This window comes from Phaenicophaeus curvirostris, chromosome 6, assembly GCF_032191515.1.
Source record: "Phaenicophaeus curvirostris isolate KB17595 chromosome 6, BPBGC_Pcur_1.0, whole genome shotgun sequence".
In the NCBI taxonomy this organism is placed as follows: Eukaryota; Metazoa; Chordata; class Aves; order Cuculiformes; family Cuculidae; genus Phaenicophaeus; species Phaenicophaeus curvirostris.
Window position 1 is genome coordinate 17450261 of NC_091397.1, and position 144179 is coordinate 17594439.

At 42.3% G+C, this 144179-nt stretch overlaps 3 protein-coding genes across 5 annotated transcripts; 1 reads left to right on the plus strand and 2 right to left on the minus strand.

Annotated features, from left to right (window-relative positions):
• Nucleotides 1-3278: 3278 nt before the first annotated feature.
• On the minus strand, nucleotides 3279-4727 carry LOC138722241 (basic salivary proline-rich protein 4-like). The gene is made up of 2 exons (XM_069860202.1): nucleotides 4483-4727; nucleotides 3279-4380 (listed from the first exon to the last, which is right to left on the minus strand). The coding sequence occupies exons 1-2, from the start codon at nucleotides 4725-4727 to the stop codon at nucleotides 3279-3281; spliced, it is 1347 nt and encodes a 448-aa protein (XP_069716303.1).
• On the plus strand, nucleotides 4637-52051 carry MKX (mohawk homeobox). 3 transcript variants are annotated; one of them, XR_011337635.1, is made up of 7 exons: nucleotides 4637-4907; nucleotides 6714-6873; nucleotides 13379-13532; nucleotides 14735-15070; nucleotides 26922-26983; nucleotides 49270-49303; nucleotides 49413-49518. XR_011337635.1 is itself a non-coding variant. In XM_069859441.1 (6 exons), the coding sequence occupies exons 1-6, from the start codon at nucleotides 4726-4728 to the stop codon at nucleotides 49597-49599; spliced, it is 1053 nt and encodes a 350-aa protein (XP_069715542.1). In that variant the 5' UTR covers nucleotides 4637-4725; the 3' UTR covers nucleotides 49600-52051. The 3 variants fall into 3 exon arrangements, 2 of the variants coding, with proteins under 2 accessions (XP_069715542.1, XP_069715543.1); XM_069859441.1 differs by lacking the exon at nucleotides 26922-26983 and having other exon boundaries at nucleotides 49413-52051; XM_069859442.1 differs by lacking the exon at nucleotides 26922-26983 and having other exon boundaries at nucleotides 49418-49554.
• A 67858-nt stretch (nucleotides 52052-119909) lies between these two features.
• On the minus strand, nucleotides 119910-134647 carry RAB18 (RAB18, member RAS oncogene family). The gene is made up of 7 exons (XM_069859507.1): nucleotides 134515-134647; nucleotides 132270-132325; nucleotides 126540-126601; nucleotides 124697-124769; nucleotides 122738-122856; nucleotides 122594-122660; nucleotides 119910-121177 (listed from the first exon to the last, which is right to left on the minus strand). The coding sequence occupies exons 1-7, from the start codon at nucleotides 134580-134582 to the stop codon at nucleotides 120999-121001; spliced, it is 624 nt and encodes a 207-aa protein (XP_069715608.1). The 5' UTR covers nucleotides 134583-134647; the 3' UTR covers nucleotides 119910-120998.
• Nucleotides 134648-144179: the final 9532 nt, after the last annotated feature.

The window sequence follows — 144179 nt, forward strand, 5'->3', positions numbered from 1 at the left end:
GCACTGGGTTTCATTGCTGAGCTGAGCTAGAAGCCACATGACGAAATAGTATGTATCATCAGTCCACTCTACCACCCAGGCCATGCCCTCAGTCTGCTCTTTTCTACACACAAACCATATGCAACCTCAGCTGTAGTTTTGTGGATGTCAAGAGCTGGACCTTTACACAAAGTGCTGTCCTGCATTTGTAGAGAATCTAGTGCAGTTCTCATTTTCGGTTTCCTCATCAAGCGAAGTCTGTTCCACCGTTCTGCCGCATTCAGCAGCCTGCAGGCAGCAGGTCCCTTAATTAACGCCTTTCCTGGATGTAAATGATCTGAGTTATGCTGAGTGCTACGCTGGAGTTACAGGCTATGATTTTGTCTCAGTCTACGCTTGCTGGACCTGCACTTGAAACCAGGATTTGATTAATGGTCACAGCTGCCAGGCTGTCCTCCTGGCAACCTCCCCATTCCACCTTCTTGGTGGTGTAGTCCTCCTTGCTCCTCACAATCTTTGTCCTTGTGGTTTGATGGTGTTTCCTGTAGCAGTGCTACCAGCACCACCAGCTGCAGCACCACCAGCCAACCTGCTTTGGGGATGGTCACAGATGATATTGGCATGTTTTCTTTCTGCATATATGTTTCCATTTCAGCACACAATCTTACCAGTTCCTCCAAACCAAATACCCATAAAGAAGAGAAATAAGCACAGATTTTATCCTTTAGGTGCTCCTTCACTGCTGTTGAGAAACCTTCCAAAACTCCTTTCTCCACAGCTGTTTGCATGCAAAAAGGCCTGTAATTAAGTGGCAAGTGGGAAGTCTGTCTTTGCTTTCCAGTAGACCAACATAATTATCTCCTCTACTAGACGTTGGATGCCCAGTATGATAACCCTGTTACTTCCAAGGATGGATCACCAATTCCCTCTTGCTCTAAGCCAGGGTTTTTTCTAGGAATTGGTCCTGTGAAATGTTCAAAGGGGACAGTTCTTCCTTAGGATCTTCCTTAGTTCTTCCTTCTTCTTAGGATTATACTTAACAACACTCCCTGTTGCGAGATTTAACTTCACCCCTACTTCATTTCACCCCAGTGCTTTGGGGGTTGCCAGGCTAAGCAGGAAGAGTCCCTGCTAAGGCTGTGGCTCTGCCAGCCCTGCCTGTCAGCAGAAGCAGAGCAAACCCCTTGAGGCACCATTTCAGAGAACCTGGTTAAGCAGGTTCATCCTTGTCTATGTGCGCCTCAGGACTTTGCTTAGCGCTGACCCAGCTACTGCCATGGGTGGTAACAGGTCTTTGCAGCTGCTTTCCCTGTGAGTGTGGCTATTTTGCAGTGTAGATAACACTTCATTTTGCATAATCCTAAACAATTTCTCACCTACCCAGATTCTCAGGCCCTTCGACATACATGGCCGTAGTTATTTAGCCACCCAGCATGCCATAGTGCAGAGTGTACCAGGGACGTGAGGAAATTCTTTGAATTTCAAACATATATGTTTACTGTGAAGGAATCCGCAGCTGGATAGGGGAGCTGTGAGAATGCAATGCCAAGGAAATGTTTGCCGAAAGCATTTAAAAAACAACCTGAGCACGAAGCAAGGGACAAAAGCAACATTTTGCTGGGAGTTTGAACCAGAAATGAAGTCTGTATTTAGGAGCATAAATGGGACCCTACCAAACTGATTTTGGATTGCCAGGGAAGGAGGACCAGGCTCCAGTCTACCCCAGGACTGCCAGCTGGGCTCTGCAGGGCAGCTGCCCACCGTGGGCAGCCAGGCTGGGGCTGCAGCCTCCCCACCGGCTGGAGCAGGGCTGGCACTGCAGAGGGAGCTCTGTTGTTTGCAACCTCAGGAGCAAACTCTCCCCTCAGCCTGACAGCGCAGTTGATTTTTTCTTGGCTCCTCCAGTGAGACAGATTAGGCCCCAGAGCACCACTTTTAGGCTCTTTCTGCACGATATCCCTTGGAAGGGTGCCTTTCTGCCACTTTCTGGCATGCCAGCCTGGCCTGCTGGCTGTCTGCGGCTGGGCAAGCAGGCATGGCCTGAGAGAGGGATTTTGCAAGGACTGACAAGTAGCTCCTCGCAGCTCCAGCCCAGCAGGTGCCTCAGCTTCCCCTGCACCCCAAGCCGCTGACCCACTGCAGGATGTGTGGGAGCCGGCGCTGCATCCTCCTCAGGGGAACCAGCTGCGGGCTGCGGTATGTGGCCAGCAGCTATTGACTTACTTTTCTGTGCGTGGCTGGGTAAGTAACCTTAATTAAAAACATGAAGCCCACAGTTTGTATCACATTCACGATGTTAAACAAGCTCTGGAAATAGAAACCCTGTTTTCATTTAAGCTTTTCAACTGTGATCTAAGTAATAAAATATGGAGGGGGCGGGCATGTGTGAGATTTACATGTGATGATTTGGGAGCTCTCACTGCTTTAGAGGCTTGTAAGGTGCCACAGTGCCAATTGCTCCTGCCATTGCTTCACTGTGCTTGGCATTGCCTGCCCCACACAGACTTTTGTTTTTTTCCAGAGCTGCTTTCCAAATGCTGATTTCTGCCCTTGGCTCTCGTTGTTGTGATTTTTTCTGGGTGCGGATGTGGGATCTGCCAGGCCATCAGCAACCTGCTGCCCTAGATACACAGGTCTGGTCAGCCAGGCAGGTGGGCAGTGCACGCCCCCACTGCTCCTGAGGACCATGGATGTGTCCTTGAGGAGGGGAACACACCTGGGCAGTGCAAAAAACGATTGTCTAACCCCATACTCAAGCGGCACCATCACCAGAAGACACGGAGGAGGATTATCTTTGCCTTCCCAGTTCTTTCTGAGCCACCACGCAGGGGATGAGCATCCATCCCAGCACAGCAGACAGGAGGGAGGGCTCTTCTGAGGGCATGTGCTCTGTCCTCTGCCAGTGCACGGGCTGACCCTGCTCCAGGGGTTGACTCAGCCTGCAGGGCCCACAGAAACCTGCTGTGCTCCATCCACGCCTCCCCTTCGGAGCTGGGGGACAGAGCCTGCACCTGCCCGACCTGAAGGGATCAACGCTGCCGTGCCGGGGGGACAGGAGGGGAATGGGAAAACAACACAGCAAATACTCCTATGAGGCTGCAAAGGGTTGAGATCACCTTCCTGTTCCGCTGAAGTGAGCAGGAGCCCTCGGGAGCTTGTTTTTGATCAAGCCCATGGCTTTCTCAGTCGCATTTTGCTCATAATATAATTCTAATAATTCTTCCCAGGTCATAAACAGTTCAGCTGGTCACGGCAATAATTGCAGCTGCATGTTTTGCAGCAAGCCCCTAATAAGCACATTAGCACAGACCAGGAGGTGTTTGTCCCCGTATGTCCCCCTTTCTGAACTCTCTGGCCCGGGCACGTACTGCAGGGGAGCCTCTAGCAGGGCTCTGCCCAAAGGCCAGCGGCAGCGCAGGGTGCACAGGAGTCCTGTGCCCTTCCCGACGGCCCTCCTGGTTCCCTTCAGCAACGGGAGAAACTGCAGCCGGGTTGTTGCTCCCCGATGCCAGGCTGCTCGGCTTCCAGGGATGCCTTTCCCCAGCGCGTGTGGCTGCGGGACTTGGAGGAGTGGGCACACTGCCAGGTGCCCGGGAGGGACGGATGGAGGGATGCAGGGAAGGAGGGATGGAGGGGTGCAGGGGTGCAGGGATGGAGGGATGCAGGGAAGGAGGGATGCAGGGAAGGAGGGAGCCCTGAGGTCGCAGGAAGCACCCACGGTGCGGGACCGGGGTGCGGGTGCCCGAGGCCGGAGCCACCGCCGTGCCCGCGGAGCGGCCGCTCCCACAGCGGGAACCCGCCCCGCTCCGCCGCCGCGGAGAACCGCGCGCCCCCTCCGCGATGCCCTCTCCGGCCCGGGAGGACGGGATGGGGCGAGTCCCGGGTGACGGGGAGGTGAAAGGATAAAGCCGGTGGCGGCTACGGAGACTCCCGCGGGGCCGGGGAGCGCGGGGCCGCGCAGGGTGCGCGCACGGGGTCCGCGCCGCGCACGTCGCAGGCGGCTGCTCCCCGTTCAGCCGCGGCGGCCAAACAACGTCTGAATTACACCCTTGTAAATACTGACCGGGGCCGGGGCGGCGGGGCCGGGGCGGGGGGCGAGGCGCATCTCCGCGGGAGCGCGGAGCGCGGTCTGATTGATCCGCCTCGTAGGGCGGGGGCGAGACGGCGGGGGGGACGCTCCCCGGTCCGGCTTCATTAAACGGAGGTGCTAATGAGCGCCGCGGGACCGCGGGACCCTGACCGGCGTCCCAGCCGCCTTCCCAGCACGCCGGACACTGCCCAGCCGGGCGCTCCCTGCCCCATCCCGGCCCCGCGGGGCTGTCGGGGTGTCCTGCCGCCCCCGGGGCACGGGGAGCCGCGTCCCGCAGGCGCCAGGGGCTGCGCGGCGGCCGAGCCTCCGGGCTCCGTTAAAAACAATTTGTTTCCCTCCCCAAACGGGGAGGGGAAGGGGAAAAAAAAAAAAAGAAAAAAGGGAGAGAGAGAGAGCGAGCGAGAGGGAAACACCAAAGGCGACAGAAGAGCCGCGCTCGCCGCTGTTGGGACGCGGAGCGAGGTGCGGGGCGCGGGCGGGGCCGGGGGAGGGTCGGGCCGCCCCCCGCGGGCGGCAGGCGGTCCCGGTGCCTCGGGCTGCCCCCCCCCCCAGCCCCGCCGGGCGCGTTTCGGCGCGGCCGCCCGGTGACCGCCGCCGCCTCCCCGCAGCGCAGAGCGAGCCCCCCGCGCCCCGGAGCCGGCGGCCAGGCCCCCACCATGAACACCATCGTCTTCAGCAAGCTCGGCGGCCCGGTGCTCTTCGAGGAGGACGCCAAGGAGCGGGAGCGCTGCGGCCGGCCCTACGTCGGGGTGGTGGAGGGGCCGCGGCGCGCCGAGGTGCTGCTGCCCGACAGCCCGTCCATCAAGGAGAGCCTCAGCCTGCGCAGCCGGCGGGCCGGGTACGTGCGCCCTGCGGACCCCCCTGCGCCCCCCCCCGGGCCCCCTGCCCCTCCGCCGGGCCGCGGCGGCTCCCGCAGCGCCGTTCCCCCCGCCCCGCGCTCCGCGGGGCTTCGGCTCCACAGCCGCGGGGCGAAACCGCGGCCGCGGGTGGGGGAGAGGCGGCCGATCGCGCTGGAACGCGCCGGACAGAGCGCTGCTGTCCTGCGGTGTTTGACTTACCCCCCTCATCCTCCCTCCCCCAAACAAAAACAAAGCGGAGAAAACGGGGCTTGTCCGTTGTGGCCGGGCGCTCCGTGTAATTAAAGCCCCCGGGGCAGCCGGTCCCGGGCGGATGGGAAGGAGCGGCGGTGTCGGAGCTTTCCCTGGGACGGGACTGGAAACGGGACTGGAAACGGGACTGGAAACGGGACTGGAAACGGGACTAGCTCGGTGCCAGTCAAGGGCCGGGCAGGGTGATGCTAGGATCGGTTTTGCTGAAACGGCAGCTGAGGCTGAGCCGTCTGCGGCTGTTTGTTTGTTTTTTTTTTTTGTGCCGGAGCAGGTGAAATAAGAGGCGATGAGAAAACTCGTTAGCTCCGGCGGGCGGGCAGCTCGAAGGGCTCGAGTGGCGAGCGCGGGCCAGACATTTCGGGGCAGCTTTACTAAGTAAACGCTAAGGAGCGCGGTCAGGCGGCACCGAGACCGAGAAATCTCGAGGAGCTGCTTTACTGCTGAATTTCCCCCTTAACGATTGCATCAGCTCCTGCTTTGAACGGCGGTGTCGGTTGGGCGCAGGTTGTGTTCCAGCGACACGTTATTAGCAGCCCGTCGCGGCCCGGCCCGGCTCGGCCTGGCACAGCTCGGCTCGGTTCGGCTTTGCCCGGCTCGGCTCGGTTTAGCCCAGGCCGGCTCGGCTTTTCCCGGCTCGGCTCGGCTTTTCCCGGCTCGGCTCGGCTTTTCCCGGCTCTGCGACGCCCCCTGCCGCCTCCGCCCGGAGCCTCCGCGCCGCCGGCCCCATCCCGCCTGTGTGTTTTCCTTCTCATTCCCCCGACGTTTTTCATTCGCTTTTTATTTTCTACCATGTTTTTTTTCTTTTGTTGTTGTTGTTGTTGTTACAAAAAAACCCCCTCTCCCGCTCCCCCCTCTCCGCGGCGCTGGGGAGCGGCACGCCCGCTCCTCCGGGAGCGCTTCTCGCCGCCGGCTCCCATCGACCCGGCAGCTGCTCGGTGCCGCGGGTGTCTCTGAACGTGACCGGCGAAGAAATCGGGGCGGGGGAGCGCGGTTTGGTTGGCCGGGGCAGCGCTGGCATCTCTGGAAAGCCCCTCAGTGCCCCCCAGCCGCTCGCCCGGCAGATGCCGAGAGCACCGGGGCGCTCGGCGCCCGCACCGCCCGGGATCCCCGCCGGGCCCGCGGCACCAGCGCGGCCAGCGACGCCGGCTCCGAGCCCCGAGCCGCTCCGGTCCCCAGGCCCTCAGCCGGGGGAGGTGCGGGCATCGCCTTCTCCCGAGCAGCTGCTGCAGCGCCGGGGGGTTCCCCGGGCAGGGACAGACCCGGGGCTGGGCAGGGTCTCCAGGCTCCCCCACACCCGTAGGGAGCTGCGCGGCTGCGGTGCGGGGAGCCCGGGCGGCTGCCGGTCGCGGCCCCGAGCGCCCCTTCCCCGCGGTCCTCGAGCCCCTTCCCCCGTGTCCCCCGCGCCCCTTCCCCCGTGTCCCCCGCGCCCCTTCCCCCGTGTCCCCCGCGCCCCTTCCCCGCGGCTCCATGCGCCCCTTCCCCGCGGCTCCATGCGCCCCTTCCCCGCGGCGCTGAGCGCCCCTTGTCCGCCGCAGGGCGCGGCAGAGCGGCGGGAAGGTGCGGCACAAGCGGCAGGCGCTGCAGGACATGGCGCGGCCGCTCAAGCAGTGGCTCTACAAGCACCGCGACAACCCGTACCCCACCAAGACCGAGAAGATCCTGCTGGCCCTCGGCTCCCAGATGACCCTGGTGCAGGTAAGGGGCGCTCGGAACCTTAGCGGGCAGGGGAGGGGCCCGGGGGGCATCGGAGCCGCCGGCGCCCTCGGCCGCGGGAGCCCCTCCGGCTGGGGAGCTGGGAAAGGCGAGTGGCAAAAGGGGTGCGATTTCTCTCCTCGGATCCTTTAACCTCGTTCAGAAATTACAGGGGAAATATTTTTGCTTTTGAAAAATGTTCAGGTAAAAAAAAAAACCCGAACAAACAACAAACCAACAGTAACACATTTCAGCGCAGAATGGGAGTTGGTGAGGAAGTTGTTGGCAGCCAGAAAGGAAACGGTTTTATTGTTCTAATAATAATCATCACCTGTTGCACAGACATTAGTGTTTCCGTGCGCGCTGCCTTTGCAGGAATTACCCGTTCCAGTGTAATTAGGCACGGGGAGTAAGAGTTTTGCTCTGAGGCAAAAGTCCCCTGAAATGACTGGCGGTGTCGTTGCAGCGAGAGGTATAAAGTTGGCTGCGAATGTTTATAAATCTTACTCCTTTGTTCTCTTTGCCATCTGGCGCTCTATTGAAATCATGTGGTTAAATGCTATCGGTTGCAAAGTGATGCTATCTCGGGTCTGGATGCTGCAAAGATTTATGCGTTGTGAGTAATCTTATTTCCTTGCTGGGAGCTACTGCTAGGTGCGTAAAATGAAATACATGTGTTTGCAGGATCGGGTTCTCAGCGCTCTGCCTAACAGATTATGTGTCGCTTTGCAAAGGACGTGAAAATATAAAAATAACATGAAATATTAGAAAAAGAAGGTGGTAATTTAGCATTATTATTTTGAGTGTTCCTTCAAAAAAGCCAGTGCTATGAATTTCAATCCTAGTAACAGCAGAATGGGAAACTTTTACACTTTAGTACCTCACTGTGAAACTATTGCACTAGAAAAAACACATTAACTTTGACAAAAATAATATTAATGTCTCAGAAAATGCCAGTTATAACTGGAAGGTACAGTTAAAACAACTTCTCTCGCTTTTAAAAAATATACATGAAAGGTTTGCTCAGACTTTTAAAAATACGGTTACATAAACACTGTCCGTTCAATGCCACAATTCTGTGGGAGTAGTTTATTGGACTATGGCTTTTAAAATATTCCTGTATTTTTACATGAGATTTAAGACATGCATCCAGAATCCACGTTGGGAGACTTTGATATTAATGGTATCTTGAGGAGTTTTTCTCCTGTTCTTTTATAAATACCACAGAATGGGCAAGGTGAAAAAAAGTAGTGGGTGTTTGCAGTATTTCTGTTGTGGCAGCTTTGATAAATCCTGATGGGGGCTTGCTGTGTTAGCCTGTATAAAATCATAAGTGAGCCATGGCCACTACTCCACAGAATTTTACAATCTGTGTAAGATATTGAATAAAATTGAAAAGAACCACGGAGGGCTACATTTATCTCTCTAGACCCCTATGACTCCAGTGGATTTTCACTGAAGCTGAACTTGACCAGCCTTATTTCGATGAACTGTAGTACTTGACAGAGCTGTGCAAACCAGCACATCTATCTTTGTTTACAGAAGCACAACATCAGAAAGAAACCCCAGATGTTTCTTCCATCATTTGGGTGCAATGCTTTTTTAATCCAGGAATACAGTAGCATCTGTGCAACAGGTAAATGCATATGTCTGGCACCAGCAGTCACTCCTCAGCTTGGAAGAACAAAACAACACACGCCCCACATCTACTTTTCAGATGCCCAGAAAGAGCAAGACTGTAATCCGGATCAAAGTTCTTGTTCTCTGAGGATGAGAGAGAAGGCACTAGGCTGTGATCTCAGTCACACTGGGTACATCTGAAATAGCTTCCCTGAAGGCTGTGCTCTTTCATCTGAGTGGGATAACCAAGAGTAGGCTCAGAACAGAGCTTCGGGCTCTGTTGGAAAACTTTTCTTCTGTCCCAGGAGAAGCACTTTGCAAAAGCATCAGCCAGGGTCTCTTGCGATTGTTTTTCTAATCTAGTAACACCAGACATTGTTGGAGAACCAGGGAACAGTCTATGATGTTTTTTCCGAGTTACATGCTTTCACGTTTGCTGACCTGTCTCATATTTCGTACTCTTCTTCCATTTCTTGATGTTGTCCCGCGGTGTTTGCTCTTGATGGGAACGTATGCTTCCCCCACAGCTTTCCGCGCCTGTGGAGGCTTTTGTCTGCTGACAGCTATTACTTCTTCGCAGCATCCCTTGTGTGCTGACGCCTTGTCATTGGAAGCCCTAGGGAGGACAAAAGATACAGTTGAAAATCCCTTTGAGTTTCCACCAAAATGCCCTTTAGGGAATGAATGGTTGGGGTTTTTTGTTTTTCACCTGCCTGCTGACCTTGGAAAAAGTCTTCAGCAGCTGTCTGGAAGATGATGTTGGTCACAGCGATATTGATAATACAGCTGTAACTCTTCTTCACGTGCTTTTCTTTCATTTAATGAATCTTATTCCACTATGTACCATCTGTCCAAAGGAGCTTTTGCAATATTATGTTATATATAAACCCAGTTTGTATTTGAGACAAGGAGGTGAATGTCCAGCCCTTTTTTCTAGGACAGTGTCTGCATGTTGGATCTTCCACAATTTTATTTTCAGTAGTTTAAATTAATTTATTCTGTTCTACCTATTACTTTGGCTTAACTCCCTGTTCTTTGGTGCAGAGGGACAGCAAAGAGGCTGTTCCAGCTGCATGTTCAACAATACTGCAGAGGGAGAGTCAGTCTCTTTCAAGGAGGTAGGATTTCACAGAAATCGTAAATCATCTTGCTTCTTAATAAGCAGTAGCAAAACCTGGGGCAAATTCTGAGCTGACTTGTTCCTGAGGAGGCCAGCAAGGTCTTCGGGAGTCCTCAAGGTAAATGTTATTGTGCTTTCAATCCAACAGTCCAAAGTTTTCTGCTTCCCCAACTGCCAAAGCAGAGAACTGAAAAAGCAAAGAAGTTTGAAAAGACATTTTATGTTTTACTTCAATTAGATTCCAATTCAGAATCCAATAGTTTTTCCTATTAATGTGCTATTAATACGCTACATTTTTTGTTGTATTATTAACTGCATTACTTGATTTATTTTATTTTAAATTTTGGGTTAAATGTTATTGTGAAATTAAAACCAAAAATGGTTATATATTCCTTCCAGCAAGAAATACAAATGGCCACATTGTTGAAGAGAAGTTTTTTGCAGTACTAGAATTAATATATTGGTCATGTGCTGCCGTGTATTTAGTAGTATTCAGAAGCATAAAGGCATATCTGGATTAGCGGAGGAGGAGAGCTGCTTGATTTCTGTTTCATTTCTGAAACTTTGGCCACCTGGAAGCAGTGAAATGGAACAAATTACAATAAAATCACAGAGTCTCTTCAGAAGCAAAGCCACAGGATCAATATTTCGTGACGCTGATACAAGTACCTGATGCTCTCTGGGAATGACTGATCTGCTGTAAAATATGAATGCTGGAAAGCATATCTGCTGTCATTCTCATTGGATTTTGTCTTTTTACTTCTTGAAGAAGTACGTGGTTGTTGCTATAGAAGAATAGTGAATTTTATCATGCATTTTTTCCAAAATATTGAGTTTTGATACTTAGTTCTTTGGGAGGTTTCTGAGACAAAGGTTTTCGCACTGGCTTGTATGCAAATAATTATTTTTGCGGTTTTTATTTTTTGAGGTCACAGTAGCGTAACTTGGGGCCCTTGTAAAAGACAGGTGGCTTTTGGCAGCTTAGGCTGTTTCTTTTTGTAATGGCTTCACTGAGTGGTGGTGAAAACAGGCACTTGCAGTGAGTGGGATCTACAGCAGCAGGCATGCAACTTTTTAAAGACTGCATGAATACACAAGGTAACATTTGAGGCTGGTTGAAATTCGTGACATAACTGTCCTTGGCTTTAAAGGAGCCAGGAACAGCCTGTAATCTGTAGTAACCCAGGTGGTGGCTAGAGCTTGCAGTGAGCGTGCTGTCTGGTGCAGCCTGTGGCCACGCAACCTCTTCCAGTCCACACTCCTGGAGGTTGTCCAAGACTAAAGAGTGAGAGAAATGTTGAATATCTTCCTGTCTCAGAGATCAGAATTTTCCAGCAATATATACCAGTGCCCAAGAGCAGGAGAGCACCCAGGGATACCACACCATAGATTTAGCCTAAAAGCCTCCTAAGTGGATTTGCCTAACTTTCTTTCAGCTTCAGTGTGCCTTGTTGTAATTGCATTTGGGATAAGAGTTTCTGGAATGAGTGTGCTGCTTTGTGCTTCCGCAGAAACCTTCTCTTGTAAATGCTGACTTCAGGTTCTTTGATAATGATCAAATACTACTATTTCCTTCTCTCATAGCTGAAGACATAAAATATGACTCATCTTTTCATATTGATATGCAGAAAGCAAAGTGTTGGCGAGGGAAGAATGAGCCCAAAATAAACCAAGAGTACCATGCAAGAAATTAATTGCTTTTATGTATGAGTCACATTATCTTTCTTTTCTGCGCTTGGCATTTCACTGATGCAATATTTCAATATGTAATGAAATGGAGCATAATGAAATCTTTCTTGTGAGGGGCTGGAAAGCTGTCAGTTTCGTAAGATGCTGCAGTAACTGCTATAATATTCAACGGGACCCTGGACTGATCCATTTCTATTGTTACATACTTTATTTCAGAGTTACACGAAATCACGCAGCAGCCAGGTGATTGCTGCTTCAGCTGAGCAGTCTGGAGTAAGTTTGTTAACGGCAGTAGAAAGTGGATGGACTCCAACCCACCCTTTCTGGTTTACTATAATGATCTCTGTGTCAATATGATGGATATAAACAAGTAACCTTGGAAGAGAATGGAAATTACTTACTCTTCTCTGCCAGCTGCAGTTCTAGCCTGTCACAGTAAACTGCATGGTCTGTAAAGTTATGTCTTTGGCATCCATGCTCTGTATTTTCAGTGGAACCCTGTTTGAAGTAAATGTGATTTTAAATAAAATCAAAGTTACAGGCTTAACGTACCCCTGCTAAGTTCTAGGTGGGACTCTGAACTGAAGTTTTGCTTCTCCTTTAAGCAGATAGTGTTTGTTTTCTCATAATCACCGTAGAAGAAATTATCAAAGCAGAATAATTAGCCAAATATTTCTGTGCAATTTATACAACCTTTGCTAGGTTAGACAGATGATAAAACTAGGTACAAAATCCATCACTGAGGTCTACAGTTTGGCTGTCTAGTAGGTGGGGTAGCATGTGTTGATAAAACATGTGTTAGCTTGCTTTGCAGGTTAACATAAATTAAATTGTATGATCATTCCCAGGTCAGAATATAACTGCAGTATTCTCCAGCTTCCTCTGTGTGCACTTTCACAACACAAAGATGTGAGTGGGGCTATAGACTCCCAACATTCTTTACATTCTCGTTGGCAAGTAATGCTACTCTGCCTCCTTCTTGCAGAGGTCATGTCAAACTACACGTATTCCTGCGAGGAATAGATAGCATTTTTCAGACCTGATTTATCATTAAACAAATATTGTTAGAGTGTAGGTAGCTTGCCTCTGCTCTTGCTTGTAGTAAGGTTATGGTAAGGTCACTCTGTCAGTATCAGTATTTCCTATTTTATATATATTTTAAGTTACAGTAGAACCAAGGCCAGCATTTTTGCAGGTGTACTTTCATGAAATATCACTGCAAATACAGGCATCCCACTTGGTGGTGTGATTAGCACTGCTGGCACAGAAGACTGTACAGTGCCCCTTTGTTTCCTCGGTACCTAAAGCACTGTGAGATCCCCTGTCTTTGAGCCTGACTTTGTGGTGACCCTGTATGCTAGAAGGACACTAACATGTATCTGTTTCGCAATGTCAAACTAGAAAATGCTTTGCAGGTGAGGAGGACAAGCTGGTCTCTCGTTTAGTAGTCACAGTGTGAGGAATCTGCATCTTCACTGCTTTTGAGGGCTTCAACAACAGAAAGAGTTCATAAAAGCTGCTGCTCTGTAGAGCAGGTGGTTGATTAGTGCAGCAACTCAAAGTATGTTGTATAGACTTCGCTTACCCACTTCGCTTACCCACTGTCAGACTTGGAGTACCGATAGCGCATGGGGGAAGAGTTTGGACTTCTATGTAACCACATTCAGAGTAGCTTTTTCTGTTTAACAGCCTTATTGTAGCCTACATAAATGTCACAGGCAAATTACCAAATATTATCTATATGTTTTAATTTAGGATGCAAGTGATGTATTAAAGGTTTGTATTGAAAGTTCAAGGCAGTATCTTAACAACAACAACAACAAAAATTCATACAAAATGAATTTTTCAGGACACCTTAATAAAAACCTTGTTAATAATGATGGTTTGCTAAGACTTGGAAGGGTGGAAAGCCTGAACCTGCCACCTTGTTTGAGGTTCCTTCTTTGCTTAGTGAAAATTTCACATTTCCCTTGTTTGCCTTTATTTGGGGGCATGCATAAAACTCACGAAAACTCTGTGGGTTAGATTTGTTTATTTGTATTGTTTTCAAGAGAAACTAATACACTCCTTTGCATGCAGGTGTCAAACTGGTTTGCCAATGCAAGACGCCGCCTGAAGAATACTGTCAGGCAACCAGATCTTAGCTGGGCTTTACGAATAAAACTGTACAACAAATACGTTCAGGGAAATGCTGAACGACTCAGCGTGAGCAGCGATGACTCATGCTCTGAAGGTTTGTTGATGCTCTTTATATGAATTTTAAAACGACTAAAAAATAGGTTTAGAAAGTATCAGATACCCGAAGGTAGCCGTAACTTCTCACAAAACACCCACAGTGGATCCACCTTTACTTTCTTGAATTAGGTGCTATTTTTGGCTACCAACTGCTATGCAGGCTTGCAAAATGGGATTGTGTAAATTAATCAGGGTAATAATCCGGTTGCATATTATATATATTATTTTGTATATATTGTTACTAGAAAGAGAATTGTTAGTTCGTTAGATTCTACGAGCCTATTAAGTTAATCTGCATTAAAGTAAGAATTGATTTGATTTGTTGATTTAAGGAAATGAGAAATCTCTTGACTCTTGCTTTCCTTGATGGAGGATCTATAGCAATATCACATCATTAACAAGAGAATCTGATTAACTTCAGTGGGGCTTATTATATGTTAGATTGACCATTACTGTATTTATTTTATGTATTTTACCAGCAAGTTTTTTTCTTAACAGATGCACTGAAATTCTCTTCCTACACTAGCAAGTGTAGGATTTTTTTTTCAACAGCACCCTATAATTTTTAATAGAACATTTGTATGAATTATGTCTGTAGGTGCTTTTTGTTCAGTCAGTTGTGACATAGAGATACATTGACAAGAACAAATCCTGCAGAATACTGTCAGAAATGTGTAGGTGAATTTTTGGAAGAACATGCTTAAATTCTACTCAGTTTCAATTTACATCGTTCCAATTTTAGTTTTTACTCACTTTTCTTTGATTTCTACTCCCCTTTAAAAATTGGTTGCAGGACAATTAGAAGGGCACAGTTTAAGCAAATATGCTTAAATGTGTCATAGTACTCAGGAAAAGCAAATGCTGAGTTATGATAGTAAAAATTCAACTTATTCACACAGATTTTTGAAGGTTTGTCACTGCTTTAAGGCTCTCATCAGTTTCTTTCTACGTGCCTTTTGTTGCTTATGAACAAATTAGACTCAGCGACTGTTGCAGTTTTGGAATAGCTGGAACATCCAAGAACCACGGGAACTGCTGTGAGCAATGTGTAAACAGAAGAAAGTGAAAATCATTGTCTAATGTCTAAAGTTATTGTCTAGTTTTAGTCATGTTTATAGCGATTCAAAACACATAGAGGGAGCGTCTAGTTAAATATTAGGTGTTCAATGTATTACTGTGTCTTTGTTCTTTTGTTTCCAGATGGAGAAAATCCTCCAAGAAACCATATGAGTGAAGGGGGATATAACAAACCAGTTCATCATACTGTGATTAAAACTGAAAGTTCAGTAATAAAAACAGGAGTGAGACCAGAAACAAGTGCCAATGAGGATTATGTGTCACCCCCTAAATACAAAAGCAGCTTATTGAATCGTTACCTAAATGACTCATTGAGACATGTCATGGCTACTAATGCAGCTATGATTGAAAAAACAAGGCAAAGGAATCACTCTGGTTCATTTAGCTCCAATGAATTTGAGGAGGAATTGGTGTCTCCATCATCATCAGAGACAGAAGGCAATTTTGTCTACCGAACAGGTAAGGAATTCTTTCTGCATCGTTACTAATCTTTGGTGGATGGTGTCACCTGGAATGAGTGCCACCTGACTGCTCCTTTTATGAGAGCGGATAACTGCTGTCCATCCTTGCATTCACTGGAGAACTTCTGCCTGCAGTATTGAATTAAATGCTGTTGCTGACTGCTGTTGATTTGCTTTTTTGAATGGAACTGATTTTTAAATTACACTTACAGGCCGGTTTTGTCAGCACTAAGACAGGCCTAAAGAAGAAGAAAACTTTTGAGCATTTTATTACAATAGGAGAGGACTAGAGGAGGACTAAAGTACTCCTTGGTCTCAGGCGAGAGGAAGAGGAGGGCTTTGAAATATCCAGGTGACCGTTTGTGGCACTTACATGAGTCATATGCTACCCAATGAAGTGCCCATGAAAACCTTTCTCTGCTGTACAGCATCTTTTCTGCCTCAAGTGTGCCTTCTCCAGAGCGAGGTTGTTTGGTGTTCATGCATCTCTTGAGAATGAATGGTTTAATTCTGCGTCACTCCAGATGCAGTGCACTGTGCTAAGGGGCCACAGACCTAGCCATTAAATATCTTGGCTTTATTTTTTTGAAGTGTTACACATAATTTATTATTTTAATCTTATCAATAAAACCAGAAAAGCATGATTTATGTAATCCGCTGTGTTACAAGTCAGAGGAAGGCGCATGGGACTGCCTGGTCCATGCCAGTAAATTGCTGTAAATCAGGGCAAGATCAGGACTTATTAAGGTTCCTGTGGGGCAGGGAGTGCTGGAAGACTTGTCTTGTGAAGCATGTTTTGTATTTATTTAGGGACATAAGGCAAAGGCTGTCCCCTTATCTTTGAAAAAAAACAGTCTTGTGTCTGGAGCGCTGGAGGTCTCCACCAGTGTCTCTCAGTTTCCACCCATCACAGCTGCCCTTCGCATTGTCCCAGGTCCTTTCTCAGGGTGGGTGTTCTGCCAGGGACTGCCCTGTGGGAAGCATCGCTTTTGGCATGGATAAATATTGATGAAAAGTTCTGGAGGGCTTTGCATTAAAATTAATAGAGATTTTTATATTGTAGTTGGTTCCCTTTGGCTTCCCCAGCAGGCAGGTTCAGGTGTCCCTCACCTTTGCAACCTCTAAAGGCTGCAATATTTGCCCTCTCCTTCCTGGCTCATTTCATGTGTTTTTTTCATCCCTGTGGTGGGGCCACAAGGATTTCAGAAGGATGTGTGCTCTGGTTGTAGTAGGAGGACACTGGTGCATGCAGGTTGTCAAGGGATGACCGAGGGGTGGAATGGGGGCCCCATAGAGAAAAGGGATCTCGTGGAGAGCAGGAATAGTGCAAGCACAATGAGCAAGTTTCTGAATTAACTCTCTGATCATTTAGCTTTTTTTTTTTTTTAACGTATCAAATGCATTTGGTCTGCACTATGGGCATGTCATCTGCCAAGTTTTATTTTTAAGCAAAAAGTTACTCAGGAGTAAATGCAGCAGCTTCGATACGTAAACTTCTGTTTATCTGTACTTTTATACCATAACTTAAAAATGGACACAATAACTATTTTTAAATTGTAATGAATTTGCTACTGGATTAAATTCTTTTTGTCAAGTTTCAAGCTGCACTGAAAAATATGGTCTTTAATGAGAAAGCTGAGACAGGCACACCATAACTGTGCGAGTTTACAAGCTAGAGTGGAATGACTAAAAGCCTGTATATTTGTCCTTAAAGTTCATAACTGACATTCCTAGAACTCCTCTTGAGATCATATTTAAGTCAGTTCTTAAATATCTTTGTTAATGTTTTGAAACGTTATGGCCTTAGGTGAGAACCCACCAGCAGCTCTCACCTTATACTTCTTTTTACACTGCAGACAAGCGGTAGCCTGCTTATAGAAAGAAAAAGATCTACGCACACACTACATTATTTGGTATATCCTTATTGTAAGTGTGTGCATAGTCAGGAAATAATAAGTACAAATAGGCTTTTTTCAGCTGCAGGATTAAAGTCACATTAATGATTTTCTGGTAGTATTATAACATGCAGGAACTGAACCTGTCACTAACAAAGTAGTTTCAAATTATCATCCATTCATGAAATCTACTTACAAGTAGATGAAATTATCACAATTTTTGTTAGATAGGAAGTGATAAATACAGATATTTTAATTTTTCATGTCTTTTGTCTGTAATTTGAATATATGAGATGGCAGTTTTTAGTGCAGTCATGTAGCAGACCCGTATCTGTGTTCTCAAAAATAGCTGCAATCCATTTTGGTTAAGCAGGGTTTGGCTGACTGTACCACTCATACCTTCCTGAAAGGAGCAAGTGTATTTTTAAGTGAGATTTCACCACCTCTAAGGAGCTCCCCACTGCAGTTTTTTGTTAAGTAAAACAGCTGTTTAGCACCAAGGGGTTAAAGCAGAATTGTGAATTCCCTACAAGACTTTTTAGTTTATGAAGACATTTTGAGTGGTATTTCAAAAAGCATAGAGTGAAAACTGATTGATATTTTATTTTTGAGAACATTTGACAAGGTTGCTGTGCTCCTAGGAGCAGGTAGTTATTTGCGTTGAGTCAAATTCTTTATTATTCTTCCCTCGAAAAACAACTTCTTATAGCAGATCGTGAATAGAAAGCTTACTTACCGCGTCTGGTTTGTGTTATGGGACAGACCCTGATTTCAGGTGCATCAGTGTGTTTGAGGCTACTTCACTCACCCAGTGCCCAGGTCAGCGTGGCCACGAGCGTCTCAACACCTGTACCAAATTAACAGAGTACAAGTGCAGCGTACAATGACAAAACGAAGAAATTGCAGTTTAAAGTTTATAAGGAAAACACGTTGTACAGTTTCCCATTTCAGTCATTAACATGCTTATAAACACGGAACCATATGCTGCTCTAGCTTCATGCAAGTGGGAAATCCTGTGCACAGATTAAGGACAGGCTATATAACTGACTGTCGGGAGAACAGCCTCGCTTTATACGTCTTGCATGATTATTACAGGCTTGTGGGAATCTGCTTTAGTGCTGGGGTGGGAGCAGCAAGCGTCGATCCTGAGTTCCTCACAGATATGGTGCCTGTGCTGCTCCGTCGCGCTCCAGCTGTGCAGCTCGGAGAGCAGGGGAGCTTCCGTGAGCAGAGCGGCCCTTCAGCACAGGGAGGGATGGAGCAGCCAGGAAAAGAGCACAGCTGTACTCGGATGCGTCACATGTGTAAGCACTTCTGTTGTAAGCTGATATGCTTTTGTATATAATGTGACATATGCGCTTGTGTTCATTCAAGGCAGAAAACTTCACTTTGGATTAATCCTACTGCAGGTATAATCTATGAGTATATGTAATTGGTCAAATATGTGTCTTAAACTGACCGCTGGAAGGCTTGGTTCAGTGTTTTAGTTTACTTAAAAATCTGTGTTAGAGAACAAGTTTTCATTAACTCCTTGGCATGCTGTCATTCACAGCAGGTTCACTGTGTGACAGGAATAACTCAAACCAGACTTGCCTATCTGTATTTGTTGTATGAACATATGCAGAAACAAGAGTCCAACTGCAACAAGTACTCCAGAAATCTGTAAGGAAGAGATCTAATAATGTTTGCAGTGAGACTGGACATAAATCTAAAGTGGTAATGTCAGCGTTTGGTTTACAGATCACTAAAATATGCTGACTTTGTGATCATGCTGCATTGCTCTGCGAGTGTCCTGTCGTCAGTCACCTGCAGGAATAAAATGTTCTGCATCATTATAGTACAAGGAAATGAAAAATCCCAGCTTTCTGGGGTATCACTGTCTGGTGAGTTGCATTTGGTGAATGAAAGCAGGAATTAAAATGAGAGAAAGAGTAATGAAATGGCAGGACAGGGAGTTTTCTGACTTTTTTCCGTAGGGAGATTTCCATTGATTTCACATTATATGTTACTTAGCATGGTACAAAAGCCAGAACAAATAAAAATAGTGAGGGAGCTAAAGACTTGCAAGCCTGGAAAGGAGGGTGGCTTTTAGAAAACTCTTGACTGACTAGTTGATTTTTGAAGATGTTTGATCTCTATTTTTGGATGTTTATACTCTGGGCCATGCTCTGTTTCTGATGTTTTCATTACTACTGCCTTTTTCTTTCTCCTCACCTTCCTTTCTTTCTTTCACTTGTATCCTGCAAAGTTTGTGATTTGTAAAGCATGATCCTGGCTATTGCGGCACACTGAGCACCTCTGATGACACCTTCAGCACACTGCAGGATCAGGCCCACATTCATCCAGAGCACTAAAATGTGAGGCTATAGCCATGCACATAAGTATTATAGAGAGACACATGCAAGCTGCAGAACATTGCTGTGATTTGTGTGGTCCTTGCCAACTTTTCCTCCCAATTTAACATTTAGAAATTAGCATGTTATTTAAAAATGAGCTATAAAATTTAAAAGCATAATATGAACACAATGGAACCTGTTTTCAGAAACACCTCGAGGGACCTGCAAAAACTGCTAGTACCTGTGACTTTTGCAAGTTTGATCTAAACAGTGCTGGAGACCTTAGGGATAGTTTAAAATAAAAGGTAACCTGGGAGAGCTGAAGGAGGTCCTTGTTGCAGATCCAAATGTCATCTAGAAGTGAAATGGAAAAGGGGAATGTCAAGTACAGTATTAAACGCACACGGCAGCATAACTACAGTTTGAAGTTAACACAGTTAAGATCATATTTCTGCAGGAATTTTGTTATTACATGACCTGGTTCATCAACACTGAAATAGCATGGAATTGAGAACTGAGGAGAGGATTGCATTTAATTTGCTGTTCTGTTGTTTTTTTCTAAAGAAAGATTAAAAGGAAACAGCTTTACTACAGGGACAGTGTCAGGTTTAATATACCAGATGTGATAGCCCAAAGTTGGGAATTTTTAAGATTGTGCCTACTCCCTGTTAGTTACATAGGTTGTTCGCTTTCTGCAGTTCTTTCAGTTCGAACTGCAAAAAGCAAATAAACTGGTTTTTTAGTTCCCTTTAGTTTCTTGGTTTCTCAGTGTATGAGCTGCAAAGGGAATGAGTCAGGATTATTTCCGCGTGACCCTGGAAAACAGTGCTTTGTCAAAACTGAACCTTTTGTGGAAAGGTAGCAGTTTCAACCACTCTCAGGTAGGGGAACGATAAGAAGAAGGTGCTGGGTGGGCTGGGAGCATTGATGGCACCCAGGGCACAGCACCCTCCCAAAACCCTGGCCACCCTGAGAGCTGCCAGCAAGCTGGGGAGCACTTTGCCTGGAGCCAGCCCCACCAGGAGGGGAAGCAGGGCACCTGGCAGTGTTAGCTTTTCTGAGCCACTTGTATCCACTCCCTGCCTCTAAAGGTCAGTTTTGTGGGAAAAGAGAGTACTTGTTTTCTCACATGTGCTGGGTGCAAACACTGCACATCCTTGTTTTATCTGCTTGTTTTCAGATGCAAACACCTGTGAATGTTTGGGATTGTTTGGTTTTTTTTTAATCTCAAAATATTAAAGATTCTGTAGATTGGGCTGTATGCAGGTCAGATGTGCTTCCAGTAGCAGTGTGTTTGTGGATATAATTTGGGTATAATTGCTATGGAGATCCCATGGAGCTGGGGAGATCCACGTGAGCCTCTGCTGGTTTTGCTTCTATTGACATGGCAAATCTTCCATGTACTTCACTAAAAACTAGCTTGAGACAGTTGTTTTGGTGCAGAGGATTTTCTTCAAGTCAATTTGCTTCAGGGCAGCACGTCTCGGGACTCCTAACAGCATTATCACTGCAGAGAGTAAGACATTCTTTCATGAATGATTTGAAATGGAAAAGATGACAACATCTGACTGAAAAATCAGAAAGACAAAAAAAAATCAGGGGATCAGCCATTTTTCCATGGCCGCAGGTTGCTGCTGCCCGTGCCGGTGCAGCAGCCCGCCTCTGTTCCTCCAAGACCATTAAAATTTCCCCAATGCAAATATTCACAACAGCAGCCAAAAAAGCAATAGAACCCTGTGCTTGCCCAAGACCTCTCTCAGACACAGCAGGAAAAATGTATGGTGCTGTCACCAATCACTAACAACTATATATTTTAATACTCCTCTTCAGAGTTAGCCAGTGCTGCGGGCCTCAGCGAGGGCTGTTCCCTGGCAAGCCTCAGGCCTCATTCATTTTAGTGAAGGTGTGTGTTCAAAGAGAAAGAAATATTTATCCCCGTTTTCCCATTGTTCAAAATGTTTTCAGAATTATGCTTGGTTTTAAAACCTGGGACCAGCCCAAATGTGAACGTTTCAGGAAATTATGTGCATGGAAAAGTGCACCGTCATAAATCAGACTGTTTTCCAGTTTTAGCTGTAGACTGCAAGGCGAGTAATGAATATAATAGGGAAATTACTAAGAAAATTAGCAGTTCATTTTAGGAGTATTTAAAGAGTGTGTGAAACTCCAGATTGGGAAAGCATTTAGTGAAATGGATGTGATTCCTTCTCCTCTTCCACTGCCTGAGCAGGATTTTCTCCAGTAGCCAAATTTCTGTGCAGATCTCTTAGAGCAAAAACATCAGACTTCCATGCTGTTTTGCAGCATGTCAGCTGGTGTGGCTTTTGCACTGATTCAGGGGATCCGCAGCCGCAAAAGCACTGCCTGGCTGCAGCCACTGACACTGCAAGTAGTTTGTGTGTTGCAAAAGGAAGCACTACTCAAGCAAGGAGGACGGAGGAGGGTTCCAGGGGAGATAATGGGACATGGTAATGGGGAAATTAACCAGCTTGAGTGGAGTAGCAGAAGGCCCTGGGCAGTGCAACAGCCAGGTATGGAGCAGTGCAGCATCGGGCAAGAGCATGGATGTGCATCCCATGGGTCAGCCCCATAGCCTGGCCACCCTGCTCTGCATTGCCTGCTTGCAGAGAGACATCTCCACTTCTGCCTTCCCTGGATACACTTCTTGGGGCACAAAGAAGGGTACGTTACTATTTCTCCTTCCCGGGGAACCCAACAGCAAAATGGGATTATCAGCTGTTTGTGCCAAAGAGAGGATGTAGGCCAATGAACGTGAAAAATATGTCACAATTTTAGAGATAAAAGAGAGAAAAAGAGGAATAAAACATAAGAATGTTTGCAAAGACAAGAAGCGCAGAGATGTGTGCTATCACCTTGTCAGGAGTGGCTGTGAAATCACACAGCTGACTTCATACACCACTGTCTGGAACGTTATTTTGCGTGCAAAGCTGTAGCTGGAGGCAGATCACCCCGGTGCTGGATTTTGAGAAAGACTTGCACAGGCTCTGACGCTGAAATGTGCTCATTCTGCTCCTCTGGGCTCGCGTGAGTCTCCAGCTGGCTCTGCCCCTGCACCAAGACATCTACCCATGGCTCCTGCATGGAGGAGAAATTACGGAGGGGCAAAATCCTTCCTTTTTTGCCCAGTGAATTAGTCTTTCATGTTAAATCTATCATCTCTTTCACAAGTAACCACTGTCTTCAGTGACACAAATCTCTGTGCAGTGCAGCAGAGTGTGACCAGGAGGGGATGGGGTGCAGGAAAGTCCGGCACAGGCGGGACAGGAGCAGGAGGGGATGAGGGCTGGATTTTTCACATTCTGAGACAGTAAACTTAAAGGAATGGTGAACCCATAAAAGTTTCACTTTCTGGAAAAACATTTGAATTGAAACTTCATACCTGGCATGGGGTGCCTGTGCATCCCAGCCTCCTTCCACTGCTGGGGAGAAGTAATGTGGCTTTGGGTAGCATCGTGGTAGATTTTGCTTGTAGCGCAGGCTGTTCCCCGTGCAGTGCTGCTGTTCGTGTTGCTGTAGTTAAGGCTGTACCCGTGTTTCCATTAGAATGATTTTAATCTAAATATTTATGACCCAGGTGTAAAAATTCAGTCCAGACTGAAACTTGGCATGGGCAGTGTTCGTTCTCGCATCTGTGGAAGGGATTTAGGCAGGTACATCCCAGTAATAACCATCCAAGTTAGGCTTGTAAATTTGGAGCATGATGACTGCTGAATGAAACTCAGTAGTCCTGCAGTTTCAGATATTTTGTGCCCATGGTGAGACTAGTGGAAAGCAGCTCGTTTGTGAAGAGTCATATAGCCGTGAATAAAATGTTTGGGCATTCTCTGCATTTGCTTACACACACAAGCATATACATTTGCCTTATCATGGCAGTATTTTGGTGTGGGTGGCAAATGCAGAGTCTTGCTCCAAATCAGAGTTTGATCACTCCCACGCTGGTGCAAACAGTAAAATTTATCTATTGATCATAACAGAAAAAAGTAGGGAGATAAAAAGACCAGATTGTTTTCTTTTGAATGGGATTTTTGATTGGATTCTTCTTGAAAGATCTTCACAACTGTTTCAGTATTGAACTGCAAGAGTAGCTCTATTCACCATCACTTCTTCCCCTTTTAATTTTCATTTCTAAAAAGCTATACAATGAATGTACCTGACCAGATAGACTAGTAATCTTACCTGATCCAGCAAATCCTATTTCCCTTTGCGGATTTGTGGTTTCTGAAAGTCATTCTGTAACTTAAAAAAATTCCTTTATGTGTTTAACTGACATTTTTTAGGCCATTTGTCCATAATATGAATACCAGAAACATAATGATGAAAGCAGTTTAGCAAGACCAGATTTCTGATCTTCTATGTGTATTCACAGAGAAGCTTTTGGGAGGCTTTTGGCACAATCTGAGAAGTGGTTTGAAGGGATCTCCGTGTGGACTAATGAGTTTATACCCAGGCACTCAGAAAACTATATTCGGAAAATGTAGAGAGCCTGTGGGTATTGTTTGTGTATGAGATTTTTGCCATCTTGATGGAGGAAGGGGGCTGCTCCTAAAAACACCTGTTCTGGAAAAACATCACTCATCTCCATCTGTAAAGTTCAATTTCTAATTATTCAAACCCAGAAAAGCAGAGTTGGATTCAGTTTTATTTAAACCACTTCACTCCAAACTTAAAAATTTGGGTCTGAAGTACAGTGGGTTAGATGTGGAAATTATCAGTGATTACTAAAGACCATTTGAGATCTATGCTTTATGGCGTTAAATTGGCATCAGATGGCCACTTTAGATCTGTTAAAGGAGAAATGTTTTCTAACAGTCAAAGCACATGGAAGGCTTGTGTAATAGAAGTGACTTTTATGTGAGCTACAAAAAAAAAAAAGGAGCAGGAGTTTTAAAGCAGGAAAGTAAGTTGGAGAAGTAAACTGCAGTGTAGAGAATCTGGAAAAAGTAAAAACAATTCAAACAGAAAGAGATCAGATAAACAGCTAGAGCTGGAACAGCTGAAAAGAAACACAAAAATAGGTAAAGTGAAATTCCAACAAGCCATGAAATGTGTTTTCCTTAATTTTTCACAGTGGCCTTGAAACCTGATGTTGGAGACTTTATCTCTGTTTTTAACCGATGGCCAGAAGTTGAGGTTATGATGACCAGATCGTTCGGTATGGCACTGACATTTCAAGTTAACAGGAATTGCCAAGACTCTCAGTTATGACACTAAAATATACCACTATTTCTGGGGCCAATTTTCAGTCCCTCCCTCATGTCTCCACATTGATTTAGGCAACAGATGCATGAAAAGCAAAGCAACATTCAAAATAATCCCTTAGCTGAAGCTGAGGGAAGGCTGGCTAGTGGGCTGTAGCCAAAATTCCTTAAATGTTACAATGTTTTACATTTCTAAATGTAAAAACTCTCTTTCCAATGTGAGGTACCAGCCAAATGTCTTAGTTATGGTATCTCAGAGTGAGAACTGGCGTATGGCCTTGTGGTCATTTGTGGGTATTGACAGATTTACACCATTGAAGACCAAGTTCAGTGTTGTCGGTTTCTCCATCTCTCCCTTACTTTGTCAGGCTCTTTTTCTCTGAGTTACTATTTGTCAACTTAAATCCAGTTTGCTGGAAAAATGAAGGCTCATCACGACCTGGCTCTTCAGGAGCAAATTGCCTCAAATTCTTCTTGCTAGCCAAGGTATTTTGTAATGCATTGCAAAACAGCAGCAGGATTGCTCTCCTTGCACTAGATGTACTTAGCGGACTAGACACTGTGGGCAGTTATAATGAGAACTTGGTGTGCTGGAGAATTTGTCTCAGTCGTTGACTTCAGGGAGACTTTCATCCCAGGTCCCTGCTTTTTCTGACTGCTCTTCCCACCCCAAGGAGTGGGGTCTGGCTTTGCTCCATTGTGGGCTGAGCTGTGGGGAGCCTGGACAAGCAACTGCTCAGGGAGCAGATCCTGGAGCTGGTGTGCAAATTACACAGTCTGCTTCTGAGTATTTATGACAGCTTTTCACAGGAGGGGTGGTGGGTTCCCCTTTACATGGACACTAAAAGTCCACTGCTTTTCTCTCTGTCATGTTGTTCAGTTGGTATAGTTGTTGGTTACTGCATCACTCATTAATTTCCCCAGGATCATCTTAAAATAAGAGCTTCCTCCAGAAGGCAATGGCCTTTATTCCTTTATCATGGCAAGTTATGGGTGATTGTAGCACTGTTTGTGCCAGCAGCAAAAGCAGTGTCAGTAATAGCCCACTGTAGCCTGCGAGACCAATGTCAGCTGGGGGATCGTAGGTGCTGGGGGAATCCTGAAACCGTTCCCGGTGTACAGTATCAGAATTGCAGTTGTTATGAGCTTCCTACTTACTGAATCTCAGAAGCGCTGGATGTTTAGAGACACTTTTTAAAGTGGGGAGAACCCCCAAAAAAGGTGTTCTGCTCTGGCCACCTCCAGAAACTATAGTAGTGTTTGTAAACCATAGTGTCTTTTTTATACATATATATTTATGTATACACACACATGTACGTATATTTCTTCAGTGCTCTATTACAATATTTGGAATTCAAGCCTGATGCCTTCACATTTTACAATTTACTTTACAAGTAAGTACTTGCTATACTGCTTCAGCTCAGAGCTGTGCAGTAATTCAGCATGACAGTGAACTTTGCAAAGATAAAGGAAAAGGGGCTCCTAATGGCATTATCTAAAAATTACAAGGGATCTTTCTTTCAAATCCTCATTGAAGTGCTTACTCCAGCTTGCCCAGCAAAGTCCAAAATCCTGTTCATGGAGTCCAGCAGAGAAGGAGAGGACGACCTGCAGGTATTGATCCCAGTGATCTTTTGTTTATGCAAAGGCCTGTTTTGCTGGCTAAACCAAAGTAAAGACATGCTTGTTCAAACATTTTAAGTTAATAAAAATGGCAGGTGTCTTTATAAGCCTGTTTTCCTTTTAGTACTGTCTCCCAGCATTTCTGCTGCTGTTATTACTCATTGACTAATAAGACCGTGAGTGATAACATCTCCTGGCTACGAGTGCACGTAAGCATTAATTTGTGTTTGCTACATTTGTTGTGGATCTATATAAATAAAAGGTCATTAATATTTCTCAGTCCTTTGTACCTTATTTAACTCACTCACAGATTCACATCCCTTATTCTCTACCCTGTTACTTCAAAAGGGGCTGATAATTTTGTATGATGTCTGACTCAAAGTGTCTTAAGCTTCACCTGATAATCGGTGGACGGGCACTCAGATGTTTTAAAACCAGGCCTTTGGAAGTGCTTGATGTAAGCCCAAACAAAAATCAGCTGTGCCAAAATCTGGTCTGGTTTTTGAGTGTTTTGGCCCCAGAGCGCACTACATGGTTTGACATACAATGTTCACGTCTTTGCAAAGCTTTTCCAAACTTCATTTGGTGAGCTCCAGCTGCTTTCAATGGGATCTCTGCTCGCAAATCAAAGACTGTGACCCTCCGAGAATGTACGTGTTCATACTTGGGTACTGCTCTTCGTTCCTTGCACAAAATAGGAAAAGTAAAAGCTTTATTCAGCCCCATAGTACTGCTGCACTTGCTGAGGTTTGAGGAACTCTGTCATCTCTCTGCAGTTGTCATGGCCACTCAGAGAAACTCCTTCCCTGTCTAGAGAAGCAGCAATACCCAGCCCAATGTGAGACTACCAAAACCCTCTCCTGCCTCATGGCTGCGTCCTCTTTTGTCCCATCCCAACAGCCTCCAGGCAGCAGCTCCATGCTTCCCTCTGGGACTAAAAATTCCTTAATGGACAGTGTGGAACATGGGTCTGCCGGGACAAACTTGGCCTGAGCTGCTGGCCCCTGCCCACCCTCACCCATGGAGAGGCTGTGTTCCACCACACAGTGTCTCCTGGATATGAAAAACCAGCCCACGGCCTTGGCTGCGAAGAGGAGGTCTGGGTGAGCTGAGTGAAGAGCAGCAGAGGAGGGTTGGAGCAAGGTTTCTGAAAAGGGTAGTGGGGAGAGGTGGGTTTGCACTGCCCCTCAGGGTGCAAGGAATGTGTGTGCCATGGGTTGTCCGGTAACAGGGCTCACCTTTGTCCTTGGTGAGCTCTGAGGATTTCGTTCCTTCACCCCTCTGTATCTTTACAGCTGGATTATGGGTTTAGGAAAGTCAAATGCCTCAAAATCATAGATATAGAGTAACTGTTTATAGAGGAGAGGAGGAGGGAGAAAATCAACAAATTCCTGTGATGTATTGTATGTCATCTGTACGTGACACTCCTAGACCTTCAGATGCTTAAACTAAAGACCTAAATATAATTTAGTTAGTAAAAATATAGCTTAGTTATAATAAAATGATAATAGTGGAACTTGGCAACAGAGCAGCTAATAAATACTACACTTCTGAAATGTGCCTGCAGTCCAAGTACATGCTCTTTTACTGTGTAGTTAAAGCATGTGGCAGGACATGCTAGACCAAGATTTTCTTTTTGTCTTTCCAGTGGAAAACTGAAGTTCTTTGTTTAAGTGCAGCCCATTGGGAATTTTTCTTAAGTAAAACAAGGAGCTGAAGATTTCCATTCCCTTTTGCCAATGTTTTTCCTCCTTCAAGCCAAATTATTGATTAACGGGGCATTAAATATCAAATACTGCCTTGTTATGTTCATACCCTTTTTTATTTAGGGTCCTTCACCATTTCCTCATTGGTGCTTCAAACAAAGCTGAATTAAAAGATAAGATACTTCATCAAGAAAACACTACCCCTTCTAAACCTTTCTGGCCTTGTAAAGATAAAGGTCAATAATATGGAAGTCATTACATTTGCATAGTTAACCTATTACTGATTTTTTAAAATAAAATATCTCTACTCCTGTAATAGCTTTTTCTTCTTGAGCTTCATTCTTTGCCTTCTTCATTAGCTGTCTCCGTTTCGGTACCCTATAGTTTTGCCAGCAGAGCAGCCAAGTGAATGCTTGACCATATTTTTGTTTGGCTCTAGTGAAACCGTGATCTGACAATAGAATACTTTTCTCTGGGTTTTCCTTCTTCCCTTGGGGAACCATACTTCAAGGGCAACCTGCTTGTCCAGCATATGAACATGTGGAAAATCCACTGCTATGCACTAATGATTTTCAGATGGGCAGTTGTTGCTGAAAACCATCCCAAGAGCAGCAGCTTCTCCATTGTAGCACCTAACCACTTTGGGATCACATCGCTCATAGCTGATCTGGAATAAACCGTTTGCATTTTCGTATAAGGTGGTGACATGTGCTGCATCACACATGTAGTAACAAATTTTGGGGGAAAAGGAGGAACAAGTTACCATTGTGGTTCTTTTTTGGCCATTGCAACACGCATCAATATCTGACACTTATTTTAGCTGGAAAACATAAATGTAGGAAAAAGTCAAGCTATGCCAAAGATCCACAACAGCAAGGCAGAAGCACCCTAAATATTGTCCACAAATTAATCACTTCGAAACTTAAGTTTTGAATATTTACAAGGAGACTTGTCACATGCTGGGAGAGAGACGAATGAGTTTTAAATTTTAAATAATTTCTATTACTGTTCTTCTCAGAACTGCATTCTTTTTAAACAGCTTTCACTTTTAATCTGTAATTAAAGCCAAAGTTTTCTTCTAATTTTAAAAGCTTGTCCTTGGACTAAAATAACATGGAACATTTTTAAACATTGATCCAAGCTGCTGTAGATACATTTTATTTAAACCACAAAGCCTGCAGTTGTATTCCTTGCTTTGCCAGATCAGCCTACGAACTGTGAGTGTGGCAGTAGTGACTGTGAAGTCCTGGATGCTGCACTACCAGCAAGGAGGGTTGTTTTTCTGGACTTGTTCCTCCCTTTGGGCCCTATTAATGAATGACTTAATCTCTGCGTATGATTAAATGTCATGCAAGTTACTGTGCACAGAAGAATTAAGGAATTCTTCTCTTCCCCACATTCTTCACATGGAATTGCTGTGCCTGCCCAGCAAGTAGTTGGAGAGTGGTAAGGTTGGGTAGCAAGCGGCAGCAAAAACACACACAAAACCCCACCAGAAGCAATATAAAAAGAGGGAGACAAAGAAAACAGAAAGCTTTGAAAGACTGGGTGTGCAAGTTGGATTGGGCTGTGCATAGGCAGAACCAGGCTTTTGACTAGGGGATGTTACAGGGGTGATACGTTCACCATAAGAAAAAAAAAAGTTCTTCTCAGTATTCTCTCTGGAGGATTGACCATAAAGTTGATTTTTAGTGCATGTTTCCATTAGCTTGATGAATCTTGGAAAGCAAACATTTACTGGTTCGATGGGCAGATGTCAGTAAGTTCAGGGAATTGGTGCTTCTTAGTCTTTATCCTCTGGACCTAATTGCTTGTGTGGTACAATTCTGTCTTTTCACAGGATATTAAACCACTTCCCTTCAAGCCAAGATGGAGATTTCCCTTAGCTGTGATATTACTTACATGGGGCATGCAATACTAGGAACTTTTCTTGCAAATTTTTGGTATTTTCTTAGAAATCCAGCAAAATACAGGGGGTGAAGGAGTGTGTAACTTTCTCCATATCTTTACAAACTTCTTCCTTGTCCTTTTAAGTTTCAACAATGTTTTGTTTATATTAGGTACCATTCTTAGTTAAAAGCAAAGAAAGGACTTACATTATCTGAGTTGTTTTTCTCATCACCAAGACCCTGCGGCCAACTGCAAGAAATTCTGTCTGTCTCTCCATGCCCTGATGTGGAGACAGATTGCTATAGCAGGACCCTAATGCAAAACAATGACTGGTAGCAAATGGGAAATAACTTGACTCAGGCACTCAACTCTTCCAGCTGTCAATGGAAGCTACACTTGTTTGTCCAAGGCAGTGACTGGAATAGTCATTTAACTCTTTTTTGAGACACTTTCCATCCCTTTAGTACTGACAATGGACTTGAAAGGTGTACCTCACTTTTCAGGTAGGATATGGCTGGAGTATCGTTAATTTTCTCTCTAGGAGGTGAGAGATAAAAAAAGGATGTAGAGCAAAGGGAAAAAAGAAAGCTCACAACCAGGTGGGAAAAATCTATTAGAAACAGAAAGTTTTGGAAGACTGTGAAGAGAGGGGAGTGCAGAGAGGGCAAGCAAAGGGAAGTACAAAATTGCGAATAAGAACAAAAAGGAAAAGGGGAGAACAGCAGAGGGGAAAGGAGCAAAGAAGGGAGATCAAGGGGATGAAGATAAGAAATGGAAACACTGGGAAAGCAGGTACGATGGAAATACTAGTAGGAATCTGGATTGTAATTCTAGAATAAATTGGGGAGGCACAGGACGTGTTAGCATTTATCACAATTCAAAATGAGAAGTTTGACATTTTTCCCTTTCAAAGTGTTTGACAAACAATGGCAGATAAGCATTCGAGATATATATTGTACTGCTTTTCTTGGAAGGCACATTTGCATCTAACTATTATGTCTTGGCATTTTTTTCCATGTTACACAGGCTAAGAGCAAATACACTTCCAGCAAAGGGTATGACCTTGCTTAGAATACAAAGCAAATTAATCCAAACTGTTGCTCACAACTCAGGGGAAAACAGAACTTAGTCTGGGACAAGGAAATACTCCAGTTCTGGAGGTGGAGATGAGGGTTGTCGTGTGGGATGTGTGGTTATTAATTTCCAAGTTTCTTGGTGCATTTTGCAATCCCTGACTAAGCTGGACACAAAAGTATAGAAGAGTTTTATAGTTTGTCTTAATCATACCCAACCCAAGATCTGTTTTGAAAACTGCAGCTAGTTTTTAGGCTACTGTATGACACTTCGGTGAAATGTGGTGGCTTCACAGCACTTCTGAAAGTCTGAACTTCTCCCAGGTCTACTCCTTTCTGAAAATTTTGCAGATCAGATCTCCTGTTTGAAAATTTTTACAGTCAGCATCTGTAAATTGCAGGCAGAAAATCTTCATAGTTTATTGTAGAGTTGGCTGAGGGCAACGTCTTGATGTGCCTCTGGGATGAGTATCAGTCAGTAGCATAGAAAGTACATCACCTGTGATGGACCGATTATCTGATCCTGCATGGCAAATCATGCATTCCTATATGGTTCACGATGTATATGAACCTTAAATATGTCATGCCAGATCAGATTATACATATAATTTTCAAGTTCAGCAAAAGGTTTTGTTTCTTTTCCCCCCATCATTTTTTAAAGAAACAAAATTTATCTGAATTAAAACCATTATTGGTGATGATGAGTGGGTGGTTCTGTTTACCCTGCCACATTATATAGTACCACTTTTACTCCTTGTTTGGATAGCAGTCACAAGACCCAGATATCAAGCTGTGAAAGTATTTTTCTTGCAGCAGCCTTTCTTTTTTTGGCAGGCAGTGGCTTTGGAGATGCCTTGCATTTTGTCATGTGATTGGACTGCTGATGAGGTTTCTGTGCTGCCTCATTTTCCTGGATTCCATCTGAATTAACTCTTCTTTGGGTTGCCATTGTTAGTGCACTTGTGAATGTGGGGGGGTTTGCATCGTAGTGTAATGAGCTCCTAATACTTAGTCTCTTTGAGAAAACAGCCCATAAAGGAGGAATTTGCTGTATTTGTTCCATGTGGCTGAAATCTGTTTTCTGTACTGTCTACATCGAAAACACCGTCTTTATTCACAGTAATATTCCCCCCTGCGACAAGGGAAAATGAGGGGAGATGACATCTAAAAACGTTCAGCTTAGGCTTGTAAACACATAAACTATTTCTTTGTAAACATGTTTTGATTTTCTTTAAACTGAATATTTAAATGTCAAAGATAGAGAAGTTGGATATGTCTCACATATGGTTCCTATTGCATCAGAGGCTTTCTTAATTTTGGTTTTCTAATTGTAAAGACAATTTTGAAAGCATGCTAACTTTACAGAAACTGACTGTCATCTGACTCTTCTGGTCTAGGTTTTATTCTTCCATCTATCACCGTATTCTGGAGACATCTTCCACTTCGAATGTATAGCAGTAACAATATCCATAATGGGCTTTGAATTGCCCTTGATGCTTCAGGTACCTGGTGTGGAAGTGCTGTTTGGGGTAGTTGATGTTAGGGAGCTGGCAAGGGTTTGAAGGGGAGAGAATTAGGAAGAGGGAAGGAAGGTGAGTAGGGACTACAAATTATTGATAAGTTTCAATGTTATTCCTCAATAGGTTATAACATAAAATGCCTTAGGCCAAATAATATCTTCTAAATGGACAACATTTTTATGCGCATTAGAGAAATACTACAGGTCTGCCTTAAAATATAAGCTGTTTTATGAGTGTCATGAAACAAATACCTGCCTCAGATAAGGCAAAATTTCAGTTTGAAATCAAATACGTGTTTATTTTTCCTCCTACAAATAATAGATGGAAAACAATTCCATTTACATGAGAAATATGTACATTCGAAATAGAAAAGACATTTGTATTTCAGGCACTGCCATTAGTTTTTCTCTCAGTGTGGGCATTAGCTGCAGGTGCATGCTCTGCAGAGACTTAAGCAGTACACATCTGCGTGCAGGTTGCAGTGAGATGGGATATCTTGTGGACCTGAGTTAGAGACCCTGCTCCAGCAGCACCCTGAGCCCTTTGCAGTGCAGATGGCGGGCTCTGACCTGCTGCAGTGAATGTACCAGATGTGCCACTGGCTTTGGTCTCAATTCTGTATAAATCCATCTTTCCAAGCATACAGAATATTTAACAATAAATTGCCTTTTTAAAATTCACTAACGTGCATGATATAAAGGTCATAGAAATCAATTATTTATTAAATGCAAATACTTGGGTCCAAAAAACATTATGAATCATTTTGATGTTTTAAGTTCAGGATGCAGAGTAAGTTATTCCAAAAATAATAGTAGCCAAATGTCATTCCCTCCAAATGTTTGTGTAATATCTATTTATCTGTGGGCAGATGACTGCTATGTATAATCAGAGGCAGACTTTTGTCAAATTGAGACTAAGTAAACACAGCTGAACACAAGCAAGTTGGACTACAACTTTTTTTTGGTTTTGCCAGCACTGTTATGACCTTGAAAATGAGTGTTTCTTCAGAACAATCTGCTTTCAATACACAAGGGGTTTTAGTGTTTCAAATTAACAAGTGTTGATTGGAAATTTGTTCAGTTTAATTTTTTTTTTTGGTCTAAATAAATGAAAAGTATGTATTTGCCCAAAGGTGCAAAGCCCAGTGCTTTTCTTTCTTTTAAATGTGCTGTGCGTATAAATGCAGCATTTAGACAGTAGATTATATACTACCACATATCTAGATACTGTTTTCATCATTCTTGGAGAAGTAGTACTTCATTTATAAATTCTGCCCATTTTCCTAAGATTCAATGTCCTATAGAACATTTTCCACACATCCTATTTTTCTCAGATGCAAAAAGAAATTCATCTCATTTTATTGACAAACAAGAGTGCAATTTAAACCTTAGTTTTCGTATGTGAATTTTCTGCCTTTACATTATCAATCAGTTCAAATGAAAACATTTTGCTCTCTTGATTTTAAAGGCGACAGCATTTTACGTCTCGAGGAGGATTTGGATAGAAGTCAAGCAGGAGTCTTGCTCAAAAATTTGTCTTTTAGTAATTACAGTGAGTGCGTTTCATCAATGGCCAATATGTCTTGTTTCAAGGCATTTCTTTCGAAGGGATACTTTTTTCATTTTAAGTGCTGTATGTGAACCAGCTTACACACCAAATTCAGGGGTAGGATGTGCACAGCATTGTAGCCAGAGAAACTTCTCCAAAATTTTGCTATGTACCCACAAGTCATACTTCCTAGTCTGCCTTTGGGGGGGCAGCAATTTCAGATTAAGAAATTCTTACAGTAGAGGAATAGCAACAATAGTTTAATGCTGGCAGCCAAGCATACGCAGCACCTTGTACTTGACGGGTTGCTACAGCATAGCTTTGACTTTGCAAGCCAAGGACCATCCCAGCCGGTAATCTTGGATGTTTTTTGGAAGAAGCGCGGCAGAATTCTCTTGCTTCAGTTTTCTCTATTATAGTAGCAAAAGTAAAATGAGGATCTCGTTAGAAATGGGGAAGAGGTGGCAGAGGAGGAAGATGATAGAAAAGAGGATAACATGACTGAGAAGCTGTTTTAATTGAGAATTGCAAATAGTGGATGTGTCTGTACATTACTGTATGTTCCTATACTTTGTTCTCTGTACCAAAATGCAGATTTCAGAAACTAAGCAGGAGGTGCTGCTCCCAGGTCTGACTGAGTGATGCAGCTTCTTAAAATTAACCAAAATCATCTGGAAAAAGCTTTGATGCCAGGGTTTTTAGACACCTTATTGCTTCTTCTGGGCAGCTCCTCCTTGGGGACTAAGTGTACAGACACTCCTGCTTCTTCTGGGAGTTCTGCTTCACCACAAAGGCTAACTAGGCTTTTAAAAGTGAAAATAAAAACAGAATGTTCCAGGTGTTATCTAAGCTGATAGATTTGCCCTCAGGGTGTTTGGAGGGTGCAAAGCAGGTACTAATTGTAAAGCTTAGGACCATCAAGCAGGACTTGGCTTGAGTTATAACAGCTTTACAGTAGCCAGCTGTGTTTGAGGTGCAAGGGGAAGGGGAGAGCCTCTCTGCACAGTCTACGGGTGGTCAACAGTCTTCAGAGTGCATTGAGGAGCCCTTAAGATGCTCCTATGTGAGGTTGTAGTTGCCTAGGAACTGCTGTCAGAAGAGTGTTTTTTTAAAAGATCTGCTTAACCTTGAGTTGTGGTTGATGTTGTTGGTGTATGTCAGTGCTGAGTCCTGCCTATGGGAGAGCCACTTCCTCAGCAGTGCGCCGAGGGGCTGGGTTTGCCAACACCTTGCTAGTTTGTTCATCTGAAGTAAGATGGTTGGTGGCAGCCAACTATATCGCTTGTGTGAGTGTTTTGTGCACCCTGATGAATCCGTACCCTCAAATGCAGTGCTGGTGGTGCACAGTCTGCCTGCTGTGGCAGAAGGAGGGTGGTGAGGAAAGAAGGCATCGTCCACGTTTGGGATTTGCTGCATCTGCTTTGCAGACCCTTTGCAGGTCTCCATAAACTTCACAAACTAATGTATAAGCTGTCTCTCCACAAGAAAGCTTTGGCTCATAAGCAAAAGTAAAAACTCTTGCAAAATGAAAGAAAAAGCTTTTATTGTTTTAAAAGTGGAAACAGAAGTCCTACTAATAATAGCAGCAAGTTAATGAGAGAACATGCAATATTTCAGTTCACAGAGCTTAAAGCCTTTATGTTGTAGCTGCCTGACTTGTGTGGCTGCTCGGAGTCCTCCTCTCATCCTCTGTCCAAAGGCTCAAAGCCTAGAGTTGGAGGGATGAGAGTATCTCAGTTGTTTTTACTGTAGTTATTCTCTAATAAAATATGTTATCTGTATCTTGAACCATGTCTTCCTGTCTCATTCCTTTTCTCAACAGAAGTGGGAATTCAGGATTTTCTAATAATTCTTGAAAAGGGGGTGGAGGTAACAAATCCATGATTGTTGCAGATGCTGCTTACACATAGGAAAATATCTAAGGTCAGGGAAGACAGAGAAGCAAATTACAGAAGTGTGAGTTACTCTGAGATAAAGTTAATGTTGTTGCTCCTTGAGCGAAAATTCCACAGTGATTTCCAACTACATTTGTGTGAGGATGCAGCTATTTTCTGTATTTTTATGCATATGTATGTAGCCCAGTTTCCCACAATTGCAAATGCTGCTGGGTGAAGGGTTTTTTTTCAGTTTATGGTAAGAGGCAGGAAGGCTGGTTATTTATACATGCTGATAAAGCTTCTGAGTTGTTTTTGACCTACAGATGTTTCAAATTATCCAAAATTCACATCTTTGGAAGTGTGTCAGTTGTTTTAGCCATAAATACCATATGGCTTTACCATAAATATGCATCTGTGTTTTAAGTCTGATACAGCAAACTGTTGGAGGAGAAAATTTCCTAACAGAAATCTCCTGACTTCCAGGAAAATGTGAGCTAATGTAAAACAAATACATAGTAAATATGACATTATTGCCTTCTGCACCTGTCTTACATATTTTTGAAGCACCTTATCTCTGCACCAACCTGACATTTCCATAGAAGCTTTGAATTATAGAATGGTTTAGGTTGGAAGGGTCCTTCAAGATCATCCAGGTCCAACCTCCCAGCCTTGGTCAGGGACACCTGTGTCTAGACCAGGCTGCTCAAAGCCCCATCCAACCTGGTCTTGAACTCTTCGAGGTTGGGGGGCATCCACAACTTCCCTGGACAATCTGTGCCATTGTCTCACCACCTTCATCACGAAGAATTTATTTCTAATATCCAATCTAAATCTCCCCCCTTGCAATTTAAAGCCATTCCTCCTCATCCTATCACTCTGTGGCCTTGTAAAATGTCCCTCCCCAGCTTTCTTGTAGGCCCCCTTCAGGTACTGGAAGGTTGCTATAAGGTCTCCCCAGAGCCTTCTCTTCTCCAGGCTGAACACCCCCAACTTTCGCAGCCTGTCCTCATAGCAGAAGTGCTCCAGCCATCTGATCGTCTTTGTAGCCCTCCTCTGGACCCGTTCCAACAGTTCCATATCCTTCTTGTGTTGGGTATTCCAGAACTGGACACAGTACTCCAGGTGGGGTCTCATGAGAGCAGAGTCAAGGAGGAGAATCACCTCCCTTTGCGTGCTGGGCACGCTTCTTTTGATGCAGCTGAGACTGGCTTTCTGGGATGCAAGCGCACATTGCCAACTCATGTCGAGCTTCTCATCAACCAGCACCCCCAAGTCCTTTTCCACAGGGCTGCTCCTAATCATGTCATCCCCCATCCTGTACTGAAACTGCGGACTGCTTGACCCAGGTGTAGGACCTTGCACTTGGCCTTGTTGATCCCTCTGAGTTTCACACTGTCCCACTTCTCTGTCTTGTCCAGGTTCCTCTGAGTGACATTCTATCCTTCTGGTGTGACAACTGTCACAAACAGAAAAACTGTTTAAACAAACAGTATTTACCCTATTTGAGGGGAAAATGTTACAAGAGGCTGAGATAACGTGGTCTTTAATCTTGGACGCTGATAGCCAGTAGTTCAGTTATGTTTTAGAGGAGGCTATTGACTTTAACCACTGTCAGAGCATGGGCTGTACTGGTCAAGGTAATCAGTGCCTTTTGGGGAGAGGTATATTTAATAGTTCTGGATAATAGTTTTTTCCTTTGTGGTAATAATAATGTTCTGCTTCATTAATTTGTCTTTTTATTAGTGCAAAGGCAAGTATTACTTTTTATCAGTCATTATTTAAAAGATAGGCATTACTACTGTCGCGATTATTATTACTACCTTTTTGGTGTAGTTGCTGTAATGTTTATGCATAGTTTCCAGTGGTCAGTGCAGCTTTTTCAGGTGAGAGCGGTTTGAAATGATCTCAGAGAATTGGCATCTTCACTCAGAGAAACAGCCTGGGCATATTGCCCAGGGTTAGGATACTCTCTATTTGAAAGCAAATTTGTTTGGCTTGAAATATTGTGGCTTAGGGTCCTCTACAGCTCAGTAATTACATCTCTGTGAACTGCTCTTCCTGGGTGAATGGCAGAGGATTTGAATACGCCTCACCGTTATGCGGCATGTCCTACAGTTAGAGGAGCCAAACGGAACAGTAATAATCTCCACAGTGTCATGGAGTGAGTTTTACAGAGGCCCCAAAATTCATGAAATTGTGCTACATCAAGAGCTTGCAAGCAGTGCATCAAGGTCAGGACGAGCTTGTAAGGCCTGTCTCTCCACAGAGATCTTCGCTATGATAGAGGTTCGCTCGTGTGGCGTAGCGTTGCTGTCGCAGCTCAGGCAGAGTGGTTTGCCACGTGGATACACGATGGCCCATTCCATGGTGCACATTTACTCAGGCGTGCCTCGTGTCTGAGGCCCTGAGTGCCGAGAAGTCTGAATTCAGTCCTGTGTTGCTACCAGCTGACGATGCTTCCCTGCTGGTTTCTTGAAAATCACTGTCTCCAAAAGCAGCAGTGTCTGTTGAATAACAAACCCCTTCACATTCAGACTTTTCAGGTTTGGGAACAGAGCCAACATTCTTGAAGAATGATTTAGTAGCCAATAAACATCTGCAAAGTCTGTAAGACTGTCAGAAGCAGTAACATTGAAAGTAAAGATCATATCAGTAGCAATTCCCCTGTCCTGACAAGGCATTCAGTGCAAATATTTGTTCAGTCATCCTTGCTCTCATTCCCTTTATCACAGACAGTTTCCCATGTTTTGCCAAAAGAACAATTCCATCTTCGTCCACAAAGCTGTTCACATCCAAGGCCTTTGCAATGCTAAGTACCGGCCTACTACTGTTTCAGGACCTCCCACACGTGCTCCTTTGGAGTGCAGGAGCCTCATCTGTCTTATGCAGACTCCACTGTGAAGGGATCTTATAACTTCCAATTAGTGAGCGTCTGCAGCATTAAGGTTTTGCTTCTCCTTGAGGATTCAAGCTCAGTCTGGCTGATTTATTACATTGCACCCGTCTCCATGATAGTCAGGGTAGTCTTTGATTTCTTCTAAGTACTGTTCTGCAGAGTCATTGAAATTGCACTGCGCTAGAACTCAAGCCATTTGTAAACACAAGATGATGTTTGGAGAAGAAGGAGGTATTTCTGCTTCTTCAAAACCTCTTGGCAAATGGGTACAACTTCCTGAATAGTTCTGTGCACACAATTCTTCTGCTCCAAGAGCTTTTCCCCTTTTGCCTGGTTTACTGTGCTGCCTCTCACTTGCTTGATGAATAGGAAGACTGAAAACACAGCCCTTCTTGAGATACCTCCCAGTTTACTAGAATCTCTGAGGGCCTGTTCAAAAGGTGTCTGGGAATATTTAGGTTTGGGAAGAAATTCTGTAATGGAAATAATAACAGTGTAGGTTGTGGTGAGCAGGAGCCTGAAGTAGCTTCACAAGGGAAAGCAAATGGAGCAGAACTAAAAACTTGACTCAAAAAATGCAATCAAACGCTAAAACAATTTTTGTGCAACTGGAGGCGAGAGTAATCCACAGGCAGCTATTCCCCCTGCAGTTCACTCAGTAGTGTTTCTGCTGGTTATTTTGCATACAGACAGGTGTGTGACTACAGCTTTCTGTGTAGGATACTCTAATTCCCCAGGATGCAAAGTAAAGAGGTTCTCATCACATTTCTAACTAGATGTGGATAGAGATACTTTTGTGATGTATGTGAAATAAGCCAGTTTGAAAGAAGCCTCAAAACCCAGCTCACGTCCTTATTAGGCGCATGCTGATTCTCTGCTGGCAAAGGACTAACGTGAACACAGCTAGGCATCTCTGAGGATGGGATGATTAATTTCCTGATGTGCTGTTCTGTGGCATTTGGCATGCTCCATCTGGTCCTTCGCAAACTTTGTTTTCATAAGGCATTTGTCGGATTTCACAAATGGGGTACTGAGGCACTGAACAGTTGCAGTCTAAAGTCATTTTAGAAACCCAAGACCTTGTGGATGCTCATGACTTCATGGCTCTTTATACATTCAAGACACAACTCTGGTTGACCTCATTTGCACCCGTGAGTGCTCAGCACTGTTGAAGATGAGAGCCCAGCCTCTTGAGTTGGAGTCCAGAGACTGGAGAATGTACCGTGGCATCTGTGAAAAGGTTGGTCTTATCAAGCCCAGCACAAACCTGTAGCACAAGCTGAGAGACTGTCAATCACTAACATGATTTACTTGGTGGTGTTAAATCCATCTGACTGTCTTTTATCTTCCTGCCATCCCCTCCTGGAACAGCCTTGGATCTGCCGTGCCTTGATGCTGAGGTTGTGTAGGGAAAGGTCTCATCTGCTGCTCCAGGTTCAGCTGCGGAGCAAGTCTGTTCTGTATCTCTGGGGAGGTGGTGACCACAGAAAATACCACATGTGACTGTAGTGCTGTATCTCACAGTACACTTAGTGGGAAAACAGACTGCTTAGGCATTCCCATTTTTATGTACACATAATGTAGAATCAGATACAGGTATGTATATAAATTAGTATGTCTATATCTCCTTATAAATTATATTTAAAATTTCAATTAAGTTCCTTAATTTGTAGAATCTGTTGTGCAACAGTTGTCTGAAGTTACCATGAGGCCCTTTTGCAACTTGCAGCCGTTTTTACAGCTGTTGGAGCCTTGTATGTGCTTATGCACTTCCTTACAAGCTGCTTGAATTGTTATGCTTGTGATTGCACAGAGTGCAATAAGTTGGGACATAGGTACCTGGTATTTAGTATTTGGATATAAGTATTGTGCACATCCCAGTACCCCATGCAGTGGATGGATGTAGCTACGTTTAAAAAGATCGTATTTGTCAGTCTTTTCTTTATCTTACAGGCAAGTGAAAGAAACAGTGGATTTCCTCTCCCTGACAGATTTAGCCATTCTTTACTTCATGCTGCTGGCTAAACACACCCTGGAAATCAGTTCTGGCATTCACTTAGAAGTTCCTTCACTTGCCTGAAAATACAGCACCTTGTAATTTAAATTGCCTTTGAGCAGCATATGCCATGTCTGAGCCCACTTGGCTCCCCAGGACAGGAGAGGAACTGGCTCCTGTGAGCGGAGCTGCAGGAACCGGGGGGCACATTTCTCCGAATTCTGCAGGAGGCTTCTGAAAATATCCTGTGTGCACACATTCATATCATAACGTTACACCGCATATGTAAGGTCTGCTCCCAAACCCACAGCCAACTAACATAACAAAAGCAGATTTTACTGCTGTAGTGTCAGCCTAGGGTTGAAATATGACTTTGAAAGCCTCCCTTTCACCCTGCTTTTTTAATGAAAAACAATTGGTCTGGAGTGTAATAGTGCTTACCCTGGCTGCATTTGACTTCAGCTTTTTACTTTTAAAGCCTTATTTTAGGCTTTAAGAGCTCCCAATTAAACTTCTTAGATCCAGGGTGAAAGCCTGAACGTGCCTGCTTGCACAAGCGTGAGATTCCTGGGTGGGAAAAGGATATTTTTATATTAAAAATAAAGAAAATTAACACAGTGATGTATTTTCTCACTTCATACTCCTTATTCTCCTTTTTTCTAATCTTCATTTGCCATTTTCTCATTTAGCTTTTTTTTTTTGACATCTCTCATGCCTGTTCCTTTTTTGTTTTCTCTTTTCCTTCCTCCCTTTTTCTCTATTTCACCCTCCCCTTTCTCTGCTGCCTAACTTGGTGTTCACTGTTAACCCATAATGGTTTGCAATAGGAGAGCCAACTAATTCATCCTTCCAGTCAGCACAGCACATGCTGTAAATCCCTTTCTAAGTGACACAAAAAAACCCTTCAGATATTTGTTTATCCTTTATGAAGGGCATGTGAGAGACTATCACCAAGGAATCTGACAACATTACACTATAAATTACATGCCAACTCAGTGAGGAGAGATTTTATTTCAGTCAGTTTTGCGGTAAACTCGGAAAGAACATAATAGCATATAACCGTCAGTTCGTTAACGACTCGCCTCCAACACTACACAGCCCCAGCTCCCATTATAAGCTCTGCTAAAGTCTGGCTAAGAAAACAAGTCTCACACAGTGTCCTGCACCTCACCAAGGAGAACACGCTGTTACTGGTCAGGGGAAATTTAGAGCCAGCCATGACAGCCCAAACAATGAAGTGATTTACATTAGGTTTGTATCTGGTTTGCTAATTCATAAATTCTTACATGCAGGTGCATAGCCCAAGACTGTAAGACGACTTGCACCATGCCTACTGTTACGTGGGGCTTTCACTGCACTTATTAATGCAAATGTTATGATAGACCTGCAAACTCAGTTCTCTTTTATGGTTTATAAAATACAACTATCCTAGTCTCTGTGGACATGTACACTCATTTTATAAAAATCATATGTATTAAAATGTAACTAGATGCCTAATTCCACATTGTCAGGCTTCAGGCTGCACAGGGGAAAAAAAATCTTGAAGTTCCCAGTTATTAAGGAAAACTTGAGTAGTACCAGTCCCTCACAGTTAAAGGTTATATCTGAGATTTTGATGCAAGAAGCAAATTTCAAAGAAATACTTCCCTAAAAAGACTTGGTCTGAGGTGTGATGGCAAAGGAATATTTCCAACATTGGCAATACTCAAGCTATGGGTCTTAATAGAGGAGGTCAGACCAGGGCTAAAGCTTGTCCCTGGGAAAAAAAAAAAGTGGGAGAAAATATTCACTGTAGCTGTCACTGTGAACATAAATTGTCATTATGAAGTTTGTTCATTTGAAAGGACGTAACAGATGATGACAGGTCAGTTGTTACACTGGGTGTCACTGTGAAGCCAAAGGAGTGAGGTAACAGGGTTGCAGGGGTGACTTCATTACAAGCTGCTCCATAACCTTCTCCTGGAAGAAAGGAAGAGCAGCGATAAATGAAAGCTTTGCTGAAAAGGAGTTTTCTCTAGAGCCTGGGCCCAGACCTCATTCCTGCAAGTTTCTGACAGCTTTCCTCCTCCCACACAGCAGAAGGACATGGTAATAAATCTTTGTCAGTAGAAATCTGGTACCCCTCTGAGATTGGACCAGCTGCAGCTGGTATCACGTGCACTCCCAGGTCGTAGTGCCTCACTGTGTCAGCAGATGCAGGTCATCTGAAACTCAACTGGGGACTTTCATCCCTCCACTGAAAGGCTCTGCTACAGTACAGTACTGCCAGCACCAACCAAGCAGTTCCATGTGGACCTGCTCAGTCAAGGATCTGCTCTGGGCAGGAGTGGCTTCGTGAGGGACAACACTGAGCACATCCCATGTGGAGGTGGCCCCGGGTCTGCCGGAGGTCAGCCACCAAGGCAAGTTTGGGGAACATTCCTGTAGGAAACTCAGCAGTTTGGAGACTCATCCTTAAGTCTGATGTCCCTGAGGAAACCGGGGAGGATTCAAAAGGAAAGGAGCTTTAAGAGTTGATGTGCTGGATCACATGAGTCCTATCTATGTCTGGAAAGCCTTTGGTAGTGGGGATCTCTGGCTGAGCAGTGTCCATGTTTGGAAATTCGTTTATCTGTTCACATCATGCTCAAAATGGGAGCACTGTGAGTGTAAGTCTGCAAGTGTAAGGCCAACTCCTGCTTCTTTCAATCCAAACTGAAGGAGCTGAGGTTTGCTGTGCTTGGAATTTTGAAAAGGTGCTACAGTCTTTGCACCAAGATTAAATGACATTTCTTGTAAGAGGAGGGGGCCTGGCCTGGTGCTCTGGGCTACAATTTCCCCTTCTTTGCACAGTGAGCAGCCTATGCTAAGCCACCTTTCCTCCCCAGATGTGGGTAAACGTTAGTGATGTAGTGTGATTCATGGTTTAGTTTGGGATCCTTCGTGAGGAAAGGAGCTGTGTCAGTGCAGAAGAGCACAGGAGTATTAACTCCAGTAAACCCAATTTTGCTGGAGAATAAGAGAACTGAAAGTCATATGTGCCCAGTTTGGAAAATACTACAGTCGAAGTATGTTTGACTTACAGAAGAAATACTTCATCTCACCACTAATTTTCACATGTGTAAACTTAATTTTTCATTCAGCTGCCTCAATTTATTTCCTGTTCCTCCCTCTTTTTCCTCCTCTTGCTCGTTTTGAAAGTGCCAGAGTCTCTAAAGCTAACAAAAGAAAGTTCAGGGGAGGCAAAGACCAAAACAGTTGAATAACATTGCCAATTTAAAAATTAAGATAAGTTATACAGGAGACCTTTTATTGAACCAACAAATATTTTATAGTGTTCACTATTTGGGGCCAGCAGTTCTTTTTTCCCGTCCCTTCTGAGCTGGAATAGAAGGTGTGTAATTCATCAGGAAACTATGGATGTTTAAACAACTTCACGAAATATGGTCGTCATCTGGGACTGACTGATTGTGTCTTGACTTCCATGTCCTTTTTTTTCCACACTACTTTTTTTACACACACTTTCCTCTCATTCCCTCATTCACGCATTATTTCCCCTGTTGGTTTCAAGCCATCTTTGCTTTGTCAGTGTTACCTGATAACACAAAGCAGGGGCTTAAGCCAGTTGTTGCAGTTTGGCTTGAGCTGTATATAACACCAAGCAGGGAAGCAATGTGGATGCTTCTTGGTCCTATGTAAGTGGTTGGTCTTTACTTTCCTGTTCCCAGCAGGGCCTTTAGGTGAAGTCAGTTCATCACCACACAAGTGTGATATTCTTAGGTCAGAATTCTTAGATCCAAAGAATAAAATGCAACTTAAATTAACATTATTTAGCACACCCCTGAAGTCATCCAAATACATAAAAGTTATTAGTCTGGACTCTGGCAAACAGTAAAGGTCTGAATTGTTCTGCAGTGTTTCAGTGTGCTGTGAGCACCACATAACCAGAGAGACTTTGTATGTTGTAGATTCGAGCAGGCATATGTGCTAAGGCATTTATACTGTGGCTTTCTTCTCTAATACTGGATGCAGTGTGTAAAAGGGCACTGTTTATGTACTTAGACATGTATCTTCTTGTGAATTATTTGTGTGTTGTTTTGACATATTTAGCTGTAATGGCAATGTACTGGAGATAAGTTGTGCTATTGTCTGGTTTAAGGCTGGTTTCCCTGCAGGAACCCTGGGGTTTATTTTCTTCATGTGAGTCTTTCTGATAGCAGAAGAACAAAAGAAAACAGCTTAAATATAGGAGAAATCCTGGAGAATTCTGCTCCTAAATACTTTTGAAATGGTCACAGTATTGCCTAGGCATGTTGTCTTTGGATTTCTGAGACTCATTTCCATGTCTGCTAAAATGGGACTGCAGGCTACCTTGCAAGAGAGCTGTCAGGATCAGCCAGTGAATATTTATGAAGAAATTTCGTGATGAAAAAAAATATATATGCTGCATATATTATTAATAATTATGTGACTCCTGAAAAATACCATACTGTATCACAAAGCTGGTATTGTCCAGTGACTACACTCTTGGCACTGCGTGCTACAGTAAACTGTATACTGAAAACTCATACTAATGGAAAGGTATACAGGATTCCATTGGTAAGTGATTTATAGTGACTTCCTATTATAAACAAGTGGGAACAAATATCCGCCTTGCTGGTTTCTTTGGGCGGATGGTGAGAACGGAATGAGGCATTCCTGACAAGGCAAAAAGCTCTGAGTGCTTGCAACTGGGAGCAGAGTGAAGCACCAGAAAGTGAGATATAAATGACAACCCATAATTATAAATGATTGAGTTTCCGTTTTCATAGTGCTAAAAACTTTCCAGTTGTAGAGCATATGACCACTGATTTACATGCTTTCAAGACTTGTAAGAATAAGATATTTCTAATATTTAATATTAAATAGACTTACTGTAGGATCTCAATATATGCTGAAAGCCTACCAACGTACTTTCACATTGCTTTCTGAGACAGAACAAACCGCCTTTGGCAGCAGCTTCTTTTTGGGTTTCTCTTAAGAAACATGCTATTGAGCTCAACTGTAGTTTGTTTGGGGAAGTTATTTGTCCCATCCGGTGGTATGCTGTTGATAAACTTCAGTGTACACCCTGTCAAATAAGTCTTGGGAACAGTGTGTAATGTTAAAATGCATCAGGATTGGCTTTCTCTGGAGTAATTTGACACATTGATGTAAGCTTGACAGATCTGTAGGGGGTTGAAATTTGTGTGACAGCCTGCCTTGATCCAGCTAGTGAGAGAACTACACCTTTTCAGGCAAGACCAGAGGTGGCTGCCACCTAAGGCACGTTAGATTAAAGTTAACCATAGTGCTTGGAGAGGACAGCTGTGGTGCATCCTTGGTACTTTGTATATAGTGCTGCCTCTCACGTAGCGACAAAGTGCTCATGAGTGAAGTATGAGGTCTGCCCATCACAATTTCCGCCGGGGTGAGCCTTCAGCTAAGGCTGCTCAATGAGATTCAGTATGCTGCATCGTTTTTCCATTCCTTCTGTCACCATTTCCAGAGATGTTACCCAGTCCCAGTGTCATTTCCTCATTGCCTCAGGAAAGAAATCTAAGAACATGTTATGTGATCGTCAAGAAATGGAACGCTTTCTATATTGAGAATGCCATTCTTCAATGATATTCACAAAACAATCTCACCAAAATGTTGCTTTTGCAGTTGAAACATACTTTGCAATTGTTGTGCAGATATGTCAAATGTCAAAAGTTTTAATTATCAAAAGCTTTAATTAGTAGTTGGAGGTAGAGCAGGCAGATTGCAAAAGATGGAGAAAAAGCTAAATGTTGGACAAGATTCACAAGTTTTTTCAAATTTAAAAAAATGATAAATTTTTGTCACCTTTGTTCTCTCTTTTGTCAGTGGAGAATGAGACATGGCCAGACTCTTTCTTCCAGGCTGACCAAAGCAGTTAAGGCTGTAGTTACACCACCAGTTTGATGTCTAAAGGAGGGATATGGTCTGCCCCTCATCTAGCTCACAGCAAATCCACATGGATGATAATGCTGCCCAAAGGGAAGCAGTGGGAGGAGGTGGCTGTAGAAGGGGGCTTCATAGTCTGGTTTTGCAGCAGTGCTCAGGGATGTTGGACTGCAGTCTTAGATGGGTGAGTGGGTGGGCTGAAACCACTTCTTGGAGCACACATCTGCTGTTTGTTAGTGGAGTCCGGAAAACTAGCCTGGACAAAGAAAGATATGTGACTGAGATGACAGGTTCATGGCAAATGAGGTGAACGCTCCTCTTCGTTTTGAGTTGGATCAAGTTGGTTTAACCAGCAAGATGTCAAGGAGAGCACAGGGAATGATCTTGGTCTCTCTCAGTGTGGTTACCCCCATCCAAAAATTATGGTAGCACTTACTTTCTTCACTAAGGGCTGTTCAGACAGCTGTGAGCTGCTTGGATGCCATGGTAGTGCATACTGGGATATGCTGTCAGAGGATTTTTGGCAAGAAAAAGGGGGCCTGTGCTTTAAAATGTTGGATTTTCAGACTTTATTTTACTAACTTGCTTTACAGCAGTTAATAGCAAGAACTTTGCAAATTATCAGTGATTGTTTTATTGTAACCCAGTTTCTAGCTTCTTTGACATAAATCATTTGTGTGAAAAAACATACAATCTGAATGGAATAAAAAAAAAAAGACATGTATTTGTATTTCAGGAAAAATCTTCAGAAATGTTAAAGAATGAGCAGGTCTTCACTCCAGGGTTTTGTTTTTCAGCTTTGCTACTGCTTTTATATACTATGGGCAAGCCGCTTTCTTTTAGAGCTGGCTAAACACCAGTAAAAAATATTTGCAAATACTCCTTCAAATAAACACTGGAATTGGAATGTCTGTCGCCATTCACACCTACTTTCCTCAGAAGTTTGTACAAGCAATTTTTTTGTTCATAGGAAATATTTTCCAACAGCAAGAAACTGACAGATGCTTGAGAGAGAGGTATATTTATATCCAGGTTTGCTCTGGCAACGACATCCTCTATTACTTGCCATTTCCATTTCTATACCTACTGACCTATTCAGTCCTAAACTTCCTCTTTAAAATTGTTTCTGTTAAAAAAAGATGAAAAAATTAAGCAGGGCTGAAAATTTGTTTGTACAAGTACAGCATGAAGAGGGACACTTGATGTCATTCATTTCCTCTCTCTGGATCAAATGTTTCTTTATTCTTTGACTCCCTCTGCTCTGCATAGGTCGAGATTCCCCCTCTTAAATCCTATTCAGGGATTGAGCTGAGAGAACTTAAAAGATACTGATTTAGGATGTGCTCTTCTGGAACAAAATGTAAACCTTGGTCACTTGTGGACATTTATTTATAAAGCTGTGTTGCAAAAGGATGGCAAACATCTGACCTCTAAAATTAGAGCTGGTTTCCTTGCATTTCTTCGGTGACACTGTGGTCTTCAGTAGACCCCTCCAAATGCTGGGGAGCGTGGTTTGGCTGAGCTGTTCAATGCAGGTTCGCTGCAGGAGGAAACAGGCGGCTGGTCGGTTGTGGGCACAGTTGCTCATATGTGGAGAGCTACCAAGGGTCGCTATGTGCTTTCTTATTCCACTGGAAGCTCTGTTTAAAGAAAAAATCAACTTTTAATAAATAATATGATAGAAATCTAGAGATAAGATTGATTTTTATTTGGGAATCTAGCCTCATATAGAGGTGCATTATTTTATGAGACTTACGCTGTGTTTAGGGGCTTTTTGTGTCCTGTAGCCATTAGTGCTCATGCCGTTGCCATTTCTTTTGTTTGACTTGTTCTCCATAGATATTGCATAGGCATTGACTTCTCGCTCCTTTATAAAGTTTCTGTGTCAGGATAGTAAGCCCACTGAATAAAGCTTATACATTTCTGCCTGGTAAATATTTCTGGCTTCTCTGCGATGTGGGGCCTTAATGAATGAACAAATGTGACTCTTGATGGGAAAGTGTAGTTATGCCTGTGATGCATTTTCATCTTTGAAGGCTGTTAACCAGGTGTGCTTGTTACTTGTACCCCTCTCAGCCTGCCTCTGTGACTGAGCTGCAGCCTGGGCAAGAGGCACATTAAGAACCATACACACCATGAGTGTATGGGTGGAAGTCCTATTTTTAGTGCATACAAGAAGGCATTCACTGAAGGGCAAAGAAGCTGATTTTTATTTTTAGGTTTTGCAATTCCATACATCTTTGGAATTTGTATTTTGAAAAAACTAACTCTAAAACCCTGCAAAATGTAGGTGAACCTCCAAAAATGGTTTTATTCTACCTATTCCCAAGGCAGCCTTTTCCCGAGTGTAGGCTGGTGTGGGATGTGCTGAGCAGAGTTCAGCTGCAGTTCTGCCAGTGCAGTTCTGGTGAGGCTCAGTGAAGTTCTGGCTCACCAAAGCCTGTTTCTGTAAGGTCATGTATCAGGAACCTCCTTGCAGCATTTTTGGACATGTGCCTGGCGTAGATTTCTCCAGGTAGATGCTTGCATGAAGCTGGCCTTCTATATGTGTTGAAACAAAGATTTTATTTGGAAATCTGGTATCAATTTTGGAATTAATCTTGGGTTATTTTTCCACGTACCTATTACACGAACTTGTTTGTTTTAAAATATGAGAAAAGAAAATAGACAACTTTTTTTTTTCCTGTTTTCAGAAACTCTGGAGAATGGACCAAATAAGTGTGAAAGGTGAGTAAGGGACTTCGCAGTTTTCCAAAATTATTATTATTATTGTTTTCCTGATATCACATAGGTATGTAAGCTGTATATGTAAATATGTGTTATTGCTTGAATCTAGTGCAGCTAACAGAAAAGGAACCAGCAAAGATGAAACATACTGGAAGGAGATCAACGCAGCTATGGCCCTAACGAACCTTGCCCAGGGGAAGGATAAACTACAGGGAACTACCAGCTGCATCATTCAGAAATCATCACATATATCAGAAGTAAAGACTGTTAAAGTACCATTAGTTCAGCAGTTTTAAGAGATAGGTTCTTGTGTTCTTTTTCTTTTCCCTGTCAGACGGACATTTTCCTCGCAGGATTGGTTTTCAGCGAAATTGGGTTCACAGATATGAGGCAGATGCAGAAAATAGGCACCCTTTTACAATATGGTCAATTAAAAAAAATAACGTTCCTTCTGACTCAGTCGTTTTCATTGTATTAAATGAAACCTTCAATTGCTTCTATAAAAGGCATGTAAATTATAAGCCCCCCTGTTTTTATCAAAACATTAACTTATTTTATGTTAATCAAAGTGCGCATAAGATGTTTGCATTGCTATTACAGTAAGTGCCTTGCTTTCAAAAAATAAGCTATAACGTGGGCATAGTACAACAGTATTACGCCTCAAAATGTCAATGCCATAATGCTTAAACTTTGTATATTATTCCAAGTGGGCTTAAGCAGCCTAGGGCTAAACACATTACTGCTGGAGGCCCTGGAGAGTTGTGCTTATTTGACTTGTACAAATTGACGAGTCTTAATGAAATTGTTATCTCATTTTCTCTCTCTTTTTTTTAATCAACAGTGTTATAAAAATTGTACAGTATGTTTTTGTCAAAATGACAATGAGGTTGTTATGCATGTTTCTTACCTGTATATGCAGTATATTAAAATACCAAAATCATTCCTTTGAAAAGTGCAATACTCTAGAATACACAAATTTAGGAAATAAGTTAATTGTTCAGATTATTTTGAACTTACACTTACGCTCCCAGCTGTGTTGCTCATTAAAAATTTCTAGCTGAGAAAGTTCTAGGCAGATTAGCTGTAAATTCAAGTTGAATTTCTATAATTTTAAAGCTTTGCTAGGGACTTACTGAAGTTTTGATAGAAGTAAAACTCATTTCTTCTTGTACAAAATTAAAACTATAGTTCCATGTATTATTTGCAGTGGGGCTCAAGAAATTTTCCATGGTGGAACTTACTGCTTTAATGTGGTTTAAACATTTCTGTTTTGTAGGCACTGCATATAGGAGGGCAGTTTGACAGTTCACATTTCAGTGAGAAAAAGCTATAATAGATACTATCAAATCCCAAACTAAAAACACAAATGGGAAATGAAACATTGAAATTTCAATGAATGCAGCATTTAAAGTGGGAGGGTTTTAAGTTGATACTAAACCATCTATTAAATGTTATGTCTCTAAACTTGACTGCTATTGAGTGTAATAACTAACCAGGTTTACTTTTAAGTTTTATTGGGAGGTGTACAAGTTATTCTTAGGTCATAGAACAATAGTCTGATGAGGTTTACAGTGCTTGAATAAACAGTGGCAAAGCCAAAACCAATTTAAACTGAATCAGTTACAGAAAACTGGAAAAGAGCTGATTGTTGCTAGGATTTGGATTTTTTTCCTGTGGGTATCCTGTCAGGTTCTTTCCTACTCATCCCTTTCCTTGTTTCTTTTTTTTGGTGAGCCAACCAAGATGAGACTTCAGTCTTGCTCCCACTGAAATTAATGGCAGAGCTCTCACTTCAGTGGAAGCAGGACTGTGCTGATGATGATACTAACGTGCAAGTAGAGGCTGTTCCAGTTGCACTAAAATAGTCAAAATACATTGCAAATATCAGCCTTGGTGTGACTTCTTAGGAAACTTCCTGATGTAACATAACATGTTGTTGGGTTTGTTTAGTGTACAATGAAAATTATTTGATATGAAAATATTTTGTACATATATATTTTTACTTTGTTTTCTAAATTGCTGATTTGCATTGACTTAAAGTGCCAAGCAAGAAATGTATGTCATGACTGTATGAACAGTTGAAGTATATGTTTTACTGACTTACATAATTTTATGTCTAAGATTCCATGACATTAATTTTTGATACCTTACTGGATTTTGACATAATAATGTGAGTTTGTAACTAATAGGAAAGAGTTAATACTTCACTTTTGTTCATACTATTATAAGTTATTCTGGTATTAAATATTTTGTGACAACAAATTGATGGTTTTGACAAGCTTTTCTTTTAGAAATATTCACAGTGTTTTTGTCTGTATAAACGACAACAAAATTAGTCACATAAAAAGAATGACTTCTCTGGAGTAAAACTGGAGAAGACAAGCCATTGTATAAACAACTTGTTCATGGTTCTTTTTTCAGATTATCAAAGCACAAAGAATAATCTGTAGAACACATCAAGTGGGTTTTAATTTTAAGAAATACTTGGCATAATTTCTTGTTATCATTTCCTTTAATTTATTTTTTTTCTACTGCTGCTTTAGAGTTTTCTGAAAACACAAATTCTAATTACGTGTCTTTTTTTGAATAATAAAAAACACAATCAGTGCTGAGCCAACAGCTAATGAAGACTCAATAATTATTTATGGTATTGGAAAAACAAACATTATTACTATTGCTCTTCTTTGTTTCAACATATGTAACCATTTTAGTAAAATAAATAACTGCAAACAACATCTTGCTGGCTTGAATTAAATATTAATTTATCTGTCCTATTTATTTGCATTTCTGGTTTCCTGTTATACTCAGGGGTTCTCTCTAATGGGGTACAAACATGCGATAGCACAAAACAGGAATGCTAGTCTTTCTATTAATACACCTTGTGGTGTGCAGTTATGTGAAGTAGTTGAGCACATTCATGATGAAAATGTCTGTTCAGCAAGTTTAGGCTTATCACTGCTAAAGACAAGATGGTATGATGCAAATAAATCCTCTACATAGGAGGAGTGCAGAGGAAAGCCATAGCTAATAACTGTCCTGAATCACTGGGGAAGGTCCATGAGCTGGGAGAGACTTGGTTGTTCAGAGTCTTTTTATGAGTGCAGGCTACGTTTATGTATAGGATCACATATCGATACACTGACTGTGGAGCCTTGGTGGAGAAGGAGACGCAGTCAGCCCATCTAGAAGTTCAGTACTTGTAGTCATGAAAGCCCAGTGCGACTCACTGGTCTCCTAGCTTTTGTGACTCAGCAAGGTTCCTCCACTTGCAAGTGGTGGTTGATATTGGTACTTTCAGGTTTTATGTCCTGCTTATCTGTGATACATGGATACTGCTGTAACATCTGTGGCTATTCAACATGTCGGTGGAGTTTTGGAGAATCATTTGGCATGTGAATTCCTGAGTGCACATGTACAGCCTGACTTTTGCTCCTGGGAATGCATAGGAACACCCACATTCTGATGATGCTGAACTTCTTGGCATCTACTTTATACCTGAGTCTGACAGCAAAAGCTGAGTGCTCCTAACATCTCAAAAAACACTAAGAGTAAGAGGAGCTCCAATTCTGCCAGGTTGCTCAGTATTTAGAATATACACTGGGATCAGGACTATGGTCTCCTCTTCCAGCATCATACAACAGCTAAAACCACTGAGCTGTAGTTCTCACTTCATGGCCTCACATTCTAAGTTGGCAGCCTAATGATAAATGTGTACTCCAGGTGAATCACTGCCACCAGAGGGACTAAGAGCAAGATCTGGGACAATGCATAGGCCATTTTGACGACATTTAATAACTTGGTGGCTTAAGTTTTAACTTGGAGTTTAGCAAAGGGTGGCAGATAGACTTCAGTGCCCACATGCATGAAGAAACCACTGTAGTATGGGTTAGAAGGAGAAGATGGGGAAAGGAGATTGATAGCACTACGGTACTATGCAAGGAAGAATATATTTAGCTTAGGCTAGGAGAAAGTCTATGGAAGCTTAAACCTGTTTCTTCATTACTACTTTACTCTGATAACTTCTCATGATGTTCTCTGGCCTTGATAAATGATGTTTTTATCCACCTAAACTATCCATAAGTGGAGATCCACAACGCCAAATGTAAGATGCTATTGCACGAAGCAGCCTTGATTATAAAAAACACTGGGATCTCCGATAATCAGGAGCTTCTGGAACTCAGTGTACTCTTAATGCCTAGAAGGTCCTCTGTGTACCCTCTCAGATGTCCCCAGCAGGGAGAGAGTGGGGTATTGTTTTCTGTTAGTCAAAAGGGGACCCGCACTGGGGAAAGTAGTTTGTGGCTGCCCTGGGGATGCTCTGGAGTACTAGGGAACTACAGCAGGTGAATACTGACATGAGGAATTAGTCAGGGCACACCACACCCTGCCTGCCAAGGCACTGCCAAGCAGTGGAGCTGCAGGAATCCTTCCAGATGTTTTCAGGCTCAGTGATGCCTGTTTCTTTTCGTCTTGAGGAAGCTTTAAGCCACATTCTGCTGCATGGTTTCCAAGGGCTGGAGGAGACATGTATCTGCTGGTGAGTCCCCTGTATGGGGTAGAAGATGAGAGTGAGTGTGACTACTCATTCAGCCTCCCAAAGCTGCAACAAAGGTCCTATAAGTTGAGCTCCACCAGGGCTATGCAAATCTTATTCAGAATTTCCACATTCAAAAGAGCACTGAGAACCTTGGAGCAGCTGTGCAAAGCCAGGATCCCAGTTGTGCCAGGAGAGAAAAGCAATTGTAACAGCAAAGCTTGTCTTCACTCCTTGGGCTCAATACTGCCTCAGATGCCCACTGGCATGTGGCAAAGGGAAGGGTGCAGTTGTCTTTTATCACGGCTGACTTTCTCATAGATATACAAGTTTTTTCTGTGAAATCTCATGTTCTTCCATCAAGCCTTGAACTCAGTTCTGCTTCCACTCAGTCCTTACTGTGACTGCATTTTCTTAAATTTGCGGAAAGATTGAGCCTGGACTCAGCACAAACTGAGGATGCCAAGCCCTACAGTACTCCACAAGCAGCTCTGAAGTCCAACGGGCACCAATTCAGTGGTCATAGTGAAATCTTCCAAGCATGATAGACCCCTGGTTTATTCCTGTGTTACTATGAACAATCTGTGAGACTTGGAGAATCAGAAAGAACCTCAAAGGGATCCAGGCTCCTAACTTAAATCCAAATATATCTGAAGGTCTGAGAACCAAAGGCATGTTTCCATGGCCAAGTGCAGACAGTTGCATGCCTGCCCTCGACCAGCTGGTCTAGTTCAGAAGCTGGGTAACCAAGTTTGTCATCAAGCCTGAGCTACATCAAGGTCCTCAGCAGAGCCTGGACTGGATTCAGCACAGTGCAAATATGTCAGTTTGCTCATTCTATGCTGTTCTATGTCTTCACTAGTCCACAGCAATACCCTCAGATTTCTCTGTGCTTGCATTTCAAAGAGGACACTTAGAGTTGGGAGCTGCTCTGATGAAATACCTACCCAGCCTAGTTAGTTAGGGCAGGAAAGTGAGATGAAACGTAATACAAAGGGCTGAATTGCCTGAGAGCACTGCTTTGACACATTGCAAGGGAGGCTACAGGAATCCAGCCTGCATGTGAGTTCATGCTAAATGAGGTGATTTGCCAGTGTCTGAGTGTGCTCAATCTCCATTAGCAGCAGAATTGAGACTCAAACCTACAGATTCCCTAGTGCTGGGTTGCTGAGCCAGTGTTTAGTTTTGGGCCCCATCTTGAAACTCATCTTGTTTAACAAGAAGGGAGGAGGTTGGCTAAAAATACAAGTACCTTGTGAAAAAAAAAAAAAAAAAAAGTGGAAAAGAGACATGAATGCCTAATGCAACAGAAAAAATAAATCCCAGCCTCCTTCATGTTGCTGTTATGTCAGCTTGGGTTATTGGCAGTGGAAGTGGTTATTGGCAGCGGAAGTTAGACCTGGCTCGAGGCTAATATAACTCACACACCTGACTTTTTAAAAGGAGACGAGATCTGGTTTCTTTATGGATGGGCTTTTTTCATTTGTGGTACTGGTTCATTCTTCAGATTTTCTTAACTTTCCTTTCAGCCTGTTTTGGACTTGACTCTCCTGTCTTTCTTCCTGCCCAAATAGTCTCTTGTTACATGCAGACAGCAATGGGATCCGTCATGCCAAAGCTTATTCTTCTGGATTTCCCGTTTCTAGGGCCATATAGGTAAAGGATGCATGATTCAACGAGCTGGTATTCAGTGACAAAATCTGGTATCTCCCTTCTCCCAGTCCAGGGCCAGTGAACATATGGAGTTTCAGGGGTGAGCACTAGAGGGTCTTCAACCAAAAAGCTCCACCATCTATCACTTCACTCCTGACTACTACTGCTTTTGGCTATCTTAACTCCCAAAAGGACTGTCAATTTAACCATAACTACCTAAGAACTGCCAAGTCTCATTTTATGAGCTGCTGTTGAGAGTTTTAGCTATTTAAGGCTGATTTTAAACAATTTTTATTGGTACTTCGTGGCATGTGCCTGATTTACAGTGCTGTAAATAACCACAAATTGGGGACATTTCTTTCTTTACGGTAAAGGCACATTATTTTGAGCGTAAGAAAGATAGTTTGTTGGTAAAGAATTGGAGTGCAGGCCCTTTTCTGCTGCAGGCTTCCTGTGTGAGTCCAGGCAAGCCTAGTCCTGGGTTTGGTCTGTGCAGAGAAGCTCTCTCTCCCCTGAGGATGCTATAAGCACCAGAGAATGTGGGATGTGTGTCTATGTGACATCCCTCACTGCTCACCCTGCTGCTATGAGGCTCTGAAGGTAGGAGAGAGCAGTGCTGTTTTATAAGGGGCACGTGCAGTCTGATGCACTTAAGGAACTGTAAGTATCTGATGGTAAGCATAACTTAAAATCACATCCTGGGCACGTGTTTCAGAGCACGCATCACCTTCTGCAGCACTCCCATCTCTTCACTGAATGCAGCAGGAGAATAAGCTTCTAACTGAGATCACATACCCCAAACAGGGAAGACAAACCACACTCTCGAGAAGTAAGACATTATGTCCCACACCATGGTGGTGTGGCCACCATACCTGGTGGGCTCAGGCCACTGCTACCTACCTTCCTTGGCAATATCAACCGAGGAGCACAATGAAGCACCTGGAAAACTTCATTGTAGGCAGGGGGAAATGTGTCTTTCCAGCTTCCAAAGAACTTCTTGCAGTCCAAGAATTTGCAGATTTAGCAGCTCAGGTGATGGTTCACTCAGGACCATCCCTATGACTTGAGGATGTTTAGAAAAGCTGTCCAATCTTCCTTGTATTGACTGGCATGAGGATGAGAATTTTCATTGCATGGATTTTTAATCTCCTTTTTTTGCACCCTTTTAAGAAATTGCCAACCGGATCTGAAAAGTGGAATGTGCTCACCACATTCAGAAGAAATCCAGAAGTCATGCAGCAAAAGACAACCCTGACCTTCCCCAAGGAAGAAAGGGCAAATCATAATTGTAGGAGACTCCCCACTGAGGAAAACAGAGGGTCCAATATGTCAAGCAGACCCTACTCATAGGGAAGTCTGCTGCCACCCAGGAGACTGGGTTAGGGATATCACTAGGAAATTCCCTGATTTGTTACAGCCCTCAGACTACTACCTGTTACTGCTCTTCCACATGAGAGGCAATGAAGCTGCAGTACATAGCCCAGGGATGATCAAAAGTGACTTCAGGGCCTTGGAGCAGCTAGTGAGGGAATCTGGGGCCCAGGTGATTTTTTTCCCCTTCATTCCAGTTGCAGGCAGTGACATTGGAAGGAACAGATGGACCCAATGTATTAATACATTGCTCCATGTCACCATAATGACTTTGATTTTTTTGATAGGGATGGCCTACACAGCACAAGGCTTATAGGCATCAAATTGGAGCCACCTTTCTCAAAAGGGAAGGAGGTTGTTTGCTCAAGAGCTTGCAGGGCTCATTGACAGGGCTTTAAACTATCAGGCTTGCCTATGACAAGCTGTGGGAAGACACACTGTGGTTAGAAGGACGGGGTGCTATTATGGTCCCTCCATCTGTTACACTGGGACATGCTGGGGATGCTGCGGCACAGCTGAAGTCTTGTGGAGATGGGGGGATGCTCCTGAGGTAGAAGGAGCCAACAAGGAAACTTCTGTGGAACACCTTAAGGGAAATAAGGACTGTTCCACTAAAAACGTGATACAGCCAACAGCCCAGCTGAAGTGCCTCGACACAAACACATGCAGATTGGGCAACAAATGGAAGAAGCTGGAAGCTGCCATGCTGCTAGAAAGCTATGAGCTGATTGCTGTTACTGAAACTTGGGACAAATCCCATCACTGGAGTGTGGCTATCAATGGCTACAGGGCTATTCAGAAGAGACAGACCAGGAAGTAGGGACAGAGGTGTTGTCCTCTATGTCAGGAAATGGATAGAGTGTGGAGAGCTGTGCCTCAAGAACAGCCATGAACAGGTTGAAAGCTTGTGGGTGAAAATAAAAGACTGAGGCAACAAAAGGAACCTTGTGGTTGGTGTCTACTGCAGGCCACCTGATCAAGGAGAGCCTACTGATGATGTCTTCTTCCTCCATCTGCAGGAGGCTTTATTTTCACAAGCTCTTATCCTACTGGGGGACTTCAACCACTCTGACATCTGCTGGAAAAGTGGCAAGGCAAGCTGCAGGCAACCCAAGAGACCCCTGGAGTGCATCAAAAATAACTTCTTAACCCGGGTAATAGACACCCCTATCTCAGGGGTTGCAACACTGGACCTGGTGGTCACCAATGCAAGTCAGCTTATTAGTGATGTCAAGACCAGAGGCAGCCTGGGCTGCAGTGATCATGCAAGAGCAGCCAGCACAGTCACGTAAAGTGGTCAACAGTGCTTCAGCTAGATCTTTGCAAATTAAACGCCAGGTCAGCAAAATTAAAACATTTTGTGGAGCAGGACAACTGCATTTAATTTCTCTTAATTTCTTTTACAAAACCTCCAAATTTTTTTTTTAATGGAATAGTGTAGCTTTGCATGTTATTTTGTTCTTGAAGTGTAAGACAATTATAGCAAAAAAAGATCAAAATCAAAGCCAAAATACAAATCATAGAAACTTATCAAAATATTGAGGTTACCAAATTACGTTTACTGACTTTTTAAAAATGTTCTTTTTGATATTTGTGTTCATTTGTTTATATATTTACACTCTCCAGCCCAATTTAGAACAAAGTTTAAACATCTCAAAAATTTCCACAGGGTGGAAAAATACAACCCCAGAGTTGCATGGAAGAATTTTTAATGCCTAGTGTTTTCAAAATGAGAGTAGTTTTGTATGGTGATCTGTGGACAGTAGAAGTATATATCCCAGCACATCATTTTGAAAGTAGTTTTTATGCTGAATTGTTTCAGCAAGCACAATGCTGCTTTTGCTATAGGTTGATTAAAAATAATAAAGATAGCCAGGTGAAAGCAGAGGTATCAGACTAAAATGACATCCCCATCACTTAAAAAGACATTGCAACAGCAGTAATAAATGCATTTTTCAGATGGTATTGAGCAGCATAATGGCAAACAGAAAATTCGAAGTGGTCCAAAATTTGCTACAACACTTAACTGGCAGAGAAACCACATACAAAAAAAATGTGTCAAAAAAAAATATAAACAGCCAGCAGTGACTCTCCACATTTCAAGATGTAGATCAAAGAAAATCTTAGTAATTTCCAGTCCTTTAAACTCCCGACTACACTCCTAAATCTGTTGTCTGCTGAGCAGGGTGCCTGTAGTTGGGCAGCAGAAAGGTCATCTTGAGAGCAGCCTGCTCAGGCTGGCATAACCCCATCAGGCCACATCTACAGCCAAAGTGAAGGGGACTTTATCTGGTGCTTTTATCACTTTGAAGTGTATAAATTGTTACACAATTACAAGTTACGTTTACTCACTCTCACTCATCTTTTAAATAAGAACTTTCCTTTATGGACTTAGTTCCTAGAAAACCATATTTCTATTACTGGTATTACCAGCAAGGCTACTTGCAAATATCAATTTAAGAAGCCTCAATCAGATTCCCTTTCAGGTACAAATATACAAGAAGACTGCAATCCTTTTGCAATTTCCTAATGGGCAACTGAGGTGGGAACTCTATACCCAATTTACAATGTTAAATATTCCCTGTGTCTGTTTCACAAGGACATGTACCAGCTTCAGAGAGGGATTTGGTGGAACCTGGATTTACAACTGGAAGTTAAACACAGACATGTGGAAACAGTATTATGTAAACTAATACTTAGCTACTTCTTTCTGCATTCCCTCAACAACAACAAAGTGGTATCACAGAAACCAAATGCCAAGTGTAATTTTTTTAAACCTGTTCTATAAGAATGAAAAGAAAAACAATCCCATGTAGAACCAGGTGGACTCATTACTTCTTCATCTGTGAAATCTTAAATGTCACAGCCCCTGGCCTGAGTATTCCTTTCATAAAACCCTATGGATCTTCTGTATTGGTTTTCACTTGAACATGAAAGATCACAGAGAATCTGTTTTTCACCTTTTACTGAGAATCCTGGCAATGTACTTCAATGTCTTGCTTTCAGTAGTTTGTTTTGGGGGCTTCCATTGCTTGTAGGAAGTACACTTCAGAGAGGCTATAGCTCAGACACGTGCAGATTAGCAAGCCCACAGGTGCTGGTGGTTCAGCATTGCTCTAGCTTGAGGTCCTGCTGCACCAACCCAAAGAGGAGGGCAGAACATAGGTAAATAGCTCTGAGATTCAGCCAAGTCCCCTTCATACGCGTTTCACCCACTTCTCCAATTCCTGCAGATCAACCAAGAAACCATCAGAACAAACACTTGAGGCTCACCTGCACCCCAGTCCTGCTCACACCTTCTTTGCAATGCATGTAGCAGGGCAATCAGAGATGTAGCTGCTCTTAATGCAGTGGGATAGGACAAGTAGCCTCATATCTGGCCGCACTGTACAAGGTCACCCACTGCTTCTCCAAAACATGTACCACTCATCTGTATAAGGGCTAACTGGGGAAATCCAGACAGTTAGCTGACATCTTAGGGAACTGCAAGAGCAGCCTGTCAAGCTGTGCATGAGCTCCCAGAGGACCGCAGAGTGCTAGAAGTAGCAGTCAGCATGGGCTTCTCATAAACAAATCACATCAAGCCAACTCGATTGCCTTCTGCGACAGTAGAGCAAACCATGTGTATGGAAGATTTGCAGTGGATCAGACAGCTACTGGGATTCTAGTTAGGCTTTTGGCAACGCCTTATGTGATGTTCTCATTAATAAGCAGAAGAAATATCATGGAGCTGACATTACCATTACAAGTGTATAAAAGATGTCAAAAACTCATACTCAGAGAAGTTATCAGGGACTCATTGTCAAAATTGAAGGATGTATCAAGGACTTTTACAGAGGTCTCTCCTTGGCTGTTTGTGTTCAGTATTTTCACGAATAGCTTGGCTAAAGGAATAAAGCAGAAGTTCACCAGCTGTGGGATGTGTGCTACTACTTTTATACAACCAGTTCTTAGGGAGCATGTAGACCAGAAAAAGCCTCTGGCTACAGCTGCCTGGGCATGTTCCCTCTGCCTCTGCTATTCTTCATGGTGGCCTTCAGCAGAAAAAAGTGGAGCAGTTGCAATGCCGAATCTTGTTACATTTTTTCATGGTCAACTTGGTGTTCCTTATAAGTGTATCAGAGATCAGGCTTAGATTTCAAAACTACCTTGATACAGCAGAGAAATAGCCTGAAAAATAACAGAATTAATCAACTGTGTTGTAAGGACCTGTGAACAAAAGTGGTGAATGGCACAGAGCATGGGAAGGTGGCTAGGAGTTCTACACAAGAAGATGAGGGCTGATCATAAGGTGAAGATGATCCAAAAGCATCCTGCTGTTATGAAAAAATAAATGACACACTGGGTTGTATATTAAGGTGTTGGACTACATGACATGTAAGTGAATGTCTTCTGCTCTGCTGAGCTCTGTTGAGGCTGCACTTAAAGGAGACAGGGACAAACATGATTGGGAAGGAAAGACTGATTGATCTAGAGTTATTAACTGCAGAGAAGATAACAACCTTCAGGTATATGAGGCCAAAAAAGAGATGAAGGAAATAAGCTGTTCATTGCACTAGAGTACAGTCAAGTAATAATGGGTTTTAATTGCAGCAAAATAAAAGGCAGGTGAGTTACTGGGTAGAACATCCCAATGGAAGAAGGGGGATCTGATGGGAAAGCACTGGAGTATGTTGCCTGTGTGGGTGGTATACTTTCCGTCACTGAAGATTTTTTAAGAACAAGTTAGAGACATATAAATCAGGAATTAAACAGGTGTAATTGATCCTGCTTTGAAGCAGGATGACCTCTTGAGGTCAGTTCCCTGCCCTTTTTTCCATTTCAGCAGTCTGCCTTATAAACATGTCATGGAGGTCTGTTGCTCAATAGATAGTTAAAAGGGTGAATAGCAGCTGGTTTATTCCTCTGGTTTTGGGAGGTGTGTTTACATTCCAGGCATAAGAGTGGAGGGGAAGGACAGCGAGTTCTGATCCCACCAGCCAGCCAGCAGAGGAGACCGGGCAGACATCCATTGGAGGCTGTTTAACTTTCCTAGCCTTTCAGAGCCTAGTATAAAGGAGTAAAGGTGGCTCCCAGATGGAAGACAACAGACTTGAAAAACATGGAAGCTGACAGAGAGGGATGTACATTTAACATGAAAGTTAAAATTGCCAGAATAAAGCAAGGAAATTTCCAGTTAGGCGCAATGAGAATGACTCCTGGAGGATCTGTAAGTACTTTTGGCCTCCACAGAAAATATTTGGGCAGAAAACCTCCAGAAGGTATGTTTGTTTTGAGCAGAATCTGGAGTTCCTGCACCAAGCTTTCTGAAGGCTGCATTGCAGGATTAACCTATGTTCCCTCTACTCAATGTTATGGAAGACTGAACATTTTCAGTGTGTTCTGGAGGCTGACACAGGCAGACAGACCACAAAGAAAAACATGGGAACAGATCCTACAAGCTGCTTCAAATAACACTTGCTCCAGAGCCTCTGGTGATCGCTGAGAAGTTCTAGTTTCACAAAAGATGCCAACAGGGGAAGAAATTATTTCACAGTCTGCCTCGAGCTTCAAAAGGGGTTCCTGAACATGTTAACTGACACCCTTTCTGACAGACTGGTTTGCGGTCAATGCCACTAACTAACAGGAAAACAAATGCCTGCAGTCCAAGTGGGGAATCGCACTCTGCGCCACAAAGCCAAGAAAACTGCCGCTAGAGAATCCCCAGAGCTGCTCTGCAAGAGTGTGCAGGCTGGCAGTATGTGTAAATAGTGTCAGGAACGTTCCTTATGTAACAAAATGGATCATTCAGAAGGAAGGCTCTGCTGGGTATGAAAAGACTTGGTATATTGACCCAGAGGGACACTTTGAAAATGTTTCTAGGTATGAGCAGCTCACTTCAGAAAGAAACTGGTGGGTAGGGAAATGGAGAGGCAGGAGTAGGAGGCAAAGAGAAGTCAAGCTATGTACAAAGATGGGAACTGAGCCAGAAATACAAAGGGGGAAGTAAATCAGGATTTAAGAGTCTTGCACATATTCATTACAATAACATTTTTTTTGCAAGCAGCAGCAATTCCATCAGCCAAAGAGATACACAATCACTTGATAGAAAAGAGAAAAGAATTTTATTACCATTGTATCAGATCCAGTGCATAAAGCAAATTCAGTGCTCTTCCTTTGCCAGCTACATGATTCACAAGGTGTTCACTGCACAGACTGACAATCTGTTTGCGTGTGCCGAATGAACGATTCTTGAGTCAAAGGACTCACATAAGAGGTCAGAAATGTTCAGAAGGATGATGAAAGCTGAAAATGATCCAACTGCAGCATGAAAGAAATAAGCTCTGGCTCTCAAGGCAGGAGAGAGGAATTTCACAGATACTGCTAATGGTTTAGTTAAACTAAACTGCTGATCACTGGAAGATGGAAACCAGTCAGATGTCCTAGATCTGAAAGATTTGACTGACATGGGACATAATCTGTTAACGACAGAACATGGATTCCTCCCTCTGCCTGCACCTGGTGCCAGGGATGAAAGAGACCCTGATTGTGACTTGCAAATATTTCAGAGAGACTACAAGTCTGTTTCTTTATTTAGGCCAGCATCTATCTTTTTGTATTAAGATTACACTCCTTAAACAACAGTTACAGAAAAAATATAATCAAAACATACTTACAGAAATAGCAGAAATGTCTCACGAAGAGACTCGCAGGAGAAGTGCATAATACTGATACTATTGGCTCTTGGCACCAGCTTTCTATCGAATGTCTTTTGAGAGGTCTACCTGGAGAATGTGGTATTAACTCCATAGTGAGAATAGAAGAGAGTGAAACGTCAAGAATCTGTAACCAGTCTTCAAAGGAATTACAATCTGGCTGTTTTTATTGACAAGTTTTATATCTATTTCTTAGAACTACTGGACTACTTTTCAAATTATCAGCAGAAGCAACACAGCAGTGAATGTTCCAGTTTCTGTCAGTCATTATTATTATTAATTATTTAATTACTTTCTCAGGACTACTGAATTAAAGTGCAGCTTATTCCTCAGTTACTTAGAGGCCTAAATTAACTTTGTCCTTTAGACCAAAGGAAAATGTAAAGTTCTAAATCATCACAATATATTTACCTACAACTTTTTCCACTCCCTGCTGCACTTCTTAATATATAGTTACCACCTTGTAGAGGAAGCTTTTTGGGGTGGGTTGACTTTCACAGAGCCTGGCTTAATAGGGTACGGGTACTAAACGATGACTTCTTTGTGGCAAGGTTTACTACTGAAGGAGAATAAGCCACTAAATTAGACTAATCTCATGGTATTTAAGCACACTTTGATTTGATTTAACAGGGTGCTGACTGCATAATTAATTTCCATTCAGTCCAATCTGTATTTTATAATGATGGGGAGGATGACTTCAAGGGGAAAAAGCTATGAACACGTGAATAAGATAACTTGCAGTTTGAGTGCTGCTGAGTGTTTGTGTAGATAAAAAGCTGGTGCTTATAAGATGACACTGGAGCTGCACAGAAGGCCTGAAAACACAAAACCCAGCAGTGAATGGAGCATTGAAACACAAATTCAAACCCACAATCAGCTTCCATAATCTGTCTCAGAGGCTTTTTGTTTACTTTTCCATGCCATTGAGTGCAACAATTTATTTGCTCCCCATACGTAAATACACGCACACACAACACTAAGTAATATCCTGCTGATCCAAAATGATCCCCACCCCTCACACCCTCTCCACCAGCAATCCCCCTCCCAGCGAGCTCTGCAACAGCACAGCCCTGGGGTACATAGGTAACTGAGAATTCTCTGCTTCAGAGAAGGGAGAAAGCTTCATGAATCACCAAACAACACTTCTCAGGTGGGAAAAGCACATTCTTTGTTCCTCTACAAGGAATTAGAAAAATATATGTAGAAGTAAAGCCCTGAAAGACCCAGGAGAGCAATTGCTCTCTTTCTTTTTTGGTTTCGTTGAGCTTGTGAGTTTTGGGGTGGTTTAATTAAAGGTCTTAAAAATTCTTTAATGCTAACATTCAAATGGTCCATATTTTTCCCCCAGACTCGCAGTGTTCCCATCCTCCTCCTCTTTCTCTTCTGTCACTTTTACTCTGCAATAAAACAATTGAATCACACACTGGTACATAAATATTGGCAGATTTTTAGGTTTGCTGGTTTTTTCACTCAGCCTATTGGGCAAAGAGCCTAGAAAGGCTAAGTTTTTTGCCAGACTTTGAATTTCTGGCAAACAGTGCAGATCCAGTACAAATCTCAAATCATATTTCAGGAATGCAGTGCTTCTGCTACACCTTTCCAACCTTCTCTCTGTGCACTAATGACTATTATGGGGAAATGCCTTCCAGAAATGTGAAAATCAATGTAGTGGGAAATGTACCAAAACCACCTTTCCACTTATACAATCTCAGTTGTCCAAAAAACACAATTAATTAGTGTTATTGAGCTGTTTAGCTCCCCAATAAAAGCTTTTTTGAGTGATTATATGAAGAACCATTGGTATTGGAGACTTCATACTGAAGTAATTAATGGAAGTTGATTATATTCTGACAAGTTAAACACAGGTTTGTTTGATATTACACACACATGGAAAACACATGCGCTATTGAGCTCACTACCTATGAGTTTAGATTAATGGTGTTGATGAATTATGTGGAGATTATATACTTTGCAGACACATAACGGACCTCATTTTGAAAAGCAGGCTCACATTTTGCTCCTGCAATTTTGAGGGTGTGAATACTTGCAGGTGGTTTTCTAGCAGCTAGACATCTCACTGCCTGGTTGAATTCCTTCGGGAAGAGGTTATGCCTGCTTTTGTGCAAGGCACCAGAAGACGCTGTGAGAGCCCACGCTGACTGTGAAGAACAAACCGACACGCTAGGACCACAGTGACTAGCAAAGATAACTGGGCTCATGCACAGCTGTGATGGCTAAGTTGGGACTTGCAAGAAATATCTTCTCTTTCTAAGTTCAGGGGTATACTGCGGCTCATCCCCAAGAGGAGAAGAAGGAAGCTGTCACTAGATTTTCTCCTGCCACCAGGCAGAGGCCTGTGAAGACCTGACACCTTGCATTGAGACCAGCTATTGAAGCTGTCTCTCTGGGACATTACTCGGGTTCAGCCTAATATCTAAGCCCATCACTCAGCATCTTTTTCTTGAGACTCTGTCTAAAGGTAACTGTCATTGCGATGAGGACAGAGGTAGCAACTGATGTCAGGGTTTAAGGGTTGCAGAAGATAGCCAGGAGGTAGAAGGCCAGGTACAAATGAGTGGCTTGATTCAGGAATGGAAAAGGCTCATATTTTGGTCTTAGATGCACCAGTCTGCCAAGTAGAGCAGTCTACACAGAACAGTCAAGCCCAAATCTGATGCCTTCCCATGTTGTTTACCCACGGCAGCATGTAGGGATGCGTCTGGGATGCCACAGCATTTACTGAGTGCTTAGAGCACGATCTGGGCACACTCTAGTTTTTTCAAGGAATGTGCCCAGAAAGAGCTGGGACTGCAGGCATTCCAAAAGCAAGCTACAAAGGTGAGATGACTGCAAACTGTGGAGAGCAGCCTGGCTTTCACAGCACTCCTGGGGCTGGCTTCCAGGTCCATGAGCAAGACCGGATCTGGATTTGTGTCTCCTCCTGAAAGCAGATCTTGATGAGCTCTCCAGCAAGGCATAATTCAATTTGAGATACCAAATCTGGGTATCAAAATGCAGGTTTCTGTGTGAGCCAAACATTTAAACTCCTGCTGACATGCTGGAGATCTCACTGAACCTTTCAGCAAAGCATGCTGAGGGATTCTGTCCCCCTAAAGCATGATTTCCAGCTGAGCTGCCCACACCTACCCTATATCTCAGACACTGTTGGACACCTACCTCCAGAAAACCCTGTTTAGGTATCAGTCATCCGGTGAAAACCTGCCCTTAGACATGCGTAACAGCTACAATGCAGCAGCAGGAGGCTGTTTCCACCACTAGTGTAATCACAGCCCCACAATGGCTGCTCTGGCTGGTTCTCTTCTGTCCCAGGGACAGAACATGCCTAGTGCCCTGCAACAGTGGATCATCAGCACTGCCCAGCTCACACCAACAAGGAGAAGCAGCCCTCTGAGGACTGCTGGCTGCAGAAGCAAAGGATGATATTAACACCCAGAGCTGGTCATGAAGGAGCAGGCAATCTTCCTCCTGGGACTAGCACACCTTCCTCAAGGTTTTGATATGTTCAGAGTGAGAAAGTTTTTTTGTCTTGGCCATTTCAGGTCACCCTGCTTGAGAAATGAGTTAAGATGCATCATACTCCATATTCAGACTTCTTTTAGGCTATAGCTTACAGTACCCTACATAAAGAAAGAAAGGGGAAAGATATACAGACCTCTTCTCACTTGGATCTTAAAGGCATTTGAGGAACAAATACGACACACCAGCATGTGTCTACAGAAGTACAGTAAGTGGAAAGTGGAGGGCCACACAGACTCTCTTCTCTGGAAGAAGCCAACACTTGGGTCTCTGTCTGTGTATCATTAAAAGCTGAGCACTGCCATGGTCTATAAACAAATAGAGAGCATACATCAATCATTACAAAAATGAGATCACAAACATAAATCCGAAAAGAGGCCTGTGGCCCCCAGGTAGTCAAGTTCCAGGTCCATCTGAGATGGTTTATGTTGCATCCCATGGCAATGAGACAACCTGTGTGGCTGGCACCCCACCACTGGTGGCTCTCCAGTCTTCAGTGGAGATTTCATCGTATCATAGAATCATAGAATCACCAGGTTGGAAGAGACCCACTGGATCATCGAGTCCAACCACTCCCACCAATCTCTAAACCATGCCCCTCAGTACCTCATCCACCCGCACCTTAAACACCTCCAGGGAAGGTGACTCAACCACCTCCCTGGGCAGACCGTTTCATTGCCTAATGACCCTTTCAGTGAAGAATTTTTTCCTTATGTCGAACCTGAACCTCCCCTGGCGGAGCTTGAGGCCATTCCCTCTTGTCCTGTCCCCTGTCACTTGGGAGAAGAGGCCAGCTCCCTCCTCTCCACAACCTCCCTTCAGGTAGTTGTAGTGAGCAATAAGGTCTCCCCTCAGCCTTCTCTTCTCCAGGCTAAACAACCCCAGTTCTCTCAGTTGCTCCTCGTAAGACTTGTTCTCCAGCCCCTTCACCAGCTTTGTCACTCTGCTCTGGACTCGCTCCACCTTTCCACCTTGCCTGATCCTGGGGAATTCCTGGGTATGGATGCAGTGGGATAGGCGGGACAAAGAAGGGCAGCGAGGGGTGAAATCTGTGGGAAATGACCATTGTCAATGCCTGTAGATGCTGAAAGATCTTGCAGTACATGACAGCCTATGGATGCTCTGGGCAGTGCTGATTTGATGGAGGAACTGAGTCCCAGAGGGCCATGGAAATTTGCTGTGTGAACACAGGCAAGCTGCTCCATCTTTGCCCTTCCATATGGAAGCAGAAGACCTAACACAACAGCACTGGTGTGGACTGGACCAGTTTAGTTGCCTGTATAGATACCTAACCTTTTCTCAAGACTGTTGCTGCTTTAATCTCTTACCTACCTGCAACCCTACAGGAAAGACAGAATTAGGGCCTAATTCTGCAGTTGTGAGCTGCCCCCAGGAAAGACCAATAATTGTTGGGAAAGGGCACTGAGCTGCCATTCTTCCCCCTATGCTGTCTGTCCGCTGGAGGTAGTGAATAACCACAGAAGCAAGCTCCAAACCTAACTGTGCCATTGGACAGGAGGCCATCCTTTCTGAGGAAAAGGAAAGATCTGGCTTCAGCCACTGCTTCTTAATTATTGGCTGCAGGTGGGGAGCTGTACAAGTCCCTCACGTTGCTTTTATAATTGTCACATCTTTATGTGGCTGAGCTGTTTTGTTGCCACTGTAACTTGGCCGTTTTTTGGAACAGAAATATTTTGGGTCACGTTATCAATTTTTCCCCCATGGAAAGCAAACGGATGTGAGGAAAAAAGTTAGCAGAAATGTTTTCAAATGGAAAACCTTCAAAGGATTTGAGCTCATTCTATTTGAATTACAAAGGAAGAGCTTCAGCCCAGCCACCCTTTGGTTCTCTACCACTCTTCTCCACCCATGCTGCTTTGCATCACACTTGAACAGGTCCCCAGTGAGTGCTTTTTTCCTAATGATTGAATTTAGCATTGGCAGAAGTTCCCTGATAGACTGTTCTTGAGGTTGAAGAATCCATTTGCTGTCCACAGCAGGCACAAATCCACTGAGCTGCTTTTCTGATGGCGATGTGCTAATCTGTCTCAGATGGACAGGGGACTGTTCTCCTTCCTCCAGACCTACTCATGGCTATGACTTTCTGTTAACAGTCCCAAGATAGTTCTCAGCTAGGACAGCAGTTTGTCTGCAGACATCAATCTAACTGGGCTAGACTAAGGCCACCGTGAAGATACCTGGCTTTATAGTAATCTTGTACCCTTATAATTAACGGTAAAGTAATTCAGTTACACTGAAGCTATGTGCCTGATAATAACCTGCAAAAACATGACCCTGCCTTTTCTTTAAAGTGAGATGCCAATTGCACATCCTGGTGAGCGCTGAGATTGTCCTCGGAGGAGTCAAGGGGGACTATTGCGACCATGATCCCTTTGGGATAAATACAAGAAATAGAAGTCTTCAAGGTGCTTTGTGGAACCAGAAAAAAATAAAGCCACTTCCACAGAGACATACATTCTTGCATAAATAATATAAATAAATTACCTCTATGTACAGGTGCCTCATATCTCAATGGTTATTGGTTTTGTGTGTTTATGAAAAGAAGGCAGATTAGATCAGAGAAGCTAGGGACACAGCCCAAACAAACATTAGGATTGTTGTTCCATGAACAGAGAGTTCCATGAAAGAGAGAGAAAGAGTAAGAGAGATTTTGGCTGAACTGATTCAGAGACAACTGTAGCATGAAAAAACAGCTCCTAAGACCTCCTCTGTTTGGAGATGCACACATTGTATATTCTTTGTAAACAGAGGACAATAGTAAAGAATCATAGAATCATAGAATCATAGAATCATAGAATCATAGAATCATAGAATCATAGAATGGTTTGGGTCAGAAGGAACATTGACAACCATTCAGTTCCAACCCCCCTGCCATGGGCAGGGACACCTTCCACTGAATCAGGTTGCTCAAAGCCTTGTCACCTTCATACCCTAATCAACACAGCCTGCAGCACTCTGAATTTTGGTGAGTGACCTGGAGTGTGAAGTACTACTGTGTCTGTCAGAAGCAAGAGCCAAGTTCCAGGAGCAGAGACTGAGGAGCTGTATGTCTGCAGGCCTAAGAGAGACAGAGTAATGGAGATACCACCAAAATTAACCATGTTGGAAAAGAAATCTGACAGCTGAGTGGGAAACACAGGGCTCACAGGCTACATCTGATCTGCAGCTGCATCCTGCAGAGCCTAGGGGCAACCAAAGTCCTTGTTCTACCTCCACCCCTCATGCACCTCACCCTCTGTGGTGCTCCTGCCTCTTCCACTGCCTGGTGCTCTTCTCCTCTGCCATCTTCAACTGCTCTTGACTCCACAGTTTTGACTGGGGGGAGGACAGGGCTGTCCCACGTCAGCCATGTGGCTGTCAATGTTACCTGTGTTGCAGGTGTGGTGCTGGGAAAGGACTGGGACAACCTTCAGCACATTTCAGCTCATTCAAGCCCCCCCCAGCAAAAAGGAATTCCTTGAACTACAGCCTTGAATAAAGTGTCAAATAAAGAACGAAGTAGAATCCAGAAGTCTCTTGATAAAGGTGGAGAGTTGACATGTAGGTGGAGACAAAAATGCTTTGGACCAGCAGCTACATTGTCTAGACAGACTGGAAAGCCCCATACCTGGGAGCAGACACCTGTCTGCTCTGATCAAGGAAGATTTCCATGGAGCCAGGAAGACCCAAAGGTATCTTGACAATCCAAAACCTGCTAATAGACACGAGCAGCAGCAAGAAATGACAGATCTCAGAAACTCTGTTGAGAAAGCAATGAAAGGGGCAGAGGTCAGAGCAGACCCCATTCAGCCACCTGGCTGTGAAAGTGGGTTAGCCAAATGACCTCAGTAAAACTATTTTCTACCCCATTTGTAACCCTTGGAGGCCAATAAAGGACAGGAGAGATTGTCCAGTTCAAATAATGTAAAACTTGATTTCTTTGAGGGAAAAGTCCCTGACAGGCTTCTTGGCTCTGCTCAGTGTCTCACCAAAGTGAGTGGCTAGGAAGAGGAATAGGAGAGTTTTCCAGCAGCCAGCCCATGCACGCCAGCTCTGTCCGTGCTACGGAGAAGCCCATGACAGACCACAGAGTGCTCCAAGTTTTCAGGAGCTGTTATGTGGTGTGCAGGCTGCCATCAGGTAGAAAGAGCCAGATCAGAGAACAAGCAGCAAGGGGAAAGCTGAATCCTCTGGCCTGGCTAAGGACCAGGCAAGACCTGTTCTTGGCATAATGCGGTGCAAACAAGGGCTCCCAGGATAAATGGGCAGTGGAACAACTTAGACACATTTAGCTGGACCTCAGCGTGCAGGGCCAGACTAGCAGAAGGAAATCAGACACCCACAGGGCTTGGGGAATTTGCCCCACCATTTGAGTTTTTCTCTGCAGCAGCCAAGCAGGAAAGGAAGCAGCTGCTAGCAAGAAAGATAGACGTTAATTACCATGAGCTCCATAAGCACAGATGCGTCAAATGGAAAAGGTGAGTCTAGTCTGGTCTGTGGCATTTTTGAACAATTATAGAAAGTGATAGATTTGGTTTGTAAAACAAGAGAAGCTGGCAATGACATAAAAAATAAAGAAAGCAGCTGAGTTAAGTGCTGGTACAGTGAAAAAGTTCTCTATAAAACGTCAACTTGTTATAATAGGAGAGTGGGCCAGAACAAAACATTATAAGAGCCTAGTAAAAAGCCTCTTTCCCAGTCTGAGATTTGCAAGGACACCACATTATGCCAGTGTAGCCCAGAGGCACACAAGTGAGACCCCCACATTTTTGTTTAGAACCCCGCAGTTGAACAACAGAAGGAGGAGACTGGCTACAAATCATCTGCTGTTACCCTTGAAATGCATAGAAAAAGTGGACACTGCCTCAAGGATAACCATTAATAGAGCAGACATGCTAAAACCAGTAAGGAATAGATTGTCCAAAAGTGAACGAACTAATTGGTCTCAAATGGAGACAGTGATTGGGAAATGTGCATTCATTCAACAGTTGGGAAAGTTGGGTTTGCAAATTGGACATCTGGAATTTGAGCTAGATTTCTGGATAGCCAAGATAGTGGATGAGCTAATAAACAGTTTGGATTTCATTATGCCTAGTAGCTGAGTAAATGCCAGGAAAGCACGTCTTACAGACCCTGCCTGTAAAATTTCTTTCTAAATATGTGGCACAGGTGAGCAAAATTATTTGTAGACAACAGGTTTGCAGAGAATGGGGAATGGCACTGTTATAAGGGACATGCTGGGAGTTTTCCAGACAAAGAAATCACTTCCAAGAGGCTGAAATCTGTCCTGAGACCTAGGATCTCAAAGGGATTTTAGCTGTTCAAGCCTTGGTATATTGGAAGTAGGAATCTGTTCCCCCTTGTGTGATAGATATTTCTGATGAGAAGCAAATAAAAGGGGTGGAAGGGGAATGAGAGTCAGAAAGCATAATGAAGTAAACAGATGTAGCAAATATGCAGAAGAAAACTAGCAGGGAACGAAGAGTGGAGATAATGGCAGGGAGTTTGGTATTTGGTGCTGAGGATGGCTCACAAACCTTTGCTGCTAAGTTGCTGGAGTAGCCCTCCCTTTCATTGCCAAAGAAGCACAGGACCAAAATATAGGAAAGTGGCCACAGAGCAGCCACTTCACTGCTTAACTGAAGCAAAGTGCAGGAGATATTCTGGGCAGCTGGGAATTTCAGGAAGGCAAGTCTGAGCTCTCATATCAGCTTGGCTTCACTGATTGTTCAGAGGAAGGAAGGCAGCACCATGTCCTGTTCAAGGCTGCAAGGCCAACTGCAGTCTGATTTTCCACTCTGGATCTGACAATCAGCTGTAGACCTCGGCAGAAAGATCTGCTTCACAGTGGCGGCATGAAGCCCTCAGTGGCCACTGAATACAGCTGCTTAGCCCTGTCATGGGGCAAGGAGCTACATGTCAATCACAGCCTGACAGAGACACAGCCAAACTGTTTTTAAGCATCTCCTACTGACACTGTGGTTGTCCCACCTTACCTAGGAGCGGTGACATGACCAGAGGGAACCATGTCCTCTGTGGTTCCTCAGCAGGGCAGTTCTGCTGCGCATATCAAAAGCCACGGCCTCTACCTGTTGGGTTTACAGACTGAGACAAGTTTGAGTCTGTCAGGCTGCAATAAAACTGCAAAGAAAGAGTATTTCCTAACAAAAAAAAAAGCCATTTGCTTTGGGTAGATGGGGAGAGAAGGAAGAATTTCTGCAGATGGAATTGGCAGTGGAGCTGTCCAGAAACAGACACTCCTACAGGGTGTGCAGGGTCAGGGAGGGCTTTGTTTCTGAACAAGAGATTCACTACTAAGCTTACAGATACTGAACACCAGCTGGGTAAGGTGAGCCTGTGACAGAAAATCATTGCAACACAATTTAGCATTTGTGGAGTTACAAAGGCTCTTGTGAGCATTCACTGTTTGCTCTTCTGGATTTTAAAATGTCTTTCATATAGGAAACAGATGCTAATAGATACTGGACATACAGTTTTGAGACAGTATTGCTACAGCAACATAAAAGATTCGGAAGTGCTCTGGCTGCAGTAAAAGTTTCAGGTCTCTGAGATGATTTATTGTATTACTGAAGCACACCTTGGGGTAAAAGTTCATTTTATATATCTTCACTACTTCTTGGATGGGAATAAAATCATTGTGGAACAGCAAAATGAAAATGCTCTGACAAGAGGGCAATGCATGATTATATAATAATTTATTTTTTAACAATAGCCACCTAATATATTATTACAATAGAGACCATTTTTCTTTTTGTCTAAAATATACTCTTTAGATGACTGTACTTCTAGACTCATGACATTGGTGAGAATGAAACAAAGGTACTTTTATGGATTGAACATAGCTTCTCCCTTTTAATGGAAATGAGATGAGTCCTTTTGTGGCATTCAACATCAGTAGCCTTCATATAAAATACGGACATCACTACACACACATATATGGAAAGGCAAGTTTCTCTAGGTTTTATTTTGTGAGACTTGGATGTCTGAAGTAGGAAGAGAATGTAAAAGAAGAGCAAGAAATTTAGTATCTTCACCCAACAGGCTTGGTGAATTGTTAAGAAAAAGAAAAAAAGTTCTTTGGCCAAGTATCCTGCAAAAGAGACAAGAAACTATGAGAATGCCAAGCCCTTGCTGTTTAATTCCTTCTGTGTTGAGGAGAAAATACTTTGGATGATCACTGTCAATGAAGAGACTAGCCTTTATCATATTAGTTGGTGAGCAATTCCTCTCCCTAGCAGAACCTACCTACAGGACTGTGACTTGTGACCACTCAGTCCAAAAAGGTAATTATTTTTCTTAGATCTTGAGAACATACATGAACTTTGCATGTAAGTATTCAGCAGACATTTATAACATTGTTATATAACACCTTTATAACTCAATGTCACAGTCCCTCAAACCAATTAATCTACATTATAAAATCAACTAGTTGCTGATGGAACTCCCAGTCACCTTTTTCTCATCAAAAAGAACTGTCAAAACTGTTTTCAGAATCACCAGCAGAGGCAAGGCAGGAATCAGTCCTTTTCCAAAATGAGTTGACATGCACCTGTGTGCTAGCAGTAACTGTGTTAGCTAGAAATTCTTTCAAGCCATTGAAATTCTTTCAATAAACTCTTAAGGCCATATTTTATTTCCAGCTTCACCCTGCAACAAAACACCAAATGCCAGAGTTACCTTAAAAAAATCCAAATACATAGTTATATATTACCATTGCACCTCTGAGAACTATGGTTGTGTGCTATAAGATAAGGCAAGGTTATACTAAAACAAAAGGATTCTCTCTCCATGGCATATTCATTATTGTCCCAAACTAAGTAATTGTATCACCTGCCCTCTACAGATTCTTTATACTGCAACTGAGATGAAATTTCTGACCAAAGCAACTTCAATATAGAGTCTTAGCTGACATGGATGTGGAATTATTTACACCCGTGCAGAGTGGATGTAAACTCACTTTGCACTCACTTTACATAGGTGCAAATGATTGCACAAGGTGAGAAGCAGTGGAGAATCAAGCCCAGAAAGACTGCAAAGTGCTTAAGCAGAATTTGATGGAGACCAACAGGGGCACATGGGATACAATTATCAGGAAGCAAGCAAATGTTAGCAGCAGTTTGGGGGTCTATTTTCCCTCATTGTGCAAGCAGCATCTGTTGTTAGCAATGGAATTCATGCGTGTGTGCCTGGAGGATAATAAATCAGCTGCTGTGTGAATGCCGCAGGCCTGGCTTCTCCAGCTCCTCTGGCACTACTCTAAGTGTCAGGCTGCAGCAGGAAACCTGTGTTGCCACCCAGGCTGGAAGATGCCAGATGGCTGTGTCGTTGTGAGATCAGGTTATGTGGAGAATCAGGATAAACCTAGGGGCTCTGGTTTGGTTTAGAGCATGTTTCTTGTGAGTCAAACAGATTATCCCAAAACCTGGCTCAATCACTGCTGAAATAGTACAGGTGCTCCTAGACATTTTTGTTATATTGCCTCCTAAAACTGCCCAAAAGCTGGGTAGCTTTCAAAGGAAATTTTACTTTTTATGAGCTGTTGGATAAGACACAGTAGATAGATCTCCAATTAATCTGCTGCCCTTTGTCAGAGCTCTCTGAGAGAGTCTGGTTAACTCTAAGGTTAAGGCAGTAATTACTACAATGGGCTTTTGGGGAGAGGTTAGAGGAGAAGAGAGATCTTTTCATGCTGACTTTTTTAACCTGAAGATTAGGGCTTATATTAAAGCTTCATCTGGTAGTCTCAAAAAGAACTTCTGACGTGTGTTCCTATTAGTCTTATGCCTGCCAACTTTCTTCACTCTTCTTTCCCTAGCCTACTAATAGCAAAGTTAAATGCATCCAGAGAAATACAGTTGTTATAAAGTACTGAAGTTTCTGTGTAGCGTGACATGAAATTACTGAATCTGAAATAAAGTATGTGTGACATTTTTCCAAGGGACTTTTAAAATGTGCCTCTGGATATTTGTGAAATTATAAAATATTGCTCACAAAAAATTAAGGCAGAAAGCATACTTTCATGCAGGAAAACGGCTTCATTTGTTAAGCTATCTTTTTAAGGCAAAGCAGCCACTCGTTGTGCATGGCAGGCTGGCAATCTACGTGTCCCCACTGATTTTGCTGTGTTTGCAGTACCTGGTGTGGGAGAGGGCTGTCCATGAGTGCAAAAGTGTTTTCCCATGGCTACAAAGTTCTGCAGAGCCAGGGCTGAAGTCAAGACCAACATTCATTAACAACCCATGATGGTCAGGCTAAATCTGATTGACAAGCAAGATGATGACAGCTAGGACAAGGGATCATTTTTAGTTTTAAAATAAGCAATTTCAAACACATGATTGTGGCAAATAATCCAGTTTCTTATTTAATGAAAGCACTTACCAGTGACAGCATCAAATACATGATGTCAAGGGAGGGTGGGTGAAGCCTAGTACAGACATGTTGTGTGCCCCTATGGGCTGGGAAAATCAGACTATAGAGAAGGAGGACTGTCTTAATACAGTCTGTGAACAACAGAGTGAAAGAAGCCTTTATTTTCAACAACAGGCTTTAAGCAAAGTACATTTACCCTCTATTGCTGTTTTTCGAGTGAGTTATGAAAGGTTTATTTTACCCCATATCATGTACATGCAGTGGCTTCCTCTATAACGTCACCTTTTAGGTGTCTTTTCAGCATGAGCTACTATTAACAGAAAGAACATATTTTCTGTAGGTAGAGCAGACGTGTAAGGGCTGTCCCAGGGTCTCCTTCCCTTGAGTGACATCAGTGCCATGTGGTGCTACAACCTGAGCTAAATTTCCAGCCGTGCAGCTCATGAAGCCTAGAGCAACCCCCTGCTCTGCCCTAGTACTGGGCTCCTTGAGTCTGCCAGCAGGATCCCACCATGACATCTCTCCCATGGATGTTACATGTGCTGCAGCCAAAGTCATAAATATGTTGCAATTAACGGGGGAGAACAGAGGGGAGCAGATTCACTGTGACTATCACACTGTGCTCCTACCTATCCCACTGGTTAGAACCTTTTGCTAGAGGGGGACTAGAGGACCTGATTTCATTGTTAACACTGACTGAAGGAGATTAGACACGGTATCCTGTGAGCATGCAGGGCTACCTAGCAGCACCGTTTTGTCACCCCACTGGGAGTGCTGCTCTGCTCCTTTTGCTGAAATGGAGCAACATTTTTGAAAGAAAGGTATGGATGGGTGTCTAGGAAGGAGAGATGGAGAAAGGGAGGAAGAAATAGGAGCAGGAGACAGGGAGAAGCTCTGAGTGAAGGAGGGTCACGTCCTGTCCCTAGCAGCAACTTGCAAGGGAAGGGTGAGGAGCCCACGTGCCCTTCTTCCCGCAGTGTCCCTATCAGTGCCAGCAGCCTGCAAATTCCCAATAAATGCTGCAGAAAGGATGCAGTGCCTGCAGTGTCCCATGCAGTTTCTTGTGCCTGAGCTATCTGACAGCTTCTTCTGAACTCCCTGTGCTACTGGGAAGCTGCTCACTGCAACTGCCTTCTGCAGTGCAACGTTATTATTTACTTTATCATCTATGTGCTCATGTACATTCCTCATGTTTTAACTATGGAAGCAGAACAAGTTGAACATGCTAACCTTCTTTTTGTCCCTTCTCTCATCCAACTTGCTTGCACAGTTTTTCCCAAATGTGAAGGCTGCTATATCACGTTAACGGATTAGTCTTCAAGTGTTTCCATTTACATCTTTTTTCCCTCAGTTACAGACCTAGCAATCTATAGGGGACACATCCAGCATGCCTTAATAAAAAGAGTATAGTGGACAGCATTGGTTCTATGACAAACTCGCCTATAAGAACCCATCTGCTTAGTCTGTTGTTACCAACACTGATTGCAAGCCCAGCATACAACCTGCCACATACCTTTGCATGTCCATGCCTGCAAAAATCCTGCCTATCTAGGATTTTTTACTGCTCTGTCATGCCTCCTCTCTTCCCCTCACTCTGCTCTGGAAAGTCACTGAGTGTGAACATTCTTTTCTTTCTCGATGTTTCCAATGCCACTTTTCCAGTTTACAACTCCTGAACTGCCTTCATAAGCCTGAAGCTGAGCAGATCAAATGGAGACCACTAAACAATAGTGTGCTCATTGGCCAGAAGGGCACCTCTTTTTCAACGGTCTCTTCTCTACCTTAAAATATGTTTTTACAAAGAAGTGCACAAAAGCACATGTGGGTGCAAAGGCAAACATGCAGCCTGAGACAAATCAGCACATTTGGCACTCAGCTTGGCTGCCCATCCACCTGGTTGCACTTGCGCTGCCTCGTTCTGATCCTGCCTGTGGCCCAAGCAGGTCTGAAAATGCTGCCCTTCATTTTTTTTAAACAAAACTATTGCTAAAGTCCAGCAATCACTGACATCCAGTGGTGGCTGAGGATAATTACAAATGTTTATTTTCTGACAGTCTTGTTTGTTACCTGGGGAAACCCAAGTTAAGATGAAGGCTTGCTTTTGAGGCCTACGAAAGGACAACAAGATGATTGAAACACAACTTTGCTTTTGTTAGGTAGAAGGTGGAAGGTACCTGAGAGCTGGTGATGAAAAACGTTGTGTTCCCTGCATGGAATGGCTCTAAGTATGACTGTGCCCCCCTATATCTTGGGAGTAGTCCCAGAGGGCAAGTCAAGTTCTGCCTTTTGGAAATTGCCAAGAGATCAGGCCTGAGGTTTCCTGCTCCAAGCAGTTTTGAGTGGGATAAAATTAAGACTTGAGCAAGAGTGACCCTACTACGTTGGTCTAATAAAAACACCTTGCTGCAGGGTAAGCCCTTCAGGTTCCCCCAGTAAGGCTCAAATATCAATTAAATCCTCCAGTGGGTGATCCTGCCTGAAGAAAACAACATCAAAGTTCCAGTTTTGATTTAATTCCATAATTCCATTCAGCAACTTCTTTTTTTTTTGGGGGGGGGGAGTGTAGGAGGGCATTATGTACCTTTCTATCCCAATGCAAATGTCACTTTTTTTTTTTTAAGTCCATGCATAGTCTTATCTTCCATCTGTATGAAATTGTATGGTCTATGGTGCAACTGCTGGGAGAGTTATTTAGTGCTTTTTTTTTTTCATTTTTTTTCTTCGCTATGCAGGTACTCTCTACAGTGTCTGACTGCATTTAGGAAATGCTTGGGAATAACTGCAAGCAAAAAAACTCACATTGCCATGGAAAAGGTCAGAAAGCATAGAAATAAAGTCTATGGATGGCGTAGCCTGACCTAATTACTACAGGGACTTTATCAGTGAAAGCATAGTTATGAAACTGAAGCTCTTTTCAGGACATCTTTGGGATAAAAGCAAAATAAGAAAGTAATCTAACTTCTATTTTTATTTCTGAAATTCCTTCACAAGCATTGGAGCAGGAGGCAAATTTTGACAAGCATAAAATACTACCAGTGCAGAAAACTTTAATGGTTGCTGACACCATCATAATTTAAACCTTGAGCCTTTGTAAACAGTTTGCACAGAGTGCCCCGTAAGCAATCTGAGCTCATTGCAAGGGCTCCAGCTCTTTCTGAATGCAGGAATTCATTTGTCTTTTCCCCTTCAGCCTCCAGTCCTTTCTGTTCTGTTTGTATTCCTTCTGATACCCCTTGCAGGAAGATTATTCCTTCCTCCAAATTCTTTGCCAGTTACCACAGGCCCCTTTGCACTGACATGTATTACAGGAGTACCTCTTAAAGCTTTGGCCATACACAACACCCCATTACAGGGCACTAGCCATGTAAGAGATGCTCCCTGCTGCAAGGGGTCAGACATGAAGGATGTTCCCAGCAAAAAAAAGGGACTGATAGTTCATGCTGGGGTTTGAAGCCCCTTTCATCCAGATATCCTGCTCCATGTGAGATGCTGCAATTAGCAGCAGAGAGGCTTAAAAGAGGAGAAGCAGTACGCACCTTAAAGTGGCAGATCTAAACATAATGAAAAGGAGGAATATCACTTCCCTCCTTGCTTTGACTTCCATAGATTTTATTTTGTGCCTCCTGTCTATGTGCTTGTTTTGCACTGTATGGAGGGCCAAACAGAAGATGCATGGCTGACAAAGTGGAAGAAAGGTGTGACAACTCCTCCCTTCCAACGCACAAGACCACCCTCTCTAGATCATCTTGGCTGATCATGCTGGGATGCAAGCAAGGGATCTTGTCTTCCCCTGCTCTGTCTTGCCAACAGCAGAAGCAATTTCATGCTCACAGAGGACATTAGGAGAAAACGACAATGAACCAGGACATGCTTAAGAATCTGAAGGAGCTGTGTTTGCTCCAAGGCTGATACAAGTCTCCACACAGCATCATTAATGAAGGATTGTTCCGCCTGCAGCTGGACAGAAAACTAGAATCGCTTTTCTGAAACTGAAATAAAGCAGACTCCTTTTAGACCAGTCAGGAAAGTAATTGTTCATTCCTCAGGTTGAGCAGCACAAATACAATCTCTTTGTTAAGTAGCTTTCTAAATTTTTGTTCCTTGGCTCTTGCAGTCACAGCCTGTGTGATTGCCAGCCTTGAACGCTGGCCAGGAAACCCCACTCCCAGTACAGAAGGGGCTAACGCAGCACACGACACTTACAAATCAGACAGAGCTATAAACAGGCTGCTAGTTACAGCCAGTGGAGAAGGAGGGAAGAGGAGAAAGTCTACACTTCCCAAATAGAGCTTCTAAAATTCAGTACAGGTCCTCTGGTTACAAAGCACGCAGAAACCCAAACGGTAAGAGAAGACCATTGTGTGGGAGAGGAGGGGGAGTCTTGGTGGCTGCCACTAGCAAGGTAAAGATGAGACAGATGAGCTGGAAACACTTTTTCTTACAAAATAACTATCAGCCACAATGTCTGCATACATTAGGTGAACATGCCTAGGCAGAAAACTCAACAGTGAGATAGAACAGGGTAACTAGTTCAGATAGGAGGGAATTAAATGTGTGGCAAGCCGAAACCAAAGCCAGATCTCTTTGTGGTATTGGAATAACTTTGCTACTTCCTTGAACACTAGCCTTCAGCATGGAAGGACTGGAGCATACCATGGGGAGACTGGGTAACAGATATTGTACAGATACCTGTCCCTGTTCTACATGGTCAGGTCTGCAAGGTGTTAGTCTGTTTCTAGGATCTGTTTCTAGGATCTTAGTTCTATGATCCTCAACATAAGAAGGATATGGAACTGTTGGAACAGGTCCAGAGGAGAAGATCAGAGGGCTGGAGCACCTTCCATATAAGGACTGAGAGAGCTGGGGTTGTTCAGCCTGGAGAAGGCTCTGTGGCGATCTTATAGCGACATTCCAGTACCTGAAAGGGGCTACAGAAAAGCTGGAGAGGGACTGTTCATAAAGGCTTGTGGTGATAGGATGAGGGGGAACGAGTATAAACTGGATAGGGGCAGATTTAGGCTTGACATAAGGAGGAATTTCTTCACCATGAGAGTGGTGAAACACTAGAACAGGTTGCCAAGGGAAGTTGTGGATGCCGCATCCCTGGAGGTGTTCAAGACCAGGTTGGATGGGGCCTTGGGCACCCTGATCTAGTGAGATATCCCTGCCCATGTCAGGGGGGTTGGAACTGGATGATCTTTAAGGTCCCTTCCAACCCAAACTATTCTATGATTCTATGATTCTATGATTCTATGATCTGTAAGTGTCGTTTAAGTAACCAAAATATGGTCCTTACTTAACTTACAGCTTGCAAAGGCACCATCTGTCTGTGCAGTTTTGCTATGAAACAACACCATGCCAGCAAAAGAACATTATATACTGGTTTGTACAGGCGTAAGGGCTTCATGGGCTTAGGCTGACAAGTAATGAGGGATAAGGAGTCATCCTCCTGTATCATAAGCAGTTTGCTGAGAGTCTTAGAGCGAAGGCTGGCAAACACCATTGCTCAACTCATTTCCATTAGAAAATGAATGTGCTTCCACATTCCTGGACAGAAAATGACAAGAAGTATTGGCTCATAAGGAGCTAGTCTGTGATTTTACCATGACTGACTGGAGGACTTGGAAATAAGAAGTGGTTTTCCACATGGGCCCCACTGAAAAGTGATCCTGGAAGCTTCTCCAGCCAACAACTGGTGTCCATACCTTTCTTTCTCTATCTTTATTTCTTGGTCCTTCCAAGGGTGAGTATTTCCTGCCTGCTTCATAGCTTTAAGGGGGAGCTGAGGGTATATGCCTGAAAGCATATCATAATAATGGAGTTAAGAAGCAGGCAACTTTGATGCGTGTTGCAACAAACTGATTGCAGGAGTGATCTCACCCTGCGTTGAGTATCCCAGGCTAAGGTACCAGGCTGCTAGGCACCAAATTCAGGACTCATAGGCGGGGCCAGAGATAACTGTATGGCTCTTCTTCCTAACATAATCCTAACATAATTAGCCTGATTGCCTTCTATGACAAAGTGACTCGCCTATTGGATGAGGGAAAGGCTGTGGATGTGGTCTTCTTGGACTTCAGTAAAGCCTTTGACACAGTTTCTCACAGCAACCTGCTTCGGAAACTGTCAGCCTCTGGCCTGGACAAGCGCACACTCTCCTGGGTGGAAAACTGGTTAGGTGGCCGGGCCCAGAGAGTGGTGGGAAATGGTGTGAAATCCAGCTGGAGGCCAGTGACAAGTGGGGTTCCCCAGGGCTCAGTGCTGGGTCCAGCCCTGTTCAATGTCTTTATCAATGACCTGGATGAAGGCATCGAGTGCACCCTTAGCAAGTCTGCAGATGACACTAAGCTGGGTAGAAATGTGGATCTGCTGGAGGGTCGGGAGGCTCTGCAAAGGGATCTGAACAGGCTGGACCCCTGGGCTGAGACCAATGGGATAAGGTTTAACAAGGCCAAATGCCGGGTCCTGCACTTGGGGCACAACAACCCTATGCAGTGCTACAGACTAGGAGAAGTCTGTCTAGAAAGCTGCCTGGAGGAGAAGGACTTGGGGGTGTTGGTTGACAGCGACTGAACATGAGCCAGCAGTGTGCCCAGGTGGCCAAGAAGGCCAATGGCATCTTGGCTTGTATCAGAAATGGCATGACCAGCAGGTCCAGGGAGGTTATTCTCCCTCTGTACTCGGCACTGGTGAGACCGCTCCTTGAATACTGTGTTCAGTTCTGGGCCCCCTGCTCCAAGAAGGATGTTGAGGCTCTGGAGTGAGTCCAGAGAAGAGCAACAAAGCTGGTGAAGGGGCTGGAGAACAGGTCTTATGAGGAGCGGCTGAGAGAGCTGGGGTTGTTTAGCCTGGAGAAGAGAAGGCTGAGGGGAGACCTCATTGCTCTCTATAACTACCTGAAAGGAGGTTGTAGAGAGGAGGGTGCTGGCCTCTTCTCTCAAGTGACAGGGGACAGGACAAGAAGAAATGGGCTCAAGCTGCGCAGGGGAGGTTCAGGCTGGACATCAGAAAAAAGTTTTTCACAGAAAGGGTCATTGGGTGCTGGCACAGGCTGCCCAGGGAGGTGGTTGAGTCACCTTCCCTGGAGGTGTTTAAAAGACAGGTGGATGAGGTGCTGAGGGGCATGGTTTAATGTTTGATAGGAATGGTTGGACTCGATGATCCTGTGGGTCTCCTCCAGCCTAGTGATTCTGTGATTCTGTAATGTATGATTAGTTCATATCTTCTGTGACCACAAAATTTCCCGCTTAGATTCCCAGCCTGTATTACTTCGGGGAGATCTAGATCTTCCTCAAAATAAAGCAATGGTTATTTCATCTTTTTATGTAGAATCAGAAAAGGTGAGTTAGCAAGATCCCTGATGCAGATTACCACTTTTGAGGCTGTTTGCCTACTTAGAGGGAAGGTTCATGACACTCTGTCAAATGAAGGGTTTAGAAATCTCCTACTGAGCAAGAGAATTGCTGCTTGCTGGCTAGTGACTGTTGTGAACACATCCACAGATACTTAGATTGCAGGTGAGTGGTTTGATTTTAATCTTTACTCTGGTTAATCCTTAGACAAAGCAGAACAGCTCTAGCGACAAATGATGAACATGACTGAGTGAACCCCAGGACTCCTGTCAGCCAGGCCTTTGTTTAGGATTTGCCACTCAGATAAGCAACTTGAACTTTCTTCCTCCATCTGTTAAATGAGTACTATGGCCTGCTGGGCTCTTCTGAAATACAGCCACCTCTCTCTGACCAGAAATTTTGTCATGGCTTTGAGATGGTAACCCATGCAGTCAGTATTTTCCTCTTGCTTTGACCCAGCACTGCTGGTCTGGATGAGCAGTGTTAGCATGTCAAGGCTTGGTAGCAGAGAACATTCCATTCCTGCTGTGCTTGTCAGGACCACAAAACCAGAATGATAATTAAAAAAATTACTTTGGCTCAGCTCTGAAGTTTCAATAGTTCTTGAATTTTCAGCAAATCAGGAACCCTGCCCTTGCATGAGTGGGTCATCCTGTTTCCCTATGACTTTTTTTAAAAAGCACCATTGATTTGCCCATAGATCTGTGCACCCTTCACTGCATAGGGAAGGGTGTCTCTCCTCCACCAGCCTCTAAGGCAGAAGCCAGGGGTTTGTATGGGAGGGGGAGGTGGGATTATACATCCTTATGTCTAATTCAGAAATGGGTTTCTGACCAAAGCAGGTCTGTGCACAGTGTACTTCAGCCAAGTGCCATAAGAAGAGTCGGGGCAGAGCACTTCCAGCGTCTCCCCCTTGTATTTGACAATATATCATTACGTATCTATTGGAGGAGGAAGAAACTACATTTGCCATTCCCAGGCTTTTAGATTGCTGTTTGGTGGAACAAACCAGCACAACAGCTAGCACACCTCCGATGTCCCCCATTCCCTCTGAATAACATTTACCTTGGAAAGGTAAAAAACTATTTCATCACTTACAACATTTTCACTTCATATTGCTAATTCTTTTGGGTTGACGAAAACTGCTGTGTTGCTGCTTCTCTCTTTTTTTATTTCTTCTTTTTAGCAAAAAAATGAGGGGGAAGAGGGGGCAGGAAATCCCTCAGCCTTCTATTTATGACTTTACTCATGAGGCTAGGGTAAGATTTGGAGGACCAGCAGTGAGGAAAAAAACATCTCCACTGACACGCATTAGTGGAGAGTGTGCATATATGTGACTGAAGGCAGGCTTTCTGTTTTATTATTTCCTTTCTGACTCTTTCCAGTCCCTTATATTAAGCTGTGTTCGGGACAACAGAAAGAAAGAAAAAGGTTTGGGATTGGGAGGCAGCTCGGGGGTTCAATGGGCTTGAGCTCTGAGTGATGACCAAAGCCACCTTGAAGAAATCTTGGTGGCTTTGCGTGCTCAGCTTCTTCAGCAAACTAATCTGTGCCTGCTAGCTAGTCTTTATGAGGCATTTAATTCTGTAGGTTTAGAGCTGTTGAAAAAGCTAAGGGAAGATTTATAATAACATTTGTTAACTCTAGGCCAACTGGTTTGGCACAGGAAAGAACTATGTTTTTCAGAACAGCTTTTCAACATTCCACTGTTAGCTAAAATGTATGAAAATTACAGTTTTGAAATGACCAGATGTTTTTGCTGAGAAAGAAATAGATGACCTGAAAGGAGAAGATGAGGCCTGAACTCAGGCTTCTAGGCTACAACTGTCAACTTTTCAGCTAATGGATGACCTACTACCATCTAAAACTACTAAATTTTTGTGATTAATGCTGCTAAATTGCAGCCACAGTATATTTATCATTTTCTCCATCAGCTTGATACCATTTGTGCAGCATCACTATAAAAGGTGAAGGAGAGAAAAGGCGATTAATCTGATGTCCTTGTACAGAACAATATGGCATAGCTCTCCTCAAAGCAGAAGCTTTCAAGTGAAATAAACTAGCGGCTTCATCTGTTTCATTTCCAGCTCTATTTTTTTAAATCAAGAGCAGCAGCAGATCCTTTCTGTGTCGTCTGCTTTTCTAGACAGAAACTGAGACTAGAAACTTTCTTGCTTTTAGCTTCAGATTGCTCACTACAACCTGACCATCCAGAACTTTATTCCTGTGTCTTATCAAGAGCACTGGGATCTTATTTTGACCATCCATAATAGTCTAGTTGGACTGATCTGCGTTAAGAATCTGTACTGGACGAAGAGATGCTTCAAATGCTTTTCCTGTTGATCTGTCGAGCAGCTACCAGTCAAATGATATGAAGAACAAAGGGAAAGACATGGGAGAGAGATGTGACGGCGTAGGGTTGCACTCTGCCTCCTCTACTTTATAGTCATTGTTTAAGATGCCCCAAAACATCCCGTAATAAAAAAAAAAAGCTCTTTCCTCCTCTTGTCATTCAAAGCAGACATCTGTAAGGGGAAAAATGAAGTTGAAGATGTGGAATAATTACTGAAACTATAATTACTGCTGTGCAGTGTTGTCCTTCAGTAAAAAGGAGCCAGTTGCTTTGCAAGGCCCGGCTGGATGCCTCTATGCCCAACTACCAGGGGTTCTTGTGTTGCCACCATTGTACTGTTAGTAAGAGTAGGAGCACCTTGGAGTTCTCTTACCACCCCTTGAGAGACCCTGAACCACAAGGTGCAGCTTACTCCACTCCAGGCAACAACAGGAGAAGACAGAGGCAGTCAGCACCTTGGGGATCAAGCCCTGAAAGCCGCTGCTTCTGCTCCTGAAAAAAGTATCATCTGCTGGCTCTGCTCCTCTTTCAAGAGAGCTGAAAATAAGCTATTTAAAAATCTGTTTAAAATTACGTATGCTCTGCTTTAAGGTTTGCTAAGCTCATTACAGAAGTGGAACGAAGTACCACAGCACCTTTAACATTTTTATTGTTCTTATTTTCTGAGCTTTTCCAACCTAATAGAGAATGACTGATCCCACTGGCGATCCAGGAGGGACGAGGTGTAGGAACTGCAGCAACCTGAGCACCATAGCAATACTGTGACTACCAGTCTGGCTACTTCATTGTGCAGGCTGATCCAAGGAGGGATTAAGAGGATTTTGTTTTCCGTTTTTTAAGTTGAATGGGCTGGGACGAAAGCCTTTTACTGCATTTCTGAACAAGTCAGGGTATTTTGAAAAGCAGTAAAAATGGACTGCACCAGAGCTGGACTTTGAGCTATATAAAATAATTTACCACAGGAGATTGATTGCATGAAACCACCCAGCTTCCCCTTCTTTGATCCTTCAGTGGTCACTGATGACCTCCCATCTTTCTCCATTCCTTACAGCCTTCTGCAGGAAGCCACCCGGCCACTCTCTGGTGAGTAATGGGAAAACACAGCCCTGGAACATCTGATTGCCAGGATGTTTTACAGTCTGAGGAGTGTGCGGTGGTTCATATCAAATGAGAATCGAATATAAGCCACAGTTTAAATTCAAGTTGACCTTCACCTTCCTATAGGTTTGAAAATGATTGGTTATTTTTCATTTGCTTCCCCTCTGCCTCTCCCAACAGATTCCTAATTAAGGGCAGAAGCAAAGGGAACAACTAATTGTTATCATCAGTTTGGATTTCCAGACTAAGAAACTTCAGTTCAGGGAAATGTTGTCCAAATGTTATACTAAAGTGGCCCACAGCCAGGAATTTTCAACACCGCACTCATTGTTAATCTATATGCATCAAATCATGTACATTTTTCCCTTTTAGCACCTACCACTTGTGCCTGAAGACTGTTCAGCTCTTGACAAAAGCTTCTGCCGAAGAGCAGCACTCACATTTTCCACTAGCAAAGGCAGCGCCGGTGAGGAGGGAGTAAGCCTCGTGTTTAATAAGTGATATCTCATTTTGAATTACTGCTTTGTAGTTCCTGCCACTGCAACCAGATGGAGGCTTTGTTGATGTTTTTGTAAAAATGAGGCCTCAATACCTCAAAGGAGTTAGCTTTTGTGACCCCTTGAAGGCTACTGCTACCTTATTTAGATAACTTCACCCGCACACCTGCTGTTTGATAGGTACTTTCTCTATGCAGTTAAAGCAATCAGCACAGAAACTGGGGAGCAAGGCTGTACAAATAGCTGGCAATACCAAACACACTTCTGGCTAAGCAGGGGCTCAGCTGAGCAGATCACAAAGGGAAAAGAAACCCCTTGATTTGGATCAAGCAAAACTGTGTTCAACTTGTGATTAAAAGGCTATTGAAATTACTGGAAATTTACATGGTAGTATGGGCACATATGGAAGAGAAGGTTCATCAACTGGCTCCAGGAAGGGATGAGAAAGTGGATTTATCTTCTTTACCTCCTTTCCCTTAGTGTGTAGCCCAGCAATCATCTCAGCTGGCTTATGTCGTAAAAGACATAACCTCAAATCTTGCCTGTATTATTCGGAGGGGCCCAAAGGATCCCCCAACTTTTAGTTTCTCTCACAAGTGATACCAGTCATCTATATCAAGTAACTATTTTATATATCTTTGTTTTAGGTAATCTCGTAGCAGGCTGTTTCTCCTGCCTGTGGCCCCCCTTGGGAATCACTCCATTCCTAGCATGTGGGGACTCTCAATAGGCCAACACACTGAAGTGCTGTCTCTGCTTGAGCCACCACCAGCAAGAACTTGGGCCAATGAATCTTCTATCCTTTATAAATGCAAAATAGTCCAGTAAAATCTGTACAAAATCTTAGCTCAAATTAGGTCACCACTAGGTTGATGATCAGATGTGCTAGAGACCATTTTTGTGCTTAATTGTACTAAACAGAAATGTACCAGATTAAACAAATATAAAGTTCTTTCTAATACGTAGATGGGAAAGGTGTCAGAAAAGCAAGAGATATTGCCAGTAATCACATGTTATAGTTTGGAAGCACATTACACCTCTAAACGAAGAATGTCTATTAGCATTCACACACATAACAGTGTCTGAGTTTGTATATTAAAGATAATAAATCATTATATAACCAAAGTAATAAAGTACATGCAGTCTACTAACCTAGAGACAGTGTGATGATACCAGTCCTAGTTGTCAGGTATAATTTACGACTTCGCAAAATTTTGGAAACAAGGTCTGTGAAAACTGGCTATCCACAAGCAACAGGAATTTCTTCTGCTGGCTGAGATCAAGTATGTAGCTAAATCACATATGTGTATTTGTGTGTGGATACACACATAAAGATTTATAGAGATATACGTGTATGCGTACATATGTATATATCCAATCCACTTAAGACATTTTAAGAATTTTTACACTTTGTAAAGTTAATTTAGATTTTTCCCAACTGATGTAATGAATGAGAAATAAAGAAGTTTAAATCATTATCAGGATAATCCATTAACGTTCAATATTTTGAATACTATCCATGGTTTTCAAAACATTTAGCATATTATGACTGAAACATATAAGTTCAGCCTGTTGTTCAGTACATACGGAAGTTAACATTTAATAATACTGATATCATACAAATGAATTACAAAGGAAGACTTAGTGTAGTTAAGATACTATGGGAATGAGATTATAAAAATATATAGAGAGAGTACATATAGTTAAAAGACTATATACGAATTAATCTCAAAAAATTGTGTCAAAATCTGTATCTTTTTTATATAATCTCTGGAAAAACCCACATGAATTTCAGCTGTGAGTTTGATCACATCCAATAGAAGAGATTTGCTAATACCCAAGGGTAGCCAGTTTTCACAGTTTTCATTTCCAGACTTCTTCGAAGTAATGTATCACAGCTGACAATTACTACTCATTTGCTGTATTTAAAAATTTCTGTGTTAAAAAAGCCAATTAAACTTGTGAAGTGATAACAACAGTACCTTGTAACTAGTTCAGATTACAGTTTTCATGGAGGGCATATCTGGATGTGTGTTTTGGGGGATCATTTTTTTTTAATTGCATGCATGATAAATAAAATCAACCACATCTACAATTAACTGTGATTCTCCTGAATATGGAAGATATTCCTCCACCAGCCAGTGGAAGGACCGAGACATTTGTGGGCAGACAGTATAAAGTTAATGATAAATTTATGGGGAAATCTCGTAAGTGATTTTGTTCTGTAAAACATACGATAATTATGCCTATTCTCAATATTAATTTTAATCTTTTAGAATATTTTTTACATACACATATATGTGCTTGCTGGTTTCAGTTTCCCTTGTTTTGCATTTGAAGTTCTCAGTTGAGTCTTTGGGGAGAAAAATTCATTCCCGTGACACATGAGGTTTCTTTTTTTCCAGCCAAAGGACAAAATCTCTGTTGCTCTCAGATCACTGAAGGTTTGACTTCTAGGCCAGAATCTTTGGAGCAGTGTGTTTGCTGCTAATCACTTCCTATTGGATCTATGTGTTGTTTTGTTTTCAGTTGTAGGCAAGGGGACAACAATAAATCAGAGGCTCGCGTGGTGCTGTCCAAGGTAACAGCGTCCTCCCACTGCTCAGCCGCACTGACTCAACTCGGGGACACGACGCGGGTGTGTGCTACATGACTAACACAGCCAGAGAGAGCATTACTTACTCAGCAAAACTAAGCCTTTGTGGGACTTAAGTATCGAAGTCATGACTGGAACCTATTTTTCAGTTCTACAGGCAAGACAACGTGTGTGAATCAAAGAACCTCCTTCTGAACACTTGGATGTCAATAGGGCCCCTCAAAAAAACTTAAACCAAACAAAGGTTAATAGTTGTATTTGAAAATACTATGCAATTTAGGCCATTGGCAAATCACAGTAAGTTAAAATGCAATATTTTAAACTTTCCAGAAATGTACAACTTTGCTGCCTCGGCAAATCTGGCATGTTTGAAAGCAGAGACAAAATTACAGGGATACAAAAGTTGCATTTTTAACTGCATGCAGCCGCAGAGATCTGTTTGGCAGGGAGGAAGAAAGAGAGATCTGTGTGTATGCTCGCATACACCTACACTGTTTCAGGCAATGTATAATAATTTCCCTTGTGAATAGCTATAAAGTTATTGTAGCATTAAAACTGGATAGACCTACAGTAATGGTATTTCCTGACATTTCCAGTGTTAAAAGGTCAACAAAAACAGTATGTATGGAAACAATCTCTTGTCATTACATTCTATAGCATGAATTAAATAAATATTTCTTCTTTTTTTCTCCCTTCTCCTGTTACTCAATATAAAAATATGAACTATGACACCAAATCAGCATGAAACCAGTAAGAGCTTTAATTAAAGAATTCAATAAAAACAATCTAGTGCTTCGGTCAGATCCACTTTTTCTTCATTCACTGAGGAGTTAATGAAATTCCAGCAGTAACCACTGACACAAACATCTATCTGTTCAGAGAAAGTCTTCCTCAAAAGGAACCTTCTCATAGCAAGCACTACTCAGCCCTAACCAGTGTACAGACTGGTGCCTCCCAAGACAATAATGTTTACTGCCTTTGCTTTATCCCTTGTGCAAGAGCACAGCTTCCAATAAGTTCAGCCATTGCCTGGTACAAGCCAACAAGCCCATCAACAATAATATTTCAGCTGCTTTTAAAATCAGACTAGGATCCCGCTGCTCCTAACATCAGCTTTAAACTATACAGGTCACACAATAATAGAGAGTTCAACACTGGAGTGCTCGCTGTAGCCGGGCATTGCCCGTGAGCAGCGTCACAGCCTGCCCAGCACAGAAATGCAGCTATTTTTGCAGCATGGATCTGAGACTCCATTTCTGCAGAGCGGTTGCCCTTACTTAATTTTTTCTTGTATTGCCAGACACCATGGATTACGTTTCCAGTGTTTTAAGCTGCAAATGTTATTTCATGCAATATCTTGCTGGGCACAGTGATGATCTGTGAGAGGATGACTGGGCTAAAACTGCAAAGGTGTGATTTATCTGACTCAATATTGTCGTCCTCAGTCATCTGAGAGGCTGGAACAAGGAGAACAACTACTGTGACAGATTGAATGAGGAGCTGGGAGTAAAATTTGAACCGGACTGTTGGCAGCAATGTGCACTGCAAAAGCCATGGCACAGGAAACTTCCCTTATGCCGGGTGAAAACCAGTACTCTCCTGCATGATAAAACTGAAGGACTTTGGACAGAAGACAACCACTGCAGCTGCAGGAGAAATGGAGACATGAAGCTGGTGAAGGGGCTGGAGAACAAGTCTTACGAGGAGCAGTTGAGGGAACTGGGGTTGTTTAGCTTTGAGAAGAGGAGGCTGCGGGGAGACCTTATTGCTCTCTACAACTACCTGAAGGGAGGTTGTAGAGAGGAGGGTGATGGCCTCTTCTCTCAAGTGACAGGGGACAGGACAAGAAGAAATGGGCTCAAGCTGTGCAGGGGAGGTTCAGGCTGGACATCAGAAAAAAATTTTTCACAGAAAGGGTCATTGGGCGCTGGCACAGGCTGCCCAGGGAGGTTGTTGAGTCACTTTCCCTGGAGGTGTTTAAAAGACGGGTGGATGATGTGCTGAGGGGCATGGTTTAGTGTTTGATAGGAATGGTTGGACTCAATGATCATGGAGGCCTTTTCCAACCTAGTGATTCTGTCATTCTGTGATTGGCTAGAGAGAATGAGGGACTGACCTGTTGTACCATCCTGGAGACCCTGCTGTGTTCACAAGCACATAAACATAAAATGTGAAAAACTACAATAATAAGAAAAGGTGAGGGAAAGCATGTCTTTATGAAAGCTCCTCAGCTTGGGCCATTAATATCACTATTGTTTGGGTTTACTGAAGCTCAGGGTGGAAAGGCCAGACTTCATCAATCTCAGAAGCCACTTAACTCCTTTATGGACACACATAGATAAAACCATCCCCATCACTCTATTGGTTTAGACTTCTATACGGACACTTTGACATCCTGTTCTGGTTGTCCCTACTCTGGTTTTCCATCTCTCACTCTTGATTGACCTTGATTCGTACAAAGGCGATTACAGCATTCAGAAAAATACATCAGGAACACTTGCATTAAGGGCAGGTACTCAGTCCTATGGATGAGGCCACCAACAGAACTGAAAGTAGTGATTTGTGCTGAGAACAGTGGGACAAGGGCCCCAGGATCATCAATCCCACATTGCAATGACATGTGACAATCACAGTGATGTAGAGGTATGTGATTTCCTGACAGAAACAGAGAGGTCACAGCAAACCAAACCTCCAGAGAGAATCATTGCTACAAGAGCCCTAAAAAGAAAGTCTGAGGGAGCAGATAGTTCTGCTGAAGTCAGTGAGTGAGAGAGAATCAGAGATGTCTTCTGTTGCCAATTCCTGGAAGAATTTCCTATGTTTTCTCTGCATTTAAATTAAGAAATACGTAAATAAATTGGGCTCCATCAAAGATGGTCCTTATTCTATCACCAATTTCTATCTTCTGTAGTCAATAACCTGTTAGAGACCAAGTCAAAAGGGAGATTTCTAAAATGGCACCACCATATCTATGCTGTCCAAAGAGTGCCTGCCTCAGGTGGTACAACCACACCAATAAGCTATATTCCAAAAATAATGTATAGCTGTGTCTGCTGAGGAATACCACAAGTGTTGTTGCTAGCTTTGATTCTGTTGGGATGCCAGTTTATTGTAGGCACCTCAGAGCTCTGAGTGCAGATCACCAACCACATGTCTTCTCCCAAGTGACAGGGGACAGGACAAGAGGGAATGGCCTCAAGCTGCGCCAGGGGAGGTTTAGGCTGGACGTTAGGAAAAAATTCTTTACAGAAAGGGTCATTGGGCACTGGAACAGACTGCCCAGGGAGGTGGTTGAGTCACCTTCCCTGGAGGTGTTTAAGGCACGGGTGGACGAGGTGCTGAGGGATATGGTTTAGTGTTTGGTAGGAACGGTTGGACTCAGTGATCCGGTGGGTCTCTTCCAACCTGGTTATTCTGTGATTCTGTGATTCTGTGATCTGGAGAATAGCCTATTCAATATTGAAATTTTACTTTGATCTCACCTTTTGTGTGGGTGCGACAATAATTCAAGAAGTGCTGCTTCTTTTGTCCCACATCTGAAAAAGGGTCTGCAAACTTGTATTCTTCCTAAAATGAAGTTATTTGCCATTTCTTGACCTTCTAGATATCTGATAAGTTATGTTCAAATTGTTCTCTGTACGCAGAAAATACATAAATCCATGCACTGGTTGCATTGTGCAGTGTTACCTTCATCACCCTCTCTGTCCTAAGGTAAATTATTCCTCTAGAGGACAAATTACTCTCACAAAATTCTGAAATAAGGCACTCCTACTATTTAGACCCACTATTTTCAGCTGCACAGTAGCCCACACCTAATATGAGTGTGGTGGATGACGCTTCCCCACATTTCACCAGACAAGTAGCCTCAAACCCATCACAGAAAAAGGCAAGTTTGGTAATGTAACAGTGCAGAGCATAAACTGCTAGTTAGATCTTCAAACACACCCAATTTTCCTCAGTTTAGAGGAAGCGTGTGAGGCTCTGAGGACAGATTAAGGTCAAATAAAGGAAGTTTCATCCCAAACGTTCTTTCCAGAACCTGTACCCAGAATGAGTATGGTAGGAAAAACCTCCCTAATAAGTCAAACTCTTCTTTCAGTAAATAAACCAAACATTTTTCTAACCTGTATTGTTTCTGGCTCTGCTCACCACTCAGCCCCTTGCTATAGCTTATTCAAAATTCCTTACTGGGTGTTTGGCAGTGGGAGTATGATCTATAGCATGACCTTGCAATTCAGTGCACTGCTGTCATTCTGTATAATGCACTGTAAAGCATAGCTTTTATTGGAAATGAAACAGCATAAATAAACACTCTTACTTTAATGTGAAGTAGAACATTTTGCATTACAAATGTGCAGATTCAGGTTAAGAGAAATTAGTTACTAGAGAGCCAAAATTCAAGCAGCAATGTGCCTATATTATTTTGATCTCTTTAAAATGTAGCCAGTATCATAAATTCTGTTTCAGTTCTGTTAGTCTTTCATTAGGGGAAAGATTTGTCTGCATACTATAGGGAACTGAATGGGATTACACCCTTGTCTGGGGCTCTCTTTGTCCATGTGAGTTCCAGCCCTCTGCTCCACCACAGGGACTATGAACAGTCACTGGTTGTGTAAAGTAAGGAAAAAGTGCAGTAAGTCCAGGTTTTGATCACAAGTCCAGATTTCATCATGAATCTGATCAAAGATGAGTTGGGCTGTTGTTACCTAAATGGAATCTCTATGTTTCTACCATGGTAGCTCTACTTTTCTTACGTTTACAGTCTGACAGCTTGTTGAAAAAACATCTAGCTAATGCATGCACTCCAATGCATGTTTTAATTTTTTGCTTTTTGTGTCCATGTCTAGTTGAGCCATCACTACTTGTTCAGAATTCAAGGCTGACTGCCTCCAGAGGTCTTCAAAAGCAGACAGGCAAAATTTGTAGCCATCAGTCTCGCATACCATACAGCATGAAAGGTGACAGTAACAATTATGTGTCTGGAAGGAGATGCCCCAAGCATGCAACAGATAGTAGCTAATATTATTCCAGTGTGTCACTTTGAGAAAGGATAGACCTGTCCAGGTCATCAGCTATGTCAAACACTTGAATCATCAGGCTAACTCTGGCAGTATTTTGCTGGTTGGATTGTTTTTTTCAGTAATATACTCACAGCAGTTCAGTCAAACATTTGTGCCAGAAATTTAACCCACAAAAAAAGCTACTCCACCCTTCTGAGCACTTCAGTACTTTGCTTAAGAGGTTGCACTGCCACAGCTGATGTCCCTCAGAGAGCCAATACTATGCCCCCAACCTGCTGTCTGTAGTAGACCAGGGAGGTTCTTTACTCTAGAAAATATACCTCAAAACAAAAATAAGGGAGAACCTAATGAAAAACACAAAGCAGAATAGCAAACACAGCTGCTTTTTCCTTCCTCCATTACTTCAAGCCCATCCCTGCAATATGGATTTCATTAACAGCTCAGAGACAACATTGCAGAATTACAAGTTCAAGATGTTATTGGAAAAGCCCCCCCATGACTGGCTGGGGTTTGGGTTTTTTTTAATATCATCTTTAAAACCAACTTTGAGAAAGTGATTATTTGGGGTGTTGTAACACCGCCAGTGACTAGGCTGGAAGTGAGTACATGCATATGCACTGGGAGTATAACTAATAGCAAAGACTTTCCTTTTAGCTTTTCCCAAAACAGAAGAAAGAAAAGGCAAATGTATGATACCTAAGCAGGGTTTGAGCAGCGACAGACTTCAGCTCTTGAATTTGCTCAACTGAAAGGTCTCTGGATCAGCATCAGTCACTTCATCTGTGCTTACACTCAGATTGATGGAGCCCCAATCCTCTGTTCACAGTTTTCTGCTAAACCACGCATATGATTATTTCACATTACCTTCGTATCACCTACTATAACAATAAAGCATAATATTGTCAGACAACCTGATGTTAGTGAACTATTAAAACACAGCCTTTTCATCAAGAAGTATATGGATTTCACTTTAAAGAAAGTTTTCACCTTGGCCAGTTATCAAACTTTCAAATATATGAAGCAATTATGTGAAACCAAAGCAGTAACAAGACGTTGCAATTCTGAAACAAGCTATAAGACACCAAAGTAATAAGTACCTGAGGCTGCAGTGCTGCCAGCCTCACCACTGACCTTGCACCCATCACAGCTGAGTCTGGCTGTGGAGGCAGAGGTGGGTCTTCTGTGTGGCACAAGTGCCAGGCTCAGTCTATCCCTTTGATCACACAGCCTTAAATGTTACTGTGCCCCACCGTACACCCCATGCTCCAGGACAGACAGACATCCACAACTGAAACAGGTGAATTTTTCATGGCTAGCAAAAGAAAATAATTTTACAAAGCCTGAATTTGCTAGTTACAAAGAAAACTCCCTGGTGTGTGGCAGGATACCGCGTCCTCAGCTGCTCACAGTCTCCCTCAGCCCAGCTACCCTCAGTCTCACTGAGACTACCCAGTTTCTCTCATCGAGCAAGCAGAGAAGTACAATAGGGCTGGCTGGTACCTAATAGGTCCTAAAGAGCTGTTCATAAAGCAATGCTACTGGACACATCAGCTGAAATTGAGAACAACAAGAAACGTTTCAAACTGCATTTGGACAAATTCAGTTAGACTGCACTGCTGCAGCCCAGGACAAAATGACACCCCGTGCTGAGACAGGAGAGGACCTGCCTGCTAAATGCAGGCTGTCCAATCTCTTGCATTACACCTAGAAAACTACAAAAGACAGCTAAGAGGCCTCTGCTCTAGAGTACATTTACATATAAATACTCTAGACTTTGTAGAGTCTATATTCACATGCCATAACAGGTTTCCTGGGTTATTTGTGATGAGCTGTCCTGGCAGTACCTGTTAAAGAAAACACTGACCATTTAAAGTCTGTCTTGATCTTCTCACACAGCATTGGTGTAAGAATATTAAACTCATACCCTCAGTCTTGCATTATATATTGTTTGCCAGATCGTTTTTTAATTGTTTTTGTGTGTGTGCACAAATCCCAAGGCACATGTGCAAATTAGGATTCCTGTCCCATGCCAATCTGGGCACATGCCTTGTTTACATGCTCATTTAAAAATGTGAGTCTTGTCATTTCAATCTGCTACAGTAATTTAGCTCTAATGTTAAACTGGTGCCAGGGTTTTGAGCGGTTATTTTTCCTCTCCGTGGACAAACTGCTAAACTGCAGTGGTTACATTCCTACTTAATGGCATGAAGCCACTTAAAAGAGTTAACCTTCTTTATGCAAATGTTAACAATTTTCAAGTAATACCATTCTACTTAGAATAAAATAGAAAATCCACTGGTACTATTACAGAAAAATACAGGTACTCTGAACCATGGCATGATGGGAGAGAGCACTCCTCAGCTCGCATCTACGTCACCGAAAAAAAGCTGGACATATGTTCTCAAATAACCAGATTGCTGTGGGTATGTTTGCAAGTAAAATGAGCTTTACTGTTAAGTCCATGTAATTGTCTCTCACAGCGCTACACATTCTTTTCCCTTTGCATAGCACTGCAGAGAGCAACACAGAAATCCAGTTTATCTACCACAGCTAAAAGAGCATCAGCAGCAGTCTCAAAGACAGGTAGACAGCTCTGAGGCCAAAGCAGAGGCCCAAAACATACCAGAGGGTAAGAAATGTGCTGGCAACTGGGTGCCATGTCTGGAAACCTTAATTCTGAGCTGTATAACTTCATCTTGCAGATGGTGAGCTGAGTGGCCAGAGCAGTTGTCTTCAATTATGTTGAGAGCCAAAGGGTGGAGAGAAACAAAGAGGGTAATGAGAACGAGACGCTGTTCTGCCAGCTCATGAAAGTTTATATGTTTATTCATTTCGTTAGTTACCAAAACACCAAGAGTTTTCAAGAGAAATCTAGACTTTGTATATTTCTGTGTGCAACACAAGTGCACAAACTAATCTGCATCCAAGATAGTAGTTAGCTCCAGTGGATGGCAACGATACTGATGTTTATTATTTATAATACCCTCTTGGTCAAAATCCAGGAATCTGGCATATGTACTGACGCATTCTGATTTTCCTAAAAACTATCATCACATGTAACTCAGAGATTATTATCTGCAGAGCACCCAAGTATGTGCTTTGTAGCACATATTGTCCTTGTCCTAAATGCCAATATTCCAGTTCCGAATGTCACTCATCAGGAGAGGGGACATCTGAGCAGGGTCAGAAATGACATGATTTATGGCAGAAAGACCATACTTCTGCTCAGTAGATATTGGCATTTCTTCAGGAAATATTGATTAGATGGTGAGAAGCTTAGCTTTCTTTTTTGTGGAACAATTCACTCTAGCTGGGCTCTTCATGCTGAAACATATGAAGCAAATGACAGGCAGAGAATTGTGACTCAGACTCAGAGGAGACTGTTACCTCACCATCTCTTGCTTTCAGCATTGTCTTAAGCCACACAAAACATCCCTGAATTCAAGGCATCGGCAGTGCCACTGCAAATAAAAAGTTAGACTGGTTTTATCTCTCTCCCTGTGAGCCTCCACATCTGATGCTATTCACAGCTCCCCTTTCTACAATGCCTCAGGTTTAAGCATAACTAGTACCCAAGACTGTCTCTCCCCTCACTGGTAGATCTTCCGTCACAGGGTATCATCCCCCCCTCCCTCCTGTCCATCACCTGGTTTGGGTCTGAGCCGCTTCCAGAGATGCTCTGCCACCATCTTCCTTGGTGCAGCATTTCCAGAAGGCCACCTGCTGCTCAAGGCGTACTGAGGAGTCAGACTAAAACAAAGCTGCATCAGCCCATATGATTTGTCTTGCCTTGCAAGGGCAAGTCTAGCTGCTGGCACTCAGATATCGTGGGATCAAGGTTTGCCCTTTACTGTATCAGGTCTGGTTTAAGTTGTAGGTGTTAATAGTTGACACTGCCTTTTTACTTATACTCTAAGCCACCTTGAAAACTCTGGGTGGCATTAAATAACAAAGTATGTGCAATAAAATAGAGGCATTGTATATAACAGTGGGACAACGTTCTTTAAATGGCTGGAATCCCAAATAACGCATCTATAAGAAGCAGCATAACACCTTCAGAAAGAACAAGTCTGAACCAGCCAGACTATGGGTTCTTGCCTTTTCAGCATGTAACAAATCAGTAATTTTAGTTGCCATAACTTACAACAGATTTTGAATGTTTTTCTCCTTCCATGACTAAAAGAATAAATCAGAGAAATTCATGGTCTCATATCTCATGAGATCCCATGGTCTCATAGGGATCTGAACAGGCTGGACCACTAGGCAGAGTCCAATGGGATGAGGTTTAACAAGGCCAAATGCCGGGTCCTGCACTTGGGGCACAACAACCCTATGCAGTGCTACAGACTTAGGAGAAGTCTGTCTAGAAAGCTGCCTGGAGGAGAGGGGCCTGGGGGTGTTGGTTGACAGCCGACTGAACATGAGCCAGCAGTGTGCCCAGGTGGCCAAGAAGGCCAATGGCATCTTGGCTTGTATCAGAAACAGCGTAGCCTGCAGGTCCAGGGAGGTTATTCTCCCTCTGTACTCGGCATTGGTGAGACCGCTCCTTGAATATTGTGTTCAGTTCTGGGCCCCCTGCTCCAAGAAGGATGTTGAGGCTCTGGAGTGAGTCCAGAGAAGAGCAACAAAGCTGGTGAAGGGGCTGGAGAACAGGTCTTATGAGGAGCGGCTGAGAGAGCTGGGATTGTTTAGCCTGGAGAAGAGGAGGCTGAGGGGAGACCTCATTGCTCTCTATAACTATCTGAAAGGAGGTTGTAGAGAGGAGGGTGATGGCCTCTTCTCCCAAGTGATGGGGGACAGGACAAGAGGGAATGGCCTCAAGCTCTGCCAGGCGAGATTTAGGCTGGACATTAGGAAAAAATTTTTCACAGAAAGGGTCATTGGGCACTGGCACAGGCTGCCCAGGGAGGTGGTTGAGTCACCTTCCCTGGAGGTGTTTAAGGCACGGGTGGACGAGGTGCTAAGGGGCATGGTTTAGTGTTTGATAGGAATGGTTGGACTCGATGATCCGGTGGGTCTCTTCCAACCTGGTTATTCTGTGATTCTATGATTCTATATGCAAACGGAGATACAACCAGTTCAAAACAGAGGAAATAGAGCTTAATGTCTGGCTCTCTGAAATTTTAAACTTTTAAATAAGAAAAAAAAAATCTACATGTTCCAGCAAAAAAAAAGAAAAAAAAAGCAGAGGTAAAGAGAAATCTATTGAGTTTATATCTGGATATTCAACAATAAGCAGCAGCACTGCAAATTGTGCACATAGGATTACACTATTCTGGTGGATTGAGGGTCTTTTGTTAAGCCTTCGAAGTTTCAAAACATGCTGTTCTGGAGCTTTTTGAATCAATGGTTTGTGAAAATAATTCACTGACATACACAATGGTTCAAACACTAGGGTATATAACACAGAGTACAGGCTTGCAGTCGTATTCTTGGTGTTCAGGACACTGCGGGTTTAGCATAAATTGTTTACCAAGGAGAACATTACCTGGAAAGAAAGGAGGTTGCATAGTTTAAAATTCTTCCAAATGCCTTACATTTGAAGGTTATTATTACCACCAAATTGTTCGCGTTTGCAGGGCTTCATTATAAAAAAGACAGCATTGGAGTTCAAAAGCAACAGTTAAGATTCTAATCAAAAAGATATTTTATCTTTTTAAAGGCAGAACTCAGTAAAACTATTTTCACATTTTCCTCAACTAATTTCTACTCCTGATCAAATATGCAGATGTTAAAAAACCACAACACATACTTCAACAGTTGTTGAAGATTCTTACTTTTCTGCAAACATAAATATAGCTTGTGATTTGGCAAAAAACCACAATGGTTTTATGTTTTTATGGTTAATTTTTCTAACTCCAACCATGATGAAAACTTTGAGCAACCAATACTGCTTAATGTAAGGGTTATTTGCTGGAACTAGAACTGTTAACTAGAAAAAGTATTTATTCTTCCCTCTAGCTCCGTCCTATCCTATTTACAATCTGATAATCTGGTTTAGAATAGATAGTTTCTAGATTTATGAGAGTCATATATGTTTAAACAAAGAACACGCCCTTTAAAATATATATTTGAAGTATTGTCCCAAAATAATAAGTTATGTTTACTTACCTAAAATCTGTCGCACACATGCAAAATATCAAGAGTCATTTGAAACTTAAATATCCATAATAAAGTTCTGAACAAGAAAAATAAAGGCTATGAACGTAGGCTTACAACCTTTCCATAATTATCAACAAGGCTTTCTTTATGAAACTCTTGTTTCTCTTAGTTGCTGCTTTAGTTAAACCCACAGAGGACTACAGAAAGGGAAACATCTCAGTTTCTCTATAAAATGCAATGTTTTCCCTCAATGGCAAGAGGAAAATCATGATGCATAAGAATTCTTCAATATGTTTACCTTTAGAGTTTATTGACTTTACTTTTACTGGTATTTTACCATGTAGGAATAACATTTTGTTACCAAAGCTGAATCCTTGTTGACTTAAAAACCCATCCATTCAACTACATTTTTGAAAAAGTTTTATTAATTTAAGCAGTGTGCAGCTAGCTGGGCAGAGAGAGCCAGGTCAACTAGCTATAATTTAAAGATTTTCTTTCTTTATAAAAAAATCAAGCCTAAAAATTTGTACCATAAATCAGGTTTCAGTGACATAAAGGTGGGGCAAACATCCCTCTGGGATAATAAATAAAGTTAGTACTTGAATTTGTATCATATTAGAACATCTTTCAAATTTATTTATTAGGTAGCTGAATAATTTTATCTTATCCATGTGTAGCCATCTAGCTCTGCCTGTATCAAGCTGTTCCAGACAGCATCTCTCTGAGCAGTAGCCTGTGCCGCGCTGGAAAGAGGCTACCATTGATGAATATGGTTTTGATTTTGGAAAAGTGAGTTGTCTGTCTTTATCATGGATTAAGGTATCATTCGAAGGTACAGAGCACACTCAGCTCCAAGCGGGCCAAGGTAGTCTCCATCCCCGCCAGCCCTCCAGCCAGGCTCTCCATCTGGTTCTCATAATGCTCCCCAGCTACATTTCATCTCATAAGCTAAAAAGAAGATCCTAGATTAAAAGCAGGCCCAGCTGCAATGTGTTTCAGAAGTCAGGGCAGGTATTCTAATTATGTAACACATGTAGCCATTTCTGGTACATGAATTGGCTTCTTAACGGTACATATTTTATTGATACCAATATCTGCAAGAATGGGCACTTTAAGGTAAAAGGCGTCAGCCTGTACCAATGCTCTGGGTTAAAGAAAACATCTGTTTGCATTCTGTCTCTTTAGTCTGCTTTAAACTACCTTAAAACACTAGAAGATTAGTAAACAGCAAGCTGCTTAAACCCTTGCAGTCATAAAGACATCATTCCCTGGGCAGAAGATGCTGCAAGAGGACTCACATTTTCTGAACTCTATTGTGTCACTGCATTTCCAACACCACAGCCTCTACCTTACAACGAAATTCAGTCCAGCACAGATCCTCAAGCTCACACAAAGCCCCCCTGAGTTCAGTGGGATTCAGAGGCTGTAAGCTCCCTAACTGGCACATCCTATTGCAGCACTCAGGACAATTAGAATCATCATCATCATCATCATAGAATCATCAGGTTGGAAGAGACCCACCGGATCATTGAGTCCAACCATTCCTATCAAACACTAAACCATGTCCCTCAGCACCTCGTCCACCCGTCCCTTAAACTCCTCCAGGGAAGGTGACTCCACCATCTCCCAGGATACCAAAAAAAATCTGATTTACAGTTGCTATAGATACTATTTCAAGAGCAGCATAGGAAGCCGTATAGCAAGCATTACACTTGCTCAGTGATATCCTTCGAGTACTGGTTGAAGTTACTTCCATTGTTCTCGAAACAAAAATTACTTATTTAGGCCCATGTTCAGGAAAGCAGTCAAGTATAAGTTTAAATAAATTAAGCTAGAAGTAGAATAAAATTAATTGTCTAAAGTACACTGAAATATCTGGCATGGAAACTTTCTGAACCCTTTTTATTAGGTTTCTGACATAGTTAAAACAGAGTGGAATTAATGAACATCTTAATGCAAAGAATCATGTGGTTTCTCCAGTAAATAAAAGGCAAATAGCCTCTCCGAACTGAAATATGACAATTTTAAAATACCCAAGACATCCAAAAAAAAAAACCCAAAAACCAAAGAGTCAGTTTGCTAAAAGTGATGTGTGCCGGGGATGACTGTCTAAGCCATTTTTCTACCCTAATGAAACAAGCATCAACCCTTTATGTGGTCCAGCAGATAATGGGGCCTATCAAGACAAACACTGAGTTTCTGTTGATTTTGCTGTAACGCAAGCCAGCACCTAGTGCTAGTGTCACCTCAGGATTTTGCCACAGGAACAGTTATAGTTGTAGCATTGCCAGCTTAGGCTGGGCATAAACTACTGCAGGTCAGCCTATATAAATGCTATTGATGAGCTCCATGACTTCTTTTTGCCCCAGCCTGCAAACATGCAGTGAACTAGCAAACTATTTATTTTGGTACATGGCAGACTTGAAACCTTCCCAAGTTTCCTACACCTACTGGGGAGATTTTAGCAGATTTCTTGGATTTCTCACTCTTACTTAAACCAGTATGTCAATAAACAGAATACCTTCATGCTTGGTATGAATCTCATATTTCTCCTGAACTGTCCTGAAATCCTGAACTTCCACCTGTCCGACATGAAAGAAGCATTTCACAGAATTCAATGGTTAGTGGAATTTACTCTCCAGGATGCCTTTTTTTCTTATCCCACAGGAGGGTAGAGCTCCAAGACGTTGCAAAAGTTCAGCAGGGGACAGCATTATACAACCTCTGTGTGTGTTGTAGCCCTATATTTAAGAACACACTTTGTTACAGTTTATTTCCATGGCCTGTTTTCTTTTTCAGCAGCCTGTGTAAATTCTTTCAGAATGACATTAAATCATTCAGCTGCACCCATTGTGTTGGATTCAATACAGAGTGGACCAAAGAACATATAGGTTGAATGCCACTCTGTCTGTCAGGAATTACATGCCTGCTAGAAGTAAATTATGGTGTATTATAATAGAAAAATATTTTCATGAGTTATTTGTGGCTAAACACCAAAACAAAGTAATATGTGGCAACATCTGATACGCCGTTGACTTAGAAACACTTCCTCCAAGGAATTAGTAACTAACCAAAATTATTGCCATTAACTTGTTCCGTAAAAAAACTTTGCACAAAAGAAAAGCAGAAGCCACGGAAATCCCTGTGCGTAGGCTAACATTTAGCTAGATGTTAGGCCATCCCTCTAAGCCTTCCTCTCCACCTAAACTGAATAAACCATAGAATCATAGAATCATAGAATCACCAGGTTGGAAGAGACCGACCAGATCATCAAGTCCAGCCATTCCCACAAACCTCCAAACCATGCCCCCCAGTACCCCATCCACCTGCACCACAAACACCTCCAGGGAAGGTAACTCAACCACCTCCCTGGGCAGACTGCTTCATTGCCCAATGACCCTTTCAGAGAAGAATTTTTTCCTTATGTTGAGCCTGAACCTTCCCTGGCGGAGCTTGAGCCCATTCCTTCTTGTCCTGACCCTGTCACTTGGGAGAAGAGGCCAGCTCCCTCCTCTCCACAACTTCCCTTCAGGTAGTTGTGGAGAGCAATAAGGTCTCCCCTCAGCCTCCTCTTCTCCAGGCTAAACAACCCCAGCTCTCTCAGTCACTCCTCGTAACACCTGTTCTCCAGCCCCTTCACCAGCTTTGTCACTCTTCTCTGGACTCACTCCAGAGGGTGAGGGGCCCAGAACCGAACACAGTATTCGAGGAGCGGTCTCACCAGTGCCGAGTACAGAGGGAGAATAACCTCCCTGGACCTGCTGGTCACGCCATTTCTGATACAAGCCAAGATGCCATTGGCCTTCTTGGCCACCTGGGCACACTGCTGGCTCATGTTCAGTCGCTGGCAACCAACGCACCCAGGCCCCTCTCCTCCAGGCAGCTTTCCAGCCAGACTTCTAGTCTGTAGCACTGCATAGGGTTGTTGTGCCCCAAGTGCAGGACCCGGCATTTGGCCTTGTTAAACCTCATGCCATTGGTCTCAGCCCAGCAGTCCAGCCTGTTGAGATCCCTTTGCAGAGTCTCCCTACCCTCCAGCAGTGCAACACTTCCACCCAGCTTAGTGTCATCCGCAAACTTGCTAAGGGTGCACTCGATGCCTTCATCCAGGTCATTGATAAAGACATTGAACAGGGCTGGACCCAGCACTGAGCCCTGGGGAACCCCACTTGTCACTGGCCTCCAGCTGGATTTCACACCATTTCCCACCACTCTCTGGGCCCGGCCAGCCAATCAGTTTTCCACCCAGGAGAGTGTGCGCCTGTCCAGGCCAGAGGCTGACAGTTTCCGAAGCAGAATGCTGTGAGAAACTGTGTCAAAGGCTTTACTGAAGTCCAAGAAGACTACACCCACAGCCTTTCCCTCATCCAAGAGTCTAGTCACTTGGTCATAGACACCTTACCAGACACATTACTTTGAACTTGGTCCTTCCTATCCAGGCTCCAGCTCTGCTTTGATCTGTTCCTGCGCTCAGTGCCACAAGCCAATTTTGCACACCCAGTGTTCCCCACATGCTCTGAACTGTTTTAATTTACTTTTCCTTTTCATTTCACCCAGTTTGTTTCCCCAAGCCCAATGGAGTCATCCTGACCAGAGTCTCTGGATGCTATCACAATACAAATAATATGAGGTGAAAAAGGCTCCATCCTGAAAATGGAAGAAAGTGGACTCTTGGAAAGAATTTGAATCTTTCTAGAATAAATAAAACATCTTAAATGTTATTCAAATAACTTGCTTTCATCTCTCTTTTTATTTCTTTAAAGTTAATTGAAATGAAAGACAGAAGTCACTAAGACACACATTCCAGGAGTCTCCTTGGTATAAATCAAGAAGCACAGACACTGCACACCAGAAACAATGAAATGATCCCTTAAAATACTGCATTTCTTGCCAAGCATAACTTCTTAGAAGATGTTAAACTTCATCACTGGTCAAAATTTGGGAGCTCAAAGTCCTTTTTTTCCTAGTTGAAGCTGGGGCACAATTCAAAGAGAGGAAAAGGGGCTAAAGCAACCCGTCTCAGTCACCGTTTTCAGTAGAAAAGCAGGTCCAAGAGTTCATAGAGATGCTCTCAACCTCTAAATCCCCAAATTCTCCTCTAGGATTAGATTCCTGGACTCCCATCATGAGTAATTTAGGTGCATCTCTTTCCAAGCATGCCTGTGGAAACCACTAACACTTGCTGTGTTTGGCTTATTCACTTCCAGACAAGATCCAGCCCTGGGGTCTTCAACAAAATGGAATTTGAATTGAAGGACAAAGAATAACGTCAGAACTGGTTCATGACAGACCTCATTTGAGCTCTACCGTAACAGTCCATCAACACAGAAATCAGAGTCACGGAAGTTGAAGAGTTTAATTTTAAAACGAATGTAAGGCAAATACCACAGTCTTATTCCTCCCACTCTAAGTTTAAAGCTTTGTTACTCCTGTGCACTTGATGGATTGGATACTAATGGGCCACGGGAAACAAAAACAGATGAGTAACATTATCCAGGAAATGTAAGCACCAGAGAAAGCAAAAATAAGCTGCTTTTGGCTCCTCCCATGTTATCCAGCTATTCAGAATAAGCACAAACACTGAGAAAATTATTCATAATTTCCTCTTAAATAGAATCTGCTGCTAGAAGCTATCACAGCAGTTTATGACTATTAAATATTTGGTACTAATGGAAGAAGTGTCTGACAGTTGTCTGCAGAGAAAAATGCATCAAAGAATTGAGGACAGTCCAATTGCATAAATTTATTGCACATGCTACTCTGGGTGTCACTGGAAATATGGAAAACATTTAGAAGGGAAAGAGAAAATAGCTGAAATATAAAATCTTTTATGACAGAAGACCTCAGAAAATAGTTCCACTCAAATGATCCTCCTACTGTTTTGTTAGGCAAAACAAACAAAAAAATCTCTTTCTACAATCTCCCTCTTCAAAGAAAGTGAGTGTGTGATTCCACTGAAATAGCTGAGTGTCATGAAACAGATCTCCATTTTTTTTTGAGGAGAAAATCCCAACTTATCTTCTATCTCTTCTGTTTACAGAATTCAAGTTGCCTTGGGTGGTTATAAACAAAAGAGCCACAAAAAGTAAAACACTTGAAAAAAATCCAAAAGAAGCCAAACAACCCCATCACTGTCCCTGCATCCTGCACACTCAACCCCTGTGAATGCAAAAGTGTCGTTTGATACTGACAACTCCCTCGAGGAGTTTGACTCTTAGCATCTGTGCCTATATTAAGAAAAAATAAAATACTCACCCCTGTAACAAATCACAGAAAATGGTTTAGCAAATAAAGTAAGGTCCCCAACTGATGTGTATTGGGACAACTGTAAGGAATACATACCAAGCAAACAGAGATAAAACCTGCAAAGACTGAACGTCTGTTTTATAGGACTTCAGGCAAATGGGCTTTCACATCAGCCTCCCAGTCTAGTTCACAAAATAAGCTGCTGCCATCTTATGGAATAGACCTTGAAAAACATTTGGTCCAAATCTGATTCTCTTCCTCCCTTTATGCATTTCTTCACCTCCCTTGGGTTACTCTGTGATTACTAACTTTTTAAAAAATAATTTCTTTGCTTTGCAAAGATCTGTCTATTGCGGTGAGTTATTCTTAGTGGAAGTTACTTTCTCACCTATGATTTTAGAGTAATTTTCAGAGCATCTAGGAAGTGTGATGGAGCAGTGTACTGGGAAACGGAACAAACCAGCCAGACTGTTAATCCTGACACTGCCTCAGACAGAGGCTTCTTATACAAGACGACAAAAGCCAGCTGAAGTCAGTCAGCCACTGCAGCATAAAGTCATCATTTTTGCCCAGTCTTAAGGCAAAAATCATTCTTTGTGCTCCTCTGGCCTCCTCTGCGTGGCCAGCTTGAACTAGTTTAGCTAAAGGTGTGATTTTTAACATGCTTACTAACATAGATTGAAATACGCCAACTCAAACCTGAAGCCAGCATGGATACAAGAGTTCAATTTCTTCATCTGCGAGGCAGAAAGAGCTGCATTTGCAGAATGTCCGGGAGATCCGCTGAGAGATTTTGCTTTTGATTCAAAAGGGAATTCCCTCCACAAGCTTCCATGTTACTGTATGATAGAAACACAAGATTTCAGACAAGGACTGTGAAGGAAAAGTGGTCAGCAAGACTAAAACACTGTACTTGTGGGAATGTAGGACTCCTGCAAGTTCACAACTCTTCTTGTGACCTATGACACAATATTCAAGTTGAACATTTATATCAAAAACATTTTTGGAAGGAGTATGATCAGCACAAGAATCATTATAAATGCATGAGAGAAGCCAAGTGTCCTCAACACCCACAACAGCTAACACTGATGCACTACCAGCAAGCCCAAGCTCCACAGCCCTCCTGAGGATATCTCCTCAGTTAGCTCCTGTAGGGTTCTTGGATTCAAGTTACCTAAATCTAGATAATATCACTTAAAAATATGGATACTGAGAGTTGTTTGTTCTTAGGAAGAATTCTTTTACGTTCTCCCTAATTATCAGTGGAGTGGAAACTCTTTCATGGCAAGGAGGAAACTGAACTAACTGAGGAGCTGTTTCGTCATTTGATAGCTATGTTTAATAAATACTGAGTTCCACTAGAATTCCATGAAGTAGAGTAGTTATGGTCCTGTATCAGTATCCAAAAAGGCAAGTAGAAAGATCTGGAGCTACAGACATTAATCCCAGATAATGCAGTAGCAAGATGGTACAGCATGCCAGTAATAGAGAATGAACGTGCATTTTAATCACTCTGCTGCTGGAAGGCATGAACCAGAGAACAGAACTACACCAGGGACAGAAAGGATTGCTAAAGGCTTTAATAGCCTCCAGAGCTGCAAGTAACCGCATGGAACAGATTGGGTGAGGGGCAAGTGGCAAAATAAGTCCAGTCAAGAGTATAAGTCTTTAAATGAGCTTGGCCAGAAGGTGGAATAGCTGACAGAAATAAACATTTTTAAACACTGTTTATTGGAAATGTGTCTCATCAGGAAAATCTGCTTTCCTTCTTTAGGACAAACACAAAGTAAGTGGTTAGGAAAATAATGCAGTTTTTAGGAGTCTGACATGTCATGATCAGATAATCTAAAGAAAAAGCCCACACTACATTGTATCCATAAGCCCTGTGCTCAACAGATTAAACTGATATTGTGAGTAACAGTCAAAAAAACCCTCCAAACTTCAATAGCCTGCTGAGAAGAGGGACAAATAAACCCTACAGACACATCTGGATCATTCAGTAAGACAAGACCATTGAAAGAGCGCATACATCCAACATATTCCTTCTACATCATTCTTTCCAAGAGCAAAACTGTAACTGAAATCTGCTTGAATCTAGAGGAAGCATAACTGCATCCTCTCTCTTACTCAAAGCCAATAGTGATAGAGCAACAGTGCACAGCTCCCCCTGCGTGCACCAACTAATGACTCCTGGGTCATGCCACAATGTCTAATTCCCCATACTCCCAATGTGCCTAAATGAAGCTTATATATAGCATCACTGAACTATTATGGGGAAGCTACCACTACTGTGCTAGGGGAAAAGAACTGTTTGGGGTCAAGGACACTAGGTGGGAACTCAGGCATGTTAGTTTAAGCTGCAGGTTTCTGTCTCCTTGTGGGATTTTACACAAATAATTTGTGCCCAAATAATCAAAGGACTTTTGCCACCCTAGTGCTTCTATGGAAATCAAGACCCATTCTGAAGTGACTCAGCAAGCCCATCTCAAAGCACTACAGAGGGCTAATGATGGCAGAGAGCTCGCATGCTATGGTAATGGCTAGCTGCAGGTGCCCAAGACAAATACAATCTCGTTTCTCTCATATCAACCTGCAAAGTCTCGTTTAGCAGCATTTCTTATTTATGCCTGAAAACACCCTATTATAATGCTCACACTGGTCTTTAAATAAAAATTCCATCATTTTCACTGCCACTTATTAACTGAGACATATGAAGTTTCAGTAAGGAATGAGATTGTGGTTTCAAGGGTCCACTTAGTCTCTAATCAGAGCACAAAAGAAAGATATTTTTTAACATTTATTTTAGATAGGAAAAACATATTGCCTTTTGTCTTTTTTTAGCATTTTTGGGTTTTTTACTTTTTTACTTTCCTAATAGGCTCCTCCAAACAGCTTCATTTAATATGGTCTTTCTATGGTGCCTGGTGTTTTCTTTGGCAAATTTGGAGAGCTGGGTTTTGGGATAAAAAGGAATTGTACCAAAAGACCAAAACAGGATTAGGAGATTTTACAGGACTTCATAAAAATCAGTTGTGCATGGGCAAAAGGGAAATATTTCAATAGGTCATTTTAAAGCTAAAAGCTCTGGAGGAAAGTGTTCTACTTGGTGGCAAACTTCTCTAACCCTTGCAAAGCCTACAGCAGAGTCTGCAAGGGAGGCAGAGGTTACTGAGCACAAGAACACACAAACTCTCACATCTTAAAGTTATTTTACAAATTATTAGGTATCGTTTTTCATACAATGCACACATACACTTTAGCAATGGTATAGTCCTAAAGAGAGACCTTTACATCCATCTGTTTTGCAAAGCAATTTGGGGTTGGAGGAGGCAGAAAGGAGTAGATTCTCTCTAACATTCACGGGCCAATTTTTTCATCCCCCGCACCCTGCTTCTAATTTGCTCCCTCATTTCCCCACATCAGTTATGCTGTAAAAACAGCTAGGGAGCAAAGACTCTGCTTGCAAGGACAAATGCAAATTATGTGTATACAATAGGTGTAAGTCAAGCTGCAGAGCACTCCTTTTTGATCTCCTCTGCTATCACTGATGGCTCCAATAGCACAGGATGGATTTCTATCTCTTCTGTGAGAGAATGAAAGAAGACAGCACTCTTCTTCAATCTGGTGCACATTTCCAGAGCATGATTTGAGCAGTGAAATGTTCAGAAGGTACATAAACCCTTGGTAACAGAGAGCTACAGCTTTATTTAATAGTTCCTCTAGTAGAGTTATCGAAGTAATCCTTCGTGCAATGCAGACAGCGAGCGTTTGCAAGTAATTGCAAATTATAACAGTATTTTTTTGGATAAGCTGCTATTCAATTATGTTGCTGTCTCAGTGCCATGTAATTTCTTTCCTTCCCATTTTCAGTCATGCCTGTAAGATTGAACATCTCTAAAATATTTCCAATCTAATCTCCTTTTATTACTAAATTAACATTAGACCTAGAACTTTCCACTAAGTATAGGGAAACCACACTAATGTTAATCACTTACATGTGGACTGTAACGTATTAATAGCAGTCACTCGAAAAGATTTCAACCACACATCACTGCCAGGGCTAAACGTGGCAGAAAAGCAGACAGAGCCATCAAGCACAGGCCTGGGTCAAGACAGAAGCATAAGCACAGAGCAAACAAGAAAACACAAATTTTAAATAAATGTGCTGAAACTATTCTCAACTATATGATTTACTTATAGATAGAAAAAACACTCAAACACCATCTGCTAGAAAAATTAGGGGCTTTTCAGCATTTGTTTTCCCTTAACATGTTTTCATGTGTTTCCAAGTCTACTGACTTGTTTCCCGCTGCACTGCAGCAGGGCCCAACTGGGGCTGATAGTCCCCAAGGATTTGTCTCAGCTGAGGAGTGGCTACAAATGATAACCACAGTCTTTTAGGACTCAGCTATGAGGCAAAACTCCAAACAGACGTTCTGAAATACATGGGCTACCACAGGGTCATTAAACTAAAAACTCAGGATTTAGTGAAAAAAAGCATTTGAAGTGTTTTCCTGTGTACAAAATAGAGACACGGAGCAGTTAAGCTGCTTTCCTGAGAGCCACATCAAGAATTAAGTCTATGACGAGGTTTAAGCTTTTTTCATATGGTTCATTTCCACAGACATTGATGCATTAAAAAAGAAGATGTACAGGCTCAGAGACAGTACATTACTAGTTCTGTACTATAATACCCGAAAAGAAAAAAAAATTAAAAGGCATCACTTTACAACAAGCAGCTTTCCTGTCCAGCAAGCAATGCAAGTGCTTCTTTATTTTACATGTAATAAATGTAACAATCTTCAGCTTGGTTCCATTAGTCACATAGGCATCATCTGGCAAACAGGGGTTTCAGCAGAAGCCCTAGCTAAGGGAACATGCTCTCATTACAAAAGAGAAAATAAAGGTTAAACAGAAGGACAAGCTTACCATTATTAAGGTTCCAAAAACAGTAGAAGAGGTTGTCTGCAGAGGCAATAAAATCTTCACTGTTGGGTTTCTTGTAAGAATATTTTAAATACATGAATGGTTTAAAGTGTACTTGATCCATTCTCAAGGCAGAGAGAAAGACTAACGTGGTGTCTTAAAGTGCCTTCCTGCTCTTGTTTTCCCAGGCTAAGTCTGCAAACAAATGTATTCAGACTTCAAAGCTAGTACAATAAAACGTTCCAATCTGTATACTGTCAAATAATTTTGACTTCTTTGGAGGGCATGGCAAAAACATTTCAGTGCTTTTCTTGCTATTGACTACTACTATGAAATACAAATCAGATAATTTCCACTAAGCTCTGAAGTATTTTGAGGAGCACAAGAGGATGGAAGGATATAATTGCAGACTTTCAGGTATCACTGCTGTCTATCTCCAACTTAAGAGGGGAAACTTCACTGCACTTCTTTTTGATTGCTCCAGCCTCTCCTCTCTAGGCAATAGGAAATTACAAGACCAAAAGATGGCTTTACCTTGTTGTTTAAAGGGAGAAGGGAAGTAGGCAGGATGTTCCCAGGGTTAAACTCACTTGCTGGCTCAGTCTACAGAAATCTATAAGACCACCCATGATATTTCAGCACGTTTGCTTGTGAAACAACAGAAGTTTCCTTCATTCCATTTGCCAGCTAGGAGAAAAAGTGCAGAAAGAAGGTGCACCTGCCCTTGGAGCAAGATCAGACGTCAGACTTCATAGCCAGAGCAGGTCCATTCCCAAATATGCTCCACGTGGCACCAAACCGGAGAAGACCCAGGAAGCAGCCTGCTTTCTGGAGGGGTACATTGAACTATTACCATTTCAGACTTGGAAAATGACATCTTTGCTTTAATACTTGCCTCTTCCAACTAGATCTGCTAATTCAGTAAGTCTTCCCTCTCCTACAAGCTTTGACTCTAACACTGCAAGGTACAGAAAAGCCTGTATAAGTAATGCCTGAAGTGTTGAAAACCAACAGTTTGTTAATTCAAACACAATTTCCAAAGCTTGAATGCTGTCAGTGTTCCAACAGGCTGTGTTGGTAACACCATTATTAACACTTGACTAAAAAACAATCTGTACTGAGTTTGGCTCTGCAGCTTTCTGAACTCCCGCCTGTGTTCCCTACAGCTACATTTAAACTTTCCATCATGACGACGTTTTACCTCCTGGGTCTATACAGAACAGCCACCCTCCAAGATGAAACCTTTGCCTTGTGCCAGAGACCCCAGCAGGACACAGGGCTGTGCAGACCAGACAGGAGCCAAGCACCATTTCCATTAGCTCCTCAGAATAGAAGCTGGTAGAATAAGACCTCAGCATATGCCGTGGGACAGACCTGTTCCACAGCTTTGAGGCACATGGCATAGACTCCCTTACAGTACAGCTTAAACCAGCAGAGGAAGGGAAAGGAAGATGCTGTCAAATTCTGTACTAGGAGAGACTATCTGCTGCTGCTTCTACTGAAAAAGCATTTTCCTCTACCTATCAGTTCCTTTCCCTCCCAAAGAAAATTGCTCAAATTCATTCTAAAACCATTACTCACACATCTTCCTATGCTTACACAACTTGGCTACAAAAGATCTTTGCCAACAACATTGGCAGCAGCACTCCGAAGTGCAACTTTGCAGAGATTAAGCTTCCTAACTTTTAAAAGGGATTCAATCATTTTCAAGCCAACATTTTTTCTATTCATTCTACCAAACAAACAACAAAAAAAGATATTTAAGGATAGTTTCCCTCTGCCAGGAAACCAGACGTAATTGTATACAGATTCACTAACTGAACAGAACTCAGTTCCTCTCATGGTTCTCAGTATTCCGTACCTTTTGGTTTCCATCAATACATAGGGGGCATACAGACTGAAAAGCTCCATCTTTTCCTGGCTGTAAACGGACAGTTAAAAATACATATGTCCACTACCCACTGAACTTATCAGTGGTTTCTCTGAGGTAGTACACCTATGAAACTTCAAAACCACAAATTTCACCACAAAACCTTTACTGTTCATTAAGATCAGCCTGGGAGGCAATCTTTGCCATCTCCTCAGTACTTGTGAGGCCACACCTGGAGTACTGTGTCCAGGTCTGGGCTTTGCAATAAAAGAGAGAAATGAACATACTGTTGATAGTCCAAGGAAGGGCCACAAAGATTAAGAGACAGAAGCATCTCTCCTATGAAGGAAAGGCTGGAACTATTCAGCCTGGGGAAAACAAGGCTGAGTGGGAATCTTATTAATGTATATGAATATCCGAAGGGAAGTTGCAAAGAGGACAGAGTTAGGCTTTTTTCAGTGGTGCCCAGTGACAGAACCAGAGGGAGTGAGCACACATGGAAACACAGAAGGTTCTGTCTAAACATCAGGAAATGCTTTTTTTATGGTAAGGGTGACTAAGCACTAGAACAGGTTTCCCAAGGAGGTTGTGGAGTCTCCATCCTTGAAGACGTTCAAAAGCTGCCTGGACATAGTCCCAGGCAACCAGTGTCCTGGCTTGACCAGGGAGGCTGGACCGGATGACCTCCAGGGGACCCTTCCAACCTCAACTACTCTGTGATTCAGGATACTCTTTAGGAGAAAAATGTAAATCAAATCATATCAGGGCAGATGTGATCTGTGACCTCTGGCTCCCTGAGTATCAAATTAATCTAGAACTTCAGCTTTGATTTCATACCAAGCTCAGGCATTATCAGCATATAAAGCCCAATACTTGCTTCCATGAGCATTCTTCCTTCTGCTTGTCTGGATGAGACCCGTCTACAGGCTTTGTACCTTTGTCATACCTACCGTGAAATAAAATAATTCATTATGTTTGAAGCTAAAGTCCAGAGATTATATGTAATCTCTTACTAATATAAAACATTACTGTAATATATACATTCTATTTCTATACTGCATTATATGTTTTAATAAAACATATTATAACAAAATGTTTTATTAATTACGTTAAATAGCATGTATAGTTATATTAAATAGTATCAAATTATATGATAATTATATATCTTGTGTATATAACATATTATACATTAAATGTATATTACTAAAACTGCCTTCACTGCTTGGGCTCTTCCCTCAACTCCAGTTTTCGGTTTTGCTCCTAATCCTAAGTAGCAATGAGCAGCTCCAGATCTAGCTGCGTGAAAGAAAAGATTCATGCTGTCATGAACATCTTGACAGACAGCCACATCCCTCAGATCAGAAACTCCCACCTGACAAGCATTAAAACTGGGAACCAAGCACTTCTGTCAAAAGGATCCAAACAGAAGATTTGTCCCCACAATGGACTGTACACAGAAACTTATTATTTTAAGCCCTTTTTCTGGTTTTTGTTTGTTTGTTCTCGGGTTTTTGGTTTTTGGGTTTGGTTTTTTTTGGAGCTTCTAAAATAAAGAACTAAAGTCTAAGGGTTCCAGAACTTAACTAGGAATTTTGTTATCATTGCATGTAAAAAGTGCATAGACACTACAGAAACTAGCAGCATGAGTAAAAAAATTGTTCAGTAGTTAATCACTATGACAATTTAAGCTCCAACAGAAAGGACTAGATGTCTCTCAGGCACAAGGACAAGGACAAAACTTCTTACTCTTGCATTAAAATCAGCCACAGAAAATAAGCACGCAGTAATTTGGAAACACGCCTTCGCAGTTCTTTGCCTGCATAACCCTTAATCAATTTTTAATTAAGATACCACAAGTACTCAAAAGTATGTGGAAACCTTACAAAACACAAAACCATTTTAATGGAGAGCTTCTCTCTTTCTTTTCCCAAAAGTTAATGCTGTTGGAAAATGGCCAGGAAAAACACCTTATATTTTGCCCTTGAAGGCTCAACTAGCACTGAAAACCATGCAATTATTTGTCTGGCAACACGAAAAAGCCCTACTTACACTAATGTTGTTTCTTGACACCTTCATGAAGGACAGCAAGACACTGAAAACTACTACAGGAGCTTCGAATACAATAGCACATATGGGTGCTGGATGCAGCACCTTAAACACCTACAGCAAACCTCCAGTAGCTAAACAGCAGTAAACTGCTGATCACAACACATGCTGCCCAAATTTTCCAAGCGTTTGAAAAAAAAGCAGCCAGTTCAGCCTCAAAACATAGAATTATTACACTAAACTAAGGGGTAGGATTAGAAGGATTAGATTATTGTGGTTCACTGTTTATCCTTTAGGTTACTAGAAAGCAAAGGAACTAAAAAACCAAAGCACAGAGTAGCTCTGACTGTGGTATGTGATGGCAACAAGAACACTGGTTTCCTGAAGTTCTGCCAAAGCTGACGAGACAGTCATTGGTATTGTTTGGGGACTCACTGAACTCACGTTTTCATTTTGCTAAGACTTACTTTTAGCCAGCTGTTGATCTCATCATTGCAGTAGGAGAACAGGAAAAGTGATGCTGTAGTTTGGATAAAAGCCCCACTAGCAATAAAAAAAAAACCCAACCCAAAAAACCCACCTTGAATTCTCCACCAGAAGCCTGTCCCACCTCCCTTTTTAAAACAGTGGAAGAAGCTGAAGACAAAACCATAACACTTAGCAGCATTCTCAAGTCTAAGATCAAGAAAACATCACTGCTGTGCCATATTCTGCCAGGCTACATCAGCAGCTGCAGAGAAGACTGAGAATATATGAGAGAAATAGCTCTGCAGACACCAAGGTTAGTTAAGGAGGGAGAGGAGGTGCTCCACACATTGCAGCAGAGATTCCCCTCCATCTTCATCACGACCATGGTGAGGCCAGCTGTCCCCCTCAGCCCATGGAGGTTAATGGTGGAGCAGATATCCATCTGCAGCCCTTGGAGGACCCCAAGTCAGAGCAGGTGCATGTGCCCAAATGATGCTGTGACCACATGGGGAAGCTCGTGCTGGAGTAGGTTCCTAGCAGAATCTTCAGACCTGTGAAGGCAGAGAGGAGTGTATGCTGGGGCAGGCTGGACAGCAGGACTTGTGACCTTGTGGGGCACTGGAGCAGTCTGTTCTTGAAGGACTGCGCCCTGTGGGAGGTATCCACACTGGAGCAGTTCCTGAAGAATTGCAGCCTGTGGGAATAACTCATATTGAGGAAGTTCATGTAGGTCTGTCTCCCATGCAAGGGACCCCATGCTGCAGCATGGGAAGAGTGTGAGAAGCAGCAGAGACAAGATGTGATGAACTGACCACAACTCCCATTCCCCATTCCCCTATGCCATCTGAGGGGAAGGAGGCAGAGAATTCAGGAGTGAAGTTGAGCCCAGGAGAAAAGGAGGAGTGGACAGAAACTTTCAAAATGTGGTTTTATTTTCTCACCATCCTACTCCAACTTGACTGGCAATAAATTATATTTGTTTTGCCCAAGTAGAGCCTGTTTTACTCGTGATGGTAGTTGGTGAGGGACCCCTCCCTCCTTACCTCAACCCACAAGCTTTTTGTAATATTTTTCTCCCCTGTCCGGCTGAGGAAGGAAAGCAATAGAGCTGCTTTGGTGGACATCTGGCTAACAAACAGGGTCAACCCACCAATTTTTAATATTGACTACAGAGTAAATGAACTAGAAACAGCTTCAGTTGTCTTTCATGATCATACCAGATTTCTCAGTTCTCATTCGGGTTTAGTACATCCTTATAGAACCATCTGCCATGGCAATGGACACTCTCCTTACCTGATGAAGAACGAACAATTGCTATCCCCCTATTGAGGCAGACTGAAGGATCTCTTGTGCATACTTCTGACTGCAGTACTCGATATTCCATTAAGACATAGGCTTAAATCAGTATTAAGCAAAGGTTATGATATAGTTTGCCAGTTTCAGATATGCTTGCATTACAGCTACAACACTGGAAGTGCACTTGCTGATAAGGGTGATAGTATTTGGACCTGCAAACAGCAAAACCAACTTTGAAACTATGGTAACAATCTTATTTGAAATATTGTAACTCACCAATGCACCCCCCACCCCCACCCCCCAAAAAGGAGAGATAAGAGGAAGGATTAAAAAAAAAATTGTAGCTGAGTAAGAGTAACTGATGCTATATTTGCTCCAACAACTACTGGAAGCACAATACCCTCTCACTACACAACTTCTTGGACAGAGCAATGATAAAATAAGCTGAGAATCTACAAAAAGCCATTCCTCAGGGACATAACCAAACATGCTTGAAATCTGAAGATGACAGCAAAGCTGGTTGCAAGTCAATTAGAAAACATCTACTTTGAAAAAAAAAAAAAGGCAAAAAAAAAAAAGCTAACTTCTTTCAGCCTCACTAAAAGTGCTGTTTCAGAATAATCCTCTGTCCCCACAAAAATTTTGCAGGGGAAGACAGAGCATATGACTTAATTATTTTGCAGAACAATACCCACTATTCAGAGTACCCTACAGTTCTTTCCTTTGACAAGAGCTGCCAGACCTGGCAAAGGCAAAAAGAAAGATGAATCCAGGTCCTGTGATAAAAGGATCTTTTGTGAGAAACTGAAAATTCAGCTTCTTCTCAACAAACGGATGCAGCCAGACTAGGGGGAAAATGGGTATGGAAATAAATTAGAGGCATCTGCCACCATTATGATACTTGCCCAATATTACTGAAATAGTACTGCAATAATTAAGTTATTCAGAATTTTAATATTCCTAAAAGTTTCTTCTACTGGCAAGCCTATAAAACCCAGAAATTCTTTGACCTCAACCCTAACGAACAAGATTTGGTCAGTCCACATTCTGCATGAAATAATAATACAAATCTAACATTTTAATACAATATGTATGTATATTTAATTACATTTACATATTTAAATTATCCTACTACATTAACAATACTATAGATACAATATTTGGTAAAAACAACTAGCATGGTTAAGTCTTCAAATTTTGATATTGTTTTCTAGCAAGTTTAAAACAGAATAGAAAACAAAGTTTCCTTGTAAGGAGTAAAGTGTATTTTAACAGAAGTAGCCAAGATCTGCCACAAAATACAGATCATGAATGCTGACATTTTCACAAAACCTTGCAGTAATAAAAAGTATTGTCATTCACTATATTTACAAGAAACTGCCCAATAGTTCAGTTACTGATTGCACTATAGTGATTTAAAAAGAATACCCAAACCACAACACAGCATCCTTGTTTTGTCCTTCAGAAACCAGAAATATTATGTATGTAAGAAGTGAGCTTGTTTAAATCATATGTGCTAGAAAATATACAACTCTACAGTAGGAAGCGGTTAGAAAAGTTGAACTGTGGAAAAAAAATTTATTAGTCTATACAAGTCTTCTGAAACAAACCATTGGCTTTGATACAGTAAATTCAAGTGAATACTCATTGTAATAGTATTTTTCCATACAGAGATCAAGAAGCCTAATAGGTTTCCATTTAGTGTCTGTGACAGGAAGTTTTATTTCTGAACAAATAGCCGCATAAAGCAGACATGTCATAAAGGTCTTCAAAGCTACAGGTTGAGATAAAGTTACATTACAAACATTTCAGAAAATTAGGCATTCGTACTGAAATGTGGCAAATTGATTCACCATGAAAGAACAAAGATGTCATTCAGATACCTTGCCAAAAATGAAGACTTTCTACAGCAAGTCTAGAGTAGACCTAATCTTAAAAACTTAAGAGTGCAAGAATACCACAAACTCAGCATATAAATATCACAGGATTAAAACTCCAGTTAAGCCATCAACTGAAGTGATGATTAAAAAGAAAAAAAGGGCATTCCCCCAGCTTTGCAAAGGAAGCTTTCAGAGTATCTCTTCAAGAAGGTGCTGATACCAACTATGGCCTGTGTCAATTTGTATTTTAGACAGCTCTGCTGAAAGACAAAAATTTAGCAGATTTGTCTAAGAACTGTATAATCTTGCTGGTTTTAATACCATAAAAAGCATTTACTAGAAGAGATGAAACAGAACATTTGTAGCTCACATTGTTTTCAAGATCTGTGCACACTATATAGTTCTATAATTTCAAGTGTATTTAAAATAAGACAGAGAGCAGACACTGCAGTGACATGTTTCTTTTAGATGGATTTTTTTAGAATAGTTACATAATGAATGTATGCAGTCATAAAATTTGTAGTGCATTTGTTCTTGCACATTGTTTATGCTACTTATAAAAACCTGAAGACTGCAAATTGGGCATGCGCACCATAACATTTTCAAACTGGGAAAGCTGCAGAACATTTTTCCTACAAGTGTTCACTGCCATGATACAAAACAAGTATGTGCAAACTGCAAGGTCCCTAAAAATAGCATTTAATTAATTTATGTACAGAAAGATGTCGCTATCTGTTTAAATACGCAAAGAATAAGCTTCCCAAAGTTTATAACATAGAACAATATCCACCACATGCTCCTCCACCTCCATATCCTTCGTCCTTGTTTGATAACTTTACACCTCTGTTTTGGCTCTCGCTCTCCCACAGTCCAGGAGTCTGAATGATTTTCTCAACAAGTTCTTCAAAGGCACACTGTACACCATCACATGTTTTCGCACTTGCCTCTGGAGAAGGGATGCAAGAAGTCAAGTGTTAGCATAGCTTCCTGCGATTTACTTAGTATTTCTCCTCCAGTTAACTCTTACAACATACTCCACAATAATAATGTAGCAGATATGCAAATTTCTGTTGCAAAGGCAGCACCTCAAATGACTGTTCACAGAAGAGCTTCCAAGTTGAATGTCACTAGAATATATGGAGACAGCTAAAGTTTATTTTTATTTTTTGCGGAAAACACTTCATTGAGAAGAAAGGAGGGTTGTACTAACTTAAGATGTCTGATAAGCCTGGCTGCTGTTCTGTACATTAGTCAGAACTGCAGTGTGGATCATACCACAAGAAGCAAGGATTCTGTAGGATCCTGGGTCAGCTTCCATGATATAACCCATCTGATAAAAAGCATTAAGAGATCTTATGTCTTCTGTAGTTAGCAGAATTCTAGGTAATTTCTCACAGGAATCCTGCTTCACCTAGGTCCAAGAAATTTGCTCACAGAGGGTATTATGAGACCAACAGATACCACCTGAAACTGTTTGGTTCCACTAGGGCTTGCCCTGTTCTTCTACACAGCCATGCAGATACTTAGCATATGTAACATGCAGATATATGTATTTAGTTATAGTTCAATTTTCATGTTTCTTTTCATCTTCCATGCACTAACAGCTCGTGCCTCAACTTTGAATTTCTATTTCCACATCTGACATGGCAGCCAAAGAGAAGCAAGCACAGCAAGGTACTAGACAAAGGTAAGTAATTAGTCAGAGATGAGGAACATAAGCCTAAGCACAGGACATGTCAATGTCCTTGTTACTGGAGTCATCCTATAAAGTAATCCCTGCTGATCCTTAAATTAAGCATAAACTTATGAATAAAGAATCACTTCATCACCCACTTTATCATTACACGGCTTTGCCTATAAGACCCAGCGCATTTTGCAGCAAGGTGAGACCAACATGTTTGCTCCAGTGATGACTACGTCATTATTCAATCCCACCCCTCAGAAGTTAATTACACTCCTACCTATTTTAACATCCCAGTTTTAATACAGATTTCTGTCAAGCGCCAGCTCTTTACAATCTTCCCCTCTTTTGTTGTGTTTGTTATTAATTTAGCAAGTCGGCTGGGACACGAGATCAAAGAAAACCCCAAACCTGAAACAGGTTTTGTCAAACTACAGTAAAGCCTGCATTCTGCCCTTAAAAGTTACGAATTTCAGTATACTCATCCACAGTTCGAGTAGATATCTGGACATATTTAGGGGCAATTTTAAAAAAAAATGGGAGCACCTACTATCTATGTACCCGTTGCAGCAGAGAAATATTATTAATTGGACTGTACATACAAACACTATCAGTCCTATAGAAGTGGCACTTAGCACCCTGTAACAAAAATAAAGATCCCTGCATAAACCTGTAACATACCTATGAACAACATGGAATGTTTTCTTGCAAATTTGAGACCTTCATTTCTGTCAACTTCACGGTTTTCCTGTAATAAGACATAGCATTAATACATATTAATAACAAAATACACCAGACTACTTACGGCAGCTGAATTCAGTTTACCTTATCAATCTTGTTTCCAACAAGCATTTTCACTATGTCATTCCTTGTGCAGTACGTTTCCAGTTCATTTAACCAGTTATCCAGCTTGACAAAAGTATCTCTTCTTGTGACATCATAAACTGAAAGATATTAGCAAAATTATTTCCACAACATTTTTCCAAGAAATGCAGCTTATGTTACAAAACAAGCAAAAAATACAGCTTTTTAAAGTAGGAAATTGAAGAAGTCCCAACTCTTTCAATTCACTAACAACAGCAAGACAGTAACTGGAAAAAAGAGCTGAATATCCACCAGCCCAGATGCTCAGGCATATGGTTTAGTAGTGGACAGGTAAAGTTGGACGCAATCTTAAAGGTCTCAAATGATTCTATGACGATGTTCATGTAGAGCAATTCCAAGATTCACTCATATACTGTTCTCAGACTAATTTATCTTAAGACATCCTATCTTACAGTCTAGACACTATCATTCCTCCAGAGAGTTCTGCTCTTCTAGACCATTGACGTAGGATACTTATTAACATCAGTACATGCAAAACAAGCAGAGAATGGCATTACCTTGTGCACCGAGTTAATTAGTTTTAATTAAGACTTAACACCACTGTTATGCTACCGATTATAAAAATCACCAAATCTTCACAAACACCAGCAAACTACTGTATTTTCAGCATTTTCACGTTTCAAAATAGCATTTATGTGGGATATAAGTAGTAGGTCATGCTAGAAGCAGAAAGGGTAGATAAAAAGCAGACCTTATTAAACCTCGAATCCACTACCCAGCAACTATCTTAACAGTGACCATTTCAAGCTATGGAAGAATTTTTTTCCTTCATTCTCACATCCCATGCACAGACAGGCATAACCAGTTCTTTTCAACCAAAACTACAGCTTTGTTTGCATAAGCAATCTTACTTTTAGGAAGTTATTTAACAAAGAAATAGTCAAAAGATAATTATTAAAAAAATTAGATATCAAATCACAACTGCAGAATTTTTTAGCTCCTGAAAGCTTTCAACAGTAAGTGGCAGGTTCAGTACCAGCAACTAAGTGAACTTGACAAGGCATGCCTTGACAGCATCTTCCTATACCAGGAAGACAATGCAATGCAGACTTGTGAAACAATACGTACAAAACAAGACCTACCGGGAAGTCTCACAACAGAGATTATTCCAAGTAAAACTATTTAACTGAGCAAACTAACTTATCAAGAATGTCTCAAGTCAGAGACGTCAAAAAAAAAAAATTTAAAAAATTAAACTTATTTTCCTGTGCTTACTTTAGTTAGCTCCTCACTTCTAGTAGTGGAGAAGCAGAACTTCAGAGTTAACAGGTTACCATATATGAAAAAATAGCAAAAGAGACTTCACTGAAGTTGCGATTATGGATTTCAGCCTGGGTATCTCCCATAAAGCCTGATGCTTTTTTTGCTCCCAGCTAGTATTTTGTAAGTCACTCTGCCTGTGTAACGTCCCATCCAGATGGGGATGCAAATTCCAAAAAAAATCCCAGCCTGACTCCACAGTGTTTAAGTTAATTTCACTATGAAAAAGGAATACAGAGAAGCAAAACAGAAAGCTGTATACAAACTGATACAGAAGGAATACACTGAGGAGAAGAGAAAAATCTTTTTTTGATTCTGGGCTTAGCAAGCACAGGCAAAAACCAAACCTGATAAATAAAAGGCAAATTCCTAGCAGCACAAGGACAGCTCAAAGCTATCCCCTCAAACAGCAGCAGCTTTTGATCCCATGCAAAAACCAGTGGTTCTCAGGTCAGTGAGGTTGACTACATGAGAAAGAGGTCAGAAATCAAATTCAAGACCCTTTAATATACAAGTTGCTCAACACTGACAGAACAATTTTTAATATCAATCAGATATTACAGAAAGGTCATATGTGTTTGTTTAATGCATGAAAAAAAGCAGCAATTCATCCAATATAGCATGCAAATATACACTTACCTAGGATGACACCTTGTGCACCTCTATAGTAACTGGGTGTTAGTGTTCTGAACCGCTCCTGACCTGCAGTATCCTAAAAAGCCATTCAGAAAGTTCCATTATACAGGATTTGAGCAGAAACCAGTTTAGCTCTCAGGTATTCTGCTTCTAATGAACATAGAAAATAAGATTGCAAGTATATTCAACTAGCAGGTTAACTCAGTTTATACTCTCCCTTTCTGTTTTACTGCACATTAACTTTGTGATTTTATATAGCTTGTCCTGGGAAACAACTTTAATCTGTTTGGTATAATAGACTAGAGCAATAAGATAGCCATTTCTGCTGAAGCATTTGTTCTGCAGCTAGTACAGCAGCAACCAGCAACAAAGAACAGATGCAGTACTAAGGTTTTGCAACAAGCATCAAAACTCATGGCAACAAAACCAGTTCCCTCACTCTAATCATTTTGATCCAATTAAATTTGATCAGCGCCTGGGTGCATTTAATATGCTATGACAAAGCAGAAGCAGAAATAAGTGGGAGTTTTTCCTGGTTTAAAATGAAGTTGAATTTACATCTTAAAATTTAAAGAGTCAACAGTTCATTTAAAAAAAAAAAACCAAAAACATATATCATAACATTGATTTCTTATCAGAGATTAAAGTTACAGCACACACTCACTGCAGACTTCATGCACAGACAATTTAAATAACTTCAAGTTACCAAAGACTGGAAGCGGCACATGAAACATTGGATTCAGAACAACTCCCTGTCAAAGAATCTGAATAACTGAACTGGACTTCCAACATTCTAGAAGTCACTCAGTCAATCCCACTCATTGCAAACTGGTTTTATGCAGTGATACACCTTCACAAAATTTTCTTTTACAGTTTACCTCAGAATTATTTCTTCATATTCACCAATATGAAACAAGATAAACCCGAAGTTAGTCCTATGCAATACTTTCCATCCCATGAGCACATCATTCTACTATCAGTCTGCTCTTCCTCCTGTCTATCTGTCTGTCAAGTTGATTTATTCTTGCTTCCTACAAGAAGTCATAATTTGGTCTGAATATTTGAAAATTGCTTCAAGTCACACAGGTGTGGAGGCTGGTTGGCAGAACAGAATGTTTAGAAAAAAATAAAGGTTGGAAGTACTTTTTATTTCTTCACTTGCCATGAATTTGGAAGTTCTACCTTTAACTTGAGTAGATGGTGAACACTAAAGCTAAGATTACAAAAACTGCCCCTCCCTCTTTCAGCTGCACCTGCTACAAATAACACTAATCTTCAGCCTATAAAACTGTACAAGGACTAAGAAGTCTTCAGGCTAAAAGAAATGTTTTGAGAGGCAAGATTTGAGCATAAACTGAGCATGCAAAAATAATTCTTAACCTATTAATACAATACTGAATTTTGCCTGAAACATCTAGATTAAGAAGTGTACCCTTGTAAAAGCTGTCAAGTACAGACAAGATGATGTATACAAGGAAGTTTCAGATTAGTGAGGTCTAACTCTTTAGAAAGAGCTAATTACTCATTAAAAAAAAAAATCTAGGAATGGTCAGATTCACAGTTTTGAAGACAGACTGATTCAGTACCATTTTATTCCTCCTTTTTTCTACTCCTATCCCAGCCAGACCCAGAATCAGCACAGTAGAAGCTGGTCACCAGCAACAGAATTGCCTCATTAGCCAGCTGTCCCACAGTTCATTCCATGTTGAGTGCTTCAGTGTTAACCTCCCACTTTTCCAAATCACTTTCACAGTAAATAGAAAAGGATTTTACATAAACTGTACGTTATACATGCCATGACTATTCCTAAAGCAAAGCAATACATTGAGAATGTAGGAAAACTTACCCATATTGCCAGTTTAGCTTTGTTTCCGTCAACTGAAATAGTTTTCACCTTGAAGTCCACACCTACAGCAGGAAAAATATTTTAGTTCTTTGAACATACTACAGCTATTTTTGAAAGAGAAAGTAAAAAGAAAAGGAATAAATCAAACTCAAAATAAATTGTGTTTAGACAGGAGCAGGAAGAGTTTCATTAGCTATTTATGAACCTTGCTCAAAACTCAAGGTTTTGTTGCTGACAGGCTTTCCTAGGGGCCTTTTAAGCTATAGGTTAAAAACACTTTATGGAAGTAAGGCAAATACTATATTTCCTGTATTAAAGCACATATTCCAGGACAAATACTCCGTATTGATATATGCATTTCTGTTGAGTACATCTGTGATCTTGAGGAACAACACATTTTCAAAATAAAGAAGGAAGTTACATTCAGGTAGTCATTTGCTCTGTTTCCCCATCCCAAACAAGCTGACCAATGCTGAGATAAACCAATACAGAGTCTCATCTACTACATGATCGCCATCCCTCAAGAAATAACATTAGATGACAGTAATTCCTCTAACAAACACATCAGATCAGCTATGGATTATTTGAACACACAGTGTCTCTCTTATAGTAATTCCAGAAACATGAAGAACTCACCAACACCACACTCAGTGACCGAGAAAACAACCAGACACCACAGTTAACAGTCCAGCTGTTGGAAACAGTCATCTACCTCAACATGAAGCAATGCCCTCCCCCATCTTGTTTTGGTTTTATTTTTTTAAGTACCCAGGAACTCATAGCCTATCACTTGCCCAAGGACATGCTGCACAAAACTCAGGCTAAGGAGGACAAGGCGTTAATGGCTACACAAATGAAAGGAATATAGCAACACCCATCAGTTTGAGAGAGTGGGTACAGTTATGATCATTTTACTGTAATTTAATCCTTAGGGTACCAATAGCAAGTAACTGGAAGTATGTTTAAATTATTGTGGAGTGACTTTCACTCCCCACCAGGCTGCAGCCCTGAAATTAACTAGTACTGTGGAAAGTTGATATCGTTATGCAAAGAATTTTCAGGCGTCGTGGCAAACTTTTTGCAGTGACTTAAAATGGTAGTCATCATACTTGCTACAAGAATAACAGTTTCTGTTTTAATTATTCTAACATAAAATGTTTAAGTAGGGCCCCAGGATAAGCATGCTGCACTTATATTTCCAAGGCCATCCACATTACAAACAAGTGCAAACACACACCAAAATACATTCAACTTGGAAAGTCACAGAGGACGCTTAAGAAACCACACATTGCAAGCACACTTATAACTTCACTGCAACTGAGGTTTAAGACCTTTACTTTTTAAAAAACATACAGAATTTTTATTCTACCATTTCACAGCTTCAGCTCACTGGTGTTCCCTGAAGTATCAAGCAATTTTCAGACTCATTTCTGGTCTGAAGGAAGCCCATATGCTTTATCTCACGCTAAAGTTTGCCAAAGGACACTAACTTTTGCAGTAACTGAATAGAACTCCATTTTTTTTCAGGGACTAAGAGTCTTGGTCCTTAACTTAGCAATAAATAGAATGCTCCATGCCATGCACAAGGATGGTACATTATTCCAGTTATATTCACAGAAAAGTACAGTTGCTATTTTTTTAAAACACCCGTTCTTAGAACTTTACCTGGTTCACAGAAGACTGCTATGCTAGCAACTTGACTAAAACTGATCCTAAAGAACGTCCTGTCCTGACAATTTTTCATCACCCAGCAGTAACTTTTAGACTGACAGAATCTCATCTTCCACTGTAATTGCATATTTCCTTCCCTAAATTGTAAAAATCACCATTGATCAGCTAGGACATCCAACTGCTCACAATATATTCTTTTATCCATTAGTGTGATATCAAGACCTGTAACTGTAGATAATAACAAGTCTACCAGACGTTTAACATAAATCAAAAGTATGTCACAGTACTTTTGGGAAGAAAAACTTCTTTTCCTTAGGACGAATACATTTGGTGTATTTTGAAGCCACGGTGTACTTCCTGCATTCAGAAAACAGATCCAGTATCTTGTGCCTGCACAGGTCTGCAATTTTCAGTGAATGGAAAGTGCATATAAGCCTTTATGTGTGCCTTGCTGCTGGCTTAAAGTTCAAAGATAATACTTCTAATTCTGCATAAGCATTGCAAGTAAATTAAGAAACTAAAATGAATAAACATCACTTATTATGGACTGATTATTGAAAAGCAAGTGTAGGAAAATGAACTACAGCAGACCAAAACATACCATCTAAAGTGATCAGCCAAGACATGGTAAATATAATTCTAGTAAAGCAGGGAGCCCAACTTAAACAAAAGCCAGTTAATGAAATCTTTTCAATAACTAGGGTTTTGATAATCAATCTGCCATAAAAGAAGACAAGTGGAAAAATTGCAGGGCTCAAGAAAATCTTGTTAAATTGAAAAAACGGAGTACTTATGTTCCTTAAATATTTCAGTGAAATACTGATGTATTTATGTGACAGCTATCAGCTCTAATTTTGCAAGAGTGATATCTCCGCCACTGACAGAAAGCTGACAGTACTTTCCACCACTCTTTTTGAAGGCAGCCAGAAACTAGACAGCACTGCTAGACTGCACTCCTCTGTGCCGATACCCACCATCTCAGCACTACACACTAACACACCATGATGGACTTCCAGTCTGCAAGGTGCATTAGGGCCAGTAGGCCACGCTGTATTTACAAGTAGTGCAAAACCAGCTACAGTATATTATTTGTGTTGCAGGTAACTGACAAGTGGACAGCTTGGAGTTGGAGGACTCCAAGTGCAAGGAGGGCTAGAGAGTTGCAGACCAAGACATCAGATGTGTGCAATACATTGCTTCACTTATGAAACAGGGATTGCACTGAACTCTCTTCTAGTATGTCTCATACAAAGAGCAAGCAAGTAAAGACAAGAATGAGCAGTGAGGACAAGAGAAAATACCAGGGTATATATAGTCTGATGAAGCCTGGTGAACAGGTTAGCCTCAAGAGAATGGAAGGAAGGCAACTAATCTTCTATGTTGAGCATTTGCCCAAGGCAGCACGTAATCCTGAGAATACCACAGGATTTTTACAAAATTCTGAAGGGAAAAAAAAAAGAAAACCACACAAAACAGTAGTTTCAGGTTTCATTTAAATAGTACCCAGTAGGTTTGTGCAAGTGACCAGCTGTGCTGCTACCACTGCTTTTCCAAGTGTTGAGCTTTTACATACAATTGTTGCTAGTTTAGTGTGGGCTTTTCAAAAAAAATATAGCATGTTGTGTCTTCATTTTCTAATCCAAATAAAAAATACAGTCACTTAAACCAGTTCCGCAGTCATTATGTGGATGAGACTGAAAGATTACCTTATTTGTAGTCAATCCATTCATTTTGGGAAAGCACCATACTCTACCGTCTAAACAGGAAAGCCTTAGAATTATTTAAAAACTCTTCTGTCCCCAAACTCAAAATGAAACGGCGTTTAATCAGCACAAAAAGAAATACAGGTTGAGGTTCACAGAATGTTTTGGCATTGCACCATCTTGTGAGTACCTGCATCTGGCACCACGACCTGTCTTCACACAGCAGGAAACAGTTATCCCTAAGGGCTCACTCCAAGCACTTTATCTATTTGAAAAAAACATCCTGCCCTGAGTTTAAAGCTGACATGTTACTTATTAGCAATACATTCATCAGAAAAATGGCAATGCTGCAGCCTAGTAGTTTAACAACCCAGATCCTGTTTCCCTTCCAGTTAAGTGGGGAAAAAAATTGAGAGAAAAGAATCTGCTGTCCCACAAGTGCTCCCCACACCATGCTACAGGACCTTAACAGCTGAGGTCCCAGTAGCTCTGCTCTGCAATACTACTACAAGCATCAGTTAGGGCCTAACGACTAGGGTGATAAGGCCAGCTTTTGCTCAATCTCTAGAAACTTCCTTTTCCTGCCAAATGACCATGTTCATTCCAGATTAGTATACCTGTTTCAGAATTCAAACTCTATTTGAAGTAACGCTCACATTGAGGACTCCACCTCCTCTTCCACTTCGGAAGCAGAGCTGCATAGTACCTGCCAGTAGATCCTACTACTGGCAGAGTAGGATCTGCCAGCAGTAAATCTTTAGTTGTTGCTGTTAAACAGCCAACAACTAGCTACCACACATGCTGTTGCGCATTTTGACAAATCCCAAAGAGGAAGAATTACTTCAGAAAATAACTCCTTAGTTCTCAAATTGTGCACTGATCTCAGTTTTTGACATTGGTAACAGACATGCGTGAACAGTAGAAAATTAAAGAAACAAACCACAATTAAGAAACAAACAAACAAAACGATAAAGAAGACCACAGACACCAAACAAGTCTGTCAGCATCCAAAAAGTCATGAAAGCTAAAGCAGCTATTCTGGACTGACTTCCTGACCACCATGATCTACTTACCAAGAAATTAACACAACTGGAAGCATATACAGTGCCAGAACTAGTTTGATTATAATACAAGACTGCTATCTTCATCACCTGGTCTGTTCCATTCCCATTTCCTTCCACTCCGTCCTCCCACATCAACTGAGGTAGGGCTACTTGCACAAGTTCATTTTTCATAAGCGATGAAATGAACAAGAATAGGCCATGTTCCTCTCCTCAGCTGCTCAGTGCCTTCCATGGAACAGTACTACTGTATCTTATAAACATTAAGGAAAACTAGATCAACTTATTGACCTCATAACCAACTAGAGCTGGATTTCTTCACCAACAGCTGGACTCAAAGAAAAAATATGATACGTGTCCTTAGCCAGAACTCCTCCTACAGAGGAAGTTAAAAAACACAATTGAAATGCATTGTGTGTAGAAGTCATCTCTATCTTCTGTTTAGTTATTAATTTGGTACAGAGCTGTATCACACTCTTTGAAGTTTCATTTTACTTTCTTTGACACCCACCTACACAGAATATCCTTCATTCTGGGTCACTCTCCCCAGCACAACTGACTCCACCTGTTGATAGGTACTGTACCAACACAGCAATGACACATCATTGTTTTTTTCCCAGCAGCTCTAGATTCTTGGCTCTCTTCCATTTTTCTCAAAAGACTAGGCTGCCAAGAAACTGATTACTAAGTAGGAGACAAAAAGCCACCTTGTCATTTCCTACCTATAGATGAAAAGCAGACACCACACAGAGCCCAGCACACTCTAGAATCGTCAGGAGTTGCAGGAGCTAACATCCCCCACCAAAGAGTATTTTAAGTCTTCTTACAATAGCTATTAAGTATCATATTACATACAACACAAGTTCTGGACAACAATATTGCTATTCAAACAACTTGACAGCTATATTGCACAGATAAATCTGCAGGAGACATAACGATACCTCTTACATTTCCACTACAGTTGCAAATGCTGGCAAACAGCGAACTGCAGATTGTTCCACTAGAGCTTTTCACTGCCCATACCTATGACTCCCACCTTCATGGTGAAGGGTGACATTTACATTTGTTTTCCTAGCCAAGGATCTATTTTTGCATAAAGGGGACAACTACAGGCCAGAACAGTCAACGTTCTACACCAATGAGCACCGTGTGTTAAACTGTGTCCACATCATTCTTTCCTTACAGAGAAGCAGACACGTCTGAACTTCACTACTAGTTAGGCAAGTTTAAACAAACTACAATTTTCTACTGAAGTTGGAATAAATTTTTCTCAGGTAGCATCATCACATACTTACCAATTGTTGCTGCAAGTTCTGGGTCAAATGTATCATCTGTGAACCGCAGCAGAAGGCTGATAGGGAGGGAAGAAAAATAAGTAAGAGTTACTATTATGGCAGCGTATCTGTAGTTTGCTGGAAGCCTACAAATTACAAGCAAGATTGCATAGCTAAATAAAAACACATCTCATTTTCCAAAAATTCTGTTCTACAAAAAAACAAAGAAGGGAACACAAAAATAATACAGTAGATACGCTCTGCTAAAGAGAACAGGCATCTATTACTGACTATGTCTCTTTCAAAACAAGGTACCACGCAAGTTGTGAAATCAGCTGCCTGAACAGCCACACGGTCTGCTTCTCAAGAGTGTTTTGCTTCTATCTTTTTCTATTTTTGTTCTTACGGAATTAATTACAACAGTGAGATTTTCTTTGGCTTCATATTGCCTCACACAGTATTTCAATAAGCTTGAGAAGAAAATTCCAAGTCAGCTTTTCACCCCAGAAATAACTCCTTGAACTGGGCACACAGTGGTACAGTAAGCACTACACCCATCAGAAATAAAGACACTGGAGTTTAAGAGCAGAATTAGCTCACCTTCACTTTACTATTTTGTATATAAGGACTTTCACATACACATTCCCCCTATCCTGATGGATATGTTTGCTACTAACAGAAGAAGAGCTACAACTAAGATTTACCAGCACACAATTACTGAAATCCCCAGTTTTATGTATCTGTAGCAAGTGTATACTACAACATGGCAGACAGCTGTTTGCTACCACCGACAGCTTCTATTCAGTGCCAGGCTAGAGAAACAAAACAAAGCCTTATTTACTTTTGGTCCCACCCTCTAGTTGTTTGTTTCCCTTTCTTCTCTTTTTTGCATGTGAATTTAGCAGCCAAGACCTTTTTAGCACTTGGACACAGTCCTGCTTTGATAGAAAAACAGCTACTGAAAATTCCTTTTCTTCAGTAATGCTGAGTGACAAATTTGAGGTTAACCATAGACCAACCTTTTTTTTACCCCTACTCCAGAACCTCAAACCAAATAGCCACTTTATTTACCAAAGAATAATTAAGATATATATATATAGCACATAGGCTTCTACTGTTACCTTTGCGCAGCTGTATCAGCATGCTATTTAAAAGCAGTAATTTTTAGTTACAACCAAAACTCCTTTCACTCAAAACAGAATAAGTAAACCTCATACTGCCACTAGAATAAAAACAACAGTTTATAAGGCTTGAGCAATTAAGCCCAGCCAAGCCCTACTTTCCTGACTTTTCCTTCATAGGCAAATATCATCTTCTACAAAGTACAGCACGCTCTCAATGATCAGGTTTAAGATAGCATTTAGTTCAGAAGTCAAGACTCCAACCACTTACTACTAATGGTAATACAAGTTTAACATCTGATCTTTCAGAATGGGTAAGTGACACAAATTTGGGAATAGTTCAATATTAAGTTCCTACACCCAAACAACTCTAATGTTACCATTTCATATCAATTTTATTTCCACTACGCACAGATAAAGTCTCTTTTAACAACTTTTCCGATGTGAAAAAGTAAGTATTTAAGTAGGTTTACAAGAACACTGTGCACACCATCTGTCCCTGGAAAGGTTCTTCCATACGGCCACATATAAAAGAGATGATCTCAACTGAAAGAAATTTGCCCAGATCATGTCTGTCAGAGGCCTGCTGTATTACATTAGCAATACAGCAGGTAATTCAAAGGAACGATTAATAGATTTTTAATAAATTAAGTTTGGTTGGTTTGTTTAGTTTGGTTGGTTTGTTTGTTTTGGTTGGGGTTTTTTTTGTTGTTTTTTTTTTTTAATTAGCAACTGGTATTTTATTTAGGGTAGAAGACTCTGTTTACTGCCATGAAAACATCAAACCCAACATGACTCGGGTGGTACGCTCCCAGACGCACTCCTGCATTTATTTCTTTATTAGGATCTATGGCGCTAACAAAAAAAAGTTAAAGAAAAAACAATACTAGAAGATTAAAAGGTAGCTTAGACGAAAGCCATGAAAAGGACAGGAAAGGGGGGGGAACGAATCAACATCGAAACCCTCGAGAAGGCGCATCCCCAGTGAGCAGAAGCGGCCCAACCCCTCCCTCCCCGCTCCCCTCACGCACGGCCCCCGCGCGGCCCAGGCTGACCCGAGGCTGAGGAGGGCGCGGGGCGGCCCGGCCCCTCAGAGCGGCCCCCCCCATCCCCTCCGGGCCGCGGGGAGGCAGCCGCCCCCTCACCTGGACTTGCCGACGCCGCTCTCGCCGATGATGAGGATCTTGAGGGTAGTCAGCACGTCCTCGTCCATCGCGACAGCGCCCGGCCCCGACCCTGGCCCCGGCCGCGCCACAGCGCCTGCGCGCGCCCCCTCGCCGCCGGCCCCGCGCACGCGCACGGCCCGCCCAGGCCTGGCCGCGGGGGGAGGGGGGGAGGGAGGAGAGCGGCGCCCCCGCGGGCTGCGCATGCGCGGAGGGGCGGGAGCGGCGCCGGCCGGGGTTGTTTACAGTGGGCGGGGCGGGGGGAGGCTGCGGTGTGGGGTTTTGTCGGTGTTAGAAAGCGGACAGTCACCGGGGTGGAAAAGGCCTCTTGAGATCATCAAGTCCAACCACACCTGTCAGCCACTAAACTATAAAATGGTTTAGATTGGGAGGGACCATAAAGATCATCCAGTTCCACCCCCCCTGCCATCGGCAGGGTCACCTCCCACTAGACCTGGCTGCCCAAGGCCCATCAGTCTGGCCTTGAACACCTCTAGGGACGGGGCAGCCACAACTTCCCTGGGCAACCTGTGCCAGTGCCTCACCACCCTCATGGTGAAGGAATTCTTCCTTATGTCTAGCCTAAGTCTGCCCCTCTCCAGTTTATACCCATTGCACCTCATCCTATTACTACAACAAGCCTTTGTAATCAGTCTCTCCCCAGCTTCTTGTAACCCCTTCAGGTACTGCAAGGTCGCTATAAGATCTCCTCAGAGCCTTCTCCAGGCTGAACAACCCTAACTCTCTCAGCCTGTCCTCATATGGGAGGTGCTCCAACCTTTGGAGCCCTCCTCTTTGTAGCCCTCCTCTAGACCTGTTCCAACAGCTCCATCTCCTTCGTATGTTGAGGATTCCAGAACTGGGCATAATACTCCAGATGAGGTGTCACAAGAGAGGAGTAGAGGGGCAGAATCATCTCACTCACCCTGCTGGCCACGCTTCTTTTGTTGCAGCCCAGAATATGGTTATCCTTAAGTACCTCATCTACCCATCTTTTAAATACTTCTAGGGATAGTGACTCAACCACCTCCCTGGACAGCAGGTTCCAGTGCCTGATGACCCTTTCAGGATGGTGGAGAGGAGAAACCAGATAAAATGCTAAAATTGGAGAAGGGAAGGAGAAAGCTTGCACCACAACAGCAGCGGCCACGCTCCTTGTGCCAAGCAGCCGGTCTGGAGCCACCACAAAACACGGGCTCGTATGACCCCATTTACCCCTGTGTCTGCAGTAAAGGCCAGTTGGTACATGACTCAATGCCCTTCCTGCCAGCAAAATTCTCCATCCTCCATTAAAAACCCTACATGTCCTTCTAAGATCGATTCCAGTGAGAAAGCCTCTTTATAGCTACCTTGGCTGACCTGCTGTTAGGGTTCAAAGCCTCTGACCACGTGCAAGCATGTGTAGCTCTTAAATCAAGTACTACTGGAACCGGTTGTCTAGAGAGGTTGGGGAATCTCCTTCTCTGGAGGTATTCAAAACCCACCTGGATGCGTTCCTGTGCAGCCTGCTGTACATGACCCTGCTTTAGCAGAGGGGATGGGCTGGATGATCTCCAGAGGTCCTTTTCAACCCCGGCCACTCTGTAAAGTGCATGCCTGATGTGGGTTGGCCTGTGCTGTCAGTCTGGGACCAGTCTCTGCTCATCACCAAAGACTGACTCAGTACAATGTGTGATAGGCATTAGGCTCTTCTGTATCACACCAAATGGGAAATCAAGCTGTAACAGCAGTTTGCACAGGGCAGGTGTACTTGTAAGGCTGTGGTGGGTTTTGTTAGAATGCTGGCTGCAGTGGGCACGGTTCTAGTGAAGTCCTGATTTTGCTGGGCAGTTGCCTTCAACTGAGTTAGAGAGTCAACATAGTAACTGTTCTTCTGTGTTTGTGTGGTGAACATCTCTGGTGCCTTGCTCATTCCACCTTCAGGATCTGCTCTACTGTCTCTTCCACTGCAGAAAAATTACTCCTAGGATGAGTACAATAACAATAATCATCTTATTAAATTATGGAGGTGCATTCTATAATTAAACACGTGGAAATGGCTGGCTGTGTTTATACCAGGACTGTGCTTGTTTCGTAGTAATAATCTGAGATTTGTTGAAGGTGTGATTTAGTTTTCATGGGTCAGGTTGTGCTCTGCACTTATATAAGAAAGCAGTATGTCTATACTCTGTAGTTTTTGTTGAAATGCATAGGAGCTGTGGGATCCTGGCACGGAACAGGACGAGAATTGGAATTTGGAAGGTGGACCCAAACAGCAAAGTATTCTAAGGATTCTGAATCTCATGAACTCAGAGAGTATTTGTATACTAGGATTTTAATTTTTTCTCATTGTAGCTGTAGAATCAAACCATTCAATGTGGATATTAGTCCTGATTCAGATTATAATTCTACACCTTACTCAGAATGAAGCATTGGCTGGGTTGGTATTCAGGTACTTGACTTTAATGATGAGTAGAGGCAAGAAAGGAGGCAAAACCTGCCCTAAATGAACAGTCCTGTAGCTCACGCTTATGGATGCGGTGCTTTAGACCTTCCTGAGCATGCTCTTTGAGGACAGGTGTTTCTCGGTGTTGTCCTCTTCCAAGTGGAACTATGTAGTCCTCTTGCTCTAAGATTGGATCTATCTGTGGCAGTCGATCTGTTTGCCATCTGTTTTAACTCTGGAAATCCAGGCCATGTTGTGCATTTTTCATCCCTATTACAGGGGTCAGTGGCAGTGGATAGTTAAAGTTGCTCAGACCTAGCTCCTTCAAAATAAGCGTATTACTAATTCACTGAAAGATGCACCATAATCAGGGCAAAAGATGCATTCATTTTCCTTTCAAGCTTTTGTACGATTTCTTCAATGAAGCCATTTCTGAGTTGGGACAGACATCTAGCCTGTTGTAATTCATGGGTGTCTGCCTGTTTTCTTGTGGGCTTTTCACTGCTCAAGAGGAGTCCTGGGTTACTCTTTGACAACTCACCCAATCCATTTCTTTAATAAGGCTGCAGGATTCTTTTTTTCTTTTTATCATTTTCATATCCTGTTTGATCCCTTAAGGCTGGGATTTATAATGAAAGGGCCATGGCACTTCATGTGCCCTTAAGGGACCCTAGACAAGTTGTATAACACAGTGCCCTTAGGCAACCACTGAGAGCAAGTGAAGGCTAGAAGGACATCCATCCAGTTTATTCTTGCTGAACTGGCTGCCATGCACCCTAAGCAACAGAGGTGAGTTTGTCAGTAATGAGTCAGTAATGTGAGAAACAACTTGGAATAAACAACAAAGGGCTCCCGCAGTCTCATTCTGTGTCTGATAGACACCTGGAATCCTTTGGTAAGTTCACTTGAACCATCTGTCACAGCTTCCACAGCTTTAACATGGGGATAATGGTGTTTGCTGTAGAAGACTGCAGAAACAGCAAGGGCTGATACACAAAGGGAGCTAGGGGTTTGTGTTTTTCCCTGTTTTGCCACTGCCTGGTTTAGCATAAGTTGTGAAATTTGTGATGGGAGAATGGCTACATCACTGCATGGCTATCCTCCTCTCATTCTCTTCACCAGTGTCATCATGAGTAAAACCAGGCCTTGAAATGTGTAGATTCTATTTAGGTTGTTTAAGTATACAAAAATCTCAGGAGAATGCATGTCTCCAGGTGTCAAACTCCTTGATTCATTGGTACTTCAAAAGATTTTCTCAGTTATGCCAGCTATGTACAATGTCCAGCAGAAGCTGAGAGGCTCAACTACTTCCGAGGGGAACGGGCAGCAAGCTACACGTCTTGTGTTGCAAAGGCTAATCCTGCTCTCATATTTCCAGGTTGCAAGGTTGACCCATATGTTGTTGTGGCAGTGAGTCAGGTTATGATTCACAGTGAAACAGGCATGGTCACTAGGCTCACCAGTCCCTCCTAGCAGAAATGACACACATGCACACGCTCATTCTTTTTCTCTTCTTCATGCAGTAATTTGCAGAATTAGTAAGAGCTGACTGCTAGGGTGTGTGTCAGATTCAGGGACACACACTTTCCTGTGTAACATCCTTAAACACAGTGAGCATATCCATATGATTTCACATTCAGCAAATGATAGCAAGGAATGACAGTGCTGCAGCAGTCCCAGAACTCGGTGCAGGATTTCTCTGGAGACCACACTGCAATGTAAATGAACCTGCTGTGATTGGCCACTCCATGTCTAAAGAATTCAGCCTATTTCTATGAAGCAACTACATAATAATGTTTCTCTCCTTCCTCCAAATGCAGCCAGAGCTGGGCACTCTCATGTGTTCTATCAGTGCCTGTTTGGTTTTTGTGGACAGGAAGAGGAATTTAAGACTACAAGCACATTAGCTCTGAGCAATTAAGATAACACTGCTTGTATTCAACACAGTTTTAAAAAGTGATTTACACACAGTGGTAGAAGACAGGAGTCAGCTATTTGGAGGAGAACAAGAAAAATAGTATTACAACCACTTAAAAAGCTATGGCTGTGTTGTGACAGTGATATACCAGTATTTTTCAGAGAAAACCAACCTACAGTTTGATGATCATTAACTGAATCTTGCATAATAATTAGGAGTAGACTCTTGATTTTGTGCTAGAATAATTTGCTTGCTGAAGATAATATGAAAAACTTAGTTGCGTGCTTTGAAATGTTATTTTGTAGATATGTAGATACCAGGTGTAACACCCAAGAGACGTCACCTCTTACTGCTCTGCTGGAAAACGGTGAAAAATGGTTACCTACCTTATTACATGGAATTTTGTTCAGATGAGTTGATGAATCATTTAATCCCAACTAATGCAAGTCATAATCTTAAAAATGACAGCTTATCTTTCTGCATTGTGTCACGAGCCTTTAAACCAAGGACAGCCTTTAAGACTGGATGACCTAAATATTCTTTTTCTAAAAGAATATTTCTAAAATGGTCTCTAAAGCAACCATTGAAATAGGAAAACAATAAGGAGTAGATTCTTGTTTAGTATTATCAGGTTTCTTACAAAACATTAATTACATTTTAAATAATAAGAAAACAGCTTTGATATTTGAAGTACATTATCTCCTGCACATCAACAATGGAAAGGATGAGACAACAGGTTTCAAAGGCCACAGTAAAAACAAAGTTTGGATGTTAGAGTTTTCTCACAGTTGCACTTCATGTGCATTTCATGAACATACTGAACAGTTGGTGCTATGAATTGTTCTTTTTCTCATGGCAAATAAGTTTGTATCCCATGCAGCACAATATATAATATATTTATCTCTGATATCAGAAGACAGAAAAGAAAATCACAAAATATTTGACAGTCCTGGTTGATATGAAGACTTTCCGCTTTCATTTTCATTTTATTTTAATGAAATAAAAAGTAGGAATACATTTCCAAAGCTTACTATTCCCACATTGGTTCCTCAGTTTTTCAAAGGCCACTTCAGGATTTGCTTTGGAATTCTTACGTTGGTGGGAGAGGTAAAGATGCATTTTATGAATACAGCAGACTTGCTAAAATTGATGCAGTAGACATGCATCTATGTGCAGTGCCTTTCTGCTTTAGGAAAACCTGTGTTTCTCACAAGCAAGGCAGCTCCAATTCCTTCTCAGAAAGCAGCTGTTCTGAAAGAATAGATCTTGATTTTCAAAGGGTATACTTTAAATTATCATTTCAAGGGAAGAAAATAGGGAATGGCATGACTTTGCATTTGGTAAAAACCATATTCATTTATCCTCCTCCAAATGCTTTCAGTACTTTAATGTGGTTTAAGGGAGAAAGGGAAAGGATAACCCCTTCCCCACTATGCAACCATCTTATCTGTAATCCCTTCTGAAGGGATAATACACCTCGTCTAGCTTTAGGTCGCATGTGGCTGCAGGATTAGCTGTTAGAACAGGATGCAGTGGATTAAGTAACCACTGTTATCTTGCCCTTTGCACATCGTATGTAGTAATACTAATAAATTAGAGGATCTAATGGGCAAAGGACGAAGACACAATATCAAGGCAAGGATTGCCAAGTAAGCCAAACAACAATCTGTATTAAATCTGTAACAATCATGAAGAAATGCATGCAGAAATGTGAATTCAAATGGGGACAGATCAAGGCCTGCTACGGCAACCTGTTCTATCAGGTCAGAGCAAAGTCCGTCTGCCACCAGTGGAAGTGAGTAGCTTTGCCTAGGCAACAGCATACGAACAGGACAAGCATGCATTGATACTTGCCCAGAAGGTTACTGCAGACTTCAGCCGTTTTTGACCCAGTTTGTGGTTTTTGAGCCCATAGTGATGGTGTCTTCATATGTCATACCTGTATTTCTCTTCAATAACAGCTATATTTCTCTTCATAGAAATGATTTCTCATCCATATATTTTGAACCCAAAGTAATACACATCGTCTAGGACCCCCTCTGACAAAGGAGTCACACACCTTAACTACAGATCATAGAATCATAGAATTGTAAAATAGTTTGGGTTGGAAGGGACCTTAAAGATCATCCAATTCCAACCCCCCTGCCATGGGCAGGGACACGTCCCACTAGATCAGGCTGCCTAGATATGACATGATACAATGCAGCAGAACTTGCCAGGAACCCTGAGAAATGATGATGAACCAGTCTCTCTGGAACTTGGTATCTTTGCACCAGTGCCACTTCCTTTTTTAGTTTTATACTTTCCACCTCCTACTTTCATTTGATTTCCATTCTCAGACTAAATGAGATGATGAGCAACTGTCTATTACAATATGACACGTGATTTTGTAGATCTCCACTATATCCTCCCATAGGTTTTCTTCAGCCAGAAGAATTTTGATCTATTTAATTATTCCTCATATGGAAGCAATTAAAATTTTAATTATCTTATTTTCACTTTGCTGTATAGTTGCCTTCCTGCTGTATCCTTTTTCAGATGAGAAGACTAGAACAATACAAAGTACACAAAAAATGAATGTCCCTAGGCTTGAGAATGTGATGTTCTCTGTTTTATTCTGAGTATTGTCTAAGATTTTCTAACAGTCTTATTTGTTTTACTGATCATCAGTTATCCCTGAGCTAATATTTTCATGGACCTATATATTAGAATTTTTCTACTTCTTTCCATTGCCTATTTGTTCCTGCCCTTTTGTTTCCACATTTTAAGCAGTTTTTATCTGTTTGAAATCCTGCCCTGTCATTCATTCTGGAGTGGTTGCAGGCAGATCAGAGCTCTTCCTTATGAAGACTTTTTTTTTTAAGTAGAATCACAGAATTCAAGAGTGAGCTTGGAAGGACAGATTTTTTTGCATTTTAATTTATGCCCATTGCCATTTGTCCTTTCACTGGGCACCATGGAGAAGAGCACGACTCCTATCAGGTATATATAAACATTGATAATATCCCCTTAAGCCTTCTCTTCTCCAGGCAAAACAGTCACAGGTATCCTGATCTCTCCTCACAGGAAAGATGCTCCAGATCCTTCATGATATTCGTGGCCTTTCACTGAACTAGCTTCATTAAATCGGTGTCCTTCAGATACTAGGGAGCCTAGAACTGGACCCAGCACTCCAGTATGGCCTCTGCCTGAGTAAAGGAGAAGGATCACCTCCATCAACCTGCCTGGCAATGCTTTTCCTAATACAACCCATAAAGATGTTGGCCTTCACTGCCACGAGGGATGCCTTCTTAATTTTAAAATCTTGTATGTCTTGCTGTTTACTCATTTTGACCTTTTGAATCTTTCAAAAGCTTCTGCTGACTGGTGGTTTATAGTTAGGCCAAGCTTCAAGTATGGTGTCTATAAACAGTCTGCATTTTGCCTACACTGTACCTTTTAGTTTACCTTTTTGTCTTCTTTTAAGTGATCTCTTACCTTTTTTAGGTACTGGGTGTTCCTCCTTTTGTGATTTCTATGAGGTTGTTGAATACAATTGTTAAAAGTAAGCCTTTCTCATAGTGCTCCTCTCAGCCAGGGCAGTATCAATAGTTGTTCTTCCTTTTGTAACTTGCCTTGGAGGTCATTGTCCCTGTGATCACCTTGGTCAAGTAGTCCATTGCCCATTCCCAATCCTGCACCTTTGCTGTTTGCCAGTTAAGTAATGCACTTCCAGTCAGGAAAAGGCTTAATACTAATAGTCATAATAACCATGTGGCCCGAAGGTTGCTCCAACACACAAGACAGATGATAAGACAGAAAGTAAAACCTATGAGAGAAGCCACGTAGCAGTTCCTTTATGGTAGCATGAATGTGGCAAAGGGAGGCAGTGGAAATGGGCATTTGGCACAGGATGGGCCATCTGTCTGTGGCAATACCTCCAGCAGATGGAGTACCTTCAAAGTCTAGGCATCATTGTGAATGCGTGGCCATTAAAAAGAAATCCTCTCCTTCAAAAGCACAGCTTATTTTATCCGCAGGCGTACTCGGCAAAGGACGTTTGTTTCTGTGTCCAACAGGTGGCTTCTGCCAAGTTTAGTGTAACTGCCGTCTTGGTTCGCCCCTCTCTTAAGCACGTTCCTTACTAGGTGGCCATGGCAGCATAACAACAAATATTGGGCATCATTTGGTCTTCCCTTATAAAAACTGCAGCACATCAGGGTTTTGGGAGGGTTTGCAGTGATGTGGTTGAGTAACTCTTTTGCGCTTACGTCACATTTCTCTTGCATTTACAATACACTATTGTTGTGAAACTATCTATTGGGGCATCCTGATAATCTGTTGCAACTCACTTTTAAGAAGAGGTGTAGGTAGTAATTCTTGCCATCAAGTCTATCATAAAAAAATCCAATTATTTTTATAATATATTTATGTAACCCCTTTCTCGGTGTTATCTATGAACTTTGTAGGAGGCTCTTTAACAACACTGAAGTGCAGCCCTTTGAGGCAGAAGCCAGAAACTGTGTAACACGTCAACCTCAAAGACTAATTTAGAAGAGAAAGCAAGGCAAATAAAATCTCCATTTGAAACTGAAGCCAAAACATAGATGGGCACAGTGAAAATGTAATGATGCTAATAGTACCCTTTAACTGATGCAAAAATTGAAATGGGAATCTACAGCTCACATTCATATCTTTTTCCTTACTTCTCATTTGATATAAAACAGTGCCAGTAAATGAGCAAGCCTCCTTAATACCTAGCTGAGGTACTGATTTCCTATTATTTCTATATTTCCACTGCACAAATGCCTGGAGACATAATAATAGGAAATCAGTCCAGCAGTCCAGTGAAAATACAGGATCCAACTGTACTCATTTCTGCAAAATCACATGGCTTCTGAAATTGTTGAAAGAGAAAACTAGCCCTACTTATGCAGGCAAGCATTTTCCCCGTAACATACTGAGTTTTTCTTGGTGATATCTGTCTCCAAATACTGATCAGACTTTATGTCCTGGATGGCAACATTAAATATAATCTGCTGTCATCTCCTCATAACAACACATAAGCCAAAACACTTGCAAACAAACCAAAATGTTTTCTTCTGGATCAGGAGTTTGAATTAGATGACTGAATTTTCCTGGCATGACAGGATTATTCCTTGTCTTTCACCTAATCCTCCTCTGTTATACAATACATATAGTTACACATAGTTTTTCATTTCCCTTGGGTTTGAAAAGATTACTTTTCCACTGGGTTTCCTGCATCACTGTAATACTTCCCCTTGATTCTCTGGTTTCGTCTGCTCAATTCTGTGTTTATAGTGT

Bases quoted from the DNA above. Each gene is read 5' to 3' on its own strand.
- MKX (XM_069859441.1), top strand. From the start codon at position 4,726: ATGAACACCATCGTCTTCAGCAAGCTCGGCGGCCCGGTGCTCTTCGAG. The intron at 13,533-14,734 runs GTTTGTTGATGC...TTTTGTTTCCAG, and splicing joins CGATGACTCATGCTCTGAAG to ATGGAGAAAATCCTCCAAGA. The intron at 15,071-49,269 runs GTAAGGAATTCT...TCCTGTTTTCAG, and splicing joins CAATTTTGTCTACCGAACAG to AAACTCTGGAGAATGGACCA.
- LOC138722241 (XM_069860202.1), bottom strand. From the start codon at position 4,727: ATGGTGGGGGCCTGGCCGCCGGCTCCGGGGCGCGGGGGGCTCGCTCTG. The intron at 4,381-4,482 runs GTGTTTCCCTCT...TTTTTAACGGAG, and splicing joins CGGCTCTTCTGTCGCCTTTG to CCCGGAGGCTCGGCCGCCGC.
- RAB18 (XM_069859507.1), bottom strand. From the start codon at position 134,582: ATGGACGAGGACGTGCTGACTACCCTCAAGATCCTCATCATCGGCGAG. The intron at 132,326-134,514 runs GTGAGGGGGCGG...CCTCCCTATCAG, and splicing joins AGCGGCGTCGGCAAGTCCAG to CCTTCTGCTGCGGTTCACAG. The intron at 122,857-124,696 runs GTAAGTGTATAT...AATATCTTTCAG, and splicing joins TGCACAAGGTGTCATCCTAG to TTTATGATGTCACAAGAAGA.